Here is a 119,910-nt window from a genome sequence, read left to right as displayed (position 1 = left end):
TTATTAAGCTGCCTTTCCCCCTTTACACCAACTTGGACATCCTGATGCCACTGCCTGCCTGCGCTACCATCTGTTGTTTGCTCACTATTCTCTGGCTACCAGGTGCTGCCTGGAGGGCAGGCGTTCCTCCCACCCATCACCACAGCTGGGTCCCTCATGCCAGTTCCCAGACAACCCATGGTAAATCTTGTCCTTCCTTGTCCTGTAGCCAGTTTTCACTACCCTGCCTCTTCCTAGTTCTCAGAGCAGTGGGTTTATAATGCTTTGGTTACTTGTTTAACAGTAAATATTGTTAAAAAGGTCTTTTTAAGGGCCATTTTTAACAGTATTATTATTTTTTATTTGTTTGGTTAGCTGCTTTGTTTTTTGTTTCACAGGGCTGGGAGAGCATACTTTGGGGGACACATACTGGCAGTATCAGGGGCTGCTCCTGACTCTGTGCTCAGAGATTGTTTTCATGCCAAGAACTGAGCCCAGGTCTCCTGCATGAAAAGCATGTGCTCAGCCCACTGAGAGTCTCTCTGGCCCAGTTGATTGGATTTTGAGCCACACCAGCAAGTACTCAGAGGCTATTCCTGGTCAAGTGCTTGGGGGTCACTCTCAATGTTGATTGGGGGGAAAGGAGGAAGCATATGGTACCAAAGATGCAACCCAGGCTTCTTGCATGCAAATATATGCACTGGCCTTTTGAGTTATCTTCCTGGTCCTAACAAGGTATTGTTTTGTTTTTAATCTGGTTAAAAAATAATAAAGATATGTATATGTATGGGAGAGGTTGTATATACGTGTGTATGCATAAATATACGTATATACACATCTATAAGAAAAAAATACATATTTTTGCTTTTGTTTTTGATGTGGGGGCGGGGGAATACTGGTTGTACTCAGGAATCACTCCTGAAAATGCTCAGGACCATGCGTGATGCTAGGTGGACTGCATGCAAAGAAAACCCTACCCACTGCACTATCTGTCTGGCCCCACATCATTTTTTCTCTTTTTTAAATTTCTACCATACCAGGAATCAAGCCTGGCACTTCCTACATGCTAAGCAAGAGCTCTACCACTGAGGCACATCCCCAGCCCATATCTTATATTCTGAGCGCTCCTCAACCCTGACCCTACTCAATTCTATCAGGAACAGTAGTTTGAAATTCCAGGGTCTTTGGTTGAGAATGCTTACTTTATGAATAACCAGTGAAAGGCAGGCAAAATGACATGATACCCAAATTGTGATAACTAAGAAGAAACTATCCTAGATCACAATTCCTGAGTCACCATACTTTAATAACTCTACTAACAACCATAACTGCTAACTACTGGGGCTAACTACAGCTAGTTAGCTACATAATTAGCTGTATTTCTAGGAATAATGTGGTACCACACTGTGACTGCATACTAGTTTACCCAACAGGTATATTATGGGTATTTCTTCTAATGCTGGAATAAAAGTTCTGAATGCCGGGAACTGTCTTATTCTCACTGTGTTGTGTCCCTACGATCTAGTGTTCTATCTGTGCACGCTTTAAGTAAGGAGTTTGTGACTGAAATGCTAGATGTACAGTGAACTCCTACCCTCCAAAAGCTTAAAAACTTGTAAACATAGGTCGGTGAGATAGAGCAACAAGCTAGTACACATGCTTTGGGAGCAGACACTCAGTGGTTTGTGTTCAGTTCCTGGTACTACTTGAGAAACGCTTTTGTGTGTATTTATAAAAGTATTTGCATACATGAGGAAGGAAGGAAAGAAGGAAGGGAGGGAGGGAGGGAGGGAGGGAGGGAGGGAGGGGAGAGTTTCCTTTTCACTTGTCCTGGCTATGCCAAGAATGAAATCCAGGGCCTCACATATGGAAGGCAAGTACTCTGCGGCTAAGCCATATCCTCATTCTCCCTTTACCGCCATTCTCCTTTCTGCATCACCTAAATGCCACCTCTTGAAGGAAGTAGTCTTTAACTGCTTAGTCCTAAACTTTCACTTTTCCTTCTAGAGTCTTGTATTATTGACTTTTTGCATCGCTTAGCTTTTCCTATGTCTTCCTATCACCCACGAATTAATACCTGTGTTCACTAACATGTGAATAGGGGCCCTCCCATCCTGAGGAAGGACAGTTTACCTAGCATCAAACTACACAAAGTATCAAAATAACAGCCCCAGGCTGGGAACTACCATTGTAATTATTGAAATCCTTGCCTCTGCTAATCCACTTGTTTTCAAGACCCAACTGGAGGCAGTCACAAATTCCTGGAGCTCCGCTGACCCTGGCTCAGAGTCACAAAGGGCCACTCGGTCCTTTCTTTCTTCCTACCCTCCTCTGTCAGGGCTGTCATCCCCATCAGGGTGACCTCAATGCAGGATTCCCAGGAGTGCCCTCTGCTGTGTGAAAGGCTCTCCCTGGAGTCGTGTGATGGGAAAAGTGCACCTAGCCCAGTGATGTCCCTGGACGCCACTCCTGATCCTTGCTGCAAGAACCAGCTTCTTCACTGTTTAACAAGCACCCTTTAGGGTATTTGGCAAGATATATTAAGCCATTTATTAGTTCTGTGTCATAAAATATGTATTCCTACAAGTCGACTAAGAGGAAATAGAGGCAACATGTTGGTGACAGTTTTCAGAGTGGTGCCCTAGAAGATGATGGCTGATAATCAATATGCTTTATCTTTCCACAATATTACACATAACCAGGACAACAATTATTCTTTCGAACTGGCTGGATGATAAAAGAAAGTGATGGGGGAAGAAAAGTGGCAAGATGCCTACCTGTCAGAATCAAGCCAATTTGAATCCCACATGAAGTGTGAAATCAAACTTTTCATTTGAATAATGTAAATGTTCTTCCTGGGGAAGGAGCAGAGACAATGTGAAGGCTCTTAATATTGAAAAAAGTTAATCCTGTTGTTACACTTGCCACATGTATATATATATTGTAGTGATCGGATTGAAACTAGATATGCGCCATATTTTATCAAAACTAAGACATCATTCATTAATAACAAAAAATTTCTGTAAAGTAGGAAAAAACTATCAATTAAATTATAACACATAATTCTAATTTCAGAAGTGATAAAATCTCAGCAAATGTGTATCTAAGAATTGGTGGAAATTCTCAAAGCCTCTTTTGCAAACCACAACACCCAAGAGGAGAGAGAGAACAAAAGGGAATGCCCTGCCATAGAGGCAGGGTGGGATGGGGGGGGATGGGAGGTGGGAGGAATACTGGGATCCGTGGTGGTGGGAAATGGGCACTGGTGGAGGGATGGGTATTTGATCATTGCATAACTGAAACCCAAGCACAAAAATTTGTAAGTCTACAACTGTACTTCATGGTGTCTCACTAATAAAAATTTTAAAAAATTAAAAAAATTTTTAAAAAGTGGTGGAAATTCAATGTGCCTTTTTTTTTTCTTTTTGGGTCACACCCGACAATGCACAGGGGTTACTCTTGGCTCTGTACTCAGGAATTTCTCCTGGCAGTGCTCAGGGGACCATATGGGATGCTGGGATTTGAACCCGGGTTGGCCGCACGCAAGGCAAACGCCCCACCTGCTGTGCTATCACTCCAGCCCCCAATGTGCTTTAATCCATCTAAAAGGTGAACACCACCACACAGGCTAGTAGTATGAAACTTTAAAATATATATATACTTTTTTTTTAAATTAAGACACTGTGATTTACAAAGTTGTTCATAATAGAATTGTTTCAGGCAAACAGTGTTGCAACATTAATCCCACCACCTGTGTTCCCAGGATCCCTGCCATCCCCCACTCTGCCCCCCTTGGCAGGAATATAACAAATTTTGAGTTTCTAGGTTTTTAATCATATAATGTTATTTGTTATGAATGGTCCTTAAATAGCTACACTATGAGTGTTAATCATGAAAAAAGAGATAGTACAGTTCAACTGCATAAAAGTACGCAAGACAAACAAAAATAAATAAGTTACAATTCAGTCACATAAAGTTTAGAGGAAAATATCATCATTGAGTCATATGCTTGAATTATATTATAAATTAAAAAATGAACTTTGACGACTGCTTATTCTTAAAACATGCAATAACATGAACTGAGCTTTAGACATTAATAGGTATGTTTCTTTTTATCTTTAGAAAAAGTCAAGATAAATAAGAAAAATCTCAGTCAGTAGAATGACTTTCTGTCTGTCCCGGAAGTTGAACAATAGTGCTTGTTGCTTATGGGGCCATCAGGAAAAGCCAGCTGTGGATTTCTTTCTAGTACAATTAATTGCTTCCGCTGTATATAAAATTGAAAGAATTGGGTGCTTTAGTGCGGAAAAAGGATATCCTGCTACACTGCTCCTGTTTCCTCACAAAGGCTATTATTGAGCCTTTCGCCATTAATTCACATGCATTGGATTATCCTGTGATGAAAGAACGAAAGGCTTTTCATTTTTATAGTCTCTTATCTCTTACTTATTTGGCACCTCTCTGGAGATACCTGCTCTTCTCCCAAGACTGGTTAATTGCTAGGCTGTCAGAAGGTAGCTAATGACTGACTTCCTTTTCGGGGACTAAATGGGAACCCATCTCTCTACCCGTTTCATTCTGAGACCCAGTCTGAGTTCTCTAGAGATAGAAATGTTGCATTCGATCCGTGCCCAACATACACTTTGAAATCAGCAAGTAATCATAAATCTATGCAAACTTGCATTCCTAAATCAGTAATCACTTGCTATGTGCGGCTATGTAAATTTTAAATTAATTAGATAAAACAAATTTCTTAGCTCATTAAGGGCTCAATAGTTATCTGAGGTTGGTAGCTATCAGACTGAAAGGAAGTAAATACAGGACATTTCCATTTTCACAGAAAGTTCTGCACAACACTTCTGTATAGAGTGTGACCTGCTTGGCTCAAGTCTCGTGAATGGTATCTCCTCCCATCTGCTGAGCTAATGCTTCTGTTCTCCACATTCAAAACAAGTGTTAGAAAGATGACACTCCAAATACAATTTATAAAGTGCATTGCTAAAGAAGTTCCTACATAAATAAATACGAAAAATCTCAGTCAGTAGAATGACTTTCTGTCTGTCATGTGTAGGATACCAGATATGGAGCAGAAGAGTGCTATTCGACAAGTAACTTATATTTTAAAAAATGTTCTTATCAGGGCCTAGAGTGATAGCACAGCGGGTAGGGCGTTTGCCTTGCACGCGGCAGACTCGGGTTCGATTCCCAGCATCCCATATGGTCCCCTGGGCACCGCCAGGAGCAATTCCTGAATGCATGAGCCAGGAGTAGCCCCTGTGTATTGCTGGGTGTGACCCAAAAAGAAAAAAAAAAGTTCTTATCGTAAGCCAGAGAGCTCAAGCAGGCTGATTACATGCTTTGTATGTGGGAGGCCCAAGTTTCATTTCTGGCACCACGTGGTCCACCAGTCAATACCAGGAGCACAGAGCCAGGAGTAGTTCCTGAGCATCACTGGGTGTGACCCCAAAACAAAGAAAAACATTACCACAATAGAATAAATGAAAAGGTAATTGCCAAAATGTTAATAGTGGTCATCTCAGTGTAATGATATTGTGACCATGCTTCCACCCCATCCCCATATATATGTGTGGTGTGTTTGTCAGATTTTGTTCAATGAGTGCATAATCCTTTTTCAATTTCTCCCTTTTTGGTTTTTGGGTCACATCCAGTGATACTCAAGGGCTACTCCTGCTTCCCAGGGGTTGCTCCTAGTGGTGACTAAAAGACCAGACCGTGCTGGGGATCAAATTTGAATCTTCTTTATGCAAAACATGTGCTCAGCCTGTTAAGCTATCTTTCCAGACCCACATACTTAATTCCTTTGTTTATTTGTCTGTTTTTGGCCACACCCAGCAGTGCTCAGGACTTACTCCAGAAGCTTGGCTCAAAAATCAGGATTCAGGGGCTGGAGCAATAGCACAGCTGGTAGGGCGTTTGCCTTGCACGCGGCAGACCCAGGTTCAATTCCCAGCATCCCATAGGGTCCCCTGAGCACCGCCAGGAGTAATTCCTGAGTGCAGAGCCAGGAGTAAACCCTGTGCATTGCCGGGTGTGACCCAAAAAGCAAAAAAAAAAAAAATCAGGATTCAGGGGACCATATGAGGTGGTAAGGATGAAACCGAGGTCAGCCATGTGCCAGGCAAGCACCTTGCCCACTATACTGTCTCTTTAGTCCCATAATTAATTCTAGTTAATTAGTAAAAATGACATATAAATTACTTGAACCCATCAATTGCCTTTATCCTGAATTTCAGACTTAGTTGTCTTCATCCAGCCTCTGATTCCAAGAAAGATAATAGTCGTAAGCAAGGTTTTTCTGTTTTGTTTTGTTTTTCAAAATCACTCTCAGCCAACAGTGAAGTCTATACTCCCTTCTCTCCTAGCATGAAAAAATGTCAGAGAAACCACGTTTGGGTGCCCTAGAGCCTTGCTAAACAGAATCACAGAAGCTTCTCCTGAAAGAGATGACTCATGGTTGCTAGCAATCCTGTCACCCAGGCCTTTGCCAGACTCTTGGCTAGGATCCACACATTTCTAGACTTTAGTCCAGAGTCTTGGAATCAAGGCCCAACAGATGAAGGAGGCTCGTGAACCTGAAGAGGGCTCTCATTTTTTACCACTGAGAAGAGAACCATAAAAAGAAGTCCTCGTTTCCTGAATGTTCAGGCATGCTCAGACAGGTCTAATTAGGAACAGCAAGCTGTTTACAGCAAATTATAAACTGTATAAAGCAGACTTCAGTGGACACTCCCAAAGTAGATTCAATGAACCCTTACTTCTCAAGGCCAGATTCAGCTGATCTGGCTTAGTGAGGCAGAGTGTCATAATGCCAGCCAGAGACATCTCAGCTGTCCCTGCACAGAACTTTCCACGGGTAAAGGAGCTTGCCAAAGAGCACAAGGAAAGCCTGTTTTTCTTTCCATTCTTCCTTGAAACTCGAAGCCAGTCCATGGTTTCCTTGATTGTTACTGCTTCCACCCACTAGAGAAACACATCGGAAACAGACTAAGCAACGAGACCTGTTGGGAAGAACATCAACTTTGCAGTCAGACTTCTGGTTGAACTTCCTAACTGTGACCTTGAGAAGAGTTTGTCGACCTTTCAATTCCAGTTTCATCTATAAAATGGGGATGAACCTTATCAATCTAACAAGACATGTGAGAATTAACAGAGTATACGGCAAGCAGTTGGCAGAGTGTCAATAGTCAATTAACTTCAGTTACCTTTCTTTTTCCTTCTAGAAAGTGATTGGCCCATTAGTGTTTGTGTTGAAGGGGAAAGAAAACAAACTGTAAAACTCTTAATGAGCCTTACTTCAAATGCAGCCCAGTGCAGTTCAGTAATTAGGAGACGAATTCTGCTTCAGCTTGGGCTGGACTCCAGTTCTTCATTCCAGCCTTAGCTCAGGAATTTCCTTCTCTAAAATGCCTTCACTGCCTACTCCCAGACCAAGTTAGTGTTCCTTCTGAGCAGTCCTGCAGCATCCCAAGCTCAGTTCTTTCTTTCTTTCTTCTTCTTCTTTTTTTTTTTTTGGAGGAGCACACCCATTGAAGCTTAGGGGTTACTCCTGGCTCTGCGCACAGGAATTGCTCCTGGAGGTGCTTGGGGGGCCATATGAGATACTGGGGAATCAAGCTTAAGTTGGCCACTTGTAAGACAAGTACCCTATCCACTGGACTATCACTCTGCTGTCTTGCCAGGGCTTATTTCTGTCCTATCACTTACCATGCTTTCTGCTTTGCCAGCTAACGTACCTACTGACATGAGGCACTGAGTATATGATGTCATAATGGCATCTTCTCTGGGGCCTCAGTTTTATTTAATAACACTTCACTTAAACCAAAGGGCATAATTTTCTTTTGTTAAAATACATTATTTTTTTAACTTTATGATCATAGAGGGTCCTTAAAGGACTTGTGCTTACATCCTTTGCTTTTATGCTTACTCTGCAAAAAAAAATTGAAGAAATGCTTATTGCCATATGATAGTGAAACTATATGCTAACTTATCTATTTATCCCATCAGACTGTGAACTTTGATAGGGCAGAAATTGTGCCTCCTTTGCCTCTGAATTCAAATTCTTAGCTACTGGGTTATGAAAACACTCATGGTAGAACACATAGCTAGCATGCATAAGACCCTGAGTTTGATCCCTGGTACCACCTGCCTTCCCTCCCTCCTTCATAACAGGGTGTCGGCTGAGCACCACTCTACCAGACCTAAACACTAAACCACCAAACCAAGCATTGCCAGGAGTGACTCCCTTCCACTAAAGAAAAAAAGTGGAAGACAAAAAATACTTAGCTACATAGTACCAGGCCTGAACCATCAATGTTTGTGTAAGTAAACTCAACTTTGCCTTCTCCTGGTACTTGTGAGAGAAGATAAGTGTTTCCACCAAGAATAGGAATTAAAGAGAATTGCAACCTTACCTGTACATTTTGGGAAGGACTTTCAAAATATTTTTTTATGGAATCACTGTGAGATAGACCATTACAAATTTCTTCATGATTGGGTTTAAGTCATACAGTGTTCCAACATTTTGGAAGGATTTTAACTTATTTTACCCTTGATTGCTCAAACTGGTATGAGTGTGAATATTCAATAATAAAATATTCATACAATACCAATCACTACACTTGTCTCAAAAATAGTGCATGCACAACTGTACCTCATGGTGTCTCACTAATAAAAATTAAAAAAAAAAAGTGCATGCAAAAAGCCTTCGTTACTTTCCTCCTAAATCACAGTCTGGTTTTTAATCTGTACTCTAAGAGATGATAATTTTATTTGTCTTTAATTTATTTATGTTTTGGTAAAGCAAAATAGTTTTATTGAAAGAAATTTACATAGATGCGAGGGGAGAGGAGGAGAGGAATACATATTCAAGAGAGAACACAGGCTTTTCCAGAGTGGCAAAAGCCGATTCTGGTCATTTTAAACACTCCAAACAACACAGAAAGAATCTGTACCTGGGGCTCAGATCTGAGTTTGGGTCTTCTTCCTCAACGCCTGGGTCCTTCTCCCTAAACCTCTAACCTAATATAGCCATTCAACTGTTTGCATCCTATCTTACATCCCTCACGTTAAACCTGAGCTTACGAGATAGGGCAAATTCAACCAGAAGGTGGGGGAGGGTGATGATGTAATGGAGGTTTGGACTGCAGAGTCCGGGCCCATTTCAAGCCTTCCCTCTCTCAGTAATATGATTTAATCTCCCAGCTCCAAGGCATGTCTTGGTCCTGGTTCCTCAGACAGCCCTGGACAAACATTACTATTCCTTAACATAGGGTGTAAGCCAGGAAATCAAGATTTTCCCCCAAAGGTGATTTTCAATCTATTGGCCTCTGTCCAGAGTAGCTAGAAACTGATGAGAAATTAATGAAAACTTAATCTTCAGGCCCCCTCATTTTGAAAGGCCCCTGTAAATACTGGAAGTTTCTAGAATGTTGCAGGTTGACTGGGAAGTTAAGTGGCAGTCTGGACCATCCTTAGACTTTACTAAAAGTTTGCCTAGAAAGATTTCAGAATAGACCCAGAAGCACACTGATTTCCAGTAATTTCCTGTGACTCATTTTCCTCTTTCTAAAGGAATACTGAGGCTATGTGATCAGTTTTGTACTTGAAATTGTATATTCCTTGCTTTAAAAATGACGCTACAAATTGGTCCTTCTCCAACCTGTGCCAACTTTTCTCTAACACCTCCCTCCCTAAACTGCTGCTCACCAGAGGATCACAAACAAACTGGGAGGCAACCAAAGCTGACTCTGTAGAGAGTTCTAGGTGCAAGACTGACTCACTCCCACTCCTTGCATTCCATCTCCACCCCAGTTGCACATTGGGTGCCTTGCATCGGCTCTCCCTTCATAAGTGCTAAGATGCTCTGGCATTCCCAAGGTCTGCATTTAAGAATAAAAGAGCCAAACCATGAACACATGGACAAGAACTGAGAGCTGATTGTAGGGAAAAGGCAATACATGATAACGTCTCAGTACCTATATTGCAAACCTTAATACCCAGAAAGAAATAGAGAAAGAGAGAGAGAGAGAGAGAGAGAGAGAGAGAGAGAGAGCGCAAGCGATAAAGCGAGGGGGGAGTGCCTGCCATAGAGGCAAGGCTGGGGAGGAGGGCAGTGTTGGGAGGGGACATTGGTGGTGGAAATGTACACTGGTGAAGGGACTGTATTAGAATATTGCATGACTGAAACCCGGTCGTGAACAATTTTGTGCTGTGTATCTCATGGTAATTCAATTTAAAAAATTAAAAAAAAAAGAATCAAACCTCTGTTCTGTGGCTTCTCCCTCAATCTTAAAACCATTTGAAATAGTCTTGGTCTACCCATTTTTAAGCATCAAAGAGACTTTGGACTAGAGTTAGATAAGAGATAACTAATTTGCAGCTGGAAAGGTAGCTTGTAAAAATTTACTTAATAACATGTTCTAAATTTTGAATAGAATTTGCTTGTGAAAAAAAGAAACGCACTCCCCACCTATCTGTTCATGACCAAGGCCTCCTTTTGCCATTTTAGTTCTAAACGATCTGGCCTAATTCCTAAATGTAGGTGGAAAAACAAATAAACAAACAAAAACAATGCAAATGTACTGTAGAAAAGTGTTCAGTGTTTTACACAGTTTGACTAACGTATAAATGGACTCCGAAGAATCATCCCCATAGCTGCTTCTTGCCAGAGCAGGTGAGAAGTACATATATAGTCAGTTATTAAATAATGTGAAAATGCAAGGATGCTATGAAAATACTGAGACAGGAATGTGAACCTGGCACATCCAGAGTGGATGGTCATGTTGAAAGGTAGATCCAGGGGCCAGAGTAATAGTGCAGGGTTGTATGTGGCTGACCCAGATTCAATCTTCAGCACCACAAATGGTCCCTGAGCCCCACCAAGAGTGATCCCTGAGCACAGAGCCAGGAATAGCCCCTGAGCACAGCTGGGTGTGACTCCAAAACCAAGCCAGCAAAACAAAAGAAGGTAGTTCCACAAAATTTAGCTGTCCCACCCAGGCGGGGGTTTATATGCAGATTAGTTTAAACTCTAAGAGTTAGCTAGAATTAATTCTAACTAGAAGATAATGGGAAGTCATTTATAAGTGTTTTGGGGATTTTGGAGGGTTTGTATTTCGCAGTTCCAGGTATCAAGCTCAGGGTCTCATACAGGCCAAGGCAAGTACCATACTAAAAAAATACAAATACTACAAAAGAGCTCTATCCCTGACCTTAAGTGTTAAGTGAGACCATTATAGGGTCAAACAGTGCTCTGAGGTCACTCTTGAAAGTGCTCAGAGGATCATGTGGTGATGAAGATCAAACTCAGGTCACCTGTGTATAAAGCTTGAACTCGATCCCTTTGAGCTATCTCCCCCCCCCCCCCCTTGTCTGATTTGTTTATTTTATTTACAGTGGAACTATTCCTGACAGTGGCCGGGGACCATCAGGTTCACATCCATCTGCATAGGGAATCAAATCCAGGGCCTTTCACATGTAAGATATGTGCTCTGCCCTTTTAGTTACAACCCTAACCGTGGTCAAATTTATTTCATAAAAATATTTTTCTAATTACACAATAAGGAATGAGTTAGGAGTGGTTTGGGGACAAAATGAATGGTACTATAATATGTTAATTTAAAATGTTTTAGTTAAAAATGTTAATACTATTATATACCATTATATCTCAAAATTAGTTAATTTTTATTTATTTATTTGTTTTGGTTTGTTTGGTTTGGGCTTTTGGACCACACCTATCAGTGCTCAGGGCTTACTCCTGGCTCTCCATTCAGGGACACTCCTGGCTGGCTTGGAGGACCATATGGGATGCCAGGGATTTAACCTGGGTCAGCAGCATGAAAGGCAAATGCCCTGTCCATTATTCTACTATCACTCTGGTCCCATAGTTAATTTTTTTTAATGAATGGGGGTGTAGAGATAGTAAGGCAGGAAAGGTGGTTAGCACAAAGCTAACTGTGGTTCCATCTCCAGCACCACCTATGGTCCCTTGAACCTTCCAAGAGTGATCCCTGAGCACTGAGCCAGGAGTATGTCCAAAGCACTGTTGGGTATAGTTCAAAACAAAAAGAAGAAAGTAGCTGTAAATCTAGTATAAGGGTGGGGCACTTGCCTTGTATGCAGTTACCCCCAATTTGACCCCTGGTACTGCATGTGGTCCCTGAGCACTACCAAAAAGGATCCCTGAGCATACCGTCAAAAGCAACCTCTATCACCAGGTGTGGTCCCTCAAAAAACAGATGTGAAGACAAGGTCAGTTAGGAAGCAGGTGACATAACCGAAAGGAGAGAGATTTGAAGGCAGAAGTTGTGAGGATGGAGAAGAGAAAGCACATTCAAGACAGCTTCAGGAAGAAAATTTGGTGGCTGGTGGTAATTATTGTCATTAAGAGCAGCCATGGGAGAAGAAAGACACTTATGTTGATTGACTCCCAGATTTTGAGTTTCAGTGACTGAGTAGTACCTGCAACTCACCAAAACAGAGTGTAAAAGAGGCATCAGGTTGGGGGGTTAGAGTGGCCAGGCCACACAGTGGCAGCTACAGAGTTCTGATACTGACGAGCTATGGGACAGCTGGACTGTGTGATTTGTCTTGAAACTATTATTTACAATAATAAGCACTCTGTTTGAGTTAACTGGTGTGTTTAGATGGAATGGCATGGGAACTATGACAGAAGAATTGTGGGGGCTAACAACGACCCCTCCTCCCATCCTGAATTCATCATTGAACATTATATTAGTTGGCATGCATCCAACCTGGGTTTGATCTCCAACACCACATTTGGTACCTGAGCTCTGCCAAAAGTGATGGCTGAGCAAAGAACCAGAAGTATCCCCTGATCACTTCCACGTGTAGCCCTAACACTACCTTCCCCAATAAAATAATAAACAAATAGGATCAGGGAAATAACTCAATGGACTGGAGTGTATGCTTTGCATGTAGGAGTCCCAGGTTCAATCCTTTATGGTCCTCTGAACACTGCCAGAAGTGATCCGGAGTACTAAAGTGACTTTTGAGCACCACTTGGTACAACCCGAAAACCAAATAAACAAACAGATAAACAGTTAAAATGGGATAAATGTGGGACTGGAACTTTGAGAATGATTATTTGACACTAGGATTGTCCCGGAGAAACTAGAGCTGAAGAAAACCTAAACCAAACTTTGGGCAATGTTTTCCAAATTGGAGTTGCATATTCTGTGCACAGATAAATTAAATAGGCTTCCTTATTAAGGGACAGGCTATTCACATGCTCTGTTATGTATGCTATGTATCTCCAGAGCTAAAACATATGCAGCTCTTTACCGAACTTTTTGAACCCAAATCCACTCTTCAAGTCATCAATGAATCTAGGTTCAGTTTAGTGCAAGTGTGATTTATCCCTAGAAAAACAATTGGGTGTATGGGTTGTTTTGTTGTTTGGTTTTTGGATTTTGGACCATACCCAGCGATGCTAAGAGGTTGTTCCTGGCTCTGTGCTCAGGAATTACTCCTGGTGGTGTTCAGGGGACCATATAGGATGCCAGGGACTGAACCTGGATTGGCCTCATAGAAGGCAAATACCCTACCTGCTGTACTATCCCTCCAGCCTAGAAAAAAGTTTTAAATAGTCAAATATTTCTCCTTATAATATAAGTAATATATGCTGTTTGGCTCATTGGAACAGAGTCCGTTTTCATCTTTTTTTTTTTTTTTTGGCCACATATTGGAGAGTTCAGGAGTTACTCCAGACTCTACCCTCAGGGATCATTCCAAGCCATGACCAGGGTACCATATGGAAGGGGTGCCAGGGATCAAACCTAGATCAGCACATGTAAGGTACGTGCCCTAACCACTGTACTATCACTCCGGCACTTGTTTTTTTTCTATTTATTCACTATCTAGTTCCTAATGTTTAGAGCAATGTCTCACACATAATGGGTGCTCAGACACTATTTACTGAAAGAAAGAACAAGTGAATGAATGGATAAACATTCATTATTGAATAAACGCCGCCTCCTGTCATACCCAGTGGTGCTTAAGGGCTACTCCCAACTCAGTTATTAGGGGTCACTTCTTCTGATGCTAGGGGAACACGAAGTGCCAGGGATTAAACCTGGGTCTCCAGCATACAAAACCTGTGCTCAGCCTACCAAGTTATTTCCCAGTTTCCAAAAGGACCTTCTTATTCTACCCAGATTCCTCAGAGGAAAAGGCAGAAATTTTGGTACAAAACAATTATACAAATTCTGGTCCATCTGGTTTATGTTTCTGACTTATCTGTGCAATCTTTATTCCTTTTTTAAGATTTTTTTATTGAATCACAGTGAGATAGATTCTTACAAAGCTGTTTATAATTATATTTCAATCATACAGTGTTCCAACACTCATCCCTCCACCAGTGTACATTTCCCACTACCAGTGTCCCCAGTTTCCCTCCCATTACCACCCACCTTCCCCTGCAGCCTGCTTCTATGGCAGGCACTTTTCTCTCTCTTTCCCGGTACGTGACCCCTTGATCACTGTTGGAGTGACTCCTAAGCACCAGGCTGAGAGTAGCCTCTGAGCGCCACAGATATGACTCTCTTCCCTCCCAAATTGAACTCTTGTTGGGGCCAGAGAGATAATACAGTGGGTAGGGTGCTTGCCTTGCATTCAGTTGATCCAGGTTCAGTCCCTGGTACCACTAAGTTCCCCAAGTACCAACAGGAATGTTCCATGAGCACAGAGCCAGGAGTAAGCTTTGAGCACCACTTGGATGGGCCCCCTTACCCTCCTCAAAGCAAACACAAAATATAACATAATAGAAGAACCAAATTAAACACTCGTTTTACCATCCTAAAGACCCAGCTGTCCTCCTAGCTGACTGTCTGTGCTGGAGAAGCCTCTTCCTTTTTCTGGGCTTCAGTTGCTATATCTAGAAAATGTTCAAATAACTGCTCACATTCTCTCCACCTTTACGTTCTCTTATTCTATGAGTGGATTTTTGTTTGTTTTAAAGGACACTGGATCCAGGTGTGTCCTGTTTTTCTTTTCTTTTATTTGGGGAGAAGGGGGTCACACCCGGCAATGCTTAGGGCTTACTTCTGGTTCTCCATTCAGTGATCACTCCTGTTGGGCTCAGGAAACCATATGGGATAGGGACCGAACTCAGGTCACAAACACCTTACCCACTGTACTATCACTCCAGCCTCTTTACGAACATTTTAAAATCTCAACTACCTATGTTTTATTAATAGCTATAGCTTTAAAAAGTCCCCAAATAATGGGATTTTATTTCTATTTATAATTGTATAACTCTTGACATTTTAATTCTGGTTCTAAGAATAAAAGAAATTATAAAAAATATTTCTTTTAAAGTATTTCTAGGAACAGAACATCTGGTATATGAATGAATGGGCTTTGTTAAGCATTACGTCTTCAGAAGGGTTTTCATTATTTGGCACTGGAGAGACAGTAAATCACATAGGACACGTGCCTTGCACACAGCTGACCTGGGTTCGATATCCAGCACCCCCTATGTTTCCCCAGTCTCTCTAGGAGTGACCCCTAAATGTAGAGTCAAGAACAAGCCCTGAGCACCACAGGGTGTGGCCCAAATTTTTTTTTTTAAAGAGAGAAGGGTTTCCATTATTTATTTACCTGTCATCATTTCCTCTTCCCTTTGTTGTTGTTGTGGGCCTGGGTTGCACTACTGGGCTGCAGTGCCAACCGGGGCCACATATATGTTTGCAGCACTCACACCATGCTACCACAATGCTTGCTGGGGTTGCCTTCTTCCAGAGCAATGTGTTGTTCATCCGCATTCTGCTGGCAGTGCTCACTGGGGGCCATGCTAGTGTATACCTTCTTGCTTGCAGAGGCTGAAACTCCTGGCTCGCACTTCTTAAGCAGCAGTGCTCAGCAGGGCTCATGCACCTTAGTGCAGCACTCACTCATGCAGACCTGATGGTGCATAGAGAGTGCACACGCCGTGGAGTCACTGGGGGCTGCGGAGAAGTGCTTAGTGCTCTTGGTTGGTGCATGTGGGCAGCACCAGGGTCAAACTTATGGTCTCATGCCTAAAAGATTGGCCCTTTTAGCCACTGAGTCATCCCCTGAACCCTAGCCCTTCATTACTGAGGGTAGGAGGAGGGCACAGATAGGGCAATACCTGGAAGTACTCAGGGATTACTCCTGACTCTGTGCTCAGGGATCGCTCCTGGTGGTGCTTAAGAGACCATATGCAGTTCCAGTGATTCAATCAAAGATAGTCACAAGCAAGCCAAGAACTTAATCCTGCATTAGCTCTCAATCCTGGCTTTGTTATTATTATTATTATTAATTTAATTTTTATAAAGTTGTTCACAATATTTGATTACATTTAATATTCAAACACCAATCCCACCACCATTAAATCTTCCCACCACCATATTTCCATCCTGAACCCCAAACCCTGCTCCCAAAGCAGAACTGAAATGATTTATTTTGTATTGCTTGGTTATGAATAATCTGCTAAAAATGATCCCAAAAAGGTTTCTTAGAGGTGAAGATTGGTTCTGTCTTTATTATTTAAAAGAAAAATGCCATTAGGAGGTTTTTTTTTTTCTGAGCTTATTTCAAAACAAAAGGTATAACAGAGGAGGAGAGGAGATCTCTCAAGGGGCTGGAGTGCAAGCTTTCCACATGGGAGTTTCTCTTCCATCCCCATCACTACATGGTCCCTGGAATACCACCAGGAACATGGTCCCTGTCCCAGCGACCCAAAAACAAAAAATATACCCATGTATAGATATACATATATGATTGGAACTTTCCCAGAATCAAAGCCATCCAGAGTAGAATAACATTAATAAACTGAAATATCTAAACGATCCATGAATAGCTAAGTAAACAAACCTTTCCCAAAAGGAGAAAGCGAAGTCTGCTCTTCAGTTTATTGTTTACCTGGTAAATTTACTTTGTAGGCAAAATGTTTGCATTATTCATATATCTTTGTCTGTTTCTATTAAACTATGGAGCTATGCAGCCAACAGAGCAAGGAGGTCATGTGTGTTTCTTCTCCATGGGGCATTTTATTTCATCTCAAATTTATTTGCAACTATATAGAAATAACCTACCTTTGGGATGTTGCATTAAAAAGAACTGTACGGGAAAATCAGCATTTTCACATTCGTTCAAGGTTTTATTTTGCTAAGAATTATAAGTCACAAGCTGTCCCTCCCCCCAAAGGAAAACATGCAAAATGTTTTGAAGCACACCTCTACCACACTACATTCCACTTCTGACATCTTAAAAATTTTTCCAAAATAAACAAACAAAAAAACACACCCAAAGGAGGAATACCTGGGTTGAGAAGTTAACCTTATAAAAGCTAAATTTCTAACATAAACTCTGCAGATGCAAATCACTCAGTTGTAAGATGTTAATGTTTACAAATGTTCAATTGAAGGAGTCAAGAACTGTAGATCTTAAAATATAACAGATCCCCGCTGTGATCTGCTAAAAATTGTTTGGTGCTGTAGGAGATGGATTATGTTACCTTGAAATAATAAGGTTGAATAATTAGCAATCTTAACCCATCTTACATTATATTACACCCATAATAATACACCCATCTTATAGACACCGAGGGAACCATATTCATAATTTTTTATGAGTTTTTGCAGCCAACACCCAGCAGTTCTCAGGGCTTACTCCTGGCTTTGTGCTCAGGAATCACTTGTAGCAGGGCTTGGGGGATCATATGGGATGTGGGATCAAACCTAGGCCGGTTGTGTATAACACAAATGCCCTACCTGCTTTACTATCTTTCGGGCTCCAGGAACCATAGTCAAAGCTATCTCCTTCTCTTGTTACCTTTAAAAAATTATTTGCTTTTTGTGTATTGGTAAAAAAAAAAATGAGTTCCTCAGAAGCTGTTCTGCTCTAGACTCAGAAACAAAAATTTGAACAAATAAATATGATGAAATTATCCTTTGGGATATTTCACTTTTCATGATTGTGTGTTTGTGTGTGTGTGTGTGTGCGTGCACACGCATGTGTGTTTGTGGGTAAACCTTTAAGAAATTATTTTGGAAACTTAACTCTAGGGAACTTTTTTCCTTTCCTCAAGATAAGTCCCTGATGATTTAGTAGATCTATTGTTTTGCTTTCAGAAAACCTGTCTACAGCCTTTACTTATAGTCAGCAACCTCCTAGTCCCAGCATATCAAATTCTGCAAAAAATAACAGGAGACTCCAAGATACTTGTTGGAAAGACCTGAAATACCTCCCAGCACTCCCGGAAGATTTCACTCTTACTATTTTTTCTTTTCATTTTCTTTTGGCACCAAAGGGAAAGAAGGATCTTGTCATAGAAACACATTTATGCCCTTCCTGGTGCTCCCTGGGGAGGTTTGTACCTTCACTCTTGAAAAAAACCCAGGCCTCCTGCTAGGAGGACAGCAAGCTGTGTCCCCTGAGGAGAGGGACACAAGAAGGACAGCAGTCCCCTGACACCCTCAGTTTTCAGACAATAACGTGCTCTAGTGCATTCCCGCAAAATATTGCAAACGTGAGAAGAGAAACCCCAAAAGAAGAGTGAGAAGAGGGTATCTGGGAGTTGGCCTGAAGAATGCCCAAGCATTGTGCACAAGTGAGAAACATCTATTCAAACTACTTGCCTCAAAGCCATTTCACTCAACATCACATTGTCTCCTAAAAGGGAAAGAGAATCTACCGTGGGCAGCCTCCAGAACTAAGCTTCACTCTGCATCACCTGATGGCTTTCAAATCTTACTCAAACTGTGATTCATATTTTAAAGAAGTCTGAAGACCCAAGTCTATTTCAGTATGCACTTAAATAATTGCTGATCAACCGTGCATGCATTTTCAAAATGTTGGCCTAAATGAGTATCTCTCATTTAGACATCTATCATTCCTTTCCTTCCTGCATCCAACACGACTCTATATAACTGGTGTGCTGTGTTTAAGGGAACTGGGAAGGATGGTGCCCAACCGAGGTGGGAGGGTCTGCCAACTTGTTCTTACTGAGGTTGGCAGGAAAGAAGGTTCTTCTTCTCCACTCCGACTTTGGGCCTGTTAGCAGTCCATTCTGCCCCCCACTGTGGCAGACACTGACTCTCTCTCTTCTCCACAGATCACTCATCGCTTGTGGGGAGGGTGCTGTGGGAAAGACTGGGAAGCGAGTAGCCATAGAACTGGGAGTGAAAGATATGCCCCAAACAGAGGCATCCATGCTAATGAACCTCTAAAGCAAGACAAAAACAAACCCAATCCAGCAGCCATCATTTAAAAAATCTCACGCAGCCAAGTAAAACTGGAAAAATCCAATTCCACTTTCTGATCACGATTCAAAAAGGAGCTAAGCCTTTCGGGGGATGTGGGCTGTTTCAGCCTGAAAGACAGCCCATTTTTTCTCTGCTGCTCGTACTGTGAGCCAAAGCCCTTTCTGAAGCCCTCTCCATTGCCCATCGGCTCCCAGAAGTCACCTCCTCTGAGTTCTGTTCTGAAGGTTCAAGTCTGCTCAAGGTCTGAAGTCTGATGTGCAGAGGTAGTTCCATGATACTAGCAACGGAATAGCGCTTCCTTTTTTGGTGAGGAAAGCCCACTTGGTCTTAGCTAACCAGTTCTCAGCTATGACTCTAAAAATACCCTGCAAATTGTTTGGCACTTCATTCTGTTTGCCTGAAGAACTCTAAAGAACTCCACAGAATGTTTGGGATTCTCCATAACTGCTCTGAGTTCTGTCACTGCTCTGGTGATCTCATGGAAGTGGATCTTTTGGAAAATGTTACTTTCTTTCACTGCTGAGATCTCAAAATCCTGTCCTGAACATCTGAAGTATGATGCCAGTCTTGGGATTTATTACTAGCTTGGTTTAGAATCTTCATTTGGCTTCTAGTCTGAACTATGCAAATGTATATCTGTACGCAGAAGAAAGGACTAAAATTATATTGCAAAATGGCCCAGTCGCTTCCTGTTTTCCCTCTTCCCCCCAAAATGAAACATCAGCCTCCTTGAGTCCTTTGCTGCCCGCAGTAGGAGAGCCCCGGCCTGAGCTCAGCAGAAGCCCTGGGCTGCCTACACGTTGATGGCGTGCGCGTGCTTCTTGCAGAGTGGCCTGTCCTTCTTGGAGTAGAACGGCTGCCCCTCCAGATTCACGTGGCAGACCTGGCATGGAAAACACACCGGTATGAGGCAGAGCTTTTCTTGGCAGGCAGCGGGCTTGAGGACAAGATTTCAGTAACCATTTAAGACAAAGTGCTATTCAAGGGTCAGTCTGTTTCCCACCACTGCAAATTCTTCACACGGCAGGAGAGATGGCTTAAACTATGTAAACTTGAAGATTTCCAAAGAAACAGGCAAAGAGAGAGCTCAAAGGACTGAGCAATGCATTCTTTGTATGTGTGAGGCACGGGTTCAATCCCTGGCTCCACAGCGTCCCTCTGAGCATCACTCCGGGCATAATCCCTGAGTGTTTCCGGGTATGGCCCCAAAACCAAAAAAAAAATTTTTTTCCCCAAAGAGGAGCCTGATATAAAACTCAGATAAACTAAATTAATTAGGGGTTGGAGAGCTAGGACAGGGGTTAAGGTGACTTCCTTGCATGTTACAGGTCCCAGCACCACATGGTCCCCTATAGACCACCAGGAATGACCATGAGCACAGAGCCAGGAGTTGTGTCAGAGCACCACTAGCTGTGACCCACTCCCTCAGTTATTAAAGTAATTAAAATAGTGGAATAGAGAATAGATAGAGAGTGAAGATGGTTTGTTGGTTGGTGTCAGTCAATACTTATAAGGCTTGTAAATATATTATAAGCTTATAACATAATTATAACAATAAGTACACTTATTATTTATAATATATGTATATCATTTATAATGCACTGTAGCACTGTAGCACTGTCCTCCTGTTGTTCATCGATTCGCTCGAGAGAGAACCAGTAACGTCTCACAACAAATTGTGAGACTTGTTGTTACTGTTTGTGGCATATCTAATACGTCATGGGTAGCCTGCCAGGCTTTTGCCATGTAGCTGGCCAGGTTCTCCAAGAGGGGCGGAAGAATCGAACCCTGGTCGTCTGCGTGCAAGGCAAATGCCCTACCCGCTGTGGTATGGCTCCAGACCATTATTTATAATATATGTGTAGTATGTGTACTCTATTTTGGTTTTGGGGCGACACTTGGCAGTGCTCAGCAGTTACTCCTAGCTCTGTGCTCAAGAATTATTCCTGGCATGCTCGGGGGTCCATATCAGGTGCCGGAGATCAAACCCGGGTCACCGCATTCAAGGCAAATGAACTCCCTGCAGGACAATCACTCTGGCCCCCAACATATGTACTTTTATAAGATACTTTCCAATATGTACAAGTTCCTATGTCAATATCCACGAACATCTAAAAAAAAGTACCATTAGTAAACTAAGAAATATGCCAGAAAAAAATTATTCTACTATTAAAGGGAAAAAAATGAAAACTTCTATACAATAATACCAGACATCAATTAATTCATAGGAATAAGTAAAATCAAGTAGAGTTCATGTCCAATTCAATCAGCTTAATCAATGGCTGAACAAATTGCAGTACTCCTACATTATTAAAAAAAATAGCACTACAGTTAATAGTGCTATGTATTGAGAAGAGTAGATTCGGAAAGTTTTCATTGCAGAGAAAATTTTTTTGTAGCTCTGTTTTCATGTATGTTAAGTAGACAATGGTGATTATTTTGCATTGCTTTTGTAGTTATCATTATCTTGCATACCTGAAACTAATTTTATATAAGTCATCTATAAATTACATTCATTTAATGACTTAATATTAATAAAAACAATTTTCAAAAATTGGAACTATAATTTTAATAAAATCAGTACTTTAACGTGTTTTTTTTTAATTTCAGAAAAAAATAAAATAAAAATACACATTGGCTTGCTAGCTTTTATCTCACCTAAGCTATAGCTAAGAAAAGAAAGAAAAAAAGTAACTGACCCAAAGTCAGCAATGCCAAAAGGGCATCAGTGCACTGCTGGTGGTGACACACAAGTGGGCTTGGCTTCTGCAAGGGAGGTGGCCACACTGCGGAACACCCAGAAAGCATGCCTGCCCTGGGCCCCAGGAAGACCACAGTGGAGAATTCCAGCTTGCAGAAACTAGGACAGAGAACAAGAAAGCCAAGTGTGCTCAATCAAAAAGTAAAGACCATTGGAATCTCTCTCATTCGGGAGATGATTAAATAAAATTCCAGGTTCTATTTCTCCAATGGCAGGCCACCATGAAAAAAAGAGAAATCAAATCTGGGAAAATACATGCAAGAACTGGTTACATGGGAAAGAACACAAAGATCAAATCATACATCACCAGGTGAGTAGTTTTTGAGTTCAGTTTGAGGAGGGAGGCAACACTGAAAGAAGTACCTAAGGGACAGAATGGCTTTTCCCACATCTCAAAATTGAAACACTGAGACTCAGAGCCAGGGCCAGGCTCAGAGGTAGAGCACAGCACTCCAAAGTGAGTTCGAGGGCTGGAGCAATAGCACAGTGGGTAGGGCGTTTGCCTTGCATGTGGCCAACCCAGGTTTGATCCCCAGCATCCCATATGGTCCCCCGAGCACCGCCAGGAGTGATTCCTGAGTGCAAAGCCAGGAGTAACCCTTGAGCATCACCGGGTGTGACCCAAAAAGCAAAAAAAAAAAAAACCAAAAAAACAAAAAAACAAAGTGAGTTCGATCCCTAGTGCCAGAATTAAAACAAAGACAAGGACTAAATCATGTACTGGAGCAGTAAGTGCCACCCAGGCTTGTTTGGAGGAAATACAAGGAGTCCCCAAAAGAATCAGCCTGGTTTCCTTGGGTGGGTCTTTAGGGCAGCCTTATGGCACTCTCATAGTGGATGGGAACTTATTTGTAACGTCAGCCTGAATAATCTGGTAGGACTTCTCTGCTTCTTCTGGTCTCTTGGGGCTTATGCTGTCTGTCATGACTGCCAAACATGGCTGGCCTGAAGAAGCAGAGAGACTCACAGGTTCCCATGTCACATCTCTCTCTCTCTCTCTAAGTGGAAAGGTTTGCGGGAGGGCTGCCTTCAGAGATCAGACCTTCTGGCTATCTTCTCTGTACCTTCTCCAAGTGTCTTCTTCAATTTATGATTTTGCTGGTGGTGGTTTTGGGATTACACCCATAGGTGCTCAGGGACTCCTCCCAGCTCTGTGCTAGGGAGTGTCTCTCCAGAGGTGACCAGGCAGTGCCAGGAATTGAACCTGGACCTACCTTATGCAAAACATGCATTCAGCCTGTTGAGCTGTTTCTCTGGTCCTTCAAGACTCTTGGATCCTTCTAGAAGTTCAATAATCAAACTTGCAACACAGCCTCTTGGGATCAGACATGGCCATAGCTTAAATGTAAGGGTCAGAAGTTCTGATCATGGCCCTACAGGGGACAACTCCAGACCACTTCATATTTGTATCATTGTCACTGACCCCTTCTTTTTTTGTTATTGTTGTTGGGACGGTACCCAGCAATGTTGTTGGGGCCATACCCGGCAATGCTCAGGACTTACTCCTGGTTCTACATTCAGGGATCACTCATGGCAGGGGTTGGGGGACTATATAGCGTGCAGGGGGTCAAATTCAAGTGGTGTGCAAGGCAAACGCTCTACCCACTGTGCTATCACTCCAGCCCCCAATCATCGTCCCTTTTTTAGTGGGGAGTCTCCAATATATTTAACAGATCCTGACAGCCAACTAGAAAATCTGATCCAAGAGCTGGAAAATCAGCAGTTTCTGGATGAATTGTGTCACTGCCTTCCCCCAAGTCATGCACTGAAGTCCTTACTCCCACCACCTCCAAGCTACCAAGCACAGCAACCTTATTTAAAACTTGGACCTTTACAGATACAACTAGGATGTGAGCTAAAATGACCTCACACTGGAGTAAGGTGGGCATTAATCCAAAATGACCAGTGCCCACAGAGACAGACAGGCACACGGCAGAACACCGTGTGAAGTCACGGACACACAGAGGGAAGCCAGCAATGTGAGGATGGAGGAGAGACTAGGGTCATGCAGTTGCAAGCAAGTCCAGCAACACAAAGGCTCTCAGGGAACCGGCGGAGGCTCCAGTAGCTGCCTGGCCAAACTGATACCTCAACTTTGGATTTCTAGTCCCGGGAGCTGTGAGAGAATACATTTCTGGGATTTCAGCCCTCAGTTTGCCTTAGCACACTAATCCACGGAGAGACGTAAGAATGCACCCCATAAATTCCAAAAAAAAGAAAATTGGGGAGGGTCAGAGGGCTGTGAAGATAGCTCAAAGGACGGGAACACATGCTTTGCTTGTAGGAGTCCAGGGTTCAATCACATGGTCCCCTGAGCACCACTGGGAACAGCCTCTGAGCACTATGCCAGGAGTAACAGGGAAAAACCCAACATCAAAAACAAACCCAAAAAAGTAGTAGACCCACATTAATTTTTCCAGATTAAGTTTAGTCATATCCCAGGGCTTTAGCGGAATGACTATTTCCTAACTCTCATGCAGATTTGAAAGAGTGGAAGGCTGGGGCCAGGGCAATAAATAGGACAGCTGGCACCCGGTTTGATCCAATGCATCCCATATGGTCCCCCACGCCCAGCCAGGAGTGATCTCTGAGGGCAGAGCCAGGAGTTAGCCCTAAGCATTGCCGGGGTGGGTAACCTCCAAACAAAAACAAAACAAACAAAAATATTGGAAGGCTCATCGCCGTGCCCCTCCCCAAGTCAAAGCCCGTGGAAGTGAATGTCAATCTCAAAGTAAAAGTGACCCAGCATTGAGCAGAAATAAATTGTACATGGTTAATAGATAATCTAGGGCTTATCTCTGGCAACCACATATCAAGAACAGGTCCTACTTTCTAAAGGCTCTAACAAAAGGAACCTTATCTTAGCTTTCCACAGAATTAGTCAACAAACTCCAATCTCACATTCACAGGGGAAACTTTGAGGGGAACCCTTGAATGACTTCATCTGAAACAAGGAATGACCATAGGAAGCCATCCACCCCTATATAAGGGGTGAGGCACCGTTGCTGCTCCCATGATTGAGAACACTGCCAGAGAGGCAAGCTTATGGTTTGTTAGATCCTGGGTCGCTCTTTTAGCCTAATGGAAATGGAAAGTTAACAGAGTCACGTGGGTTTATAAATAATTATTAGTAATAAAACTTTACTCGAGGATGACACATCAAGACATCATGGTATTTTGCCAGTGTTTAACAAAAGATCAGAATAGCAGAATGCTAGAGTTAAAACAGGGGTGGGGGGGTTGGTCATTGGGTCCCACTTGGTTCCCGCCTCCCCCTCCTCAAAGAGTCAGACCCCAGGTCAAAACATACTGCGCAAATGAAGCAGGTATCATGCCAGGTGTGCCCCAGAGCTTCGATAAACTTGTCACCGGCCTCCACTGGGAAATCACAGCCATGACACTTGGTGCTGAACAGATTGACGTAGTCTGGAAAGAAAGGCAGAGTGAGGAGCAGGAACCCAGGCGGGCTGACTGAACATTGACTCAATGCCACGACGGCCCCCAAATCAATGCGTCAAGGGGCAATGGGTAAACCTTGATGGAATATTTCTCATCTTGCAGGAAAAACACTCAGCTCCATGACTAGTTGGTTGTTTTACGTTTTCCCCCCTGCCACTAATTTGCGCTGGTGTGTAAATTCAAATTTGGTCAGCACCCTGTGCTGGTCTGATGTGCAAATACTTTCTGAAATTGTCATTGATTTGCTACAGATTAATTTTTTTCTCTGCCCTGTCACCCCTTTTTATTTTATTTATTTATTTATTTATTTTAATTTTTATTAGTGATACACCACGAGGTACAGTTGTAGAGTTACAAATTTTTGTCCTTGGGTTTCAGTTATACAATGATCAAGTACCTATCCCTCCACCAGTGCCCATTTTCCACCATCACGGGTTCCAGTATCCCTCCCACCCCCAATCTCCCCCATCCCACCTTGCCCCTGTGGCAGGGCATTCCCTTTTGTTCTCTCTCTCTCCTTTTGGGTGTTGTGGTTTTCAAAAGAGGCATTGAGTGGCAATCATGTTTGGTCTATAGTCTACTTTCAGCATGCTTCTCCCATCCTGGGAGGATCCTCCCAACACTCTTTATTTGGTGTTCCCTTCTCTATCTGAGCTTCCTTTTCCCCTAGCATGTGTAGCTGGCCTCCAAGCCATGGAGCAAAATTTCTGGTACTAATCTCGGCCACTCTTGGGTGTTAGTCTCCTATTTTGTTACTTTATGTTCCCCAGATGAATGCAATCTTTCTATGTCTATCCCTCTCTTTCTGACTCATTTCGCTTAGCATGATACTTTCCATGTAGTACCACTTGTATGTAAATTTCATGACTTCATCTTTTCTAACAGCTACATAGTACTCCATTGTGTAAATGTACCAAAGTTTCTTTAACCAGTCATCTGTTTTTGGGCATTCAGGTTTCTTCCAGTTTCTGGCTATTGTAAAGAGTGCTGCAATGAACAAACAAGTGCAGATGTCACTTCGACTATACATTTTTGCCTCTCTGGGATATATTCCCAGGAGTGGTATTGCTGGATCAAATGGGAGCTCAATTTCTAATTTTTTGAGAATCGTCCATACTGTTTTCCAAAAGGGCTGAACCAGTCAGCATTCCCACCAGCAGTGAAGGAGGGTCCCTTTCTCGCCACATCTGTGCCAAACACCGATTGCTTTTGTTCTTTTGGAGTGTCCCAGTCTCTGTGGTGAGTCACCCCTTTTTAAAATTATTGATTGATTAGTAGGTTTTTGTTGGGAATGAGGGGGTACACCCAGTGATGTTCAGGTCTTACTCCTGGCTCTGTGCTCAGGGATCACTCCTGGCAGTGTTCAGGGAACCATCTGCAGTGCTGGGAATCAAACGAGGGTTAGCTATGTGCAAGGTAAGTGCCTTAACCTCTAAACTATCTCTCTGGCCTTGGTAAGGCACTTGCCTTGCGTGCAGCTGACCCCTCTGATACGGTTCTCTAAGTTCCGCCAGGAGTAATCCCTGAGTGCAAAGCCAGGAATAAGACCTGGCAGAATATTGTAATATAAACAAATACTGTATTATATTATATATTATATTTATTTATATATACACATGTATATAGCACTACTGGCTGTCCTGCTGCTGGGTGTTCCCCCCATACAAAAAAAAATCCAAATTTTCACAACTAGAAAGTATTTGAGCTATCTTATTGGGACCTAGTCCCACGCCAAGGAGCTAATCCAACCTAGAAGACAGTAACTGTGTAATGCTTCACAATTTACCAAGAACTCTACAGAAACAATCTTATTTAGTAATACCTCAGCATCAAGGTCTTTATATTCCCAGAACGGTATTTGGTATACAAATCAGTATCCAACATATATATTTATTTGTTTATATTATATATAATATTTTATATATAATTTATAATTATATATTTTATATATTATATTATCTATTTATACATTATATTATATATTATATAATATTTCTTGATATTATATATAACTTATATTACATATAATATAAACAAATATTATATATTATATATAATATAAGCAAAATTATAATATAAACAAATACTGTATTATATTATATATTATATTTATTTATATATACACATGTATGTGTGTGTATGTCTGTGTGTTGGAGGAATGAGTGCATGGCTGAATCAATGAATGAATAAACTTCATCTTGGCAAAATCCTTTGGTGATCAAACTGATTGTTTGCCTATTTTGTTTTGTGCCTGAGAGAACTAAGGCTCAGGGAGGTGAAGAACTAAGCCAGTCTCACCTGAAACTCAGTGGCTAGTCCCTGCTTTTCCACCACAGACTCTGTGTTCCCTGGGCCAGAAGGGCAATAATTCTGCTGCAATCATGGTTAAGCACTTCCTGATTTTCTTATTCTTCTATAAAAGCCTTTTACAATTCCCCCAGAGCTGTGCTTGTCCGGCCATAGCTCTGCCTTACTTAGATTTTTCTTTATATTTAAAAGAATTTTTTTTTTAATTTTTTGGCTTTTTGGGTCACACCTGGTAATACTCAGGTGTTAATCTTGGGTCTGCACTCAGGAATTACTCCTGGCAGTGCTCAAGGGGCCATATGAGATGCTGGGGCTCAAACCTTGGTCAGTGGTGTACAAGGCAAACACCCTACCCCTGTGCTATTGCTCCAGCCCTTACCTGGATTTTTCTTACAATGATTTTCTGGCCACATCTCCTATTGACAGTAATGCCTTTTCTCTTCCTGAGGTGGCATGCTGGGAAGCAATGCGCGATGGTGGTTATGAACTCTCACTTTGAAGAAAGATCTGGTGTCAAATCCCTGCCTTAGCAAAGAATTGTTCAGACCAAGGGCAAGTCACCTTACTTCTCAATTTTCTCACTGAATGGGAATAACTCTAGCATTTAATTTATGGAGTTGTTGTAGAGATTGAATAAAATAATTCATGTGAAATACTTGGCACAAATACTCAGAAAAAATAATATTCTGAAAGTCTTCATGAACAATGATTTGGAGACCACCGCCAGCAGTGATCAGGGGCTGATCCCAGAGATGCTGGGAAGAACCACGAGGTGGCAGATTTCAAACCCAGGGTTTCTGTATGGAAACTCTGGTCCTCTGGGTCATCTTCCTGGCCCCTTTCTTCATAAACAATGAAAGGAGGGCAGAGACGGTGATTGGATTGCCTAATATCTGCCAATCCAGTATCTAAGACTTTTGGACAGTCTTTTGTTTCATCTATGATGATGACTCTGTGAAGGAGCATTATTTATCCTCTTCTCCAAAAGGAGGAAATTGACGGCAGACACTCCATCATACAACTGGTAAGGACTCCAAAGTTCATTTTCTTTCCGTGACTTCATGATGCCCCTGGTTATCTATTTGCCATTGAGCTTTGATAAGCTATATCTTGTGTGTACTTTTTTCCAATGTATGATTTCCCCGCTGGAGTTTAATTATAGTTTGTCATGCAAATACATACATATATATATATATATAAAGTCCATAAATCTTGCCTCTAACAAAACATTTGATTTCTTGAATTGGCAGATATTTTTCATCTCCTGAGACCTGAGAAAACACGGGGGCTAGATCAAGAGATCAAAGGCTGGAGTCCATGCTGTGCAAGCAGGAGGCCAGGTTTGATCCCTGAAAGCACCATCAGAAGTTACCCCCACAAAAAAAAATACAAAAACAATAACAAGATTTTGGGCAGGAGAGATAGTACAGGGATTGAGGCACTTGCTTTTCATGCAGCTAACCTGGTTTTGAATCTTTCACACCACATCTGATCCCTTAGTGTACTGCCAGGAATAACTCCCTGAGGACAGCCCTTGTGCTAACTCTCCTGCCCGGAACTTTAATTTAAAATTTGGTGGTACATGGGGTCAGAAAGATAGTACAACAGGAAAGGTACTTGCCTTGGATGCAGCTGACCTAGGTTGAATTCCCAGCACTACATATAGTCCCCGGAGCAATCAAGAAGTAATCTCTGAAATTAAGTCAGCTTGTTGCTGATAGTTTAACAAGTCTTAGGAAGTTAGCTGAACAGTTCCCGCGGCAAGCACCAAAACCAGACGATATTGATGAAGAGGATGATGATGTTCCAGATCTTGTAGAAAATTTTGATGAGGCATCAAAGAATGAAGCAAACTAAAATCTTTTCTGGTTTTTGGAAGCTGACATGGACTAGATTTAACAAATCAGCTATGTGGTTCCAAAGTTTTACAGACATGGAGAACATCAACTGTTACTAGTTCAGTTATATAAATATTTTGTATATTAAGAATGCTTTTTGTTCACCATTTTTGGTCATTTCATTTTTGAATTTTGCACTTCCTCCCAGGATCTATTCTTTTTTTTTTTTTTGCTTTTTGGGTCACACCCAGCAATGCATAGGGGTTACTCCTGGCTCATGCACTCAGGAATTACCCCTGGAGGTGCCCGGGGGACCATATGGGATGCTGGGAATCAAACCAGGGTCGGCCGCGTGCAAGGCAAACGCCCTACCCACTGTGCTATCATTCCAGCCCTCAGGATCTATTCTTTTGGTCAAAATGTATTGGTGCAGTTGAGGGTGTTTTGATTTTCAACTCTTGTTTTTTTGTTGGGAAATTTTTGGTGTGTGTATGTGTATGTATGCGTGTCGGTATGTATGTAAACAGTGGAAAACAAATTGGAAAACAGTTCTATTTATCCTCCTCCTTCCCCCTAGTAGAAATAAAATAAATCTTTACATTTGTTAAAAAAAAAAAAGAAGTGATCCCTGACCACAGAGCTAAGGAATAAGCCCATGAATATTGCGGGTGTGGCCACAATACTTCCCCCAAACCAGCCCACCAAAAAAATTAAAAGATTTTGGTGGCACAGGTCTGACCTTAATTCATCTTCTTTATTTTTTTTTTTTGGTGGTAACAAAAATCAAACCCAGTGACACTTAAATATTTTATTCTTGTCGTTGCTTTTGGGTCAAATCTGGCTGTGATCCAGTTACTTAGTTCTTGGGGAACATTCCCAGAATTTCTCAGCGTAGATATGGGTCCTGGGAATAGAACCCATGACCTCACATATGCATGATAAGTGCTCTACCACTGAGCCACTTCCCCAGCCTACGAATACATTTTTTAAGTGGTATTTTGTGTGAAAGAGGTAGAATAGCTATTAAGGGCTTGCCTTGCATGCAGCTGACCCAGGTTTAATCCCCAGCACCATATATGGTCTCCTGAATTCTGCCAGAAATGATCTCTGAGCTCCAAGCAGGAGTAAGCTCTAAGCATAATTAGGTATGGTTCCAGAACAACAATAAAGGTGGTATTTTACCCCACTTAATGTACAAAAGATAAATATACCTGTTATTAAATCCAGTTTGTGCATGGGCCTTACCTAACAAGAATAAAATTTAGTTCCTCACATATTTATTCCTTTATGTCTCCTTTATAATGTTCTTTAACTTTCCTATGCCCCAAGTTGAACTAATACCCGGTACTTAATGGATTTGCGAAAGGATTTTCAACCATCAAATCACAGATGCTCAGTGTTGAAAAGGGGCTTAGTGCTTTACTAGAGCAGCAATTCTCAAATGTTAGAAGCACCTGAAAGGTTTGTTGAAACACAAGTTTTGGGCTGGAGAGGGAGCGTTCCAGGCTGGCGTACATGCTTCACATGTAACAGGACCAGGTTCCAAACCAGCCCCACACTGTTCCCTGAGCACTCCTGGGAGTTACCCCCAAGCATCCAGCTAGGAGTAGCCCCCAGTACTGGTGGGTGTGGTCCCCCACCAAAAAGCATTTAAGAAAAGAGAAGGGTATCTTGTCATAAGCACTGGTGAACCTGAGGAACAATATACTGAGTGAAATAACTCAATCACAAAAAGACACATACAACCCGTGTCCACTAATATGAAGTATCTGAAATGATCAGATTCAAAGAACAGAATAGAATGTTTCTAGGAGCTGCTAAGAGAGGGGAAAGTAAGTTGCTGAATGAGTATAGAGTTTCACATTGACAAGATTAAAAAGTTCTGGGGCTGGAGTGATAGCACAGCCGGTAGGGCATTTGCCTTGCACGCGGCCGACCCGCGTTCGATTCCCAGCATCCCATATGGTCCCCTGAGCACTGCTAGGGGTAATTCCTGAGTGCATGAGCCAGGAGTAACCCCTGTGCATCGCCGGGTATGACTCAAAAAGCAAAAAATAAAAAATAAAAAATAAAAAATAAAAAGTTCTGCGGATATTTTCCCCACAAAAGTGTGAATTTCTAACCCTTCTGAACTGTGTACTTGAAAGTAGCAAAGGTGGACCAGAGAGATAGAACAGTGGTCAAAGCTCTTTTCTATATCAAAGCCAAGCCAGGTGTGTCCCCCAAACAAACAAACCATAAAACATGTTAAGATGATAAATGGTATCATTTGGGGGTTAGGTCACACCTAGCAGTGTGCTCAGGGGCTATTGCTGGCTTAGGAATTACTTCTGGAATTTGCGGGGGTGGGGAGAGGATATACAACATCGGGGATTTGAACCCATATCACAGCCTCAGCAGCCACATGCAAGTCGAGTGTCTTACCTCCCATACTATGTCCCCAGCCCCCACGAGTATCATACTTCATCATGTTCAAGAAGCATACTGAACATCTAAAATTAAAATTTTTGATTTCTGGGGCTGGAGAGATAGTACCACAGGGAGGGCATTTACCTTGCAAATGGACAACCTGGGTCCAACCCCCAGCACCCCACATGGTTCCCAGAGTACTGCCAGGAATGATTGCAGAGTGCAGAGACAAGAGTAACCCCTAAGCATTGCCAGATGTAGCCCCCCAAGAAAACAAAAAAAAAATTTTTTTAAATTTTTGTTCCTAAAAGAAAAGTGAGATTGTAATCAAACAATTCTGGGTCTTGCATTACTTAAGGGAATGCTTTTCAACTATGTTCCTCGGAGAGCTGCGTCTCCTGGAACTGCTGCAGAGAGTTGCACACTCTGCAAGTCACCTCAGGAAGCCTCTGGAAGAAGCAGGAAAGGGGAGGAAACAGAGGCGAGCGCTCACACAGCCTCAGATGGGTCCACGGGGCTCTCAAGTCAGGGCCTGTCAAGACGCCTGGATCTGAGCCACAAATGCTTCTTCACTGTCTTCTCTGAACGGCAGACATGCCTTCCTAGATCTTCTTCCTCAAAACCTCATTGGTTAGGGGCTGGAGAGATAGTACAGTGGCTAGGGCACTTGCCTTGCACATGGCCAACCAGGGTTATATCCCCGGCACCACAGATACACCACTAAAAGTGATCTCTGAGAACAGAGCCTTGAGTAAGTCGAGCACTGAAGGGAACATCCCCAAAATAGTCAAAACAAAAATAAATCTATAATTTGTTGTTGGTGGTGGCAGTTCTAGTGTTGGACCACACTTAGCAGTGCTGAGAGTTACCCCCAGTTCTGTGCCTGGGGGTTGCTCCTGATGATGCCTAAGAGATCATACGCAAAGCCAGAGATGGAACCAAAGCTGGATGCATGCAAGACAAGCACCTTAATTCCTGCACATCCCCTCAAAATACCATTAAAAATATTTTTTAGTGGTTGGAGAGATAGTTCAAAGATTAAGACACTTGCTCTCATGCAGCTGCGGCCATGACTCTGGTTTGAATCCAAATTTTCTCACTGCCAGGAATGGCCCTGAACTATGCAGCCAAGTTCTATAAGTCTTTGTAATCAAATTCACCTCCTGCTGTTTCCTTTCCTACTCGGTGATGATTTTCTAGTTCTATTACCTGAACTTTCCTCCTGTGTCCCCTTTGTTAGAACTCGCCCCACATTCTTCTCTGAAAGAAGCCAGCTACAAATAAGAGTGAGTGATGGCCAGGGAGATGGCTTAAAGCATTGGTGTGTGGTGGGATATGCAGGTTTAATCCCTGGCACCCACTAGACCCCCAGCACCACCAGGACCGGTCCCAGAGTAGTCTCCAGCGCCACTGGGTATGGCTCTGGAAAAAACCAAACAAAAAGAGCAAGTGAATGAATGGAAGCTCCACTCTCTGATAGAGTGCTTGGTCTCTAGAATTCCTACTTCCTAGTCATAGGTCACTATTTCTTCCTCTGAAAAGGAACTTAACAATTAGCATCTTTGAGGCTGGAGAGATAGCACAGCTGGTAGGGCGTTTGCCTTGCATGTAGCCGACCCGGGTTTGATTTCCAGCATCCCATGTGATCCCCTGAGCACCGCCAGGAGTAATTCCTGAGTGCAAAGCCAGGAGTAACCCCTTTGCATCGCCAGGTGTGACCCAAAAAGCAAAAAAAAAAAAAAAAAAAAACCCAATTAGCATCTTGGAGAACAGGCAAACTCTGAATGCAGACAGGGAGTTTGCAGGCCTAAAGAGACATCAAAGTCTGCTACAACCTCACAGGAGCAGAGAAAGGAAATGAGGAATGTGAGGGCCGGAGAAGTTTGATAACTCACTCAAGGTCACAAAGCCAGTCTGAGGCAGTGTCTGGAATGGAGCTAACCATGAAGTCTGGACTGGAGGCCTTTCCAGAAACTGTCCCCAGTTATCCAAATTATACACCACCTAAAAGGGTCCCCAGGTGGTCACAAGACACCAATGCGGAGCCCCTTTATTTGGTGCAGAGTAAGTATCCGAGTAACAGACACCCCCATGGGTGTCTGCTTGCAGGGCTAGCACTTAATCAGCCGGGCACAGAAGCTGAAGGATTTCTTTTGAGTCACATGGTCCCAATTCTGCCATTTGGAGGGTTCCCTCCACGTGAGGGCTGGGAGGGGGCTCTCCTGCAGCACAGAGGGGGCCTACCTTTCTCGCAGTAGGGCTCCCCATCTTCCATGTGGAAGAGGCTGTTCCCAAAGGGCTTCTTGCAGGCCGCACAGACAAAGCAGGTGGTGTGCCAGGTCTGTCTCAGGGCATGCATCACTTCCTGGGGGGGAGGGGGAGCACCTCTCAGGAGGGAGGCAGGAGGCAGACCCTCCCCTCCCTCTGGCTCCCAGTCACCAGGGGACGGGGCAGGAGGGCCCAGGAAGGGGCCTTGGATACACGGAGGAAAGGGGAGGTTGGGCAGAACAGAGAGTCCTACACTGCTCAGTCTTGGGGAGGGCAGAGACTGGTGAATAATGGGCAGAAGATCCGGGAGAGGGACACGGCCATTTACTTACCCCCATGATTTTGGAGTTGCACTTGGCACAGATCGGGGCAAAGAACTGCTCATAGCACCGTTCACAGTACACGTTGTTCTGCTCCTCCACAAAGCACCTGTCTGCCAGCGAGGTCTTGCAATAGGCACAGTTGAACTCCTCTGGGTGCCAGGAACGACCCATGGCTACCAGGAAGGGGCCCCTGGAGACGCAGAGAATAGCACTTAACAGGGTGGCTCTGAAGGTTTCAGACCAGGTATTTTGAGACCTCCCCATCACTGTTTCTATTCTGATCCCCACCCCCTTGATTTCCTTGACTATTCTAATGAAAGGTGGATAAAGTTCCATGCAGAGTGGCCGGAGAGATAGTACAGCACTATAGATCCAAGTTTGATCCCTGACAATCCATGGTTCCCTGAGCCTGGCAGGATTGATCCTGAGCGCAGATCCAGGAGTAAACCTTGAGCATCGTTGAATGTGGCCTCAAAACCAATGTGGGGGTGGGGCAACAAACTCCATGCCGAGTTATGTTCCTAGTTGTTGTGTCTGCTATGGTAAATGGAAGCTGGCCTCAACTGAAAAATCTACCATCAGGAACTCAGGTTAGCCTGTTACCTACTCAGTTGGCTACTTTAAATCAGAAAAACAAGGCAACTGTAAAGGTCCTGGTGGTTAACATTTACTACATGCTGAGCTCTGTGCCAGGCATCATTCAAGAAAAAAAATCAACTTTCCTAACTCTCCCAAAAAAACTATAAAGTGGGGATTGTTATGAACTTCATTTTCAAAGAAGAAATCAGACACCAAGAAGTTAGGTCAGAGAGCTAAATGGTGGATCAGTACACACCTGGGTCATCTTGTTCCAGATTAGGAATTAGAACAGTGGGATGATAAGGAAACGTTTTGGTTTTTACTAAGATTTGTGGTGGATCTTGGACCACACCTGACAGTGCTCAGGAATCATTCCTGTCAGGATCCGGGACCCCCATGCGGTTGTGGGGATCGAACCAATGTTGACTGTGTGCAAGGTAAACACCTAAACCCTCATACTATCTCTCTGTCCCAAATAGAAAAAAATTTAATTTTCACTTTTCTGAATTTTCTAATTCTTCTCTAAGTGTTATTTTCTTTTCAAATAAAAGTGTTTTTTTAATATATTTTCAAATAAAAAGATTTTAAATGCACACACACACATTCACTCCCTTAAGTTTCTCCCCCCATACACACACAAACATACTATTCAAATGAGCACTGCCAAAGATCCCTGGCCTCCAAGCATGAAATAACTTGTTTTCATTTCAGTGTGGCAGATGCCCACCCAAGCTGAAGCAGCACAGAGCCTGTTTCTGAAAAGATCTAGAAGTAACTCAAAAGGGAGGAAGCTGAGTCAAACCAGCACTGCTAGCCAGCTTGCAACATGCCAGCAAGGCCTGTGATTCCCAGAACCTGGCCTGAACCCAAGAGGGAGGCTCTGGTACCAGGCAACTCGCTGGAACTTACCCACTTACCTCATGGAATCCTCCCTGCTCCGCAGGGAAGTGGGTGTCACAGAGGTGGGGAAACTGCTACTCCCAGAGGGTAGACCAGATGGCCAGCCAGAGGGCCGGGAAACTGCCCTGCAAGCCTCCCCACTTTTTTCCCACGTACCTGTCCTTCCAGGTCCCCCACACCCTTGCACCCCTCCACCTCACCAGGGCTCTGCCCATAGAGAATCCTTGCAACCCCCTGCATCCCTCCCTCCCCCATGACAGGAATCCTACCGGATGATGTTGTTGCAGTGGCCACAGAGTGGGGTCCGGCTGCTGGCTGGGAAGCGCTCAGCCCTCTGAACGATGCCCCTGGCCAGGGGGGCACCTGTTGGGGTGTAGCCCGGGCCCGCTCGAGGCAAGGTCTGCTTGCTGATGGTGGTGGTACCCTTGCCAGGGGCAAACTTCTGAGAGAAGCTGTCGTCTGTCACCCATGGGGGGCGGCTGGCAGGCTCCGCAGGGCCCCCCCCATAGGTAGGTGTGGGGTTATAGCTGGGGGCTGGGGAAGGGGCATAGGTGGGGGCTGGCGAGGGGGCATAGGTGGGGGCTGGGGAAGGGGAGTAGGTGGGGGCTGGCGAAGGGGTATAGGCGGGTGCTGGGGAGGGGGAGTAGGTGGGGGCAGGTGAGGGGGTGTAGGCAGGAGCAGGAGAGGGGGTGTAGGAAGTTGGGCTGTAATTGGCCCCTGGGGATGGGCTGTAGGTAGATGCAGGCACTGCAAGCCAAAAACACCCAAAGGAAATCATGTTAGAAATTCATTTCCCCGAGCGCCCCCACCGCCCTGGCAGAGAACTATCAAAGGAGCCTTGACTCTTAAAGTAGTACAGTTCCAATCTTTACATGAGACAAGTCACTGGACTTGTTGATACTCCAGATCTGAATTGTTTTGTTTTGTTGGGGAGTCACACCTGGGGGTGTTCAGGGTCTATTCCTGGAGTGTTACTTGGAAGAGAGAGGAGAGTGTTGGGCAGGCGGGGGGCACTCCTCAGAGTGCTTGCGGGACCATGCGGTCTCAGGGATTGAGCCTGGGGTTCTCAATGCAGGGTATGTGCTCCGGTCCTTTGAGCTGTCGCTAAAGGAGTGGAGGGAGATAAAGAACCATTGGAGCAGAGCTCTGCAATCCAGAGCTTGGGGGAGAGCTCACGGAGGGATTCGGCTATAAATACCTGTAGCTGTGTGGGATACGGCTCTCTGGGCCTTGGTTGCCTGCAGGACACTGGGAGGTGTGAGGAACTTGTGGGGAGGACCCCAGGGTGTCCCCAAAGTTCACGCCTGTGTTCCCTGGGTTGGGAGTGGCCAGCTGGGCCTTTACTGGAAGATGCTTTCAGTTGCACTCTGACCAGTGATCTGCTATGTGCAATGCTTAACTGCATGCACTCGCTGAACCTGAACCAAGTCCAGCCTCTGGGACAAAGAGGCATTTCCAGGCTCAGATTTGGGGCTTACTGACAATTGTTTTCTTGAAAAACAGCTGGCTTGGAGAGGAATTCCATCCTGGCTTGATTGGAGTAGGGGGTCTTGAGGGAATCATTCCGAGTAGGCAGAGATGCTAGGGTGACAGAGCCCAGGGCTAGCTACTGTCTCTTGGTTTGTGGCTACCATGGGGGAATCCTGCTCCCACAGACCCGATTGCAGTCGAAAGTGGGGATGTGTGAGATTGAGCTTAACAAGGAAGTTTAGGAGTAGGGGAGAAGGCCCTACCCCACTTCCGGCACCCCCTTCCAGCTCTCTGAAAGCAACATTTTTTCCAAAGAAGACATACAGATGTCTCACAGACACAAGGGAAATTCTCAACCTCCCTTACTAGGAAAATGTACATAAAACCATAATGAAATATCACTGCTCACCAATGAAAATGACCTAGATCTAAACTGGGGAAGAAAATGTTGGTGAGGGTACAGAGAAAAAGGAACTCATGCGATGTTGGGGAAAATATCAATTGAGTCTAAGCTTCTATGCTAAATAGTATGCAGATTCCTAAAAAACTAAAATCGGAGCCAGGGATGTGGCCCAAGGGATAGAGCACATGCCTCAAAGTGAAAAGCCATGGGTTCAATCCCCAACACCACCTCCCCCAAACACCTGACCTCTTTCCCTCCCAAGCACACACTCTCAACACTGCCAGATGTGGCCTCCACAAAATAATTATTTTAAAAAATGGGTCCATGTCTCATACACGTATGAGCCACTGGATTTTATTCCCAGCATCGTCAAAACAGCAAAAATGAGCATCTAAAAGTGGAAGTATCATGTAATTCTTAATACCATTTTATAGCATTTATGTGAAGGGTATGGAAACACAAATTTGAAAGAATATTTGCACCTCCATTTTTTAAAATGTAGGAGTACCGATATTTATTCAGCCACTGATTAGCTGATTGAATTTGCACCTCCATTTTTAACAACATTATTCACAATAGCCAAAGCACCATAACAATCTAACTGTCCATCAATAGATGACTGGATAAAGAAGCTATGGTATATATCTGTCACTGTCACTGTCACTGTCCTCCTGTTGTTCATCGATTTGCTCAAGCGGGCCCAGTAACATCTCCATTTTGAGACTTGTTACTGTGTTTGGCATATTGAATACATCACGGGTAGCTTGCCAGGCTTTGCCGTGTGGGCAAGATACTCTTAGTAGTTTGCCGGGCTCTCTGAGAGGGGCGGAGGAATCAAACCCGACTTGGCTGGGCTGGTTGCACGCGAGGCAAACACCCTACCGCAGGTATATATCTATGCAGTGGAATACTACTCAGTTATTTAAATAAAAAAAAAAACATGAAATAGCCCGAAACTCTCCCCTTTCCTTGAAAACAGAAGAAAGAAAAAAGTACCCCAAAATAATGAGATGCCCTTGGAGATAACACATATGAAATTTTGAAATTTGAGGTGATTCTGCTAAGCAAAATGAGTTAGGAAGTAAAAGATAAAATCTTTTTTATGTGAAATATAGATAGTCAAGCAACCAAACTGGCAAAACACCATAAAAATAGTTCTTAGACTCTGAAAATTAGGGTGGTTACCAGAGGTACAGGGAAAGGGACGTGAGAGCTATAAGTAAGGGGGGGGGTGCATTTTGATGGTGAGATGACACCGGAACGTTGGTGGCTGGATATGGTAAAACATAATGTATCAAAGTACAAAGCTCTATTTTGACTTTTGACAGTAGCACCAAAGAACTAGTACAGTGGCTAAGGCACTTGCCTGACACACAGTGACCTGGATTTGATTCCTGGTACCCTATGTGGCCCCCAAAACAAATTCAGGACTTATCCCTGAGCACAGAGCCAGGAGTAAGTCCTTAGCATCTACAGGTCACTGTCACTGTAACTGTCCTCCTATTCAATGATTTGCTCTAGCAGGTCCAGTAACGTCTCCATTGTGAGATTTGTTACTGTGTTTGACATATCAAATACGTCACTAGTAGCTTGCCAGGTTTTGCCGTGCAGGTGAGATACTCTCAGTAGCTTGCCAGGCTCTCTGAGAGGGGCAGAGGAATCGAACCCGGGTCGGCCCTGTCAGGCGCGTGCAAGGCAAACGCCCTACCCGCTGTGCTATCACTCCAGCCCAGCATCTACAGGTATGGCCTGAAAACAAAGAAATTTGATAGTACTAGCAATTCGACAACAGCTAGTTATTACTTGATTTTAAAAATTAATCCATTGAGAAAAAGAACAAGGGCCAGAGTGACACTACAGTGTATAAGGCATTTGCCTTGCATGCACTCGGCCAAGTTTGACCCCCAGTTTCCCATGTCCCAAGCACTGCCGGGAGGAACTCCTGAATGCAGAGCCAGGAGTAACCCCTGAGCTTGTTGTGTATCCCACAAAAACCAAAAACGAAAAACAGAAAACAGCAGCATTGGATAGCACCCCATATAGTCCCCTGTGCACTGCCAAGAGTGATCCCTAAGCCAGAGTGAGGAGTAACCCTTGAGCATTGCCAGGTGTGGCCCCAAAACTAAAAAACAAAAGAATGGAAGTCCTTCTATTTCTGGGATATCTAACAGGTAGCTCTAGTGACCATAAAGCACTTGCAACGTGGATTGATTAAATTTTGAAGATTGAGTACAAGAATGTGGCACATCTCATTAAGAATGAGATTGCTTGGGCTATATATTGAAATCTCTTGAATATAGTGAGTTAAGTAGCAGATACTAAATGGATTTCACCTGCTCCCTTCGAAATTTAAAGATGCGACTACTTGAAAATTTATTGTGACTGGATTGCACCGCCCTCATCAAAACATGGGCTCCCAAGAGGCTTTTACTTTACTCCCAAAGCCGGACCGTTGATGGGTATTATTTCATTTAATATTTGCTGCAACCCACTTGAGGCAGGTATTATTCTCCAAAGGAGAAATTGAGGCTTGGGAAACATGCGCCGGGCTTAAAAATCACGGAGCTGGTGAACTGGCTGGCAGAAACCCGAGTTCAAGCCATCCATCGGCTTCAACCCTCTTGCTTCTAGCCACTCCCTAAGGCAGCAAAACAGGCTTTAGCACGCCCCTTCCAAATGGGGCCTTTGCCCAGTTTTGCCCGCCTCCTTCAGCAATACTAACATTCCCGGTGCCTGGCAGACGTTCGCCCTCCTCCCCGCCAAGGCCTTGCAGACGCCCCGGCCCACCCACCTTTATGGAAGGTGCTGAAAAGCTGAGGTCTGCACACACAGGGGGGCGACGGTGGGGGGGGGGGGGGGGGAGATGGGGTGGGCAGTAAGACCAGAATCGGGTTTGGCTGTTCCCCAGCGCGGGGTCGCAGTCGAGCCGAAGCTAGGGATTCTGTGTTGCAGGAGGTGCGACCCTCGCGACGACCCTCTGGCAGGAGGCCCCTGCACCCCTTAGTCCCGGTGAGGGGGGGCTGTGTGTGTGTGTGTGTGTGTGTGTGTGTGTGTGTGTGTGTGTCCTGCACCGCCCCCTCCCCCGGGACGAGCCTGGAGAGAGATTTGACCCCCACCCTCCCCCCACCCCCATCTCCCAGCCCCCGGGGCTGTTGCTATTTTTGCGTGACGGAATTAAGCCTGTCCAAATTAGAAGGTGATATTTCATCTCTAATGGGCCGAGTTCAAAAGGCCCCTATCGCACTCGGCTGCCTCGGGAATGTGTAATTAAACAAGGTGATTTCTGACTCATTCCACATCGGGCCTGGCTCCCCCAGCCCCTCCCCTCGCGCGCCCGGCCCCGCTTGGGGTGCCTCTCCCTCCGCCCAGGCCACATCAGTCCGGGTCTCCGCCCGGCCCTGGGGGTGCGTGCGTGTGTGTGTGTGTGTGTGTGTGTGTAGGGGGGTGGGCACATCAGTATGGGTCTCTGCCCGGTCCTAGGGGTGCGGATGAGTGTGTGTGTGTGTGTGTGTGTGTGTGTGTGTGTGTGTGTGTGTAGGGGGGTGGGCACATCAGTCCTGGTCTCCGCCCGGCCCTGGGGGTGCGTGTGTGTGTGTGTGTAGGGGGTGGGCACATCAGTACGGGTCTCTGCCCGGTCCTGGGGGTGCGGATGAGTGTGTGTGTGTGTGTGTGTGTGTGTGTGTGTGTGTGTGTGTATGTGTAGGGGGGGTGGGCACATCAGTCCGGGTCTCCGCCCGGCCCTGGGGGTGCGTGTGTGAGTGTGTGTGTGTGTGGTGTGTGTAGGGCGTGAGGGGGGGGCAGGTGACCCCGAGAACCGGCGCCAGCGATCAGATCCTGGCAGCGGGGCTGCAACCCGGCCCGGGGTCTGCAGCGTCGAGGGGGAGAACCGAGGGCCGCTTCTCGCCGCCGCCTCCCCCTCCCCTCCCGGGGCCCCACCCAGCCTCCGGGCCACCCGGGGAGAGGCTGGAGGCACGCCCGGCCGCTTGCTCCCCGCCGGCCAGGAGTGAGTTAACGTCTGCACCGCCTGGGAACACGGCGCAGGCACGTCTCGCGCGTCGGGGCCGCAGCCCGGGTGCGGGAAGAAGGGGGTGGGGTGGGAGGGGTGGGGAGGTGTCCCGGGCTCGTGCTGCCTCCTGGCGGGTCAACCGAGAAGTGTCGGGCGGCGGAGCTGGGAAGCACAACCCCCGCAAACATACACACACACACCCATCACACCCAACACACACACACACACACATACACACCCATCACACTCAACACACACATATACATACAACCATCACACCCAACACACACATGCACCTCTCTCTCTCTCTCTCTCTCACACACACACACACACACACACACACACACACACACACACCAGCACCCGCCCCGGACCCGCCCCGGAAGGTGCCCGGAAGGATCCGCCTAGGCGGGGCGTCCGCCGGGACGGAAGTTGTGGCTCTCCGTGTCGCGGTAGAGATTTCGTCGTGCCAGCTCCTTACCCTCTTCCCTCTTTTCAAGCGTTTTGTTTGTTGGTGTGTGTTTGTTTCTGTTTGGGGAGCCCCTCTGAGCGCGCCCGGCCCAGCTGTGCAGTCTCCGGCCCCTCCCACCCCGGGCACTCCAGCTTCCTGAGCTCTTTCCATCCTTTGCAACCTCCGGCTTCCGGGGAGGTTTCACCTTTGCCAATTGCTCCTGATTGCGCCCCTATCCTGGGGCTCTGTGACCTCAGGACATCAGGTCGTCGCAGCAGAGGGACCGAGGAGGGCACCTCCTGGGCTAGGAGCTTTGCTTGGTCCCCCAGAACAAAGATAGTCAGGTGCCCGCGAGGGAGAGGAAAGATTTCTAGTTACAACAACCTCTGGCATAGAAGGGTCTGTAGAAGGGTCTGTCTGCCTTTAATCAAAAGGGGGCTAGTCCTGACTCTTCTGCCCTGCACATCAAATCAAATTTCCCCCCAAAGAGAAGGCCCTTCCAACAGATGACTGGTTAAAGAAACCTTGGTACATCTACACAATGGAGTACTATGTAGCTGTTAGAAAAGATGAAGTCATGAAATTTACATACAAGTGGTACAATATGGAAAGTATCATGCTAAGCGAAATGAGTCAGAAAGAGAGGGATAGACATAGAAAGATCGCATTCATCTGGGGGATATAAAGTAACAAAGTATGAGATTAATACCCAAGAATAGCTGAGATCAACACCAGGAGGATTACTCCATAGCTTAGAGGCCAGCCGGGCATTCTAGGGGAAAGGGCAGCTCAGATAGAGAAGGGAGCACCAAATAAAGGGTGTTTGGAGGATCCTCCCAGGAGGGGAGATGCATGTCGAAAGTAGACTATGGACTGAACATGTTTGCCACTCAATGCCTCTTTTGCAGACCACAACACCCAAAAGGAGAGAGAGAACACAGGGGATTGCCCTGCCACAGAGGCAGGGTGAGATGGGAGGGATGGGGGTGGGAGGGATTTTATCCATGGTGGTGTAAAATGGGCACTGGTGGAGGGATGGGTATCTGATCATTGTATAATCGAAACCCAAGCACAAAAAATTGTAAATCTACAACTGTACCTCATGGTGTTTCACTAAAAAAAAATAATAATAATAATAAAAAAAAAGAGAAGACCCTTCCTGAGTCCCGTTCCTGCCTTGGTTGTTCTGTTTTTGTTTGGGAACCACACAAAACAGCGCTCAGGGATCACTCTGCCAGCACCTAACCTGCTGCACTTTGTCTCCAGTGTTATGTCGCTTGTTCTCCAGCCACAGTGAAATTCCTCATTTCTCCCTAACTTGACATGTTTCTGAGGCCGTGGCTGCTTGTCCAAGTCTCTCATGTGACAATAGATTCCTCATTCCCTGCGGTAGAATTAGCTGCCTCGTTCTTTCCGAACCAGTGACTAGCTGAAACTGCATCAGTTTTGCCACATGAAAAAAAAAATGGGCCTGTATGTAACAAATGAGGGGTGAGGGTACTTGGGTCCTGGGGAGAATAGTTTCTAATACTGTTTGTTCTGACCGTAGACTTGCAACACCAATTCCATTACATTCAAGAAAGCTGGTAAAGAACAGTAGTCTGAAAATACAATTTCTTCTTTTTGCTTTTTTTTTATGGGGGGTCACACCTGGTGATGCTCTGGGGTTACTGCTGACTCTGAACTCAGAAATTTTCCTGGCAACTCAGAAATTATTCCTGGCGGTGCACTGGGGACCATATGGGGTGCCAGGGATCGGACCTGAATTAGCCACCAAAAGCACAACAATTTCGAGGGCAAGCTGGTGTCTGCCTCATGTCTGATCTCACCCACCAATGGAAGGAGCAGCACTGGGGACCCTGGTGATGTTAGTCCTGAGACTTGGACCACCAGAGAGCATAGCTCACAGCTCCTCCATGCCCACCCCACAGATTGCTTTCCTCACGGTACTCATTCCTGACATTCTTTCACTACTTGTTCACTTCTTTCACTACTGTTCTGGGCAGCTTCTCGGTGCCAGGGTTGAGGCAGGGGCTGGGGATACAATAGAAAAAAGTCTCCAACACTCTGCCCTCGTGGAATTCAGAGACACAATCCAGTGGGAAGGAGGGGATGGTGATATCAGCACCCAGGGTGGGTTCCAGGAGCCCTTGTGTGGATATATTCTGAGGATGAAAAAAAACAAAAAACAAAAAAACCTTCCCTGACCTGGAAAATGTTTACCAGAGAGTCTTTAGCTTCACTAAACAGAGATGGGCAGGTGACAGGTGGAGTGAAAGCCAGTTTGAAAACTGCCTCTCAGGGTCCAGAGTGTTAGTGCTGCAGGTAGGACACGTGCCTTGCATATGCTCAAACTGGGTTCGATTCCCAGCACTCCATACGATTGATTCCTGAGCCCTGCCAGGAATGATCCCTGAGCACTAAGCCAGGATTCAGTCCTGAGCACTGCTGGGTGTGACCTCCCCCAAAACAAACGAACCAACAAACAAACATCAACAAACCAAACTGCCTTTCAGCTCTTGAGAACACATCCAACTTTTCCTCCAAAGGAGGGTCTGAGCCCTTGTCCCTGCAAGGAGGCCCTGGGCAGTGATGAAAGTGTCTACCTGAGAAAATGGCACAGCAGCAGGAAAGCTCCGCCTGCCCTGGCCCCCCCCCCCCCACCCCCACCCCGTGCCTGCCACTCTGCGGCCCACACTCTGTGCATGGAAGTCAAACACCACCTAGCTAAGCAGCTGGTTGGGGACCACACTGAGACCCATAAGCTCTCCCCAGAGCCCACAGCTGCCTGTGCTGTGGCTTAAACGAGACCTAGGCTCCTGGAGAAACAAGCTCCTTTCAGGCTTCTCGACCTTCTCTGCGAGTCTGGAAATCCCCAGCCAGGAATGTTCTTCTCCTATAGAGCTGGAAGGCTCCATCCCTGCCAGGCCTTGCCCACTTATCCTCCCGTGGCCAGCACAGATCCTAGAAGTGTCTGCGCACACATGGGCACACATGCACACAAATGCACACACATGCGCCAACCACACACACACACACACACACACACACATGCACATGCACACGCAGATGATTCTGGCCCAAAGTGGGAGGAAGGCAGGTTCACTCAATAGTAGGACCTCACTGACCCCTGGCCCCCACCAAAGCACCTGCCCCTTCTCTGCAAACAGCCTCCGGGACCACCCTGCCACTCACCTGGCTGGTAGACAGAAGGCCGGATACTGGCAGTTGTGACAACCCGGGGCTTGGGTGCAGGGGCCGCAGGGGCTTCACTGTAGGTCTGAGTGGCCGGTGCTGGAGAGGTCGCCTGGGGCCTGGAACCAAGGGGTAAGAGTTAGCTGCCAGCAGACAGCTCCACCAGGCCCTGAGGCCTGCAGTCACAAGCCGGAGACTCTGGGAGGTAGAAACCTGGAGCGGGTGTCCCTGGGGCACTGCCAGGAGTGTGAAGGAACGACCTCTGAGGATCTTGGGGGCAGCTGAGTCCGGGTGAGTCCAGTTAGAGCTGCAGACGCCTCAGACACGTGTGGGGGAGGGAGGGAAGCCCTGCTAGCTAGGGGGGCAGAAAACTCTTCTCCCCCTGGGAGAGTCTGCCAGGCTGAGGCAGGAGAGAGTGGAGTTGGAGACGGTCGCTTCCTGGCCCTGCAGACCTTCGGGGGCATCTCACGGCCTCAGGCCATCTGCCCTCTTTCCCCTCGATGCAGTTGCAGGAGGGCATAGCAAAGCCTTTGGTTTCTGGGCAGTAATGCTCCGGGGAGGGTTCAAGAGAAACTCGGAGTCTCCCTTCCACTGGGTAAATTGCTAAGACACCTAGAACATCCTGTTCATACTTGTGATCCGGTGACCAGGGGACCCAAAGGGACAGAGTGTGGGGGTGATGTTGAGGAGGGGGAGTGTTCTAGTTCATCGCCCTCAAGGATATCCAGTGATGGACTTCTCTTCTTAAAGAGCTTGGTAGAGAAGACAACCTTATCTCATCCAAAGTTTCCCGATTTCAACTCTGTGTGAGCCACCCAACTCGCCTTTTCTCACTTTCATGAGAGCCGGACAGATAATGCCTTGCAGGTGGCTGACCCTGGTTTGATTTCCAGCACCACTCTGTGTCCGTTCTGTGATCCCCGAGCACAGAGCTAGGGGTGGTCCTGGAGCACTGGTAGGCTTGGCCCTAACCCGCTCCCCAAGCCCTAAATAAAGCTAATGAACCCCTGCAGAACATTCCCTGGTCTATGTCTCTTTCAGATCCCAGTGGAGACCCCATATCCATAGTTAGGGCAAAAGGGGTGATAAAGAAATGAGCCCCCGGATAGGCCACCTTCTTTCTGTCGGCCTTTCCTGCTTGCTTTCCACCAGTAGCCCAACAAACCCACGGCTGGCCCATCCACCCCCTTTGTGACAGATTTGGATGCTAATGAAGCATCTTCCTCTTGGTGGGTCAGGGGGTGGGTAGACCTCACCTAAGAACCCTAAGTGGGATGTGGAGGGCGGGTGTGGTGCCAAGGTTGAAGAGGCCTGGGCCGAGGGTGGCCTTCAGACCTGCCCTGCTAAATGACCTGTGGAGGCTGCCAGCCTCCCCTCCCAGGGCTTGCCTGCCCTTCTCTGTTAATCCCGGCAGGACCAGTGAAATAGGGGAGGCTGTGTTCCTGGGTGACCAGCCTCCCCTGTGGTGAGAAAAGGCCAGAGGTGGCCCCCGAGAAAGATAGCATGTCAGGGATTGGTGTTGGGAGAGGAAGCAGAGGCTTAAGACCTACAGCAAGAATTGTGAGACCCCTGCAGGTCATTTGCCTCCTCCTGGATGCCCTAGCTCTAGCTCCACCTGCTCCCAGCCCACGTGTAGGGAGAGGAGCTAGTCTGGGGCTCCAAGGACTAGGCTAGACTGCCTGGAGGCCACTACATCGGGGGCTTCCCCCATGTAATCTGGGATGCTCATCACCCTCCAGTTTGGTCCTTCGTCCTTCCGCTACACATCTGGCTCCGTCGAAGCGAATCTGGCCTGCTGAGGAAGTGAGGGTGAATTGATGACCCTTGCAGTCTAGGGCAGGAGTCACCCTTGAGTGGGACCAAGTCTGGACTTGGCACCACCTGGGTCACTGTGAGGCCCAGAGTGCAATGTGCCATCCTAGGGTGCTTGGCCCACCTTTTGCCCTGTCTGGGGCTGCTCCGTGAGTGTCAGCCCCATCAGGAGAGGTGTGGCCTCCAGCAAAGCCATGTGAGGATAGTGCAGGGGTGGGTCCTGGGACACTGGCTGGCTCTGACCCCAACACTAGCTTGACTGCACCGTGCAGCTTGGAAACAGCGGGGCACCAGGCCTGTTACCCCACTGCTCTCCGGGATGACCTGCCTGACCTTCTCCTTGAGTACCCTGCCTCCCCCCACACCTTTCTCCCTTCCTTCCCTGACTTGGCAGGTATCATAGTACAGGTAGCAATACAGGTAGCAATACAGTATTCGTGGGTCTTTCTATTGCTAAGTGGTCTGTGAACTCTTTTCCTATCCCGGTCCTATAAAACAGAATTTGCCTTGAACCTCCTGGCAGAGGAGGAAGCACGTTTGGAGAAATTAAATTTATTTTTTGGTTTGGGGGCCATACCCTTTAATCACTTTCTCTGCCAGGTGTGGGGGAGCCTCCCAAGCACCACTCAGGAGGTCTGGGGGTCACTTTTGGTGATGGGTGATACTCACCCAGCTGGACTGAACAATTACGCACTCAGCCTGGGGATGTGCCATTGTTTGGCCTAGGGATCAACCACACGTGAGTCAGGTGTCTTAGGGCTGCATCCTGCAGTCCTTGGGGAGTCCAATTGGCATCAGGGATCAAAATCAGGCTCTTGATTTGCAGGACATGTGACCCAAACCCCTGAGCTATCTCCCTGGCCCTTTACTCACTTTCTGAAGATTACTGACAGTATATTTCAAGTCCACTGCACTGCAGTCAGCATGTTCCTCCCTTAGAGGAGGAGAGGGTAGAGGGTTGGGGGCACTCATGTGTGAACTCTGCCCCACGACCTGCCATTCCTAGGTCCATGCCCTTCTTCATGGAGAACTCCTTGACTTCTTCAGTATGCAGGGATGCACCCTGGTCCAAGTGCCAGAAAAATAGACATAGTCTCCCTTTGTGTGCATGTCTGCGTGCGCGCGCGCGTGTGTGTGTGTGTGTGTGTGTGTGTGACTTTAACCTCTCTCACTAGAACATGTAGCTCTGAGGAGGATCACACGCCCTGTGCTCCCTAGAAATATACCCCTACGTTCCCTGCCCCCGTGTGCTCCCTGGAAATGCACCCCCATGTCCGTTGCCCCTTGAGCAGCACACAATGCTAGCTTGGCTTGTCAGGACCCCCAGCGTCCTCTAGCCACCTTGGATGGGCCTCTGGAGGGCCGGATGCAGCTGCCAGCAGATGCACTCAGGCGAGGGTCTCTCCTGCTCCTCTTAGCCGCAATCAGGCCAGCATGGCGGGCAGTTACCTGGGACTCTCCGCACGGCTTGAGGCAGGGGCTGCAGCAGAGGCAGTAGCAGCAGCCAGGGGCGGCGAGGTTGCACTGGGAGAGGCAGCAGCGGGCGACTGGGCAGAAGCGGGCAACAGCGGGGTGGCGGCCTGGCTGGTACACACTGGAGCATGCTCAATGGGGGTGCTGATGAGGCGGGACGGAGAAAGAAACAGGTCAAGACGGGCCTCTCCAAGGAATGGCCCCAGGCTCAGAAAAAGAGCCCTCTATTTTATTTTATGGTTTAGTTTTTGGTTTGGGGGCCATACCCAGTGGTGCTCAGGGGTTACTCCTGGTGCATTGCTTGGGTATACCACGTGGGAGCACCCCCTGAGCAAGACACCAGGGTTTGGCCCATGAGCACCACTAGGATTCCCCAAGCCTCCAATAAAATATAAAATAAAAGCTAGCTCAAAGGTCCAGTGCACAAGCCTCCCATGGAGGAGGCCTTGCTGCCATCCCTGGCACCTTGCAGGGAAGGAGCCCTCTAGGGCACTAGGAGGGAAGGGCTCAAACTATAGCAGCTCACCCTAACATCAGAAATATTCTCCAGACTGACAGAAGCTCCCATATGCTTTCTTGTGTATATTCTCAGTTTTCTTTATCTGCATCTATTGTGAAAATCCACAATGACTGGAGAAATAGTATAGCGGGTAAAGTGCTTTCCTTGTACACAGCTGACCTGGGTTCAATCCCTGGCATCTCGTATGGTCATCTGAGCACCTCCAGGAGCTATGTCTGACAACAGTAAATCTTAAGCACTGCCAGACATCGGTCAAATGCCCAAAACAACAGACCCCAGAGTGAAGAGAAGATAAGTCGAATTATCAACCAAGGTTCTAGTGAAAGCCAGGGTAAGATATTTATGGGACACAGACTTGGGAATTATGAGCATCTGGGCTCAGAGCTTCAAAGTTCTTGTTGACAGCTGCAAATACTGTCTTTGAAATGAAGATGAAAGCAACATGCCAGGAAAGATCTCGGCAAGCAGGACCAGGAAAGGGATTTGAGAAGAGTCAGTGTTGCCTTTGTTTTGGGTAAACCCTGGGGTAGTGTCAGGACCCCAGGATTCCCCATGCCCACAGAGAAGGGACAGGCAGACCTGAGGGAGACCATCATATCCGATATCCACCTCCCAGCCCCATCACCAAAAGGAATACAGGTACAGCCCTGTCATCAGCATCTGCTCATCTGTGATCGGGAACAAGGTGATGGCTGCTCCACCAGTAAGGACCAGAGTCACAGCTACGATGAAGGGATACCCCACACAAGCAGGCACTGGCTAGACCATGACTGAGGACCAGGAGCTACAGCCCCAGTCTCTAAGCACCTCTCCTCCAGACACCCCGCCGGGCAAGTGAGGCCCATGAGAACCTGAATCAAGGGGCTTGCCATCTGCCCCCTGTGATGTAGTCAGCAAATGGAAGTTAAATTGGGTGGAGGAGCACAGAAATGCACATTCTTGACTCCTTTGGGTCATTGAGTTAAGATCTGGATTCGCAGCAACGGCAGCAGGTTATCGCAACTCTTACGCGTGGGAAGGGCTTTTCCCAGAAGGTGGAATTCATTTCCTGGCTGTGTTCCATGTGCCAGGCATCTGTCTTTAATTCCTCTGTGTGGGTATTCTCTTTTATCTACTAGAGGACAGGATGGAGAGACAGCAATTGCTCAAGCTCTTGAGATTGATCTGTAGTGATAGCAGGAGCTGACTCGAGACTGCAGGGGCGTTTGGATTTGAAGCCGGAACCCATTTTCAAATAGTCTCCCAGGGAGGAGGAAAGAAACGTCTCTGATGAGTCAAGAAGAATCTTCCCCCAACAAAAAGCATTTATCCCTACTTGATAAAACTAGACCAGTGGTCTCCCCTCTACGAGAGCTCACCACACACCACGCCTAGTGCGCACAGCTGTGCACCTGATGTCGCAACACATCTGATGTTTTCCACCTCCCAGGTGCCTGGTATCGTGATCATCATTTCACAGATGCAGAGCAGGAGTTCTAGAGATAATCAGTCTCTACTGAAACATCACACAGCTGCTGATGGGTGTGAACTGAGACGGGTGTGAACCCTAATCACCGCCACGCTTCTCGGATTCTGACATGCAGATGCACTTGCCTGGGAATTTTGCTCAAATGCGGCTTGGAAGATTTGTTCAGTAGCTTTGTAGTGGGGCTGAGTATCTGTATATACTAGCTAGAGCTGGGAGTGGGACACAGGAAAATTCACCATCTATTGCAGAACTTGGGTAGCAGACATACACATATCTGTATATATATATATATATATATATAGAGAGAGAGAGAGAGAGAGAGAGAGAGAGAGAAAGAAATGCTTATGGGGATCAAACCCTGAACCCAGTAAGACATGTGCTTCACCATTGTGCTCTGCTCTGCACCACCCTGGCCTCCGAGCCTACGTTTTTCACAGGTTTCCAAGAAATGCTGATGTGCTTGTCTGAGGACCACACTTGGAAGTGCAAGGTTTCACAAAGGCTAGGAGCAGGAGACAAGTGAACCACAAACTGTTTGGCAGCACCTCCCTGAATTGCTCTCCTCCAACTGGTGAGGTCTGAGGGAGAGAAGGAAGCTCATGCAGAGAAGTAGCTGTGGAACTTGATGCCATATGCCTGAGCTGGCTGCCCAGACCCACCCCACAGTGTGGGTAGGTGTGGCAGGCTCAGGCTGAACACAGGACACCTGGTTTCTTTTACCTGCTTCTCCCTGACCTTACTGTATGTTTCCAGTGGGTCTCCGAGCCCAGGAAGGCTGTAAACGTCCATGCTGAGTTTAGTGCTCTGCAGGACTAAGAAACAAACAGCTCTACTGCACTCTTGCCTTCAGTCTCATCAGAGCAGCTGGCCGGCTCTCCCTATACTAGCACCAAGTGATCCTGGTCTGGGGATCAGGGGTGAAGCTAGAGCTGGGAGTGGGATACAGGAAAATTCACCATCTATTGTAGAACTTGGGTAGCAGACATACACATGAGTCCGCTGCTTAGGGTTCCTGTTGGGTGGAGCCCCTTTGTCTGCAGATACTAGGCACCCAGGGTGAAGATGAGGTAGGAGGAGAATTAAGCAGCATCCTGATTAGGATCTTAGATTATTGTCCAGGTCAGTACTGGTCCTGTCTGAAGTTCCACAAACCCCCAAAAGCCCTAAGTAAGGGGTATCACAGAGCAACTAAGGTATAGAACTTATGTAGCTCTGGCTTCAGCCCTAAAGATGGTACTCGTGAGCTCACCCCACCTATCTAAGACTCCATAGCTGTCTCCTACCTTGGTTCTAATCCACTTTAAGTACCTAAGCAAGAACCATACCAAACCAAACCAATGATACTCGTATATGCAAGGCTGCCTGGGGAGGGAGAAAAGACAGGCTGCAATCCTTTTCAGATCATCTCTTCCCTCAGCCCAGCTGGCATTGAAGGTCCATCAGTAGGCTCAGCTCTGGTATGGTGGCTCTTGGTAGAAGGCAAGGTGGGACCCGGTTGATGTCCTTTGGTCTGGAAGGGAGGGGGATGGTATTGGTGTTCTTCTGCATCTTGAGGTTTTGTGATCTTTGGGTTCAGAATGAAACTGTTGATACGGTGCGGGTATTGTTACTGATGGTATTGAGAGCAATTGCTATGATGGCATTGTATTAGTTAAGAGAATGGAATATTAACACCTCTTTTGATTGGGTGATGGCAGCATACCAGTCTGACGGTCAGGAACTCATTCACGCTGCTTCCCACCTCGCTGGTAATTATTGCTCATGGCAGCCCTGACCACGTCAAGCACAGCAAGAATGCTTTGCTGCACAATTCCAGGGATGCACCGACAGTGTTGCCTATGCTAATGACTCCACTGAGAACTTGGAAGGCTTAGAATATCCACAGGTTAGTGTGAGAACGGCGCCCTGAAACCTTCAAGTGCTCCATTGAGCTTCTGAATATAGTGAAGGGTCATGGAGCGATCTCAGCAGTCTAGCAGGCATGCTTGCATGCAAGAGTCCTGTGTTCAATCCCTGGTGCTGCAGAGTCCCTTGAGCACCACTACTAGGAGCGGACTCCAAGCAGTTTGGGAGAAGCCCCCAGGTCTGCTGGGTAAGGCCTACCAACAACAACCACCAAACAGAATGCAGTTAAAATCCCTTGCCATGGGGCTGGAGCAATAGCACAGCAGGTAAGGCGTTTGCCTTGCATGCGGCCGACCCAAGTTCGATTCCCAGCATCCCATATGGACCCCGAGCACCACCAGGAGTGATTCCTGAGTGCAAAGCCAGGAGTAACCCCTGAGCATCACCGAGTGTGACCCAAAAAGAAAAAAAAATCCCTTGCCAGACCACCACACAACGCAGCATTCTCTACATTCCCTCAATTCCAGCCAGAAATGGCTAACATGGGCTAAAGAGGGCTCGGAGATCCCCCTTCTTCCCATCCCACCTCTGTGCCCTCTGCTCAGAGACCCTGCCCAGGCTTCCTCACTGTGAAAGCTCCCTGTGAACTGATCTCAAAGAGCAGCCCTCAGCCCCCAGCCCCCAGCCGAGGGGGTGCTCCCTGTCTCTGTACCTCACAGCTCCAGCCTTTCACGGGGGCCAGTCACAGCCACTTTGCTCCTTCTGATTCCTTTGGGACCCACAGCAGCCATGCTTGGCACATCAACTAATGCCAACAGACATAGATCGCTGAAGGGAGACATCTCTGGTGCTAGAGAGATAATGCAGTGAGCACGACACTTGCCTTGCCTGTGACCAAATCAGGTTTGATCCCCAGCATCCCATATGGTCCCTCAAGCACCACCAGGAGTGAGTCCTAAGTGCAGAGCCAGGAGTAACCCCTGAACATCACTGGGTATGCCCCAAAAGCAAACAAAAAGAAGGGGGACATCTCTGCTGGCCACTCCAGAGGACTTGACAGGATGCCTGTCTGGCAAGGTACCAGGCAGGCGGGCAAGCAGACAAGAGCTTTCAATGAGGCAAGGCAAGGGGACTTCCACAGACAGGCCAGGAGGTTGTGGTGCCACGAATTCTCAACGTTTGGCTCAGGCCCTCTGCCAACCTTGGGACTCTCCCTGACTGGCACTGCTTCTGCTAGGCAGGTCCCACCTTTGGGTCTGAGAAGTCTCAGTGAAAGGTCAGACAAACATCACGTGCCCTGACATGCCAAGATACACTGCCGCCCTCTGCCCTTGGCCCGCCGGCTAAGGGGCATCCGTTGAGCCCTGGTTTGGGCCTGGGAGTGAGGCCGCTAGAGGCAGCAAGACATGGATGGGCAAACAGGCTCCTAGTGGCCTTGGCGAGCTTCTCAGGCTATGACCCATAGCCTGAAACAGCTGTCTCCCTGCCCAGCTCTTCCAAATGGGATTAACAACATTCCCTTCCTCAGAGGCAGAAATCAGGTCCAGGCACAGGCAGCAGGCGTGAGGTGTAAGGTGGTGGGGCAGGGCAGTGGCAGAGCCCCAAGGGACAAGCCCCACTCGTGGGGGGCTGAGCACTAGATGGGGGGACATGGGCAGATGGGGAGGACAGACAACTGTCTGGACTCTTCGTTAAGTGCTCGCGTCTGGGACAAGGTCACAGGTGGGTGAGGTTTTTGGACCTCCTGCCACCTGAGCGAGACTCCATCTGTGTTTATCACTTCTCCCTCCTCCTCCTCCTCCTCCTCCTCTTCCTCGTCCTCCACCCACTGCGGGTCCCCAACAGTTCTCTGCGTTCCACTCCTTAACTCAGTGGTGCCCCTTAGAGCTCCTTCTCCTGTGCTCCAAGCCAGACCTGAGTGTGAGCAGCGGCATCCTGGGGGTCTCAGGAGCGTGAGGACTCAGCCTGCTGGTGGGGGCCGGGGTGGGAGGAGAGGCAGGCCCTGTGGTCAGTGGCCACACAAACCGAGGAAGCAGGGAGCTGTCGCCATCCTCCCTGCCTGAGCTCGGGGATATCCAGGTTGGGGTGAGGGTGGGAGAGGGACAGAGACGGAGCCCTCCAGGGTCAGGGGCTGCCAGGCACCGCTGCCCAGCAAGCCCCCTTGGGTGGTCCGCACACAGAGAGAGCATGCCTGGGGCTGGTTTGGTTTGTTTCAAATCCTCTTTATTTCGGAACACGCAAGTTTCTCTGTACAGGATTGAGAACTGGGGGTGGGGGTGGGGAGTCGCACACAGCGCAGCATAGGGCGCCCCATCTCTCCACAGCCAGGGGGCTCCCCCTCCTCTCCGGGGCCTTCCACTTCCTCTGCACAGGGCCCTGATCCAGCCGCCCACTGCTCTAGGAACCAGTGGGAGCAAGCGAGGACTGGGCCTTCTCCCGGGCCCCTGATCTACGGATGCTTCAAGAAGGCACGAGGCCAGGCTGGGGGACGCGACCACTCGCGCCGAGACCTAGTGTTTCCCGGGGCTGGAGCCTCACAGTGGCCAAACGGTGTCATGCCCTGGCTCATCTATGGCTAAGGAGCAGAGGTTTGGGCTCTTTGAGGAGCGGGAGGGGTCACACTGAAGGAGGGGGGAGTGGAAAGGGCGAGGGTCGGTGCTGCTTGGCCCCGGGGGGGGGGGGGGTGTCTTGGCCTTCAGCTCAGGGGCCAGCAGAGAGAGAAACTGCTAGAGTCGACTCTCAAAGGCGGCCCCCAGCACGGCTCTACATTCTCAAGCATCACCGCAGGGTCACATGCCAGATGGGGCTAAGGAGGAGAGGGGTCTGCGAGGGGAGAGGGGGGTGTTCCAGGCAGCCTTTTAGCTTTTAACGTTAAGGCTTTGGGCCGAGAGGCCATGGTGCCAGTTGCGCAATTTGGCAAAACGTGGGCTGTTACGTTCCGTTTCAAACCTTTCCCTGTGGCACAGAGAGAGAGACAGAGAGACAGAGAGAGAAGAGAGGAAGAGAGAAAGGGGTTAGGGGCTGTGTCCATTGTTTCCCTGTCTGTAGCCGGGGCAGAGGGGACGGGACAGCAGAGCCTGGACTTGGAGAGGCTTTGTCAGCTATGGAGCACTTTCCAAGTGGTCAGGCCTACTTTGGGGAAAGCCCAGAGTCCTGAGGGTGGGCAGACTGGGGTTGGGGGGAACTGAAGTCCCTGACCTATGTAAGACGGGGGTCTGGCTAGTGGGCCTGAGGGCAGGATGGGCAAAGGGGGCATCTCTGGGTTCCCCCTGGCCTGTGTGGTTAGAGGTGGGCAGGCTGCTTTGGCTGTGACCTCTCTGGGGTGAACCTACTCGGCAGGTGGGCCAAGGTGCTCTCTGTCCCCTAGCCGGGCATCAAGAAGGAGGGACACCTGTCCCTGTGGTGGGGCTTGGTGAACACACCTGCTGCCTACTGCACTGTCCCTGGTCTCTGCCAAACCTTCCCTGTCCTCGGAGGGAAAAAAGCCCTCGAACACCACGGCCGGCCCCCCAGAGGCCAGCACACACAGGCAGGCAAGAGCAGACTCAGAAGGCTCCCACACCGGCCGGCCGAAGCCAGACTGTCCAGCCCCTTCCCGCCGATAGCACCTCTGCGGCTCAGCACACGGCCTGCTCAGCCCCCGGGCACAGGACAAAGCTAGCAAGGAGCAGCCGGGAAGGTAGAAAAGTCGGCGAGAGAGTGAACGGAGCAGGCCTGGGCCACAGAAGCCAGAATCCTAGACTGTGCCGGCGGGCAAGGCTTCTCCCACCCAGAACAGGAGAGCGAACAGGGTCGCCTGGAGCTGCACTGCAGCATACACGTGGGGTCTTTAACCTGGACAATGTTTGAAGACATCTGACAAAGGAATTGCTAAATCCAGACTGTGGACCCCCAAGTCAGCAACCAAAAGACGCAAGGGACATCGGTACCCGCTACAACTTTGGCTGAATCCCAGCAAGTCAGGCTGAGTGAGAAGAGCCAATTTACACCAGGTCCTGTGCTGTACGGTTCTCTCTATAGGAGACTTTGGAATGGACAATTCTAGAAGCAGAGAACAGAACAGAATGCTGCAAGACCAGAGGCTGCAAGAAGGGGCGGGGGTTATAGAAGGGCATTGCGGGCACATCCTCAGGGTGATGGGGATGTTCTGGGTCTTCGCTGAACCCAGTATCAACTCCTGGTTGTGGCACTGGATGATATCATTTGGCAAGAGGAAAACACTGGGGGTGGGGGGGATAAAGGGACCATGAGATCTCTCTCTCTGCAGTACTTTTCACAGGCTTATACATATCAGTAGCGATCACCAGAGTAATTGTTTCATAAGTAAGTGAATTGCCAGCTTATAAAAATTGAGATGATCAGCTTTTGGTCTTTGAAAATCAGGATGGGGCCATGCTTGTCTTATATTTCTGGGTGCCCACATTATCCCCAGCTGCCTTTCCACTCCCCTGGGGCCAGACTCCCTCCCCTTCACCACCCTGTGGCCTGCATTGGGTCCCTGTGGAGGATTCTGTTGACAAAGGGGCCCTTCCACAGACACAAGAGATACCCACTAGTTCAGATCAGCCTTTCCAAACACTAGGAGAGAGCCAAGAGCATGGCATGAACGGACGGAAGCTACACAGACACATAGTGACCGCGGCCGGGGACCTGGCCCCTGCCCCCTTTGAGGCTGGGGAGGGGAGCAGCAGGTTCGCAGCAGGGTCCCACTGCCCCGCTGGTCACACGGCAGCATCCACAACCCTGACACCACCCAGGACAGGCCTGCAGCTTGTTCTCCATGGCCAAGGACAGGCTGAGGGATCGTCCTCCAAATCTAAGGTGCCTATTCTGTTGGAGTTGCTTGGAAAGTCACCGCGAGCCAGAGATCCAAGGAGAGGAGGGCATGTAAGAGAGGAGGGGTGCAGTCTTGGGACATCTGGGAGGGCTACTCAGGTGACACCCAGGGGGAGATCCTGTCTCTCCAGAACCCCAGAACTCAAAATCCATGAGACACAGGGAAGCTTTGTTACTGACAGCTGCTGACCCAGAGGCGCACTGTGGGAGGGGCCCCGTGCTGGGACAAGGCCCCTGCCCAGGAGGCTGGCCATGAGGGATGGGGGGTGGACACAGACCAGCCAATCCCTGTGTTCCACGGGAGCCCCCAGACAGAGTCTTGGCCAGTGGCTTTGACACTTGTTGACGATGGGAGGGATGAAAGGCAGCTCTTACCCTCTGCGAGCTCACAAGAATCAAGGCTGTCGGCCTCCAAGCCATGGAGTAAAATTCCTGGTACTAATCTCACCCATTGCCACTTTTGCAAACCACAACACCCAATAAGAGAGAGAGAGAGAGAGAGAGAGAGAACAAAAGGGAATGCCCTGCCACAGAGGCAGGGTGGGATGGGGGGGGATAGGAGGTGGGAGGGATACTGGGATCCGTAGTGGTGGGAAATGGGCACTGGTGGAGGGATGGGTATTTCATCATTGTATAATTGAAACCCAAGCACAAAAATTTGGAAGTCTACAACTGTACCTCATGATGTCTCACTAATAAAAATTAAAAAAAAAAAAAGAATCAAGGCTGGTCTCAGCATTCTGGGACACTGGGGCTCAATAGGCTGGAGCTCATGTTTTACATGAGGGAGGATCTGAGTTTGATCCCCATGAACCCCAGGTTCCCCAAACCATGCTAGGCGTAGTCCTAGGCACCACCAGGTGTAAACCCAAAACAAAACAAGAAAACATCCTGGGACAGTACGGGGGTGCAGGCGGTCTGGATGATACACTAAGAGTCTTTTTAGATGGCTACACGCAAGCCTGGGATCCAGGTGCCTCTCACAGATTTGATCCCGGTCTAGGGTGGAATCTGGTTTGCTTCTACTTCTACCTTGCCAGGGCTCCCCAACGTGGATCTGGCCTTCAGGGCCACCAGGACCCCAGAATGCCTTCCCAAAGACAAAGGGAAGTAGTGGAGACCTCATGAGAAGACGAGAAGTCCCCATCTCTGGTGGGGGCTGGGAGTGTTGTATTACCTGAACCTACTAGTACAGGGCTCGGTGGATGCAGGTGGAGCGGGGAATAGTGTCAACCCACACGGACAGTTTGCTAAGGTGCTAGAGTCTCTCCTGGGCTCCCCTGGCCACATCTACAGCTGACACCTGGCCGCTCAGGGGCCTGTTCTGTCCCCACTGTAAGGACAAGGGCCGTACAGACTAGTTTCTGCATTGGGCTGGCCAACAGGTGGGTGCTGCAGCCTTGGGGGGCATTTCCCTGCTTCAAAATACAGAGAGGGAGGGCCTGAGAGCAGAGTAGGGGAGGGCAGGGCAGGGCGGAGCTGCTCAGGACCCCCCAGGAGGAAGGAGCAGAGATGGGCCAGGGAGAGTCCCAGGGATCCTCTGACATGCCACGTTGCAGACTGATTTTACCCTTGAGGTCAATCATGCCCTGACCTGGCGCAGCTCCCTGAGGCCACTACCATGGCCCTCCCGCCAATCTTCCCACACTCACCAGACGACAGCACCCCAATGTGGCTGGCACGAGCACCCCAGAACCCATGTACATGGTTTGGAAGAGCAGGTTCTCCCGGAGAAAGCTACTTGGAAGCAGTGTGCAGTGGGCAGCCTGGGGGAGGAGCCCAGACTTGCTGTCAGGGACCAACTGGGAGCACACAAAAGCTGTTTCTCTCTGACCAGGGGAAGGGGTGGAGAGCAATACCAACGAATGGACTTGGGGCTCAGTACTTCCCTGAGGAGCAAGTTCCCTGGACCAGGGAGGCCACAGTTACCACTTGATGCTTTAAGCACACACAGAATCGATGGGGCCAGAGAGAGAGAGTTTGGGGCTGGAGCGATAGCACAGCGGGTAGGGCATTTGCCTTGCACGCAGCCGACCCTGGTTCGATTCCCAGCATCCCATATGGTCCCCTGAGCACCGCCAGGAGTAATTCCTGAGCGCAGAGCCAGGAGTAACCCCTGAGCATCGCCGGGTGTGACCCAAAAAGCAAAAAAAAAAAAAAAGTGAGAGAGAGTTCGACTAGCACCATATGGTTCTCCAACACCACTGGGAGCGAACCCCAAACACAGAGCCAGGAGTAGCTACAGGCTGTAAATAGAAAGAAACCAGAACTGATCCCTGCACACATTATATGCGTGGGCCCTGAACACCCCAGAATGGCTCTTCCTGACTGAAATAGAAACACACACACACACACACACACACACACACACACACACATCCTGGGGCCACAGGGAATGTTGAGCACTATTGGGAGAGGCTACGAGGAGGGCCTGCAGAAAACAAAGCTGGGAAAAGGGAGTTTGCACACCCACCCCATTGCTGAGTAGAAGGGGTGCTGGTTACCCCAAGAACCTCCACTACATAGCTAGAAACCCCAGAGGGGCACGACTGATGGTGGCGTAGTGCCATCAGGGAAAGCTGCTTTTTCAGGCTGGCTCAGACTTCTTCCTGGGTCCTCATTTTAGATTTCTCTCCCATGAAACACAGTAGGAACAGAAGCAGGAGCAGAGACTCCAAGATGTACACAGGAGCCCAAGATCCCAGGATGCCCCGCCTTCTGCTGGGGGAGAAGAAGCACATGAGGACCAACATTCCCCAGATATCTACAGGGCCAGGGAGAACTAGCCCCAAAGGATGCTTCTGGAAGGGGAGAAAGGGAAGGCCCACCGCAAGCCTGGAGAATCCCCTCCTTTATGCTGCAGAGACCACAAGGATGGGAGAAAGAGAATGAGAAAAGACACAGTGCCCTGCTCTCTGCCTCCACCACGACCTCCTGCCTTTCTACAGTGAAGGGTGGGTGAGATTCACACCTGGAGTGAGTGGGCAGGGGAAAGAGCTGCGACTCGTCCAGCAGGGGTGGCGAGGCCAGAAAGGCAAGGGCTTCTGGTCACCTCTGCTGCTTGTTTGACAGAAGAAACCCGGAGATGCCAGCTGTCTGCTCTTGGGCTGTGGGAGGTAGAGTCCGCTAGCAAGTCTTTGGCAGACTCTCAGCATCTATGCAGGTCGGAAACTGCTGGAAGGATGGCGGGCGGTCTGGGCGGCAGTGGGGGTGGGGTTTAGCATAAGAGCCAAGCCACTGCTCAGTCACACCCCCCAGAGAGCTAGAGACGGTTTGTGAGCCCCACCAATCATCAGCTCATTGCAGGCTCTCTGAGACAGGGCCACAGGCACCCAGAGGTCAGGCTTGGTCCTGGAAATGCACTGCATCACCAGCAGAGCTGGGTGGTGTGTGTGAGGTCCCAGGCAAAGAGTGACAGACACTTGGATCACTAAAGACACAGGTTCCAAGACACAATCCACGGCCACTGGAGCTGACCCCAGGTACCTCCTCCCCACTGTCCTGTAGCCACCAGGCACTGGAGAGCAAATACAGCACCACCCCCTGCCCAGCCCCCACCCTGGGGAGAAACGTATCGGAGCTCAGGCGTCTCACATGGAGGCTGAGATGGTGCCAGGCCGCCTCCTGGGAGGTGCATGCTGAGGGGACTTTGACCACTGGCGGAAGCATAAACTGTCACCCAATGCCGCGCCTCACCACCTGGCCCTAGTGAGTCCCAGCGAGCAGCGGGCCCGTGCTCTCTCCTCACGCCCACGGCTGGAGTTCCACAGCTGGGACTGGCCAGGGAACAGCACCGAGACAGCAGGCCCTGCATAAGCCCCTCCCTTGCTGGGACATGACCTTCCTTACAGCAGCTGGGGGACTTCAAGCCCAGGGGAGCTGACACTTCACTTCATTGGGGTCTGGGGAGGCCAGGGCTCAGGCGCCCATACCCGGCACGCTCCCCCGCGTGCTTGTTCCCCCAGGGTCTCGCCTGCACGCTCCCACACGACAGGCCCTGCGGGTTGGCAGGGCAGCTGGCCTGGTGCCCTCATGGGGAGAGATGCCCTCCTTCTCAACAGCCCAGCCAAGGCCAAAGCAGCGCTGCTCCCTGCTGGGAACACAGCCAGGAGAGCCCAGAGTTCTCAACTCATTGCCACCTGGGCTTGGGGGTAGGATAGAGACAGCTCCAGGCACCCACACGCCCTTCACGGACCTGGGGACAAATGGCCCAAGCCAGTGCTGGCTGGAATCCCCTAGGGACCAGGAGCTTGAGAGGGTCCTTCCGAGAGTCATGGGACCTAGGGACTGCCCGGGGAGGGGTGGGAAGAGAAGGGCCACAGAGCCCAAGCCCAGGCACTTACCTTGACCTTCGCAGGGCTTCCTCGTCCGGGTCTTGCACTGTGGGTGGAAAGTGTCTGGTCAGGAGGCATCATGGGAACGGAAGGGAAGACAAGCTCGAGGCATTGGGTCCCCGCTGGGGACTGAACAGTGACCCTAAACCGTGGTAGAAGGTTGCCTGCAGGCCAGGGACCCAAGGAAGATGGGACAGAAGAGGAAACTGGGAAGAGTGGTCAGCGTGTGGCCCTTGGGCCTCTTCAGAGTTTGGGTTGCCTGTTGGCCTGCAAGCCCCGTGGCAGACCAGCTTCCCACTGCAGAAAGGAAACCGGGCAGAACTGAACCACCCCAGAGGAGCCCAAGGGACTCTAATGGGCTCAGCAGGCTCGCCCTGACCCATTGACCCATCACAGCTCGGCTCATCTTGGGAACTGGGTCAGGGGGCTTTTGCCTCGAGCTGTTTATGGGCCCTGCGTGGAGTGGGGGCAAACAGCTGCCCCCTTGGTGCCACCCCCAGCCCGCACTTACTAAACTCCGTGCCCGTCATCTGGGCCAGGATGCGGAAGGAGCGAGACTGCAGGTTGGAGGAACGGCGGGCCCACTCGTCAGCCTCATCTTCAGGCTTGTTCTGGTTCTTGATCACAGCCTGATACACGGGCGAGGCACTATCTACGGCCAGATCTTTCACAGGAAGGCTCCTGTGCGTGGAGAGAGCTTGTGGGAAAGGGCCGAGTTTACCCCACTCCTGTCCCTCCCTGCCCCCTCCTCCAACCTCCACACTTCTTGGTGGCCCCCATTTGTCCAAGCCCACCATGCTGTACCCACTGCCACCCGACAAGGGCTTGGTCTGGGTCCTCAGTGCTCAGGGTGGGGACCACGAGGCAGTGATCCCTCTCCAGGAGAGCCGGGGCTTGGGGTGCTCCTGTCAGCCAGCCCTCCTCTCCCACTAATTCAAATGTAAGGTCAGAAAAATCTCCTCACCCCAGGGGCTAAGGAAAGAGGCGGCAGATGGGACCCAACCTCCATGACCGGGCCCTGAGTGAGGACAGCCCCTGTGGTATCCCTGGCTACCTCTTACCTAAGCATCTAGACAGGAAGCTGCCCTGGCCGACTGGCCTGTCCAGGACTGCAGTGCCTGGGCTCAGCCACATCAGGCCAGCTATGGGGAGTTGGTGGGGACCAGGGAGCCCAGCCTGGGGGTCAGCTGCAGGCACAGGGCCTGGGGCTGTTGGGAGCAGAGTTTAAAGGAACTTCCTGGCTTTCTGTCCTAGGGCAGTGCAGCCTCTAAAGGGGGCCCTAGAGATGGTCCCTTTGACTCCTGAGGTCAAATACAGGGTAGGTGATCAAAACTTCACTGCATCCCAGCTCACACCTCTGGGCCCAGTATACCTCAGACCAGATCAGACAAGGTATTTCACAAGGCAAGGATATATCAATAGCTTCCGGGTTGTCCCTCACCTTGGCTCCATTCCCCACCCCTACCCCCAGGCAGAAGTCGCTCACAGCAGTAACATCTTGTGTCCCCAGCCCTCTCCCCTAACATACTAAAACGGAGGTTCTTCCGGATAGGCCACCCCCTGAGCTGCAGGTAAGAATAGGTAGCAGAGACAACATGCTGAACTAGAACTAGCCTCCAGGGACCCAGCTCTGTGTCCTTTCCGCCAGAGCCTCTGCAGTGACAGGGCTCAGGAAGGCCACTCTGGAATGGCCTAGCCCAGAGAGGTGTGTCATGTCCAGCAGCCCCTGTCTGCGGCTCTGGTGGCCTCTGCTTGCCCTCCTGGTCCTCTGCTTCCTAATGGGAGCTGGGCAGAACACTGGCCTGCTCTCTTGGGATTGCAGAGAGTGTGTCTGGTCCAGGATGGGCGGAGAGCAGGAGGAGGCAGGGGACAGGGAGTGACTCTCCTGAGTGCTACAGCCAACCACAGGGATGAGATGGTGAGGAGGAGCAGATCCCAAGGGGAGTCCAGGCTCTAAATAGAAGTCACCCAGGGAGCAGGGGGTAGGGGAGTGGCGGGACACCGGGATCCCATGGGAGAGATCGTTTCTGAGACACGAAGGGGTGCTGAGGCTTCCAGGGCCGAAGCTGGGGATGTAGGGGCCTCTGGGTGAGTTGGGTCCCAAGAAGTCCCAGCCAGGACTCCTGGTCTTCTAGGATTAGGGTGTGGACACTAGGTGTGGTAGATCCAAGCCCAGGCCTGGCCTCGGGCTCCTGTCCAAGGGCTCTGCCACCGTTTCCCTGGAGTGTGCCTTAAGGAGCTCCCCGTCCTTCCAGGACAGCTGCTGGGTGCAATTCTTGGGATTCGTCTCACTGGCTTCCCTCCCCACCAGACCGCGCAAAGAGCAGGGCCTTGTGTTGTTGCCACAACAGAGAATGAAAGTCAAAGGAAGGAGCTGCTGCTGGGTGGGACTCCTGGGCTCAGGGAGTGGGAATAAGGGCCAAGAGCACGGGACTGGCTTGCCTTTCCCCTGGGCCGGTGGCCAGCCTTTGGAGTCACTCTCTGCGTGGCATCCTCCAGAACCACCTCAATATCCAGATAGACCACCTGTGCGCACCCATTGCTTTGGATGCTGTTCCCATATTAGACCCAGCTTTGGGCCCCCCGGGTGAGCCTGGCAGGTACTGTCTCTTCCAGATTCATTTCTCATGAGGATTCTGGGGGCGTGGCCCCCAGCAGTCCCCCCCCTCTGGACACTTCTTCTCGCTGGATGACACCAGCCCAGGGTAAATTCCTTGCTGTGCACGTGTGGATAGGCTGGGCAGAGGCCCTGAGCGCAGCCTGGCCAGCACGAGACAGGGCTCTCCTGGCTTTCCAGCCTTGAAGGAAGAACAGTAGGAGGGGCACAAATCTGACATCTGGGTTCATAGATTTTCTGATGTCAACCCCCCAAGGTTAAGTTTTTGCCTTTATTGTCAGGAGAGCGTGTCTCTTGCCTGAGAAGGGGCTGGGAGGAAGAATGGTGGACGGAGCCAATGACCACTGTCTTCAGACACACCTATTACACCCAGACACCATCCCACCACCAGACAGACGCCAGACGACGCAACAGATACTGTGGATCTACTTACGCCAGAGGCGACGCCCTGCCAAGCAGAGGAAAGCCCAGCAGAGGGCGCATGTCCATCAGGGGGTGGCAGAGGGGTGGCGTACACACGGGGAAGCGGGGTTAGGGCCAGAAGTGAGTTATGGGGGTGGGATGGAGAGAGGAAGAAGAGAGAAAAAGAAATATTGTCAGCGAGGAAGGAACAGTGGAAATTAACAGCAGAAACGAAGCACCGTCAGGCGGAGAGGGGGCGCTCTGACCCCCGGGCACCATGGCTGGAACAGCCCAGCACGGCTGAGTTAGAAGGAAGGGAATAAATTTGCTGCCTAGGCTGCAAGGGAAAGGCAAGGCAAAGGAGGGCACAGAGATAGGAAAGGTCCCCTGAGAAGCCTCGGTTAGATTCATTTGCGCCGTGTTAAAAAAAAATCGAAATCGGGGCTGGAGCGATAGTACAGCGGGTAGGGCGTTTGCCTTGCACGCGGCCGACCCGGGTTTGATCCCCAGCATCCCATATGGTCCCCCGAGCACCGCCAGGAGTAATTCCTGAGTGCATGACCTAGGAGTAACCCCTGTGCATCGCCATGTGTGACCCAGAAAGCAAAAAAAAAAAAAGAAAAAATTGAAATCGCAGAGGCCCTGGTGGTAAAGCCATGTAAGAACAGTCTCTGGTGCGCAGGAACTAGGGTTAGCACAGAGCGATCTTTCATTATTTTCCACTCGACTCCCCTTTGGGGGTGACTGCCAAGGACACACATGGCCAATAAATATGAACAGGAAATCCCTGTGAGCGCTCTGGTTTAGGCGGCCTTATTTTTCTGGGTAGGCATGAGCTAAGAATGGTGTTTTTAAACATGCGCGATCATATTTTGTGCTTTGAACGGTGGAAAGAACTCAGTCACCCCTGTCAAGGGTTCTGTGAAGCTGCAGCCTAGTGTCTGACCAGATTGAAAGTCGAGGCCCTAGGGCAAGCAATTTCTGCCCCCGTGTGGCCCTGGAGATGCGCTGCAGTTCTGGAAGGTTCTGGCTGTCCAGGGGTTCAGAGCGTCCCCCTTATAACCTGTGCTTACGTGATACCCACTGGGTGGGGTTCTGGAAAGGCAAAACACGAGGTAAGCATTTTCTGGGATTTTGTAAGTCCCTTTACCCAGCCACAGTGTTTTGGGTTTTGTTTTTGTTCTGTTTTGTTTTAAGCTTCAGAAAAGAAGTATAATCATCATTTTAAGATTTCTTGGTTGGAGATCCTGACAGGGACAAGAGGTTCCCAAGAAGTTCCCGCGTCAGTTCCGAAAGTCATTAATGTTCTCTGAAACATTAGAGATATCCTCAAGTAAAAACAGAGGCTGCGAGTGTGTGTGTGTGTGTGTGTGTGTGTGTGTGTGTGTGTAAGGGTGATCAGAAACAGAAGGAGACACATAAAAAGATAAAGAAAGAGAGAAAGATGAAGACAGCAAGAAAGAGAGAGAGAGAAAGAAATAGAAGAAAAAGAGAGACAGAAGAAAATAAACAAGAGACAAGAAAAGAACAAAGAACAAAGGAAAGGAAAATAGAAAGAAAGAAAGAAAAAAGAAAGAAAAAAGAAAAAGAAAGAGAAAGAAAGAAAAAAGGACAAGAAAGAGATGGAGACAGACAGAATGAGGGACATAGAAAGACTGCAAGGAAGAGAGAGATCCCCATTAATATCTGCATCATTAGCAGTTTCATTCTCGATTTCCCAGCGCTCAAGTTTCTCCACTTCAATAACAGAAATTCCAGGAACCAAGGACGTCCTAAATGTCACCACTATTGGGCTTCCCTGGGGGCAAACAGGAGATGCCCAAGTCAGGGTGCTCCCGAGGCTTTGAAGAATCCAGCTGCCAAACGCAGGCAAATGCCTGGTCTCGAGGCTGATTCCCAAGCAAGAAACCCAGTTCCGTTTGAACTGTCTTTGGAAGCATGAACCATCTTCCCCACCTCCAGTAATAGCTAGCCTCATTGTGAGAAGACAGGGTAACCAGGAGGCATCCTGACTGTCAGGATTCCTCCTGAAGAAGTCACTTTCTAAGCCAGGGGAAATGCAGGGGCTGGGAAAAGCACTTGGGGAAACCACCGGGTTCTGCATTTCTCCATCCTTCTTAATAAAGGGACCCTGAGGTTGGTTCTGGAGAGAGCACATCATGTGCTCTGGAGGGCCCGGGGCAAAGCTGTGAGCTGAGCCCCCAGCAGCTCGGGGCAAGGAAAGAAAGGAGCCAGAAGTCTCCGACGGCCTGGGCCTCTGGCGCTTACCCACTGAAGTCACTGCCCTGGGCCTGGGCCTGGCCGGCAATGGCATCCATGATGGCGTCCTGCGAGTACATGCTGATGGGCGTATTGTACTGCGCGTGGATGATGGTGGCCTTGCCGCCCAGCCCTTTCACCTCGATGGGCTTGTGGGTCGACAGGGCTGAGTCCTTCAGGGCGTTGGGGTTGAAGCGTTCCTGGTAGTCCGCGCTGGGGGAAGGGACATGGGGTGGGGTGAGGGGGTGCAGGATGGGGGTGGAAGGAGAAAAGGAAGGCAACAGGTGGCATTACATTGCGGGCCAAGACCAGGGCAGGCGGTGTGGACGTGTCGAGAGAGATGTCTCAGAACCTGACCCCAGAGAGGCTCCACAAACCCCTCCCCCTCCTCCCTGGACGGCAGGACAGTTGGAAAAAGAATAAAGCCCTGCACTCTCCCCAAAGCTTTGTTCCTCTTTGCTGCCCAGGCCTTGCTGGCCTCCCCAGATCGTTCTCCGGGTGCCCGGCTCAGCCTTGCTACCTCCAGGGTTCAGCAGGGGCTCGCCAGGCACTGAAAGCTCTCTCATCACGCAGCAGAGACAGAGACCAACTGGGGAGTGGGGAGTCGGGGGTCATGAGGGACAGAAGCTGGGCCACATGTAAGCGGTATCCGCAGCCCAAGCAGAGACCAGGATGCCCCAAAGGCAAAAAGCAGCGCCGTGGGCCCCTCCCTGTCCACCCAAAGGGATTCTGAAGGAGGTTTCTCTGAGAAGAGGCTCTGCAGGCAGACACGGGCTCTCTGCTTCTCCGGCCGCTTGAGTGCATGTGTTTCTTCTTTCAAAGCAGGCTTCAGGCTGCTCAGTCTCCCCCAGAGGCCAGTTGTGTGCCCGCTAGGCGCTGCCCATCCAGAGTTTCCCCCCTCCAATTAGCAGGCGAGCTCCCCAGTCAAAGACAAGGTCAGGCGCAGCCCCCCCCCCCCCCCCCCCCCCGCAGCAGTCTTCAGGCAAACACCGAACCTGGCGCAGTTCACGCTCCCGGACCCCCACCCTCCAGAACCCGTTTGGCTTCTGAAAGAGCAGGACCTGCATCCCAACCCCAGCGGGCAGGCGCATCCGACAGAACGCCCCCGCACCCCTCCCCCACGCGCCACTCCATCCTCGCAGCTTCACACCCATGCAAGGCGCACTCGGGGACACAAATGCACCCCCGTGCTCCCATGCACACAGGAACACATGCCGGCGCAGACACACGCAGCCCAGACAGACGCGCGCGGCGCGCGCGGACGCATGCTGGGCTTGGCACGCAAGCGCACACGCATGCTTTCCTCGGATACTAACTTGGCTGGAGAGTTGGCTACCACCTGGGAAGAAGAGAAAGAGCAAAGACAGAGCTGTCAGAGTCAGGCTTCTGCAGAGGAGGACGGAGGGGACGGTGAGCGCTTGGGGACCAGCCTCAGGCTGGCCACTTGCCCAGGCAGAGCCAGCCAGGACAGGCACGCAACGGAGAGAGGAGGGTCCAGAGAGAGGGTGGTAGGGAAGAGCTGTAGTCAGGACCTCAGTTTGGGCACAAGAAGCTGACGGCAGCGGTTCCCTTGGCGAGGCCCCGGGACCCAATATCAGGAAAGAAGTTTTCTTGTGCATCTTCACCTGTGCGCACATACTATGAACTTGAATCCCCACAACGCAGCCTTGCCGAAGACCCCGGGAGAGGAAGTTGCGGCTGTAGCTCAGGCCCTTATGGTGCCACCACCAGGCCACCGGACTCGCCTTTGATTTAACTCCATCTGCTCTCTGAACAGGAGTTGCTGGAATGTCTGTTAGTAGTGTAGCTGGCATCTCCCGAGATTGCTCTCTCCCAAAGCAGGTAGGTGACCCAGGCCACTCCTTCTGGGACACGAGTGTGCCGGGTCTCTGCTGTCCCCACCATTATTACTCTTCGAGGCCCAGAGGCTGGATGAAGGACTTGAGGAGGTACACGAGGAGTGTGGGCCGTAAGCTTATTGTAGGGGAGCACCCAGCCCAGGAAGCCTAGTTGCTCACCCCCAAAGAACCCCCTGGGTCTCTCCTCCACACACCTCATGCCTGAGAGTGTCCGGGAGGGGGCGCTGGAGAGATAGCATAGTGGGTAGAGCATTTGCCTTGCACGCGGCTGACCTGGGTTTGATTCCCAGCATCCCATAGGGTCCCCTGAGCACCGCCAGGAGTAACTCCTGAGTGCAGAGCCAGGAGTAAGCCCTGTGCGTCACTAGGTGTGACCCAAAAAGCAAAAAAGGAAAAAGAGAGTGTCCAGGGGCATCAGCTCCTAGGGGAAGCCGCGCCAGCAATACTCTCCCTGAAAAGCAGTGAGGCAGACTCCCCACAGCCTGATCAGGATCCCAAGGGACAAAGAATGCCGAGGTAGTGACCCTGGGCCCCAACTTTGCCACTTTCCAGATCTGACTAAGCCAAGCTCTTGACCCCAGGCCACCGGAACAAAGCCAAGACACCCCCCACACCCCCCACCTCCCCTGCCCCCAGCCCTAAGTGCTGGTGCTCAGTCCCAAGTCTCCGAGCTGATAACTAACGTTCCCTCTGTCCTTAGGGGCTCAAAATAGCCGCCAGCCGAGCTATATTAGGAAAGGGCCATTCCTTCTCCATTTTTGGAGGGTGCTGACAGCTGTGGGGTCGGCTCTGGCAGAACCAGCCTAGTGTCCATGTGAAGGGCAGTGTTGACCCCTAGGGTCAGCCCTGTCCTGCTGGGCAACCACCACCTTTTTTGGCATTGAATCCTGTTCTAGCTCAGCCTGTCAGACCACCTGGAGCCAGCTGGGGATGGGGGAGCCAGAGATTAAGACCTATCCAGAGGCCCTTGCACCTACCGCCTGGGGGATGCTCGGGGATGCTCCCTACAGGGCCAGGCCAGCCCCAAAGAGAACAAGGAGAAGAGGAGCTGTAGGGAGGCTCCTTTCCAGCTGCACCTCCACCCACCCGCTCCTCTGCCTTCCACGCAAGACAGGCCAAGGACTCACGTTGCAAACAACCCAGAGAGAAAGAGAAAGTACGGAGAGCGCTTCCTTTTGGTGCCAGTTAGAAGAAGGTTAAACTCTTGACTATGGGCATGGATTTGACCCAAGTGGGACGGCACATGAGAATCCCTGAGTTTGATAGCTAGCACAGCATGGCTCCCCAAACATTGCTGACTTTAGCCTGATGGTCCCCAAGTACCTCAGGATTCAAGGGTCACAGGGCCAGAGTATCACCGGGAATGGCCCTAGCCACCGGCCCACCCAGCACCACTGAATATGGCCCTTAGAAAAGTAATTTCTAAAAATATCTATTTTTTTTATCGTGGGAGAAGGGAGAAGTACCTACATAGTACAGCAGGTAGGGTGCAGCCGACCCAGATTTGATCCCTGGACATCCTCTATGGTCCCCTTGAGCACTGCCAGGAGTAATTCCTGAGTGCAGGAGTAACCCCTGAGCATTTTTGGATGTGGCTCAAACACCAAAAAATCAATTAATTAAATTAAAATAAAAAAATAAAACTTGAGGGATGGGGGTGTGGAATGGAGAGAAACACCTAGTAGTGCTCAGGGACTACTCCAGCTCTGTGCTCTTTGGGCAGTGCTCAGGGGACTATGTGGTGCTCAGGGGACTATGCGGTGCCTTCCACCCAAGACAGGCCAAAGACTGATGTTGCAAACGACCCGGAGAGAAAGACAAAGTACGAAGAGCGCTTCCTTTTGGAGCCAGTTAGAAGAAGGTTAAACTCTTGACTGTGGGCAGGGATTTGACTCAGGTGGGAGGGCACATGAGAATCCCTGAGTTTGACAGCTAACTAAATTAAATTAAAATAAAAAATAAAACTTGAGGGGTAGGGGTGTGGAATGGAAACACCTAGTAGTGCTCAGGGACTACTCCAGCTCTGTGCTCTTTGGGCAGTGCTCAAACACTGCTCAGCGGTTACTCCTGCACTCAGTGGGAGATGGAACTCGGGCCTCCTTACACCACACATGCGCTCAGCCCTTAACCCCGGAAAATGTTCTTGGTCCTCTTCTTCCTAATTTGGACAAATGACCCACCTGTCTCAGCCTCAGTTTCCTCATTCATAAAATTGAGAAGGTGGTGCCCCTCATCCAGATGGGTCATGCAGACTAGACAGAATCCTGAGTGTAAGGCCCTCCAGGCTTATTAATGGCACAACAGCGTTTGCCCTCCTGTTGGCCGTGGGCAACTAGACACGCATTGCAGGTGTGGGAAGGGGGAGGGGGTGTCTCAGCCCAGCAGGGGTCTCAGACAGACCCCCAAACTCCCGCCCCAGACCCAGTGGCATTTCTCAGGGACAGCAGATCACATTTTACTTACATTACTGTTTTGGGGGCTTTTTGGGGGGCAAACTCAGAGCTTCACACACAAAAGACAAGTGTCCTACTTGCATCCCTGGCCTCTATTTTTATGTTTTTTGAGGGGGAAGAAAGGGGTTGGACCAAATCCGGCCATACCCAGCCATATTCAGGGAGCTACTCTCAGCTCTGTGGCTGTGAGTAGGCCCCAGCTGTGCTCAAGGAGCCTGCAGTACCAGGAAACAAACCGAGTTTGGCTGCATGCAAGGCAAGCCTTAACCACTGCGCTGCCTTCGCTTTAGATAAGTGCCTACGCCCCTCCCGCCTTCTTCCCTGAGGCCTCTTCTATCCTTGGAGACTACTGGGCCCACAGCCCTGAGCATCAGCCAGTTGTTTGGCCCCTGTCAGGCTCTGTGAAGTCCAGGCCCACAGGAGGGCACCTTGGAAGTCAAGGCAAGGTGGCAGGTGGACAGATCTTTATCTCTGTGCAGAAAGGAGTCAGCGCCCCTCATAAGCTCACTAGCTGTGTGACTCGCTCTCGCTGAGAGTCTTTTCTGCTGTGGTAAAGCGGAAGAGACAAGGCCCACCTCTGAAGAGAATCGTTAAGATAATGTCTGTGGACTGGTAGTGGGGCCTTGCCTCGACTGGGGGCTCACTGGCATTCCCACGGCTGCAGGGGAGACTCTCAGAGGCTTGCATCCCTGCCCGACAGCTGTTTGCACCCTGCCACTTTCTACTCATGCTGGCAGAAACTCCTCCCCGGGAAAAGCCTAAGTATATGGCTTTGCCACCTTGCTCTAGGTGCTAAACCTTGGCTTGCTCGAGGCTCACCTCACTCGGGACCCTAGACAGGGCCAGAGCAGCAGTGAGCTGGCAGGAGCGGCGGGTGGGCTGTCAGCGGGGCACTGGGACTTCAACAACAGACAAACGAAGGATGTGGGCATGGTGACACGGTGCATGACAAGAGCTCTATGACTCCGGGCGCAGAGGACAATAGCAAGTACTAAGTGATGAGTTCATACACCTATCAAGGGTGCTCAGTGCCAAGCTCGGGCTCAGTCTTTCAGCCCTCCCAGTCCTCCCAAGGCAGGCCCATGTGCAGAGGAGGGCCTCTCCCCACAGGGCCATGTCCTTGGACCCAGCCTGCACTCTCTCTAGCACGCAGGCCCATGGACCAATGCACACGACAGACAGAAGTTGCCTCTCAGCCTCCCCTCGGTACCTTCATGACACCTCCACTCTCGGTTCCTTTTTTTTTTTTGGTTTTTGGTTTTAGAGTCACACCCAGTGGTGCTCAGGGGTTCTTGCTCAAGGATCACCTCTGGCAGTACTTGGGGGACCCTATTCAGTGCCAGTGATTGAACTGAAGCAGACCATGTGCCGTGCAAGCGCTTAAACCCCTGTTTCATCTCTCCAGCCTATTAGCTCTGGGTTCTTTCAACTCTTGAGTCCCACCAGCTAGATCTCAAGTTGTGGGGCTGGGGGTGGAGGGTAGACAAAATGGATGTGTTGTGCTTCTAGAGTCCTGCTGGCTCTCCCTGCCCAGATCTGTCTGCAAGCCCCTTCTTTGCCACCATTACCAAATCTCTCTGCACAGCTCAGGAGCTCCTTCCTCCAAGCGGCCTTCCCAGACTACTTCCCAGACCTAGAGAACTTGCCTTCTCTGCTCCTGCCTCAGGGCTCCCTAGGGGACAGAGACCAGCCTTGCTCCAGAGCTCCTGTGGCTTTGTCCTGTCCTAGGGAGTCAACGTCTCTGGCATCGGGCCATTTAGCAGCTGGGCCTCTGGTCCTTGATCAAGCCTCTCTCAGCCTCAGTTTCCCCTGGTGCAGAACCCAATACGTCATTCCAAGTGCAGTAAAGCCGTGTTACACCCAACTCATGGTACATGTCACCAGAATCAGTGTTTTCAGTTTCTGCACCCTGCGGCTGGCTGGCTGGCTGGCTGGCTGGAAGTCAGCTCCTGGCTCTGAGCACTTGAGCACTGAGGACCCAGGCGGCCCAGCCCACCTGCACAGAGCAGTGCTGTGCACGGTTACCTACCCTCCTAGGAGTCCGGCACCCGAGGCCTTCCCTCGGAGGCTCATCTGATACATCTGAGCCATCTCCCTCAGGGTCTCTGCCGAGTACAGGCCAATGGGGTTGTTATACTGCCTCGGCTGCCTCGGGCCCAGGGGCACTCTCGGGCTGGGTGAGTCCGAGGCCCCTTCTGGGCTGCTCGTGGCCCCTGGGCTGCCCCGAGGAGGCCCATGTTCAGAGGCCTCCGTGTGTGAAGAGAAGCCGGAGGTCTGGGAGAAGGAGGAGCTAAGGTTCTGCCCGAGCTCCGGGGCGCTGAGGCTGCCCAGGCTGGCGCCCGTCTCGGGGTCAGGGCTGGGCGCCATCAGGCTGCCGTTCACGTCCAGAGCAGGGTCCTGGCCAAAGGTGGGCACCATGCAGGGGAGAGAGAAAAGAGGAGTTAGAGGCCACCAGCGTCCGAGTCCTGGGGTGGATCTGAAAGTGAGGGGAGCCTGCTGCCCGCGGCACAGGACACAGGAGGGTCCCCACGGGGGCATCTGGAAGAGAAAGGTTTGGTCAGGAAGATGGGGCAGGCCCGAGGCTCTGGGGTTCGAGGCTGGCGTCCACCTGCATGAAAGGCAAAGCCCCGCGTAGGAAGCCAAGCTGAGCCAGCCTGTCTGCAAGGCTAGAGAGCGGGAGGAGGTCTCGGGGAGGGATCGAGCCCGGCTGCCCTCCATCTGTTCCCCCTCCCCCTGAATGGAGGCGGGACCGCCCAGCCTCTGACTCCTTACTGAGTTGCCTCCCACGTGGTCAGTGAGAGAGCCCCCTCGCCCCAACTGGCGGCAGACAGGCAGAGGAGCATTAGGGGAAACTGAGGAAGGAGGGCACGGAGGGTTGGTTTGTTTGGGTTTCCTCTGGGTGCCACCCCTGGCTGTGCTCCAGGGTGACTCCTGGCTCTGAGCTCACGGATCACCGCTGGCGGTGCCTACAGGACCGTACATGAGGCTGGGAATGGAACCCCAGGAATGGCATGTGCCCTGCTGTTCTACTATTGCTCCGGCCCTGGTGCTGAGAAGTAGCTCTTTGCCCACCTCCTGTCTCCCAGTCCAGCCCCATCCCAGCCTCTCCCCCTCTGCTCTTCCTCTGCCCATCACTCACTGCCCATGGACAGGGAGGGCTCAGTGTGATAACATGCGGGGAGGGATGGGATGGAGTTCTTTCAAAAGGTGGGGGGTGGGCCTCCCATGCTTCGAGTCAAGTCCCTTGAACGGCTGGGAAGGGGTTGGGCTGGAGCTTTTGCCTTGCACGCGGCCGACCCAGGTTCGAGTCCCCCACCCCTCTTGGAGAATCCGGCAAGCTACCGAGAGTATCCCACCCACACGGCAGAGCCTGGCAAGCTCCCTGTGGCGTATTCGATATGCCAAACACAGTAACAAGTCTCACGATAGAGGCGTTACTGGTGCCCGCTTGAGCAAGTGGATGAACAACGGGAGCACAGGGCTACAGTGCTGCAGTGGGAAGGGGTTGTGGGTATGTGGCCAGAATTGTGGCCAGGCTTGCCGCTGTCCCCCAACCCTAGATGGGTGGCCAGTGGGCGATCAGGGGAAGGGTCCTCAGTCAGAGGCCCCTCCCTGCCTTGGACCAGCTCTCTAGCGCATCTCCCCCTTCCTCTACCTCCCTCAAGAAGATGAAGGTCACAGGGGCTGGAGTGATAGCACAGCGGGTAGGGCATTTGCCTTGTACACGGCCAACCTGAGTTCGATTCCCATCATCCCATATGGTCCCCTGAGCACCGCCAGGAGTAATTCCTGAGTGCAGAGCCAGAATAACCCCTGTGCATTGCCGGGTGTGACCCAAAAAGAAAAAAAAAAAAGATGAAGGTCACAGCTTTCTGGATGCTTGTCCCCACCTGACTGATTCCTCTCCTGAGACAGTCGTTGCCTGAACACGTATCCTGCTGGCCCAGACACAGGTCCCAGTGGCTGCCATGACAGACAGGCAGTTCCACATTAGATTTCACAGGGTCTCAAAGGCCTGACTCACCTGCCCGGGGTTGGCAGGAGCAGGATGGGACAGATGGCATTGACTGTGCCTGCCAGGGTCTAGGCAGGAGACAGGGGCCTAATTCCATGAACCACCACGAGTGGAGCCTGCAGCAGTTGGCACCTACCTTCTGGTGTGGTATCACCGGCATAGGGGACTGCATTGGGGGCGGCGCCGTTGAGATGGGGACGGGACGCTTGGACCTAGAGAAAGCAGAATTAGAACCACATGAGGGCAGTTGCCCCCGGGATCAGGACTGGTGTCAGGGGAATAGAACAGAGAGCTGGGGGAACAGGCCTAAGGGTCAGTCCCAGGCCCACTGAACACCCCCCAACCTGAGGGACTCCAGGAAGGCCCTGGACAGGACCAGGATGGAAAAAACTCAAAACTCTTGGGCATGACACAGCCAGGGCCCTTCTGCCAGGTCACTGAGAGCTGCCTGGGCAGGAGGAAGCGGAAGACCCTGGCTTCCAGACCCAGCAGCCCGCAGCCCTGTGCTTCTCTCTCGTCAGGAAAATGAGGCAGCAACGTGGCAAGGGCACAGCCGATTGGGCCTGGCCCTTCCTCTGGTTCAGGGATTGTCCTGGCTTCCCTGCGTGGTCCTGTCACATAGGCCGGGCCATGGATCTGCTGCTGGGGGGGTGGCTCTTAGGCCCCTGAGGACCCCCTAACTCGGCCCACACACCCCCTCTCCGGAGAGCTCCCACCTACTTTTGCAAGGTGAGACTCAGGTTGTAGCTGGCAGACTTGATCTTGTTCTGGGCCTCCAAGTGGGTCATGGTGTCCGTGTTAACACCGTCAATCGCCACCACCATGTCACCCTGGCTCAGCTGGGACTGGGCTGCCTTGCTGCCTGGAGTGATCTGGGGAGAGAAGCAGATCGACGGGGTGAACGTGAGGAGGATGGGCTGGTCCGCAGTGGGGCCTGGGAGCAGGCAGTGGAGGCCTGCGGCCGCTTTGCATCTTACTCACAATGGCCAGTACCAGTGGCCAACCGAGCTCGGCTCTCCTGCTGGCCCTCAGCAGCCCCATTTCCCGGTGCTCTAACCCTGAGCCTTTGGACTGGGAGATGGAGAAATGACTGGGAGCAAGGCACATTCAACCTAGCGCCATTCACCTCCTGCTCTCCCTGCATGTTGGGTGACTGGAGGGCCCAAAGGAGGACAACCAGGCCCCTGACTGAGGAGGGCTTGGCTTCTGGACACAGCTAGACAAAAGAATATAGTGCTCGGAGGGAGGGGGGTTGGTGGTGATGGGAAGGAACCTGGGGACACCAGTGCTGGGAAATGTACACTGGTGGAGGGATGGGTGTTGGAATACTGTATGACTGAAACCCAATCATGAATGGCTTTGTAATGCTCTAAAAAAAATTCGGGACTGGGGCAATAGCACAGTGGGTAGGGTATTTGTCTTGCACGTGGCCAACCCGGGTTCGAATCCCAACATCCCATATGATCCCCTGAGCACTGCCAGGAGTAATTCCTGAGTGCATGAGCCAGGAAAAACCCCTGTGCATCACCGGTGTGACCCAAAAATAAAATAAATAAATAAATGAATGAATAAAAATTAATTCAAAAGAAAAAATTAAAAATAAGGATAAAAAAAGAGAATCTATCACTCTGGATTATGTATACGTAAGAGACAACTCCTGTTACTGGACCTCTTCGAGTGGGGGGGGCTTTCATGGTGACCCTTTTTACTTTGGGTCCCTTACACCAGTTCACCTACTATGATCCCTGCACCCTGAAATCCCAGGGCATACTTTCCAGGATCCCAGGGGAGGGAGATTCAGGCTCTACCCCGCTCTGAGGGACTGCCAATTCAGCAGGCAGAACAAAGGATCTCTCCCCAATTCTCATGCAAGTGCTGAGTGCTTGAGGACCCGAGGACCCAGACCCATCACCCTAGCAGCTGCTGTGCATGGGGCCCGGCTCAGCACTCAGGGGTCGGTTCCATTCCTCCAGACAGGGATGTGTCAGTATGAGACCTAGTTCCCAAACCTTGTGCCTTTGTGACCCCATGGAGGGAGCCCATCCCTCTGTGTCCACAATGCCATGGATCGCCCTCTCTCCTGCATCCCCTGCAATACCAAGAAAGCCTCAGATGCCCCAAATGTCTCGGCTTCAAGACTAATGATGTGCACGAGGCCAGAGTCTCCACACCCAAGCCCCAGCCATAGCACCATGAAAGCCTGGGGTCATCCCACCTACAGTGATAGTACAGGAAATGCAAACTTTGGGATGACTTAGAAACATCACCTAAAAGAGCTTGAGAGACTTGATAGATACCCCCCCCCATGACGAAGAGAGTGATGAAGCCCCACCCCTAAAGATGTCTCATGGCGTGTCAGGAAGATTCTGGCTCCCACAACCCGCACCCTCTGACACCTTGATGACTTTAGGACCTGATCATGGAATATCAAATGTGGAACCCCTAACTCCAAGTCATGTGGGTCCCTCCCCAGGGGCATCAGAGAAAGGAGAGCCTCTGGGGGCACCCCATCAAGTAGCCACTGTGATGGAATCTTCCACCCAACACACCCACCAGCCCCCCCTCCTGACTTCTCTGGGTACATCCAGCCACCCTTCTGGCTAGGACCCAAGGACAAGGACAGTGTCTCATACTGACAGGAGGCAACTTCTAGCCAAGGCCTGGGGACCATCCTAGAAAGAGCCCAAAGAGGACCAAGGGAAATCCCAACCCTGGGTGCCAAGCCTGGGTGGGCCTTTGGCCAGGCCCTGGGCTCCTGAGCATGGACAGACATCTCCTGCCAGGTTCCTCACAGGGAATTCCCATCCCCCAGGACACCCGCTGGCTCAGCCTCCAGAACATTTACAGATGGGTGCCATGGAGGACCCAGGAACCATCTGTGACGAATAACCAGGGATAAGTGCAGACCCAGGAGCATCCTTGCCAAGTTCCACAGACCCGCCATCTGAGCCCCCAGAGCTATGATGCCTTCTAAAACCCAGGGCAACATCCCCATCCCTGAGTCTGCTAAGCCAAAGCAAGAACATTGGAGAAACAAGCCCCCGGGTTGCCAGGAAGTTCCATCATCAGGTTAGCAGAGTCCAGACCATTCTTCTGGTTCCTATAAAGGCAGCTTAGAACGACTTGGTGCTCCTTCAAATGATCATGATTTTTGGGAGGTGGGGCACACTCAGCAGTGCTCAGGGCTTACTCCTGGCTCTGCGCTCAGGAATCACCATTGGCTGTGCTTGGGGGACCATATGGGATGCCAGGGACCGAATCCAGGTTGGCTGAATGCAAGGTCAATGCCCTACTTGCTGTACTCTCTCTCCGGCCTCAAATACGCATCTTTTTTTATCCCCCCACACTACCATTACACGCTCCTACTAATGACAAGTGTAGGTGGTTTCCTTGGATTTCAGGGGTTGAGCAGCACAAAAGATGACAAAGAAAATGCTTCCCAGGAGGAGGGGTCTCCAGAGGCCTGACTGAGCTACTTCACGTTTAGGCTTGTGCAACCTGACATTTATTACAGACATCTTCAACCACACACACACACACACACACACACACACACACACACACACACACACACACACACAAAACAGCAAGACTTCTACAGTAAGCATTGCATTCACCCCCAAATGAACATCACACTCGGCCTGCTGTATCCCTGTCTCTCTCCATCCCCCCCATCACTCTGTTTAATTTCAAAAAAGTGGGGCAGGCACCTGTATTCTTCCATTTGGGGGTGTTTATGCAATGCCTCTGCTTCCCCAGAGGGACTATTGGCTGGGCTCTCCCAGGGCAGAGCACCCCCAGATACTTCTCATCATCTCTAGAGAAGGGGACCAGCACCTGGCAGTAGGGAGCATGTAATGGGGCAGCCCCAGGCCCCCTAGAGAAGGGCAGGGCTGCTGTGGGGAGATGGAGGAGGAGACAGACGATGACAAGGACACCAGAATGGCATCCAGCAGAGACTGTGCCAGGTGAGTTCAGACAAATTGTGGAAACATATGGAGTATACTCCCTTTGGAGCTGCCCTGGGGACAGATTTGTCCATTAGACACAGGCTAGCTGGCACCAGGCCTTTCGCTGGTCTCATGCTTTGCTTTTGCCTGGCCCTCTTAGCCACAGGAATGGTCCTGGTCATAGACCCCAGCATAAGTCCCTTCCTGTTCTCCAGGAAGAATTCAGCCTTTTCAGGGGCCAAAATGCCCCTCTCCCATTCCTGTAAGCCCCTGAACCTATCCATCAGGGTTCAGTTGCCTTGAACAGGGCCCCAGACCATAAGGCCTGGGAACTTGAAGGTGTTGTGATTCACTTGTATGTAAGGAAGCACATTCCTAGCTCTGCCCAAGTCTCTCTAGAGGGGAGGCAGGATGCAGGCAAGGGCTCTAAGGAGGACCCCGCACTGTGTGGCCTGTGACATGCTGGCAAAAGGAGGCCCTGCTCAGACCCTGGCCTGGAACCCAGGCCTCAGGAAGGAGAAGTCCAGGCTTGAGGGACCCAGGTACCTCTTACTTGCCGCCACCCTGATTTCCTCCCTAGTTTTCTGGGAGAAGGAAATCTGATTTCCTTCTCCCAGAAAAGAACCAAAGCAGCTAAATCCTAGAAATCAATTTATTTCTTTCTTTCTTTCTTTCTTTCTTTCTTTCTTTCTTTCTTTCTTCCTTCCTTCCTTCCTTCCTTCTTTTCTTCCTTTCTTCTTTCTTCCTTCTTTCTTCCTTCTTTCTTTCTTCCTTCCTTTCTTCCTTTCTTCCTTCCGTCCTTCCTTCCTTCCTTCCTTCCTTCCTTTCTTTCTTTCTTCCTTTCTTTCTTCCTTTCTTCCTTCCTTCCTTCTTTCTTCCTTCTTTCTCTTTCTTTCTTTCTTTCTTCCTTTCTTCTTTCTTCCTTCTTTCTTTCTTCCTTTCTTCCTTCCTTCCTTCTTTCTTCCTTCTTTCTCTTTCTTTCTTTCTTTCTTTCTTTCTTTCTTCCTTCTCTCTCTTTCTTTCTTTCTTTCTTTCTTTCTTTCTCTCTATCCCTTCCTTCCTTCTTTCCTTCCTTTCTTCCTTCTTTCTTTTGTTTGCTCTTTGGTTTTTGGTTTGGGGGCCACACCCAACAATGCTCAGGGGTTACTCCTGGCTCTGCTCTCAGGAATCACTCCTGGCAGTACTTGAGTACTTGGGAAACCATATGAATATCAGGGATTGAATCCAGGCCAGCTGCCAGCAAGCAGGGGCTCTACTCACTGCTGTACTATCTCTCCAGCCTTGGAATGTGTCTTTTTTTTTTCTCTCCCCTTCTAAGCATCTGAAAGATTCTTTTTGGCCAGGGATCTAGCTCTGTGGTAGAGTGCTTGGGCTGTCTGTGTGAGCCCTGGTTTTAATATCCCTGACATTGCAAAACCCCAAATTCTTTTTACCTTTTTTTTTCAGTGTGTTGGTATGCTAAGAATAGAACCCATGTCCTGTACATGCAAGATATCTGTGAAAAATCTTATCTTGCTGGTGTTTTAACTTATTTGGTTAGGTTTTGGTTTTGGTTTAGGGAATACACCCACCAGTATTCAGGGACTACTCCCAACTCTGTGCCTGAGGGACCATACAGTACTGGAGATCAGACCTAGGCCTTCTGCATGCAAAGCACCTGCTCATCCTACTGAGTTATCTCTCTTTTTTCCCCCAAAATAGATTTTTGGCCTATACCCAGCAATGTTCAAGGCTTACTCCTGCTTTGTACTCAGGATTCACTCTTGGTGGGCTCAGGGGACTGTTTGGAATGCTGGAGATCAAACCCAGTCTGGCCACATGCAATACAAGCGCCCTGCCCATTGTACTATTACTCTACCCCTGCCACCCGATATTTTAAAATTAAAAATGTTTTAACTGCATGCACCATGTTTTACAATGCTGTTAATGATAGTATTTCATGAACACAACATTCCAACACACCACACCCTCCACCACTGCATTCCCCATCCTCACCCTGAACCCCCACCTCATCTTCCTGCCTTGGTAAGCTCAGTTCCAAATTTTCTTTTTAATACTTGTTTCATTCCCACTTCACTTTCCAGCCTCCTTTGGTGATTAGCCCCCGCTCAACTGAGTACCCAGCCCTGGGTAGAGTTCCAGGACTAAAGCCCTATGTCAAATGCTAAGACAGGTTCTAGTTATTTGGATTTGGATGTGGGATATATGGATCATCACCTGATCTATAGAAGTCCTATTTTGCTAGACCACTGTCTTAGTGCAGCCCAGAGTGGGGACCAGGAGTATCTCTGAGGTCGGGGAATAGCCTAGAGCATAGACTTAGATCAAGTCACCTAAAACTCAAGTCTTAGTTTGTCCTGTCCCACCCAAGTGTCACTGAGTTTCCACTGTTGGCCTCCATGCCCTGAGTCAGCCTCTGGCCTAGAGGAGCGTGAGTGGCAGAAAGTGGCAGAGAGGTGATATCCAGCATCCCAGAGAAACAAGATGCTGGCAGGGGCTTTGGCTGATCCCCTGGAAATGCTCAGGGAAGAAGGCAGCAGAGTGTAGGGCCAGAAGGCCGAGCCTGAACTATAGCTCACCCCTGCTTCACGCTTCCTCCCTCAGGTCTCTGCAGCAGAGGGGCCATGGGCTTCCCAGAAGGTGCCAGCCACCTTCGCCAGTGCTCACACCCACACAGACCCTTCCCCTCTAGATCTGCCAATATTGGTCTGGCAGGGGCCAGAGCAAGCACCATTGGTGGAGAGCACCAATAAGTCTCACCTCCCAACCCTCCCAGGCTAACGAGCCCACAACTTCCAAACTATGTGCAGTGTCCACGGCGTGACTGAATTTCCACCATTCTGTGCTCTGCTTCCTTCCTGTCTGGCCTCCCCTGGAGCCTTGTTCTGTCCCTCACTCTCCACTGGAGACTTCTGACTCACCACAACCCCAAACCCAGCCAATTCAGTCTCCTCTCTGCTCAGGACACCTCTTTGGGGGCTGGAGTGACAGTACGGCATGTAGGGCATTTGTCTTTCCAGGTTGGATCCCTGGCACCACCAGAAGTTACCCCTACTGCCAGGTGTAACCCCCAAACCAAAATGCCTCTTCCTGCACAGAGAATGTTTAGGATGGTGATGGGGATGAATCTGAATGACACTCTAATGGCAGATCCATACAATTATCCAAAGCCACAGAATGGACCATAACCAGGGAGAACCCAAGTGGCCAACTCGGGCGATTAAGATGTGTCACTGCAGGTTCATGAATGGGAGCGGCTGGACCACTCTACCGAGCTGTGCTGATAAGGGGGAGGCTATGGGTATGTAGGGGCAGGAGGTATGTGAAAGGCCTAAGGACCTTCTTCCACTTCATTTCACTGTGAACTTAGAACTACTCTAAAATAAATAAGTCTTGGCCAGGGACATAGGTGAGTGTTGGCACAAACGCCTCACATATGTAGGGTCTGGGTTCAACTCCCAGCACCAAAAAGAACCCCCCAAAAATCACTCCTTCGTCTCTGCTTTAGCAGCTCCCCAGGGCCTACTGGCTTTCTAGAATTCTCCAAGAGAACCACCAAGTCTGGCCTTTACCATTTTGTGTCCAGCTGACTTCGGCCCCCACCATTCCACATACAACTAACCACCCTGTATGCCCCAGGTCGCGGGGTGACCGTCTCCTGGCAAACTGACCACCACACTGCTCTTTGGCCTGGGTCTCCTTGGCCTCTTCTCCCCACTGTGCGCTCTCTCACGTTCACGCTCTGGCTCTCTCCCCTCTTGTCAGGCCCACAGTCCTGTCCAAGAGACTGTGGATGTCCCCAGGAGAACGTGGTCACCAGAAATTCCCTGTCAGTGGGCCCCAAAAAGCCCTAGACCACTGCTGGGCCTAGACCTGGTTCCACCTCCCAAGCCAAGCTGTGTGAATGGAAGGGTGGGATCAGAGGGAGCCTGAGCAGGGTCTCTGCCTTCACCTTAGCTCCTGCCAACCATATAGAGAGAAAAGGAGACTTGAGGATAGGGGACACCTCCCTGACCAGAGGACTCACTAGAGGCCCCTCATACCTGCCCTCCCACAATGCATTTAGCCTAAGGAGCCCTGAGCCCTCAGGCCACAGTTCCCTCAGGCCCAACTCCTTAAGGCAGCCTCGGGCCTCCTTCCTTTGGGGTCCTTGGGGTCCCTGAGGGAGAGCTCTGAGCACTGGATGGAGGAGTCAGGAAAGTCTGAAGAAATGAATGGGGTGGGATGGGTGTGGGGGTCCCCAAAGAATGCACTGCCGTGGGCTGTTATCTCTCCGCTGCCCTGGGGGAGGCTTACCTGACCTTCAGCGCAGCTATAAACAGCAAAGTCTGTCAGCACTGGGAGGTGCTGCCCAAGAACCAGCACAGCCTGCTCCAGTGGCCTCAGAATTCCAGGAATCGTCAGCACGGATGCCCCAGAATAGTCTCCGCCTGTGCGCCTCCCTCTCCCAGGGGGCCCTCTGGTCTCTGTGTCCCCGCGAACCGACACCAAGCAAAGGGGCAGGGGCTTCCGCGCTGAGACCCCAATCCAGCCTGATAGGGGGTGGGGGCCTCAGAGCAGAGAGATAGGCCCGCCCTGGACCTAGACTCAGCCTGGCCACATCCCCAGGCTCCCACAGGCTTCCACAGTGCTCCTTGGCGGGTCCATCCTGCCTGGGCTTTGACTTCCAAAAGTGAGATGGCCACAACAGGAAACAAGGCCAAACCCCTTTCCTGCCATACCGGGTGACTGCATGCACCCCGAGGGGTGGGGGGGTGGGGGCGCTAAGCCCTGACTGTGGCCCTGGCCTCAGGCCTTTGCTCTGGCCAGGCCTGGGGACTGGACTTGGAAACTGCTCCCACCCCTCCCCCACTTCCTGGAGCCCTGGGAGGGTTGCTGTGAGGGGGCAGCTCGAGTTGCAGGCCCAGCTGCACCTGTCTGGGATCAATGGAGGCGTTTCCCACCCACAGAGGCCTGGAGGCCTGGAGGGGTGGTTGCTGTTGCCAAAGGTTGGTGCCGGGGGGGCTGGTGGGCTCCCACCCAGCCTGCAGGTGACAGACCCTTCGTTTGCTACTGGTTGCCGCTCCACTAGCCCAGGAGGTGAGGGTACAGCTTAGCGGCAGAGGATGTGCTGATGTGAGCTCAGGCGGCTGCGCAGTGGGAGGCTACCCCAGCCCTGGCTGCCGGACCCCCATCAGGGACCCAAGGGCCTGCCTGTGGCGAGGCTCCCTGGAAGAAGGAGCAGTCCAGCTTTTGCTAATACCCCCACTGCAAGACGCGGGTAGGACCCTGTGGCAGAGGCCCTGGTCACCCAGAGGTGCTTGGGTGGTCAGTGGCTCACCTTGGGGACTGGGGTATGGACCGATGGAAGGAATGGTCCTTCCGAGAACTTTGGGACTGCATCCCCCTGAGGGGGGCAGCAGGGAGTGGCGGGGAGGGGGGTGTTAGGGGCAGCAGGAAAGACCACAGGCCTGGTGGGAGGGCAGGCAGGTAGGCCAGGCCTGCAGCACTGAGCTGGGACACCCAGGTCCCAGCCATCAGAAGCCACATGGGATCTGATGACCCAGGACCTGGAAGATGACTTAATGGACTGGAGTGCACGTTTTGGATGCAGGAGTTCCGTCCCTGGCACCATATGCTCCATGGAAGTGGGAGGGAAATTTGGGGACACGGGTGATGGGAAATGTGCACTGGTGGAGAGAGGGGTGTTCGAACATTGTATGACTGAGTCATGAACAATTATCTCACAGTGATTCAATAGAAAAGGCTTTAAAAAGAAAAAGAAAAGGTGCTTCAGGTCCAGGGGAGACCCAGTGCCCTGTCCAGCTCACTTCACGGCCTGGGTCATGTGGTCTGTGCCCCTGAAGGTGGCCGACAGACCATTCTGCCCATCCCCCGATGCTCGGCCTAAGCTTCAGGTTCTATTTTTAAAAGTTCCCCCGCCCCCAGTCATTGGCTCCAGCACATCCCCAAACACCCCTCCTAGTAGTGAGGACATTCTTCCATGCAGCTAAAGGCCTCCGTGCTGCAGCTAAAGGCCTCCGTGGTGCAATTTAAGCCCCAGGCTGGCCGGGACCAGGTGGTGCATTGAGCCTGGGTGAGATCACTGGCTATCCTGGGTGCTGCTCAGCAGGGGTGTGTTTCTCCCCACTGACATGGCAGGGAGCTCCAGCAGGAATCCCGGAGACTGGTGGGGCTCCGAGGGACCCAGTGGGTGAGTCGAGAGAGCAAGGGGAGGGGCCCTGCCTTCTGCGTGACCAGGAGGGCTGAGGGATGCGAAGGCCACATGGACCCAGATCGTCAGACTCTCACTCTTCAGGACAGCTAGAAACTGGGGGGTGGAGACTCCGGGCAGCGTGAGCCAGAACGCCAGCAGAAGGAAGGCGAGCACAGAGGGTTGTGCTGATTCCACGGCTGCTGCTCCATAGGGTCCCCCAAGTCCCCACAGCTAAGACCGCACCTCAGCACAGCACAGATGTCCACTTCCTTCACCCTCAGTCAACCATCTTTCAGCCTGCTGCATCCTGCCCTCTACCCGCTGACCGTCCCTCTTGACTCTGCCTTTGCCCCCCAGACTAGTCTTCCTGCGGGAGAGAAGAAACTCGCCCTCTGGAGAGGCAGCTCGAAGGGCTGGAGTCACCGTTCAACCTGGCACAACATGGTCCCCTGAGCACCAACCACAGCCTGGAGCGAGTGCTGAGAAAGGCCCAAGCACAAGAAAGTAAGAGAGACAGAGACAGAAGAGAGAAAGAGAGACACACAGGCAGTCTGGATTGACTGTACAGCAGGTAGGAGGGGCTTGCCTTGCACTTGGCCAACCTGGGTTCCATCCCCGGTACCCCATAGGGAACCCTGAGCCCTGCCAGGAGTGATCACTGAGGACAGATCCAGGAGTAAGCCCTGAGCAGAGCCACATGTGTAGCCCAAAATTTAAATAAAATAAAACAAAATAGTGAGTTGGAGAGAAAGATGGGGAGAGATAAAGAGAGAAAGGAGAAGAAGGAAGGAAGGAAGGAAGGAAGGAAGGAAGGAAGGAAGGAAGGAAGGAAGGAAGGAAGGAAGGGAGGAAGGGAGGGAGAGAGAAAGAGAATGAAGAGAACGGAGAAAGAAAGGGAGGAAGGGAGGAGGAAGAAGAAAGGAAAGAAGAAGGAAGGAAGGAAGGAAGGAAGGAAGGAAGGAAGGAAGGAAGGAACAGAGGGAGGGAGGGAGGAAGGCCAGATGCTGTCTTCTTATCTCTGGGTGGACAGCCACCCAGACAGTACAGGGATAAACGGGCAGCGTCAGCCTGGCCCCTGCACTCAGGGCAGTGCTGAGAGGAGAGGACTCCACCTCAGTCTTACCTCCCAGCCAGGGACTGTCTTCGCCCTCAGCAGCTCACAGTCACCCTGAGCCTTGCCACCTTCGGCCTCTGCCCTGCCGGAGCTGCTGGGAAATCCTGTACTTGACCAAGAACGCCCGAACACCTGCTCTGTCCTCAGCTCGGGCTGTCTCGGGGGCACCCGGCCGTGCTGAAAACCAAGTCCCTTCTCAGAAAGGGCTTCCTCTCGGGCAGGTCTAGCATCTCGCCTCCGGGCTCTGGGGTCTCCTGAGGCCAGAGAGTTGCTCAGACAGCCTCCAGAATTCAGTGTGTTCCCGTCAAGCAGTGTCAGATCAGAGAGTACGAACCCACGGACCATTTCCCTAGGCTCCCAGGGGGCACGAGACGCGGGAGAGGCAGACAGAGCAGGGCGAGGGGGCGAGTCCCAGCCCGAGGCGGCAGAGTCTGGAAGCCAGGGAACAGAGGAGGCCGCTATCTGGGCTCAGGGCTGAGCCAGGCTGGAGCGCACGTAATCAGCACAGCCTTGAGCCTGGCCACCGGCCCGCACTGTCTCCCTCTGTCCGCCTGCCCTCCCGCTCGCCCTTCGGTAAGGCTGCTCTCTCCCCAAGTTGCTGTCCATTTTGCGGAGCTGTGCCATGCTCCGGGGGTAACCCTGAGCCCACCCGACCAGGGAAGGGATGAAGAAGGCTCTTATCCCCTGCTCAGCCTTTCCTCCAGGGCCTGAAGCTCACTCCATGTTTGGAACATTTCACACCCATGACTGCCTGGTCCACTCAGTGGAGCAACCAGGGGTCTGAGACTGTTGCTGTCTGGTGGGCTCTGATCCAGCCCCCCACCCTGAAATAGGAATGGACACTTGCTGACAGCCCCGGAGAGGGTAGTCGGACAGACACACCTGCCTCCTTCGGCTGTGCCCTGTCCCTGGGGTGGGTCACAGGCGCAGCACACTCACCCGCGAGATGGTGAGGGGCATGTTGAAGTCCTTGCCCCCCTGCAGGCGGAAGCCCCAGGGCCCGGGGCCGGTGAGGGTCACGCTGTAGGACATGCTGGTGCGGAGTGCGGTCACCTCTGTGGACAGGCGAGAGGAGTGGAGTGAGAGGGTTCTCGGGCACCTGCGTCCCAGCCCCGACCTCACCCTGCCCCGACCCCAGGCCTTGCCTGCTCCGTCCCTCGTCCCTCGCTGCCTGGCCCGCTCCAAGCGGCTCCTAAGAATAGCTGGGAATGAATGTCATCGACACTGATATCTGCCCTCCGCTGCGCCCATAAATGGACTGTAACCCTACACTGGGCCCGCCCGCCCGCGGCCTCCCAGCCGGTCCTCTGTGACTCACGAGGCTAATATAGCCCCTGGGGAGGGTGTCCAGCAGCCGGCACCCCCTTTCCAGGACGCAGGAGAGGGGACGGGCCAGGTTAGTGATAATGTCCCAGCGGCCTGGCTTCCTCTCTCCTCCTGAGGGCTCAGCTGTGCCCCCTCCCGGCCCAGCCCCATCCACTCCTCTGCTCAGAAAAGCATGGGCAGGGGCTTGGGCTTTCTCTTCTTTTGGGGGGAGACTGGATGGGTTTGGGGGCCACACGTCATGGTGCTCAGGGCTTACTCCTGGCGACATTTGGGGGACCATATGAATGCTGGGGGTCTAACTGGGGTCGGCTGTGTGCGTGGCAAGTGTCCCGGCCACTGCAACTTCTCCCCAGCTCCTGCGGGGGCTCTGGGACTGGCTTCCTGTGAGACCCCTGCAGGTGTGCCTCACCCAGTGTGGAGTCCTGCTGCTGCTGAGAACGGCGCTGAGCCTCTAGTTGCTCAGGAGACTGGCAGGGGGCCCAAGGACTGTCCAGCCATAAAGATCATCGTAACGATAGCAGCAGCTCTGGGCAGAGCCAAGTTCAGCTCCTGGCCCTTCATGCCGTGATCCCATCCTGAGAGGCAGCTGCCTCCTGGGCCCGCAGGAACCAAGGCTCAGAGAGGTTCAGTGACTTCTCCAAGGTCACACAGGTGATGAACCAAGGCCCGCGGGAACTGGGGCTCAGTCAGAGGGGACGAGTGCCAGATAACAGGTTTCCTAGGCCTCCGACACTGACCAATGCCAGCCCCAGTTGGGGGAGCAGTGGGCCCTCCCTGTACTTGTCGGCATCGAGTCTGAAAGCAGGTTCAGGGCAGGCCCGGCCCCTCCAGACCCTCTGGGGCCCAGCAGTTATTCCTGGCTCTGCCGCCTCGTTTGTGTTCTGGAAAAGTTGACAGCAGCATGGAAAGCTCCAGCTGCCAGCAGTGCGCGCCAGGCCCCCATGCCCTTTACACAGGAATGGTTAGGGCCAGGGAGGAGGGGAGGAGATGCCATTTGCTCAGCTGCTGGGACTCGGGACAGGAAAGCAGGGAGGGGAGCTGTGTGCAGCGTGTTCAACCCCTAATCCAGAGACAGGGTGTTCTGGGTGGGGGCTGAGGCCCCTCGGCTCTCCTGCCCCCGTGGACTGTGCCAAGATCCTTCCCCAGGAGAGACATCAGGCCCTGGATGGCCAACAGGTGGATCAAGCTCCTTTCTGGTGGAAACCGGGGAAACTGAGGCTTGAGCACCTGTTCTCTGCCTGGGGAAGGGGCGGCACTCTGGGCTGGACCCCGAGGATTCAGTACCGGCTTGAGGACAAATGATTCTCTGACTTTTAGGTTTCAGCCTCGTGCCCTGGGCTTGGCCTATACAATGTGGGTGGTAGGAGGAGGTCCCCACAACACAGGGGCTTAAGGGCATTGCACAGAGTCACAGGAATGTCGAGTGGGGGAGCAGGGAGAGAGCACAGAGGGCTGTGCCGCAGGCCTCGCCTGCAGTAGTCCCTGGGTTAGTTCCCTGGCAATGCCCCCCCACCCCCAACTACTGGGTCTCGCCCTGGTGGCATCCAGCACTCAGAGTACCACAAGGAATGACCCCCCCACTCCAGACACCTCCTGCCTAGCACACTGTGTTCTTTCCTTCACCGGGAAGCAGGCGCCCCGACCCTTCCCCTGCCCTCTCAGGAATTCTCCCCTGCATCATTCCCCTGCCGTCCATCCTGGCTGCAGTCTACCCTCTTTCCTAGGCATGTCTGCCTAGCCAGGCCCGGGAGGACCCAGCTGTAGAGTATGAGTAGTAAGGGAGAAAAAAAGGGGGAGCCACCTGGCTGGGGTCTCCTGGGTAGAAGCCGGACCCCCCCCCCCCCCCGCCCACCAGGACTAGGCTGTACCTGGAGCTGCAGCCTCTTTCTCTGGACTTGGGCACCGCCTGCTGCTGCCTCTGGAGAAAGGGAGGGGTAGGCGAAGGATGCCTCTTAAAGGGGAAGGCCGGCCTCCCACCATCTGCCTCCCCTGGGAGGCCCCAGGGCAGTCCGAGAGCAGCTGGTACCCACAGACTGGGTGGGAAGATGCTTCCTGATACCCACAGCTCATGAAGAGCTGGGATGAGGGCAAGCCTAGTCTTTGTCCCCACTCTTACCCTGTTGCCCCTTGTAGTTGGAAGTGGAGGGCTTCAGGAGTGACCGTGACAAGGTGGGGGACAGGGGACCAGAGGAAGGGACACACTGGGCAGCAGAGGCCAGTCTCGCTATGCCACCGTAGGTAGAGCCCACGCTTATTGGAGGAAATTTCTGCCTTTTATTTTCCTAGTGCTTGCCAGAGCCTGAAATGCCCCGAGATGCTCCTTGGACACACGGCACATGTGTGGTGTACACAGACGTGCTTGGAGCACATGCAAAGGGAGTGTGTGTACGCAAGAGTGTGGTCGCAGGGGGCATCGGCTGCAGGGGTGGGTAATGGTTTCCTCCGGCACAGGAAGCATTTATCTGTGCCTGGTTTCCACTGGCAGCGGCGAGGGAGGTGGTGCCAGCCTTCCTGAGCCACGCACGGGTGATGCCCAACCCAGGGACAGAGGCGGCTCAGAAATTGCTGGCGTGTCCTGCAGAGCCATCCCCATTGTCCTCGCTGGGACAATCAGAGCTCACAGCAGCCGAGGAGAGGCAGCGACTGCAGGGAGCCCCAGCTCCGGTGCTGCGGGGATCCGAGGCTTCAAGCTGCTGAGATGAGAAGTGGGTGCGAACCGCTCAGCAGGGCAGGTGTTTGGTGGTGCGGGGCTGTGCTCGCAATCCGGGATCAGAGTGTGTGCGTCGCAGGGCCCCGGGGGAGCTGGGCGTCTCGGAAGAGAGGCGATGCCCTACATCCTTGACTCCAGGCTGGGGAGCAGCCCCTTGGTCTGCAAACAAGTAGCACAGGTCTGTGTCCACTGGGAACCGGCTCCCCCTGACCTCTGAGTGGAGGATCCCAGAGTGGGAAGGGAGGGGACATGGAAAGGTCAGCTGGTGTCCTGGCCGTGTCGCGATGTGGCCTGGAGGGTGGGGCCGGCCGTGTCTGTGGCTGTCTGCCAGATGCCTCCCTGGGATGACCCCTGAGCTGGTCCTCGCCCCCCACCATCCACGTCCACTCCTCTTGATGCCTCTGCCCCATCGCCCAGATCTGGTGATCTGGCTCTGCTAGTTGCGGGCCTAGTTTGCAGCCTGGCCTCCAGCTCTGCTTCTCCAGCCTCCTCCCTCTGACTCGTTCCAGTCATCCTGTCCTTCGGCAGTCACAACCAAGCTGACCCAACCCTTCTTAGCACCCTTCTGTAGGTCTTTCATTTGCCCCCCGCGCCCCCGCTGGAGTCCTATCTGGGAACCCTAAAGACAGCCCAGACTGAGACTCCCCCCTTGGAGACTGGCCTCTGCTCTTAGCATGTGCTCATTGATGACAGTGCTCAGTACTTGTGACTAGGGACTGTCCATGCACTTCCCTCTCCACCCAGTGCCCCATACCCCCCCGCAACACACACACACACACACACACACACACACGCACGCACGCATGCACGCAACATCCAGAAGGCCCTGTGTGGCTCCTGAAGGCTGACTTGGACCTGCTTGGCTTGCACTGGAGGATGGGGGGTAGTGGCTATGCAGAGTTTGGGCTCAGGGCAGGAAAGGGGGTTGTCCCTGCAGCTGGAACATGAGGGGAGTATTGCTCCCAGAATTGGGGATGCTGGAGAAGGGGCTTCATAACAGCCTGGGGTTTTCCCTGCCTGGGATAGAGACAGAGCTGCCTTGGGGAAGGCATACAGGAAAGTCCTTGGGAATGAACTCAACCGAGCCCAATGTGGGTCAATCCTCCAGCCATCTGGGGGTCCAGAGGACCTGGCGGTTCCATGTAGAAGTGAAGGGGCAGGAGTATCAGGTCAGGAGAAGGCAGTTTCCAGCCCTGTGTGTGTGGCATTGCCAGCGTTCCAGACCCGGCCTTCTCTCATCACCACCGGCATTCCGACCCACAGACACTTGGGCTGACAGCTGGGCTTCTTTTAATAGCCGCGAGTATTCTGGGTGACAGCCTAATCTCTGGGCATTCACAGCAAGCACAAACACACACCCCCACCCAGGTATGTCCAGCCTCCAATCACTCACCTCCATGCGCACGCACACACACACACACACACACACACACACACACACACACACGGTTTAGAGCAGACATACTGACGCACGGTTCCTTCCATGGCTTAGGGGTCACAGTTACAGCGTCACACAGGCCTAGTGACACTCTGCCACGGCATATCCCATCCCCTCACGGTCACACACTGACGCACATGTACCCATCCTCACATGGCGTTCATCAGCTCCGGGGACACACAATCCCATGCACTCTCAGCACCTCCCTGGCCATGCCTGTGCATAGCATCAGCAGTGACAGTGACCCCCGGGCCTTGAGGTGGTCAAGGGAAGGCTGGGAGACGTGGGGAAGGGGGCTTTCAGGACCCCAGAACAAGCCCCCTTTGGGGGTACTTCCAGAGCTACTTGTCCATTGTCCCCACCCTAGTGCAGATTGACAGGTGCCAGGCCCAATCACCTTCCCAAGATCCTCGGCATCCAGTCCTGGGAGTTCGTGAGGGACCTTGGTTTCCAAGTCCTCCAGGCCCTGGGCACAGTGGGATCTTCCACTCATGGCCCCCCACACCGTAGCAGCTTCGGTGTCTGTCCAGGCCTGGAGCAGATGAGAGTCACGTGGGATGCAAGACAGGCTTGTTCCCTGCCCACCCTACCCCCACGAGGCCCTTCTCTGTCTCCCCACAGTGCAGTTACTGTGAGGGTACTCTGGGTGCTTGTGCTGGGAGATGGGGTGTCAGTGTGTGCACGGAACTGCTGGCGGGAGCCTCAGGAGGGTCTAGGCCTCTGTTCCCAGGTAAGACTCACTCCTTGTCATCACTCCTGAGAACGGTGCAGAGAAGGGACCTACGGCAGCTCCTCCCTCAGCCCCCAATAGAGACCCCTGGGCAGGGGCTGCTGGGTAAGCAACTGTGGAGGAGGTTGGTGGACCCTGAAGCTTGAACCAGTGAGAAGGGCAGCTGGCGACAGAAGCTCACAGGGCAGTGAGCTCTCCTGGGGACATCGAGAGGTGGCACAGCACCAGAGGCTGGAGGCTAGAGGCTCCCAGAGCTGACAGTGGCTCTCAGAACTGCCCTAGCCCATTTTAGAGAGAAAGGTGACTCTTCTCCCTTTCAAGGAGGCCGCAGGGGCTCAGAGAAGGCCAGGGACCTGCACAGCAGGACATGGAGGAGGTATGTGCTGGCCAGCAGTCCTGCTGCAGCCTGGGGGTCCCTGGAGGCTTCATGCTGAGAGAAAGGGAATGAGAGCGCCTCCTGTGTGCTGGACACCTGGCGAGGGCCAGGAAAGCTCATCTTTTTTTTTATTTATTCATTTATGGTCTTTGGGCCACACCCAAAGGATCACTCCAGGCATCCACTTCAGGGCACATGGGGCACTGGGGATTAAATTCAGGTTAGCTGGTGCAAGGCAAATGTCCTATTCTCTGTACTATATCTCTGGTCCAAAATCATCCTAAATTTTTTTTTTAATTTAGGGACCAACCCAGGTATAATCCCTGGCACCCCAGATGGTCTCCTAAGACCCTTCAGGAGTAATTCCTGAGCACAGAGCCAGGACTAAACCCTGAGCATTGCCAGGTGTGGATCAAAAAAAATCATTTATTTCTAATTCATAAAATATTGGTCTATACTAGGGTAAGTCAGCTTGGGCCAACCTGTCACCGCTCTGGCCCGAGAGTCTGCCTGACAGAGGGGACAATGTCTTGAAAGACTGTGAGTACCTTGTGGGGAACTCTTCCTGCCAGCTGCCCCAAGGGCTGAGGGTGCCTGGATCTCAGAGGCACTCCTTTGTACCCATACAGACACACAGACAGACAGACAGACACACACACACACACACACACACACACACACACACGCACGCACACACTGCCCAACCCGGGTGAGGAAGGGACAGCCAGGTACCATGTCCGTGAGAGCCCAGCATCCTTACCACCTCAGTCTCAGAGCCCAGGGACGTTTGGCGCCTGCACCCGGAAGCCCAACTGAGGTCCGAGGCCTGGCTGCTCAGCGTGGAGCGGTGCGTGGAGCGGTAGCTGGTGTACAGGCGGGGCTGCTGGCCCGACACCCCCAGCAGCAGCCCCAGGCATGGCAGGTACTGGGCAATGGCCATTCTGCAGAGGCAATGCACCTGCTTAGGGCCAGGGAAGGGACACACGGGGTCATTGAAGGTGAACAGAGGGACCGGGGTGGGGAAAGGCCCACTCTGACTTTGGGGCTGTGAAGACAGAGAGACATTGGGATGGGCAGGGGGAGTCCAACAGTGCTAAGGCCAGAGAGACAATGCTGGGGTGGAGGTGATGGATAGACTCACAGGGCAGCAGGTATGTGAGTGAGGGGTTGGGGGGGGGGGATCCCAGCCCTCACAGCACTGGCCTCAGGCACCTCTCTAGGATGGAGCTGCCTGGAACAGCTTCTGAGCTGGCCGGGATGCTTGCTGCTGCTGACCAGGGAGGATGGCCAGTTACTGACACCACCAGGCAGAAGGAAGAACTGAAAACCCCCTCATGGCAGGCAGCCCCATTGCCCAGGGAAGACAGATGTTCTCTAAAGCTGAGCCCTCAGGCAGCAGAGGGGGACACACCAGTCCCAGACCCCACTCCCCTGCCCCCCTCCACCCGTGTGTGTGGCTGCTCCCACCTGTTAGCAACCCCTGCCCACGACATGCACAGGGCAATGACCTGGACAGGAAGAATGACCAGCCCCTGCCCCATTGGCAGGATGGTGGTCCTCGGGAGTTGGGAAGGGCACCAAACCTGTACTTGGAATGCGTGAGGGCATAAATGATGGGGTTGTGGATGGCAGAAGCCTTGGCAATGACGGCAGGCACTGAGTTCATGTAGGGCGTCAGCACATGAGAGTACCTAGCATAGAGAAGGCGGGGGAAGGGTCACCTTGCCTGGAGAGGTCCAGACACTCCGCAGTGCACTTGCCCTCTCAGGAACCTTCTTCCTGGGAATCCTGCCCTCGGGGATGCCCAGACTGTCTGGGTCCAACCAGCCCAACTCAGTCGACCCTGCTGAGGGACTGCAGCACTTGCAACAGTTGTGATCGGAGGGGAGCAAAGTTCTGGGGAGCAGCTGAAGGAGGAATGCCGGGAAGGTGGGCCAGGCTGGGTGGGGGTCCACCAGGCCCCACTGTCCCTTGGAGACTGCGCTGCCAGCCATCAGCCCCTTCACTTACAGTGACCCTGGTCTCTGCTCAGCTCTGCCCTTGCCCCGCTCCACGATCACCTCTGATGCCCTCGACTCCCTGGCTATCCCAGAGGAGAGGAACTTTTCAGGCGGGTCCAAGAAGGGACCAGAGCGCTCCTATGCAAGGACAAGGCCTATGGCCCACCCAACCACACCACAGGATGAACAGCTCTCGCTGCCTCCAGGGTGCTCCTCGAGTCTGACCCATGGCAGGTCCATGTCGCTGCCCAAGCCACCAGCCCCGACCCACAAAGAACTGGTGGGCAGGAGGTGAGAAACACGCCATGCTGTGTACCCATAGCCCGGGTGATGCAGGAGCCAGGGCCCAGGAAGATCCACGTGCCCCAGGCCCCCAGGAGGGACAGTGGGACCTGGGACACAGGCCATCAGCCAGGTCCAAGACGGCCCAGTAGCACCCCCAGCAGCTCAGCAGAGCCTGTCCAGGGGCAGGGTAGCTCCACTCCAGCCCCGTGGCTGTTCAGGGCATCTTACTCTTCCCACCCCCAGCCCCAGTCACTACTCACCCGGCAAAGGCCAGCAGGGCCACTGCGGAGTAGGGCGCCCAGGAGAGCACAAAGAGAAGGATGACCAGCAGGATGATCTTGGCCATCTTCCACTCACTCTGCAGCCGCTGCCGCTGCTGCGGGAACTCGCAGCCGCCCTCGTGGACTCTGAACATCTGGAGAGCCCTAAGGGAGGGCACGGGGGGGGGGCGTGGATCTGTGCCCCCGTGGGCAAAGTGAGTCTCCCGGGGACACAGACATCCCCGCTCCCAGAGAGGGCTCTGTCATGTCAGCCCAGCTGCATCTGTGGTCCCCCTGCCTGCTGCCCAGCCGAAAGGCACCTTCTCTGAAGTCCTGTCTCCAGGTGCTCCACCCTCCGCCCTGGAATCCCTGGCCAAGTTCTAGGCCCCCAGCAAGCTTGTCTGAAGTTAGGAGTGCAACGGGGGTAGAGTGGGAGGGGGTCTAGGGGAACCCTAGGGGATCCCGATGAGGCTCCCAGCACCATCTAGCTTTTTTTTCCAGCTTACTGGCCCGTCTCCCAGATGGCCTTGAAGATGAAGATGTAGCAGTAGATGATGACGAGCAGGGGCAGGAAGAAGACGAAGCAGAAGAGGAGCAGCGTGTAGGCGCGGAAGGACGGTGTGAAGCGCATGTAGTCCCAGGAGCACGAGGTCAGCAGCCCCTCGGGCACGTAGGCACCTGGGAGCCAGGCCAGGGAGCTCAGGCTTCACCGCGGCGCAGACACCCCAAACACTGGCCCCTATCCCAACCTTTCCCCATGCAGTGAGAGGAGCTTTGCAGCAGGTCCTGGCAGGGTCACCAGCTCAGGGAGAGATGACAAAGGCCACTCACCAAATCTTATGGGGAACAGAACCCACCAGAATCCTGGGTCTCCTGCCCCCAGAAGCAGGCGACGCCGCTGCTGACAGTCCCACAACCCTGACCCTCTGACCCAGTGGCCCTCTCTGACCAAGACCGGGAGTCCTCCCAGTCCCCCTTGCTGCCCCTTGAGCATGTCCTCCCAGTCTCTCTCCTCCCCCAGTTGCACCAACCCACTTACTCCAGCCGAAGAAGGGGGGCAGGCTCCAGGCCAGGGCATAAAGCCAGACTCCCAGCAGGACCAGCCCTGCCCGCCGCTTGGACACCACCCCGATGGAGGCCAGTGGGTGTGTGATCACCAGGTAGCGGTCCAGCGCGATGGCCGTCAGGGTCATCATGGAGGTGATGCCAAAGAGAGCTCCGCAGAAGGCATAGAACTCGCAGCCTGTGGGCACTGGCGCTCAGTGTGCTGGGCAGGGAGCCATCAGCTTCCCAGGGAAGCGGGGTCTGGGACAGTTCTTCTCAGTTCCTGCCATCACTTCTCAAGAAAGGCAGGCAAGGGCCCCCACCTCCCCCTCTCCTTGCCACGAAGCAGGTTTTTGGGGGGTCGGGAAGCAGGTGCACAGGCACAAGGTCCTCTGGGTCACACCATGGACTGAGGACAGCGGCCCACACTCTGCCCAAGAGAAGCTAATCACAGTCCCCCAGGCTCCCCGCCCCCATGGGCACCTCCATTTACAGCATCTCCCCTTCCCTCCTCCCAAGGGAGTCCCAAGTGCCTACCTGCCTCCCCAAAGAGCCACCGCTTATAGAGGCTGCTGGCGAAGAAGACGGGCGCCTGGCTGAAGCACATGAGGAAGTCGCTGACCGCCAGGTTGATGATGAGCATGTTGGGGGGTGTCTGTAGGCTCCGGCTCCTGTGGAGGCCAGACACAGTTGGGAGGTGTCTGTGCCATGACAACTCTCTCTCTTACACACAGACACAGACACACACACACACAGACACACATACACTGGCACATGCCTTGCATGCACACATGTGCACGTGCACACAGGTCCATGCACACGCATGTACGGGGCACACGGAATCAGGTGCAGCTGTGGGACAGGAACCACATCATGCTGCCCAGCAGGGCCTGCCCTGCCCCTCTGGGGCCACACAGCGTGTCTGGGCAGCCCGGCAGAGGCTGCTGTTTGCCTCAGTCCATTTCCTCTCCTCTTCTCTGGGCTCCCTCTGTGCGAACTCCCTCTCCCCCTGGCCTGGCCTGCATCTCCCTGAGCCCCTCCAGGCCAGATCTCTTGGCTCGCTTCTCCCACACACCCAGACAGAACTTTTCCACCAGCTTCTCAGTTCCCTTCCTCCCTGGGGAGCTCCCGCCCCCCTCCGTGATCCCCTTCACCCAGCACGTTGTGGCTCACGCCCTGCTGACTACTGTCTTCTCCCTGCGCGTGGGGGAGCAGAGGAGCTGATGGTTGTGCCCTCATCCCTCTTTGTCTCCATCTCCCATTTTCTAGGTGTAAACACTGAGGCTTCAGGGCGAGGCAGACAGCTCAAAGGGCTGGAGCACGTGTTGTGTGCACATGAGGCCCTGAGTTCAATTTCCAATCCCACATGGCCCCATGAGCACTGCTGGGCCTGAGCAAAGCTGCATCAGTGGGCCAGAGCACTAAACTGTCAGGACCAGTAAGAAGAGTATTGCCAGGAGTGGCCCAGGCTTCCTATCTATTGCCTAGAAGAGAAGAAAGAAAGGAAGGAAGGAAGGAAGGAAGGAAGGAAGGAAGGAAGGAAGGAAGAAGGAAGGGAGGGAGGGAGGGAGGGAGGGAGGGAGGGAGGGAGGGAGGGGAGAACAAGAGAAAGAAAGGAAGGAAGAGAACGAGAGAAAGAAAAGAAAAAAGGAAGGAAGGAAGGAAGGAAGGGAAAGAAAGAAGAGAAAGAAAGAAAGAAAGAAAGAAAGAAAGAAAGAAAGAAAGAAAGGAGAACAAGAGAACGAAAAAGGAGAAGGGGAGGGGAGGGGAGGGGAGCGAGAGCTCTTTAGGCAAATTGGTAATGGAGTGAGCGATTCCTTCTCTGGTCTCAGTGTCAGTTCTGAACAGGCCAGGGGGGCAGGAGCTGCAGGCATTGGCTGCGGGGCTGTGAGCAAACCCTGACTCAGGGGCACCCTGCAGGGCAGAAGAAGAAGCCCATCCGCTGGGGCAGGTGATGGCAGAGGTGAGTAGGGAGCAGGACTCTGATATCTTAGGGGTCCTAGGGGTGTCCTCTGAGTACACAGCCCACAAACAGGATGTCCCCAGAACCCAGACGGTTATCACACTCAGTTACCCAGAGTCCTTTGTGGCCACTGCTCTGGGTCTGAAGCTTGAGGGGGGGGCAAGAGAGCACTGAGGGCTTCACTGGCTTCAGGAGGTCCCCGGCTGAGCTGGCATCACATTCTCACCCTGAATTCTGCCCTGTCTCCACCTGGCCCACCACCCTCATCCCCCAAGCCACAGCCCTGCCCATCAGACACCTGCAAAAGGTATAGATGACCGTCAGGTTGCCCAGCATCCCTGTCAGCCCCACCAGTAGGACGACCGTGCCCAGGGTGTAGTGGGCATGGTCTGGAATGTCCACCGTGGGGAAGGGGACCCAGGCAGCTGCCTGAGCCTCGGCTGCCTGTGGAGAGATGGAGAGATAGAACATCCCGTTATCCCCTGGCAGCAGCAGACAGTCCTGGGAAGAAAGGAGTAGGATGCCCATTGGGTCTGGGACAGAAGCTGAGGCTCAAAGCCCACACAAGTGGCAAATGGCTTAGCCAGAATGGAAATGCAGGTCTCCAGAAAGCCAAGCTCCTGGCACAGAGGTAGGAGGTGTCACGGAGCAGGCCAGGGTCAGGTGTTGGAACTTAGTGGCACACACAGACGTGTCTGGCCTGCAGGTGAAGGACTCTCCCTTTCTTTTTTTTTTCTTTTTTTGGTCACACCTGGCAATGCGCAGGGGTTATTCCTGGCTCTGGAATCAGGAATTACTCCTGGCGGTGCTCAGGGGACCATATGGGATGCTGGGAATCGGACCCCGGTCGACCACATGCAAGGCAAAAGCCCTACCTGCTGTGCTATTGCTCCAGCCCCTCTCTCCCTTTTTTAAGGAAAAGCAGAGCCAGTTCCTGGGGGTTTATCTCCCCCACATCAGTCCTGCCAAAGTGTCTGAGACAGTCAACAATGGTATTCAAGGCCCCCTAGGCTGTGGGGTGGTGGAGAGGGGCGGAATGCCCCCTCGGGAGGCCTCCAAGAAGAGGCTGTGTGTCCCCTAGTGAAGGGGATGAAGCTGATCTTGAGGGGGCTGCAATGGCAGGAATTACAGATAAGGCACTTGCCTTGCAAGTGGTCAACCTGGTTTCAATCCCTGATACCCCCTACGGTACCCTGAGCCCTCCAGGACTGATCCCTGAGCATAGGCAGGTGTAGCATAAAAATAAAGCCAAACAAGCTGATCTTGCTGCCAAGGCCAGAGTGAAGGGAAGCTCCTATTAATTTGCTTCTCCTCTAGGCCTGGGAGATGGCTCAGAGAGCAGGACTAGAGGACCCTCCAGGTCCATCCCCAGGGTCACAGACTTGATACCCAGCACTGCGTGGTCCTGTGAGCACCACCAGGGGTGACCCCTGAGCACCACTGTCTATGGCCATGCCTCCTCCAATGATTTATTTATTTATTTTCTTTTTGGGTCACACCCCGCAATGCTCAGGGGTTACTCCTGGTTATGCACTCAGGAATTACTCCTGGCAGTGCTGGGGAACCACATGGGATGCTGGGAATTGAACCCAGGTCAGCTGTGTGCAAGGCAAATGCCCTACCCGCTGTACTATTGCTCCGGCCCCTCCAGTGATTTTTTTTTCCCCTTCGGTCACTCATGCTTGGAGTTCTTGCAGTGCCTGAATGGAACACAGGGTCATGCATGGGTCAGGTTTGTGCTTCTCTACTCAAACCCCACCCTTACAGAAGAGTCAGCCCCTGGGTCACAGAGGGGCGCTTAGACCCTCTGATGTGGTACAAAGAGACTGCGACCTCTCCAATAAGTTGCAGAGAGCTCAAAGGGCCGAGAATCGGCTCTAGATGCAGAAAATCCAAGTTCCGTCTCAGTCTCAAAGCGGTCCCCAGAGCACCACCAAGAGTGACCCCAGAACACCACAAGGGAGTTGTCTCCACCCCCAGCACCACTAAGTGTGCCCCCCAAATATATCAATAAGTTTAAACCAAACCCTCCATCTTCTGCTCCTTCCTGGGGAAGGAGGATTGGTCAGTCTATGTCCTGCCCAGATCCCTGGAACTTCTGGAGCCTTTCCATCCTAGCCAGGACCTTGGCCAGCTTTCCCATACCTTCAGGGTCCCTTAGCAACCCCCTAGTGAATGGTGGGTTTGATAGGGGGTGGTCCTGGGCCTCTGGCTAGGATGATGGAGCAGCAGAAGGCACCCAATACCCCGTCATGTTCTGGAAAAATCCAGAGACCAAGCATATTCCTTCCTCTCTGGAAGGCTTCATAGGGTGCCAGCAGACCTCAGGAAGGCAAGGAGCCATTAGAGATTGGGTCTGTCTGGGGTATCCAGTGTCCCTCCTGCAGGGCTGCTCTCTCTGCTCCTTGGGGTGAAGCCATTACTGTCTCTTGGCCTCTGAGTCCAGGAAGGCACAGAAGTCTGGCCCTACACCCAAGCCCCACAGCAGGGCTGAAGTCTCCTGTTCAGAGCCCCAACATGGACCCAGGAGCAGAGCTGGGAGGGGAGAGGGAGAGAGAAGGGTCTCTGCTCCCCCCAGGCTTACCTTAGTAGGGCTGAGTGCTGGGAGGTGGCCCAGGCCGGAGCTATCCAACAGGCTAGGTGAGGCAGGAGTGGCCATGCCTCTAGGATCCAGGACAGGGCCTGGGTGGCCTCGTGGCCCTGAGGGAGGATCCATCCAAGTTGGGTGATCCTTTCTTCAGGCCACAGAGAAGTCAAGAGCACGGGGATCTCAGGTCCTGCCGGTCACTCCTGACCCAACTGTCCTCCAGCCTCAGCAAGTCTGCCTGCTTCTCTTCCCGTCCCTGCGTCCCGCACGGTTGAGCTTGAAGCTGATTTTGTAGCTGGTGGCTGCTCTGTGTCCAACGAAGCACAAAGGAATGGGTGTCGCAGCTATGGTGATACAGCCACAGGGTCTGTCCCCACCTTCAAGGAGTGGAGTGAGCGGCGCACATGCCCAATGGCATGGTGCCCCCACTCCCTCTGACAGAGGTCCCTGGGTGTCTGGCCACAGATGGTGTCATGACTGGCAGTGTGTGTGTGTGTGTGTGTGTGTGTGTGTGTGTGTGTGTGTGACAGGAGACTGCCAGGCGGGGCTCCTGCACACTGGGCAGAGAGGCTCTAACCAGTCTCTCTCCTGAGCACATTAAGAACAGCATCTACAACCCCTAAGACCCCCCCAGCACTGTCTGGTGAGTGGGGGAACCCAGTCACAGCCTTTCCTCCTGCCCTGAGTTCTGGCCCATGACAGCCCATCACTTCCTCTATGCCATTCTGGCCAGAACCACAGCCAGCAGCTCACTTCACACATCAAGGGTCCTCGAGGACAAACCAGCTGGGATGAAGATTTGAAACGAACATGTCTGGCCCTCAGACAGACCTGACCCCCCAGGTCAAAAGTTGGGGGACTCCCCTGGCTCCAGGCCACACCCCTTCTTGGAGAAATAGCAAGAACAGAATGAACCAGTCCCAGAAAGGAGCTGGAAGTTGTATGCACTTGCCAGGGATGGCTGCTGTGGCCTGAGTTTGGGGGTAAAGGGAGGACCCAGTTGGGCTTCTAGAAATGTCTTTTTTTTTTTTGCTTTTTGGGTCACACCCAGCGATGCACAGGGGTTACTCCTGGCTCTGCACTCAGGAATCACCCCTGGCAGTGCTCAGGGGACCATTTGGGATGCTGGGAATCGAACCTGGGTTGGCCACGTGCAAGGCAAACGCCCTACCCACTGTGCTATTGCTCCAGCCCCTAGAAATGTCATTTTTAAGGAGGGTTGGACCACATTGAGCATCACTCAGAGCTTACTCCTGACTGTGTGCTCAGAGATCACTCCTAATAGGACTCAGGGGGACGTATGTGGCATGGGGGGATGAAACCTGGGTTGGTCACGTGCAAGTCAAGCATCTTACCCACTGTACTATCACCCAGGCCCAGAAATGTCTTATCTAGGACTTGTCCTGAGACAAGGTGCTGAAAGTGTGGACTTAGGAGTGGAATGCCTTCACCTTTCCAAGTCCCCCACATCAGTTTCTATGGACAATTCTCCTGCAGTCCCAGATTTGGGCTGCGGTGAATCACCCTCAGAGGGAGGCAATCTCTCTCAGCTCAGCATGACCTCCTGACCTCTTCCCTTTCACCTGGGCTACAGAGATGCACCTGGGGAGGTGGGGGTGCTGCTTTGTAGTTCTCTTATGAAAGGCCAGTGTAGACTTGTTGGCTTGAGCTTTGGGGTGTGGGAGTTTATTTCTCCAGCTGGGAACAATTCTGAGCCAACAGAAAGTCCATCCTCCCCTACCCCACATTTACACCTGCCGCTGCCCTCCAGACCGCCTCTCCAGAGTAGCCGGCCTGGGGGGTGAGCAGCCAAGCTAGTGAAGGCAGGTGAAGTGGTTCCCTTGGGCTCATAGAAGTGTTTTCCAGGTGAAAAGATGAGAAGGGAGGGGCCAGAATAGAGGGGCTCAGGTCCTTGCCTTGCATGCTGTCAACCCTGGTTCTGTCCCTGTCTCCACCCCTAGCACAGAGCCAGGAATATACCCTGAGTACTGCCAGGTGTAGCCTAAACCCCCATCCCCACCCCTCTCCTCTAAGAAGACAGGAGAAGTCCAAACATGGGGAAAGGGTTAAGGAAAATACTTCAATGTTTCCACTGTAAGAGGCTAAGAAAGTAAGTGTAAGCCACTGTAAGTGGCTTCTGGGGGCCCGCGCACAGCGGAGCTGGCATTTGTCTTGCATGTGGCTGACCTGGGTTTGATCCCCAGCATCCCTTATAGTCCCTGAGGAAATCCAGGAGCGATCCCCCAACAAGAGTCAGAAGTAACCCTTGAGCATTGCCAGCAGACCCCAAAATAAAAGAAATGGCTTCTGTTGGGGAAAAGAAGACAGCCCAGCTCAGCCAGAAGTGGCATGCTGTCTCCCCACGACTTTCTGGGTGCGCGGGCCAGGCTGCTGTTGTACCAAGGAGGGAGCCACCTCCTGCTGCTGCCCTCCAGACCGCCTCTCCAGAGCAGCCTGGCTGGGCTGGGGGGCGAGCAGCCAAGCTCAGGCGCCAAGTTGTCTGGACGTGGCTGCCAGCCGAGCAGGGCTGACGGAGCGTGCCAGCTGGGCCCCCGCAAGGACCATCCTCCTCCTCCTTGGGGCTGAGTCTGGCCTTGGGGCACAAGGGGAGGCAGCTCAGAAAGAGAGCGGAAGAGAAGGACCCATGAATCCGGCCCGCACAGAGGGTCTCAGGCTCTGTGCTTCCACTCACCAGAGCCTCGTCACTGGACACAGCCAGGCCTCTTCAGAAGCCCAGAATAGGGACAGTCCCTCCCTCAGCCCGTCTCTGCTCACGGCTGCTCCTCAGTCCTTCCCTGGGCCTCGGTTCACACAGCCCCTAATCAAGGGATGGGCCCCCTCCCTGAGGACCCAATGACTCGCAGCCTCCTGTGTTTTCTCTGGAGCACAGATGGTGTCACTCAGCTTCCAGCCGCATCTGTTCCCCTCCTTGCACTGCTGCCAGCTCCTACCTCCTACCTCCTCAGCCTCCTCAGAGCTCCCACCATGTTGTCTCAGGAAGACAAGGGAGGGACTGGAGCAATAGCACAGCGGGTAGGGCGTTTGCCTTGCAGCACGCGGCCCACCCGGGTTCAATTCCCAGCATCCTATATGGTCCCCCTGAGCACTGCCAGGAGTAATTCCTGAGTGCAGAGCCCTGTGCATCGCTGGGTATGACCCAAAAAGAAAAAAAACAGAAGACAAGGGAAGCCTCCCTGGTGCCAGCTTCTCAAAGCGTGGACCAATGGCCAACTCACAAGGAAAGCTCCAGGTCCCCTGAGTCTGGGGATCCAGCCACACGCTGGAAGATAAGGTGCTAGGCAAGATCCTGAGGGGGAAGTTGATCTGAAGGGACACAGAGGTGACCCCAAATCCAGCAGGGACAACACAGCCATGGTTGGAAAGGACTGCAGGAGGAGGATGCTGGGGTTCCAAGGCTCTTGTCTCTGGTCTCCTATCTGTTTTCTTTTTCACTTTTTGGGTCACACCCAGCGATGCTGAGGAGTTATTCCTGGCTCTGTGCTCAGAGCAGAGAACTACTCCTCAGGAACTACTCCTAGCAGTGCATATGGGATGCTGGGGATTGAACCCAGGTCGGCCACATGCAAGGCAAGCACCCTACCTGCTGTATCATCACGCCGGCTCCTGGTCACCTATCTTCTTTCCCGATGGTCAGAGGGAGGCTAGCTTGAGACCATAGCACCCTGTTGCCATGCAGGGAGGGGCCAGGGAAGAGTCACCACCCCTCCACCCTCCACCACACCCTAAGGCCAATAGGTAGGGTGGGCTGGCTCCCAATTCATCAAAGCATGCCCTTGCTCTGTGTTGTTTTTTGGGTTTGTTTGTTTCTTTTTTTCAGCCCACCCATGAGAGTGACCCAGCCTGCCTAGGTGGTCATGCCAGATTTTCTGCTCTCACACACTCTGTGGTTCTCCTGGGCCAGCCCCAGCCCGGCTGAGGTGACAGTGGAAGATCACACTTGCCTCCCCTCCCGCCACTCAGTGACTGTGCCAGGGAGAGCAGACAGGGACAAGATGCCCCATGGTACTTTGGAGTCCTGGTCCACCACTCTGCACTGGCCAGCGTCTGCTCTTCACACCTCACTGGCAGGGCTGGAGGTGGGAAAAGCTTTCCAGATCCCTTGCCCCCGGGTTGGACCCAGGAAGCGGGTAGTGTGAGCGCATCCCTGGCTCATCCAGCAAGCCTGGCATCTGCACAGCCTGGGGGCTGCAGGAGGGAGGGAGGTGATGTTTGGGGTTGAGTTTTGAGCTATACCCAGAGGTGCTCAGGGGCTATGCCTGGTGCTACTCAGGGGACTCTGTGGTGCAGAGGATTGAACCCAGGCCCCCCACATGCAAAGAAGGCACTCCACTCAAAGCATCTCCAAGGCTCCAACGTATGATATTTAATATTACCTCAGGCAACAGTGAGGAAAACCTCAGTGGCAGACCCTCGGCTGGCACAAAACCCGCACTTGGAGAACAGCTCAGTGGGTGCTGTCCACCAAACCAAAGACTGATTTTTGCTTACAGATCTCTGAGTCCCAGAACTGCTGACCCTTATAGGAAATCTTGAAATCCCAGGCAGGGTAGAAAAGGAAGGAGGGGGTTGGAGGGACAGTATAGGGGTGAAGGCTCTTGTCTTACATGCGGCCAGCCCTGCTTCGATTCCTGGCACCAAATATGGGCTCCCCGGCAGAGTCAGGAGTAAGCCCTGAGCACAGAGAGGTGTGACCTAGAATCCAAAAGGAGAGAAAAATGGGGGGACGATGTCCTGAACCCACATTTCTGTAATTCTGGCAGCAACCCCAGTCTCGGAGTTGTGGGGCTCCCGGTCCTGGACTGGTAAGCTGGCGGCACTGTCCCGTATTCCTGGGCCAGTTATCCCACGGTGTTCCTTCCTGGGGATCAGTTTCCTCGGCCAGGGGCTGGCAAGGACTATCTGGTTACCTAGAGACTCCTGGGAAGCTCCCGGGGGCAGTTGCCAGGGTATATCAAATGTCTTGGTGCGCATGTCCCTGCAGGTGATGGCCACTCACCTTGGCCCTCCCTCACCTGGCAGCTGTGAACCCTGTCAAGACAGAGAGCGACCGTATAGCGGGTAGAGCACTTGCTTTGCACGTGGTCAGCCCAGCTTTCATCTCCAGCACCCCATAGGGTCCCCCGAACCCACCAGACATGATCCCTGAATACAGCCAGGAGTGGCCCCAAAACAAAACTAGGGTGTCACTACTCACATCCTGATGAAGCTACTAGAAAGGCAGGAACACAAAGTCCTTTGCTTTTCTGCTGCCTCCTCCAGAGAGAGGCAGGCATCATCCTTGGCCGTTTCCCCTGTCCTGGGCCTAGAGGTGCCACCTTGTCTCCCATATCCAGCATGGACTTGCCTCTTGGGGACCAATCAAATCACCCAATGGTCGCTCCTCTCTCTGGCACCTCCTTCCCTGTCCCCTCCTCCAAGTTCCTTCTGTACCATCTCCACCAGCCAGAACAGGCAGTAGGATAGAGGGGTGGAAAATGGGGGGGAAATGGGGAGATGGGACACACCTAGCCCTGTGGTGACTGCTGGGCTTGGAATCCCAGGGCGCCCACATTCTTGACCCTGGGTCTAACCTCAACACTCTGAGCTGTCCCCTATGCCAGTCCTGCTAGTGGCGAGAGTCTCCAAGTACCACACATTAATCAAAAGCTACAGCAATATGCCACGGGCTGTGCTGGCATTAGACAGAGCAGCATCCTGGGTCGATGCAGTCACATCCCAGAAGCAGCCTTTCCCTCCTCCCCACCCTGCTAGCGGGAGGCTTCTGTTGAGGGACTCAGGGCTACTTAGCAGGGCTGAGAAGGGAATTAGGGAACAGAAAGTCGAGAAAATTAATCAGGCCAAAAGAAAGGACTTTTAGCTTAAAAACTGACTATAGGAACTGTAGGGGCTGGCTCGATACCACAGCAGGTAAGGTGTTTGCCTTGCACGTGGCCGACCTGGGTTCTATTCCTCCGTCCCTCTCGGAAGCTGCCGAGAGTATCCCACCTGCACGGCAGAGCCTGGCAAGCTCCCCGCAGCGTATTTGATATGCCAAAAACAGTAACAACAAGTCTCACAATGGAGATGTTACTGGTGCCCGCTCGAGCAAATCGATGAACAACAGGAGGACAGCACTACAGTGCTACAGGGACAAAAGCAATAGTAAAGCGGGTGAGGGGGCTTGTCTTGCTTGCTGCTGACCTGAGTTCAGTCCCCGGAACCCTGTATCTATGGATCCCCGAATGCTGCCAGGAGTGATCACTGAGCACAGAGTCAGGAGTAAGGTCTGAGCACTGCTGGATGTGGCCTAAAAAAAAAAAATCAAAATAACAAACCTAAAACTTGTGGGGCCGGAGCGGTAGTGCAGCAAGTAGGGCATTTGCCTCGCACATGACTGACCAGGCTCAATCCCTGGGATTCCTATGGTTCCCCGAGACGCCGAGAAGTGATCCCTGAGCACCGCCAGGTGGCCTTTGGTAACATGATAAAACAGCAGGAGAAGCTGTTTACTTCCTCAAAACGCTTAAGTGAGGGGCTGGAGAGACAGTATTGTGGATTGGGTGCTTGCCTTGTATGCAGCCAACCTAGGTTTGACCTCCAGCATTACATTTTGTCCCTTAAGCACTGCCAGGAGTGATCCCTGAGCTCAGAGCCAGGAGTAAGCCCTGAGTACTGTCAGGTGTGGCCCCAAGACAATAAATAAATAGCCTGCAATAAAGCTTCAGCAGATCTTTACTTACTGGAGGATCAGGGGAATGGGGCTACATCCGTGCTGCTCAGAGATCTCTCCTAGCGATGCAGGAGTCCATACACAAAGCCAGGATCAACTGGGGTCAACGGTGCACAAAGTGCTGTAACCCCTGTACTATCTCTCTGGTCACCATGGAGAGAATCTTGCCCACAGTCCTGGGCTATTCCCTATATAGCGGGGCGTCTATTTGAGGAAGAGAGGAAAGGAGGCCCTGTTTTTTGTGTTTGTTTTAATTTCTGATGATCCTTTTTTCTTTTATTGAGTCACTGTGAGATACAGTTACAAAGCTTTCATGATTGAGTTTCAGTCATACAATGATTGAACACCCAATCCTCCACCAATGTGCATTTTCCACCACCAATATCCCCAGTATCCCTCCCGCCACCTCCACACCATCCCACTCCCTGACAGGCAGTTTCCTTCTTACTCTCTCTCTACTTTTGGGCACTGTGGTTTGCAATACAGATACTGAGAGGCCATCGTGTTTGGTCCTTAATCTATTTTCAGCACACATATCCCATCCCGAACGATCCCTCTAATCATCATTGACTTAGTGGTCCATTCTCCATCCCAGCTGCCTTCTCCCCAGTTCATGAGGCAGAGGGAAGCCCTGTTTTGATGCTTGACTACTCAGGGTAGCTTCGACCTTCTCAGAGAAGCTGGATCTGGAAGACCAACAGGGCGGGACTCAACCCGGAACCAAAGTTGTGCTGAGTGAGGCACAATCCGCAGAGTCTGTCCCTGCCTCAGCAACCACCCCACAAGCTCTTGTGAATCTGAGCCTGCAGTGCAGCTCTGGAAGCCACCTGAATGAAACCCTGTTTCTCACTGAATTTGTCTTTGGATGTGACTGGACATGTCCCCTTGGCAGGCCAACTCCCAAAACTGTGAACACTGTAAGTCCCTGTCCTGTCAGCCAGCGGGTCAGGTGAGCTCATCTGGCAGCCGGCTCTGCTCCCATCTGCTGCCAGGATCTGGGACAGGGCCAGGAGCCCTGCATGTCTGAGACTCTGCATCCTCACTGCAGAATGAGGATATGGGGAAGGGAGAGATGGGAGCAGAGCGATCTCTCAATGAGCTGAGCATGCAGGAGGCCTAGATTTGAGTCCTTCCATCACATACTCCCTTGAGTACCCCCAGATGTGACTCAAAAATTTAAATCAAGAAAAAAAGAGGGGAGGGAATCGAAGGCCAGAGTGATAGTACAGCAGAGAGGGCATTTGCCTTGCACACGGCGAGCCCAGGTTCCATCCCTGGCCCCTGGCCTCCCATATGGTCCCCCATGCATCGCCAGGAGTAATTAATTTCTGAATGCAGAATCAGGAGTGACCCCTGAACATCACCAGATGTGACCTAAAAAAAAACAAAAAAAATAGGGGGATGGGGGAGGCAATCCTGTGAGCACCATAAGTAACAGATGCACAAGGGCTGGAGCTATAGTATAGTGCAGAAGGCATATGCCTTGCATGAGGCTGACCAGGTTTAATCCCCGATGCTGGGTTTGATTCCCAGCATCCCACATGGTCCCCTTGAGCACCGCTGGGAGTAATTCCTGAGTGTGCATGAGCCAGGAGTAACCTCTGTGCAACTGGAAGCCTTTGTTTAGAGATTTAGATAAGATGGTGTGTGTGCCTCAGGGCTCAGTCCATGAGAAGAGAGAATTTATTGACTATTCTGCCTATCAATCTTTCTAAATATTCCTTTCTAAAAATGTGCCCCAATTTAAAATAAGTGTTAACAGTACTTTTGCTTTTTGTTGTTGTTGTTAGCGAAATACCATGAGGTACAGTTGTAGACTTACAAAATTTCATGCTTGGGTTTCAGTTATACAATGATCAAGTACCCATCCCTTCAACAGTGCCCATTCTCCACCACCAATAAACCAAGTAGCCCTCACTCTCCCCACCCTACCCCCCCACCCCACCCCCCACCTTTGTGGCAGGGCATTCCCTTTTGCGTCCCTCTCACCCTATCAGGAGTGATTCCTGAGTGCAGAAACAGGAGTAAGCCCTGAGCACTGCCAGGTGTGGCCCAACCCCCCCCCTTCCCCGCCCCCGAAACAAACAAACAAAAAACACTTGAAAGAAATGTGTGAGCACCACAGCCAGGAAGGGAACCTTGGTGAGTACATATGTGAGCAGCACAGTCCAGTACATCCTGTGAGTCTGGTCACTGCAACAATGACAATAAGAGAGAGGGACAGGAAGAAGATGTGTGAGAGCCCCGGAGTCCCAGAGTCGGGGGCCCCCAGGCTCACAGGGCAGTGGAAGCAAAGGAAGCTTTGGCCTGGCCTTGCCCGCAGCCACCTCATTTGTAAAGCACAAATGCCTGCACCCCATGCCCAGGACCCAGTTCAGGCAGATCTGCGCCATCCCGAGCGCCCGTGACCTTGTGCAACTCTGTCTTGGCTTCCTTCCACATCTGTGAAGCGAGTAGAGTGCTGCTTCCGTTGGTTAGGAGACTCAAATCCTGCTTCAGTAGTATAAGCCCTTATCATTTTCCTCACTCTCTACGGGCTTAGAGACGAATTCCAGGGCCTCCTTTCTGCCTCTTGGGTTTATGTAATTTTTCTTTTTTAAGTTTGTTTTTTGTGTGTGTGTGGAGCAGGGTCACACCTGGCAATACTCTGAGTCCTGGCTCTGCACTCAGGGATCACCCCTGGCATCGCTCAGGAGACCATCTGTGACACTGGGGATCGAACTTGGACTGGCCACACGCAAGGCAAGCATCCTACCCACTGTACTATCTCTCCAGAGGGACTGGTGCAATTCTTTTTTAATTATTGTTGTTGTTGTTGTTAGTATTATTATTATTATTTAATGAATCACTGTGAGGTAGTTACAGACTTACAAACTTTCATGCTCATGTTTCAGTCGTACAGTGATTGAGTACTGGTGCAATTCTTGTCAGGTTCATGGTCAACTTAGTCACAGAATGAGCCAAAGTCCTCTCTTGGGGGGCTGTCGGGGCAGGCAGAGAGGCAGTGGAAAACCAAGCAGGTAAGAGACCATCAGCCTTCGCTGGAGGGGGAAGTAAGCCCTGCTGTGTAACAGCTTCTTGAGGAGTGTGAGCTCTGGGGTCCAGAGTTCACAGGGGCTCAGTTCTTTGCAGGGGAATGGAAAAGTGGAGGGACACTGCACTTTCTCTCCTCTAGAAAGACCAGAGAACCACAGGAGCTGCTGGCAGCCAAAGTCAGGGGCTGCTGAGGACTGATCAGGGCTGGCACCTTCCCAGTCCTGCAGAAGGACCTCGGGCCTGCAGAAAACTTCAAGGGACCCCAGTCCTCTTTTCCCCACCCTGGATGCCTGAGGCTCTGGCAAAACCAGTGCACAAGTGACCTCTTCCAGCCCCCCAGGGCCTCTGTCCTCTCACCCTACCAGCCACTCTCCCCCTATCTTCCCCTCAAGCCCCAAGCATGTGGGAGTCACAGTAGGTGACACTCCAGTGTGACACATCAGAGACTCAGATTTAGTTGGCATAGTATGTGGTCTGGGTATTGGGGTGTTTTGTAGCTGTTGCTGTTGCCGTTCCCGGGATCACACCCAGGGCTGCTGTTTGTGAACAGAGGCTGGACTCACAGCCCACGGTGTTGGTGGTGGTAGGATCAAACTCACAAACTCACCACGTACAAGACATGTGGCTCGTACAAGACATGTGACTCTTCCACTTGAACCACAGCCCCAGACTCTGCGATTTTTTGTTCTTTTTGGGTCACACCGGCAATACACAAGGGTTACTCCTGGCTTTGCACTCATGAATCACTCCCGGCGGTGCTCGGGGGACCATATGGGATGCTGGGAATCGAACCCAGGTTGACTGCATGCAAGGCAAACGCCCTACTTGCTGTACTATCGCTCCAGCTCCCTCTGTGATTTTTTAAGTGCTGCTGCACACTAAGTTGTATTTTTTTTATTATGTTGGGGCGCTGCACACTAAGTTGTATTTTTTTATTATGTTGGGGCCACACCAGCAGTGCTTCGGGGATACTCCCAGTGAGGTGCTTGGGGTCAGGGGTGCTTCCGATGGTGCTTGGGGAAACTAGTGGTGCTGAGGATTGCATGTAAAGTGTCTATTGAGCGCTCTCTCCAGTGAGCCTCGCTGCATTTTGGAGGGTAAGTTGGGTCCACACCTGGCAGTGCTTGGGAACTCCTCCTAGCTGGAGGGTTGTTCCCAGTGATGTTCAGGGAACCGTGTTGGTCAGGGAATCAAACCTGGGCCTCCCATATGTAAAGCATGTGCTCCGAACAGTGAGCTGAGTCCTGGCCAGAACTGCATCCTATGCTGATCCCTCCCTTGTACAACCCTTTCCTCTAGGTAAACACTAGCATGGGGATGCAAGTTGGCGAGCCATATGCCCTCTTTTATTTCCTTACAAGTGTTTTACTTATATCTGTTTTCACTCCCAGACCCTGGACACCCTCTCTCCAGGGGCAATTCTGGTGATACTCAAGGATCCCCAGGGCTGCACTTGTTGGTAGTTGGGGGCCATGAAGTTCTAGGGATCAAACTCAGGGCCTTGCACTTGCACTTGTTCTTTCTCCTCTCCCTCACTGACACTTCTGTATGACTGTAGTATTGTCGTATTGTTGGAGGTAATGGTACAATATTGGCTTCGCTTATCACTATTTCAAAATGACAGTTCCTGCCAAGATCTCTCTCTCCCTTTCACCCCCCTCACCAGATCTGGTTGATCTGATCATGGGGAAGCATACATGTAATTCTATCCCCCACTTCATTATGCAACATTTTAATAACACTGTTTCACTGTAATTAAGTTTCCCGGGAAATGCTGGGTGCTTCTATTTTATGCATTGAAAACATTCCTGCATAAGACTCCAGAGGGATCCCCGGCAGAGAAAAGGTTATAAATTGTAGAGTGTAAGGAAGTGGGTACGCAGAGATCATGAGGTGGGAACCACCATTATAAGCAGGAAAAAACCTCCCCAGGTTTCCCCCAGGAGCTGCCAGAAGGATATTTTCATGGCGGTTGTTATATCTGGCACAGGGGGTCAAATCCTGATGGACTGGATACAAGGCAAGCGTCCTGCCCACTGCCCAATCTCTGCCGACTGTGTCTGAGGGATCTTTTTTTTTTAATGTGGGAGTAATGCTATTAATTCAGCCATTGATCAAGCTGATTAAATTGGGCATGAAGAAATCCACATTACTTTTATTTTTATTCAGAATGTTAATTTTATTTGATTTTTTTTATTATTTCTCCCCACCCCTTTCTTTTGATTCACCATGAGAAACAGTTCCACAGCTTTCGTGTTTGAGCTTCAGTCATACAATCATCAAAGACACATCCCTTCACCAGTGCAGTTTCCAACACCAAAATCCTCAGTATTCCCCCTCTCCTACCCCCGTTCCAACCCTTCCCTTGCCTATGTGGCAATTTCCCCCATACTCTCTCTCTATTTTGGTTACATTTGATATGTCAACACCAATCTCACCACCACTCAAACTTGCCGAAAAGGCAATGCTAGACAATTTGTTTTGTATTGCTTGTTATGTATAGAATATAGCACTGTAGCACTGTCCTCCCATTGTTCATTGATTTGCTCGAGCGGGCACCAGTAACATTGTGAGACTTGTTACTGTTTTCGGCATATCGAATACATCACGGGTAGCTTGCCAGGCTTTGTGGTGCGGGTGTGATACTCTTGGTAGCTTGCCAGGTTCTCCAAGAGGGGCTGAGGAATCAAACCTGGGTCAGCAGGATGCAAGGCAAATGTCCAGGAAACTCTGTGTCATTCTTGTCCAGGAGCTTTAGTTTATAGTCTCTGAGTCTTGGCCATTGATGAGATTACAGGGTGCCGGGGGTGGTTTGTGGGTGTGACTGTCAAGCTACTGGAAAACTGGGGAGCTGAGGGGAGGCGGCCCAGTCCTGATCCGAGTGGGCTTGGAGATCTCTGTGTCTGAGGGATCGTAAGCACTCCCACATTTCTCCAGAAAGCTGGTCTTCACCAGGCTCCTGGCTCTTGCAGGCTTTGTTATTCAGCACTGCTTGTGTCTTCCCAACACCCTCCCTGTCAGCCAGAGTCAGATAAGAGCTTCCTAGGCCCCCAGGCCTCCAACTTCCTAACCCCCCAGCTCTGGTTTCCCATTTCTTCAGATCAACTGTGATTTGTTGCAGCCTGCAGTGGTGATCAGCACACAGCAAGTGCATTGCCATAAGCCACGAGTGAGGGCCTGGGCACCCCCATGCCAGCCAGCCAGCCCTCCCACTCTCCTCCTTTTCCCTCCAAAAGGCTGTGTTCTCTACCAGGAACCTTGGCCTTGCCCCCTCATCTAAAAACTCCTCAGAATCTGGGCCAGAAAGATCGTACACAGGTTAAGGAACTTGCCTTGCCTGATTTGATCCCTGGCACCCCATATGGTCCCCTGAACCCCACCAGGACTGATCCCTAAGCACAGCCAGGAGTAAGCCCTGTGTACCAACAGGTGTAGCCCCAAAACCAAGGAGGCAAATAAATACGTACATAAGTAAACTTCTCCAAATCTTCTAAGAGCAAAACCATCATAGCTTCTCCCCCAGGGCCAGGAAGCCTGAGATCACACATCAGAACCCAGAGCAACAGCTCCTGCACTGCCCACGCATGCCTGGGCCCTGCCCAGGATTCACAGCTGCAGCAGCAGCAGGGGGTGGGGGTGAAGCGGGTGGCTGGGGGGGAGGGGTGACAACAGATGGGCTGAAGAGTGTGACTCCCTATTCCAGCCCAGACCTCCCCGCCAATCCAGACCTTGCCGGGACAAGAGAACTGGATTTGTTCTGTACTTTGTTACTGTGTGAGCTACCTGGGACCAAAACACCCTTTGAAAGTAAAACAGGGCAGCAGAGAGACAGCCTGGATTCCCAGAAAACCAGAGGATGAGGCCACAGCAGTCATGAGATGGGGGCCCAAAAGACAGTTCAGCAGGTAGGGCCCTAGCCTTGCACGCAGCTGACCCAGGTTTTTGCATCCTATGTGGTCTCCCGAGCCAGGAGTAATCCCTGAGCATCGCTAGGTGTGACCCCAAAACAAAACAACAAAAGACATCAAAAGCAGAGAGACGAACACCCAGTGGGAGAGTGAATCCCAGAGAAGCAGGAGCAAGGCGGGCCGGGAGGAAGGGGGGCATGACTGAGCTGGCCTCGGCGCTGTCATAAGCTCTGCGATTGCTCACCCGTCTGGTCTGTGAACCGCCGTGACGCCAAAGAGTCTGACTCAAAGGCAGAAGGGAGAACTGACTACCCAGCTCCCATGCCCCACTGCTGTCTCCCTGCCTTCACCAGGACCCTGACCTCTGATTTTGTATGTGACTCCCCCACACAACCCAGCATGCTCCCAGAAAAGCTGCATCTCTCTTTTTTATTTTCAATTTTTCTGTTTAGGTCACACCCAGCGATGAACAGGGGTTACTCCTGGCTCTTCACTCAGGAATTACTACTGGTGGTGCTGTGGTACCATATGGAATGCCAGGGATCGAACCTGGGTCGGCCACGGGCAAGGCAAATTTGCCCTACCCGCTGTTCTATCGTTCTGAAGCTGAATCTCAAGACCACCTTTAGCACAGACTACGGCACATGGGGTGAGACAGCCAGTGGGCAGACTCAAGTGTCATTTCCTACCTGGCACACAGCAGGTGGGCCGACCTAGCAGGTCAGTGACAGCTGGCCGCTCAGTAGGGAGAAGCTGCAGGATAGTAGGAAGAGTGAGGCAGTGTGAATTGTCTGTGTGTCCGTGTGTCTGTGTGTGTGTATACATGCACGCATGCGTGTCCACTACGTGCATGCGACAGGGTCATATGGATGGTCAGGTGAGTGGACACAAAGCAGACATGGCTCAGGTTAAGACCGTGTCCAGCACAGCAGACTCCTTCCAATAACACTCCAAACCTTCCCTGTGCTCTGAGCACATGATGGTGCCAAATGGTCCTTCACAGGGACCTCCTGGAGCATCAGGCTGACATTCATGACTGACCCAATCCAGGGAGGTGTTGAACTGGGTCTTGCATGAGTGGTTTTTTTTTTTTCAACTGCCATAGGAGAAAATTCCATCCCTCCAACACACACTCAGTCTCTGTAGCCTCTGGTTCTCCTGGGGAGACAACAGCAGATGTGGGGCTACAGCAGAGGGAATGGAAGGCCAGGAGGGGAGAGTGGAGGGACTGCAGAGGGGGCCTTGGGTGGACATTCCCCAGATCCTTCCAGGGCCCAGAGGACAAGAGTGGGCATCCTGGAGCCGGAAGACAGGCTCCTGAGGGCGTGGTTTACATTCTTTTTTTTTCTGAGTCAGAATCCAGAACCAGCCACAACCATGCTGAGACCACTCTCCACATGCATGCAGGTACCGGCAGAGGATCAAAGGCATGCGGGTCCCAGGGCTGAGATCTCCAAACCAGCTCGGATCAGGGCTGAGCATCCTCTACCCAGATCCTCCATCTTTCAGTAGGCAGGGGTCACACCCACCAACTGACCCCCTGGTGCCATGTAATCCCATAAATGACCAAGACCCAGAGACTATAAAACCCAGTTCCTGGAAGCGAATGCGGCTGCACGACATCTTATTATCTCATTCTTAGTTTGGACAACCTGGCAGGCTACCAAATGTAACCTCCCCACATGGCAGAGTCTGACAAACTCCCCGTGGTTTACCCAATATGCCAAATACCAGTAACAATGATGGGTCTTATTCTCCTAACCCTGAAAGAGCCTTGAATATGGCACCTTTTAAAATCTCAGGGATAGGATGAAGGAGACGTTACTGGGGCCTGCTCGAGGCAATTGACGAACAACAGTATGATCGTGATCGTGAGTCAGAGGTGGAGGGTAGAGAATACCAGATACCAGCAATGCTCAGGGCTTAGCCCTGGCAGTGCTCAAGGGACCATATACAATGCGAAGGCTCAAAGTTGCTGGTTGCAAGGAAAGTGCCCAAGCCCCTGTACGGTCTCTGCTGTACTCTCTGTGGTTCACATTCTTGCAACTTCCTGGGCCCCAAATGATTTTCACAGTAAGCACTGTTGGTGCAGCAGGAGAACCACTGCCTCATGTTCTCTGGAATTCCTCCCATTAAGAGGTAAGATCTGTGTCCCCTCCCCTAGACTTCAGCTGCAGAAAGGCATGAGCCAACAGACTCTAGTCCCAAGCCTTAGGAGACTGGATGTTTCCACTTCCCATATGTTAGAGCACTGTATGCTGCCCCAGCAGCAAGCATGGCTTTTGAGCTAACATCCCATTAGATAGAGTTCTTGTGAAATTCATTTATAAAGGTTCTTGTTCCTACAGTAGACAGAAACTATTCATTTGGAATGTTTAGGTTGGTCGCATAAACTTCCCAAATTTACTCTTTCCAGAATTATTTTTGCTTTGGTTTTGTTTGTTTGGGGACCATACCCAGTGATGTTTAGGACTTACTCCTGGCTCTGCGCTTAGGGATTACTCATGGTGCTTAGGGAACCATATGTGATGCTAGAAATCGAACCCGGTTCAGTTGCGTCCAAGGGAAGAGCCCTACTCACTGTATTGTCTCTCCGGCTCCATGAATTAATTTTTTTTAACTAAGATCTCTATTTTTCCAGGTATAAAATAAATAGATTTCTTTATTACTATTGTTTATGCCAATTATTTTTTCCCTTTATTTTATTTTATTTTTTTTAAAGTTGTAGATTTACAATTTTTTGTGCTTTGGTTTCAATTATACAATGATCAGATACCCATCCCTCCACCAGTGCCCATTTTCCACCACCATGGATAATATCCCTCCCACCCCCATCCCCCCATCCCCCCTGTCTCTGTGAATGCCAATTATTTTATTTTTGTATTTTCTCTGCTTAAATATCCTAGCAATATTCAGTAATAAAGGTAACCACCAGAATTTGTCTCAAGTTCCTAATTTTAACAGAGATGGTTCACCTTGTTCATCATGAATGAAATATTTGCTGTCAATTTTAGTACATTAAAGTTCTTGTTCTAAGTTTGTTTTTAGTAGTATTTTTGGTGATTAGTGGGGGAGGGGTAGTTGTTTTGTTTTGTTTGGGGGCCACGTCCAGTGGTTCTCAAGGGTTACTTCTGGCTCTGCACTCAAGAATCACTCCTGGTGGTGCTCAGGGGACCATATGGTATGCTGGGGATCACACCCCGGTCAACTGTATGCAAGGCAAGTGCCATACCTGCTATACTATGCTCTAGCCCTCTTGTTCAAAGTTTAATGCACTATTGTGTTGTTTTTTTTTTGGGGGGGGGACATACCCAACAGTGCTCAGAGCTTACTCATGGCTCTGTGCTCAAGAATCATTCTTTTTTTTTTTCTTTTGGCTTTTTGGGTCACACTTGGCGATGCACAGGGGTTACTCCGGCTCTGCGCTCAATTATTCCTGGCAGTGCTCAGGGGACCATGGGATGCTGGGAATCGAACCCAGGTCAGCCGTGTGCAAGGCAAATGCCCTACCCGCTGTGCTATTGCTCCAGCCCCTCAAGAATGATTCTTGAGGGGGCTTGAGGGACCATATGTGGTGCCAGGGATCAAATCCTACTTGGCTATGTTCAAAGCCAGCACCTTACTAGCTATACTATCTCACAAGTCCCGATATTTTATTGTTAATGCCCGATAAAGCAGCCTAAATAAACGTCTAATCATATTTTCTTAAGGAGAGATATTTAGGTCTAGGGTCCATACCCAGGAATTATTTGAGACTATCCCTGGCTCTGGGAATTTGAACCAGGGTTATCCACATTTGAGTCAAGCAGCTTATCCCCACACTATCTATCCACGTACCTCTAAAGAACACACAATAAAAAGAAAAGGGGAAAGCTGACTGAGCTCACAGGTAGTGTTGGGGGGATAGCATATGTTATCAAAGAGGGTCTTGAGCTTTGAGTAATTGTATAAAATCATTCTTCAGCTCCAGGTGTGGGATTGACTGTCATGGAGTATGTCTTCTGCACCTAGTCCAGAAGACTGAACCACACATCCTCCCAGCCCCAAACCCCATCCCTTCAAGTGGGTGTAAACAGGTAGGGTGGAAATCTTCCTTTCCCTATGCTGGAGATCCCTACAGCACTTTTTCCTAATCCTCCCACTGATAGGGCACTCCAGGCTCCCTAGAAGAGAAAACTATTTTGCAGAGTCAATGCTAGAGGACAGCAAAATTAAGGAGCCTATGAGCATTTCACAAACCCGGAAGACCTACCTCCAGTTCACCACTGGACCAAACTCTGCCCAAAGTCACAGAGCAGCATGGAGGAGGCCAAAGACTTTTGCCTGAGCCTCAGCATTCATTTCTATACCAGTGAAGGTATGCTAGATTATGTCAAAGTCTTTTTTATTTGGTTGGTTGGTTGGTTGGTTGGTTGGTTGGTTGGTTGGTTGGTTTGGGAACCACATCCAGAGATGCTCAGGGCTTACTCCTGGCTCTGTACTCAAGGATCACTCCTGGTAGGCTTGGGGGACCATATAGGATGCCAGGGATCAAACTGGGGTCAGCTGTGTGCCAAGGCAAATGCCCTCCATGCTGAACTATCACTCCAGATGCATATGTCAAACCTTAAGGACCCAAAATAACAAAGATTTGTTTCTTGTTCTTGCCCTCTTCCTGGTTGCGGGGGCTCCTTCTCATGATAAGAAGGAAGACAATCCTCCTGGCCAATGGCAGAAATGAAGTGAGTTACTTCTTGACTCCTAAGTTA

The 119,910-nt window shown here is 51.2% G+C and overlaps 2 protein-coding genes and 1 long non-coding RNA gene across 6 annotated transcripts; 1 reads left to right on the top strand and 2 right to left on the bottom strand.

Moving 5' to 3' along the window:
* Positions 1 to 17,113: 17,113 nt before the first annotated feature.
* On the bottom strand, positions 17,114 to 89,998 carry LDB3 (LIM domain binding 3). 4 transcript variants are annotated; one of them, XM_056130475.1, is made up of 15 exons: positions 87,915 to 87,949; positions 87,709 to 87,824; positions 76,230 to 76,381; positions 75,646 to 75,721; positions 73,524 to 73,891; positions 67,192 to 67,395; positions 62,416 to 62,585; positions 61,914 to 61,950; positions 48,878 to 49,045; positions 45,617 to 45,735; positions 36,361 to 36,838; positions 34,622 to 34,802; positions 34,266 to 34,386; positions 25,319 to 25,434; positions 17,114 to 20,130 (listed from the first exon to the last, which is right to left on the bottom strand). In XM_056130475.1, exons 2-15 carry the CDS (start codon positions 87,799 to 87,801, stop codon positions 20,041 to 20,043), a joined length of 2,373 nt encoding a protein of 790 aa, XP_055986450.1. In that variant the 5' UTR covers positions 87,802 to 87,824; positions 87,915 to 87,949; the 3' UTR covers positions 17,114 to 20,040. The 4 variants fall into 4 exon arrangements, with proteins under 4 accessions (XP_055986450.1, XP_055986448.1, XP_055986447.1 ...); XM_056130473.1 differs by lacking the exons at positions 67,192 to 67,395; positions 87,915 to 87,949 and adding an exon at positions 89,964 to 89,998; XM_056130472.1 differs by lacking the exon at positions 67,192 to 67,395.
* Positions 89,999 to 90,853: 855 nt separating this feature from the next.
* On the bottom strand, positions 90,854 to 101,617 carry OPN4 (opsin 4). Its single transcript, XM_056130507.1, has 10 exons — positions 101,486 to 101,617; positions 99,193 to 99,345; positions 97,476 to 97,635; positions 96,934 to 97,137; positions 96,401 to 96,572; positions 95,895 to 96,059; positions 94,933 to 95,040; positions 94,110 to 94,290; positions 92,641 to 92,775; positions 90,854 to 90,964 (listed from the first exon to the last, which is right to left on the bottom strand). The coding sequence occupies exons 1-10, from the start codon at positions 101,615 to 101,617 to the stop codon at positions 90,926 to 90,928; spliced, it is 1,449 nt and encodes a 482-aa protein (XP_055986482.1). The 3' UTR covers positions 90,854 to 90,925.
* Positions 90,899 to 98,321, top strand: LOC130038663 (uncharacterized). Its single transcript, XR_008794749.1, has 3 exons — positions 90,899 to 90,989; positions 96,396 to 96,544; positions 98,208 to 98,321. It is a non-coding gene; the product is annotated as an uncharacterized LOC130038663 (long non-coding RNA).
* Positions 101,618 to 119,910: the final 18,293 nt, after the last annotated feature.

The sequence above is a fragment of the Sorex fumeus genome, unplaced genomic scaffold (genome assembly GCF_029834395.1).
Source record: "Sorex fumeus unplaced genomic scaffold, SorFum_2.1 ptg000078l, whole genome shotgun sequence".
Lineage (NCBI taxonomy): Eukaryota > Metazoa > Chordata > Mammalia > Eulipotyphla > Soricidae > Sorex > Sorex fumeus.
This window is presented reverse-complemented; position numbering and strand designations above follow the sequence as displayed.

Coding starts and splice junctions, on each gene's coding strand:
- OPN4 (XM_056130507.1), bottom strand. CDS start 101,617: ATGGATCCTCCCTCAGGGCCACGAGGCCACCCAGGCCCTGTCCTGGAT. Junction 97,636..99,192: donor ATACCTTTTGCAGGTGTCTG/ATGGGCAGGGCT, acceptor TGGCACAGACAC/CTCCCAACTGTGTCTGGCCT. Junction 90,965..92,640: donor ATGCCGAGGATCTTGGGAAG/GTGATTGGGCCT, acceptor ACTTGTTTGCAG/ACCAAGGGGCTGCTCCCCAG.
- LDB3 (XM_056130475.1), bottom strand. CDS start 87,801: ATGTCCTACAGCGTGACCCTCACCGGCCCCGGGCCCTGGGGCTTCCGC. Junction 67,396..73,523: donor GGTGCCGGACTCCTAGGAGG/GTAGGTAACCGT, acceptor CCCTTCCCCCAG/CGCGGACTACCAGGAACGCT. Junction 49,046..61,913: donor GAAGCCCTGCGAAGGTCAAG/GTAAGTGCCTGG, acceptor CCGCCTCATCAG/CACCCCCATTGAGCATGCTC.